Below are 140965 nucleotides of genomic sequence, written 5' to 3'. Positions count from 1 at the left end.
ATGGGTCAAGAACTGAGAGCAGCTCAGTGGGGTAGTTCTGGCTCAGAGTCTCTCCTGGGGTTGCAGCCAAGCTGTCAGTCAGTCATCTCAAGGCCTGACTTGGATGGAAGGATCCACCTAGCTCACTCCCATGGTTGGCCAGCTGGCACTGGCTGTTGGCAGGAGGCCTCAGTTCCTTGCCACCCCATCCTCTCCATATGGCTGCTGAGTGTCCTCATGATGTGGTGGTTGGCTTCCCTCAGAAAGAGTAATTCAAAAGGAGAAGACTCAATGTGTTTTCTGACCTAGTGTCAATAACCACAGACCGTTATCTCAACAATATCCTATAGGATATTGACCTGTTGAACAGGTCAGCCTATTCAGCATGGAAGGGGCTACATGGACGGGAATACCAGGAAGTAGGAATTGTTGGAGGTTGGCTACCATAGTTTATAATACATTTGCTCATTTAGTCCTTGCAAAAAGCCTATGAGGTTATTTATTTATTTATTCATTTTAGAGAGGGGAGAGAGAGAGAGAGAGAAGAGGGGGAGGAGCAGGAAGCATCAACTCCCAGATGTGCCTTGACCAGACCAGGCAAGCCCAGGATTTCAAACTGGTGACCTCAGCATTCCAGTTCAATGCTTTATCCACTGTGCCACCACAGGTCAGGCCCTATGAGGTTATTTAAAAACAACAACAAAATACCAAAGCAATGAGTCTTATTCTTCTTCTTAGTTTTCTATTGAGGAACTATAGGTACAGAAAAATGAAATGACTTGTGCAATATTACAGTTAGTAAGGGGCAAAGCCAGGAACCCACATGCTCTTTTTTTTTAAATGAATTTTATCGGTTTATAATATATATATAATAAAGAATACTTCAATGCCCTGGCTGGTGGTGCAGTGGATAAAGCATTGTCCCAGAGTGCCAAGGTCACTGGTTTGATCTCAGGGTTGCCAGCTTGATCCTGGTATCACCAGCTCAACCGCAAGGTTATAGATTCAAGCCCCTGTGAGGGTACACATGAGAAGCAATCAATGGGTGCACAACTAATAGGGATGCTTCCCTCTCTCTTTCTCTCTTCCCCCCTTCCTCTCTCTCAAAAACAAAACAAAACACTCCAATGGGATATAGAGCATTTTCATTCCTCATTTTTCCTCATGCCTCTTTGCAGTCAATCCTACTGGGTTCTATGCCAGGCAGTCACTGATCTGCTTTCTGTCCTATAGATTATTGTGTCTGTTCTAGAATGTCATAGAAATGAAACCATACAGAATGTTCTGTTTGGTGACTAGCTGCTTTTGTTTTTTTTTTTGTTTGTTTATTTTTTTACAGAGACATAGAGTGAGTCAGAGAGAGGGATAGACAGGGACAGACAGACAGGAACGGAGAGAGATGAGAAGCATCAATCATTAGTTTTTCGTTGCACATTGCGACACCTTAGTTGTTCATTGATTGCTTTCTCATATGTGCCTTGACCGCGGGCCTTCAGCAGACTGAGTAACCCCTTGCTGGAGCCAATGACCTTGGGTTCAAGCTGGTGAGCTTTTGCTCAAACCAGATGAGCCCACATTCAAGCTGGTGACCTCGGGGTCTCGAACCTGGGTCCTCTAAATCCCAGTCTGATGCTCTATCCACTGCGCCACCGCCTGGTCAGGCTAGCTGCTTTTGTTGAACAAAAATGTCTATGAGGTTCGTCTACATTGTTAAATATTTTTGTAATTTTTTTTTTGTACAGAGACAGAGTCAGAGAGAGGGATAGACAGGGACAGACAGACAAGAATGGAGAGATGAGAAGCATCAATCATTTGTTTTTTGTTGCGCATTGCGACACCTTAGTTGTTCATTGATTGCTTTCTCATAATGTGCCTTGACCGCGGGCCTTCAGCAGACTGAGTAACCCCTTGCTCGAGCTAGCGACCTTGGGTCCAAGCTGGTGAGCTTTTGCTCAAACCAGATGAGCCCACATTCAAGCTGGCGACCTCGGGGTCTCGAACCTGGGTCCTCCGCATCCCAGTCCAACACTCTATTCACTGCACCACCGCCTGGTCAGGCTGTAATTCTTTTGTATTGCTTTGTAGTATTCTACTGTGTAGCTATAGCTCAAGTCCTTGATGGAATTCTTCTGTTGAGTGTCATTTGGCTTCTTCCCAAAATGTTTTGGCCTATTATAAATAAAGCTGCTATGAACCTCATGTAAAAGTCTTTGTAGGAACATATGTTTTCATTTACTTCAGGTAAATAGGAGTGGAATTTCTAAATCATATGGTGAGTGTATATTTAACTTAGTTAGAAACTGCCAAACTTTTTCAATGTAATTGTACAGTCCCACCAGGAGTGTACACAAGTTCCAGTTGCTCCATAGCCTCAGCAACATTTTGTATAATCAGTCTTGTTAATTTTAGCCATTATCATCTGCGTGCAAGGATACCTTGTGGTTTCAATTTGTATTTCCCTGTGAACTAAAAATATTGAGCATCTTTTCATATGCATGTTGGCCATTCACATGTCTTCTTTTGGGAAGTATTTGTTCAATTCTTTGTCTATTTTATTGAATTAAAATTTTTTTTTCCTCTTGAGTTGAGGGTATGAGGGGAGTGAAAGAGAGAAGCATCAATCCTTTGTTTCACTTAGTTGTTTCATTGAGTTGTGCTCTCATTGGTTACTTTTTTATGTGCCCGGACCGGGGATTGAATCTGCAACCTCAGTAAACTGGGACAATGCTCTATTCACTGAGCAACCTGGCCAAGGCTTGTCTATTTTTTAATGGGTTGTCTTTTCATCTACTTGTAAGAGTTCTTTACATATTCTGAATACAAGTCCTTTGTCAGATATAAACACACAAATGAATGTTTTCTCTTAGTCTGTGCCTCATAGTTTCACTTAAAAAAATTTGATTTTAGAGAGCAAGGGGAAGGGAGAAAGTGAGAGAGACAGAGTGAGGTATCAGATTGTTATTCCACTTAGTTATGTATTTATTGGTTGCTTTTTGTATGTGCCCTGACCATGGATAGAACATGCAACCTTGGCATATCAGGACAATGCTCTGCTAACCAACTGAGTTACCTGGCCAGGGCTTATAGTTTCATTTTTTACTAGTGTCTTTTGAAGAACAGAAGTTTAAATTCTTGATGAAGTTGTATTTATCAATTGTTTTGATTATTCACGCTTTTTTGTATCCTAAGAAATCTTGGCTTACCCCTAGGCCACAAAGGTTTTCTTTATGTCTTCTTCTAGAAGTTTTAGAATTTTAGTTTTTACATGTACCATATTTCCCCATGTATAAGACTCACCTTTTTTCAAAAAATTTGGGGTCTAAAACCTTGGTGCATCTTATACAGTGGTTGTGTATTTTTATACTTGCATTTCCCACGTTTTCTTTTTTTGTGTGGCAGAGACAGGGAGAGTCAAAGAGAGGGACAGACAGACAGGAAGGGAGAGAGATGAGAAATATCAATTCTTTGTTGCAGTTCCTTAGTTGTTCATTGATTGCTTTCTCATACGTGCCTTGACCGTGGGGTTACAGCAGACCGAATGACCCCTTGCTTGAGCCAGAGACCTTGGGCTCAAGCTGGTGAGCTTTGCTCAAACCAAATGAGCACGCGCTCAAGCTGACGACCTCGGGGTCTCGAACCTGAGTCCTCCACATCCCAGTCCAATGCTCTATCCACTGCACCATGGCCTGGTCAGGCACATTTCCCACATTTTCACACTTGTTTTTGCACTCATTGTTGAAGACAGTGATTTGTCCTCAGACACAGATAAGAACAAGCTAATGGATGGGAGTTTTGACAGTGATGAGTTGTATGAATTTTATGAATAAAACTTGAGTTCAATAACTTTATGTAATACTTTTTTTTTCAAATTTCGGGCCCCAAAATTATGGTGTGTCTTATACATGGGAGCGTCTTATACATGGAGAAATACGGTAGGGTTCTGATTCATTTTGAGTTAGATTTTGTGTATAGTATGAGGTAAGGGGTCATTTTTTGTTCTGTACAGATATGTTCCAGTGCCAGTTTCCTTTCTCCATTGAATCATCTTGGCACTGTTGCAAAAATCAGTTGTTTGTATGTATGTGGAGCTATTTTTGGACTTTATTCTGTTTCACTGACCTATGTCTATCCTGATGCTAATACCACACCATTTTGATTACTGCAGATTTATAGTAATCCTTGAAATCAAATAGGATTAAGTGCTGCAACTTTGTTCCTATTTTTCAAAATTGCTTTGGCTATTCTAGTTTTTATTTTTTAAATTATATTTCCATATACATTTTGGAATCTACTTGATAATTTCTACATAAAAGAAAACCTCCTGGAATTTTGATAAAGATTCTGTTAAATCTATAGATCAGATCTATAGTGAATCTATAGGGGGAGAAGTGACCTATAGTGAGGAAAAAATATGTTTATATATAGAAAATGACATTTTCTAGTCTCATACTGCTCAAGATTGTTTGTCTCTCTTTTAAATTCATCAATAGGTGTTAATTTTATCAAATGTTTTCCCACATCAATTGACATGACCATGAAATAAACCCAGATATATTCCTTTTTAAAAAAATATTAGGGTGAGATTCACATAACATGATTAACTCATTTTAAAGTGACAAATTCAGTGGCATTGCACAGTTACCACCTCTGTCCTGTTCCAGAACCTCTTTGTCACCCCCCAAAGGAAACCCTGTATCCATGAAGCAGTTACTCCTATTCCCCTTCCTCATAGTCCCTGGAAACCCTCAATTTGTGTTCTGTCTCTATGGTTTGCCTGTGCTGGACACTTCAAAGAAATGGAATCATATAATATGTGACCTTGCATATCTGGCTTCTTTTACTTAGGATAAAAATTTTGAAGTTTATCCACATCATACCAGATGTCAGTACTTCATTCCTTTTTATGGCTCAATAGCATCCCATTGTATGGACATACCATAATTTTTCACACTGATATATTCATAACCACTATTCTATGCTGGCTTACCATGTATTGGATTCTGTTTTTTAACTCGAAGGATAGTGTAAAGAACAAAGAAGAACTGACCTTGCCCAAGTGGAGTTAAGTCTCTTCTGAACTCAGTATTCTCTGTGGCAATTATGTATGTCCATCTCTGATCACACAGGCGTCCTGTGTGTTCCTGCTCACTTGTCTCCATAGCTCCAGAGTCTAGTCCAGTGATTTTAGCTAACTAGATGAGTTTTAACCTGGGAAGTCTTCCTGGAGGAAGCAGCTTTGGAGTAGACACTTGGAACTTATTAAACACATACTATGTCCCATTTCCTGTAATGAGCACATGAAGTCCCCCAGGGCAGTCAGCTAGTAAGAGGCAGAGGAGAGTTTGGATTTTAATGCAGACCAACACTATTGATGATTAATCGCCTTATACTGCCTTTCTAGGTCTAGGTCCAGATTAGGATTGGGGTCTTTCTTCTCCATATACTATCTTCCCTGTCCTTCTTCTTCTGGGGACATCAGAATAGGGCTAGAGAGTGACACAGAATGATGGGCAAAGCCTTGACTTGGGATACCAAGTGTTGGGAAGGACTCTTCAGCTTCTGCCCTTCTGGGTCCTTCTAACTTCACTGGGCCTCTGTGGATAGCACCTGCACAACACCCTTCCTCTCCCCAGCACCCTCTTCTCTCCTTCCACAGCCCCTCTAGCTCATCGGGCTGTGCTGGGATCTGCGGGGAAAGGAGCAGGATTTCAGCTAAATATAAACCAGGCTGTTCCAGTTTCCAAATAGAACAAAGGAGCAGGGTGTTAGTTGATTTTTATAAATAAGGAGAGAGGGAGTGAGAGAATATTTTTTCGAGATGTTTAATAAAATCGCCTTGTTAAAGGCAGGAAAATCACTGGGCTGTAGTGGGAGGGTTTGGAGGAGGAAAGGGAGAGAGAGGATGGGGAATGCTCCCTCCTTCCTGCTGTGAAATTTACGATGTCCTAGTCTTTGCGACCAGAGAGAGTCAGTGGGGCAGAGAGGGGCGGAGAGGCAGGGCAGGGGCATAAGGGTCCCAGGGAGGAGAAGAAAGACAGGAAGGTTCATAATCATAATTCAGTTTGTCAGTATTGAGCACCCACTGTTTGCCAGTTCCTGTGCTAAATTTATGCCTTCTCTCACCAAATGTTCACAGCGTACGAGACTGGGATTCCCGTCATTGGGCGCTCTGTGATCTAGCCCCTGCCTCCCTCTCTGACCTCATCTCCTCCCTCTCTCCCTCTTCTCCCTCAACTCCCTCCTCTCCCTCCCCTCCCACAATGCCAGCTCCGCACACCAACTCATTCTCTTCTCAAGGTCTGTGTGCCCGCTCATCATTCAGGTGTCAGAGTAAATGTCACTTTATCCCTGACTGCTGTATGTAAAACAGAGCTCACCCTGCCCCCCCCCCCCCAGTTATGATGTCATTACCTTGTTTCGTTCTCTTCATTGGCATATCACATCTGAAACTATTTGCTTGCCTATTATGTCTCTTCTCTCCTCCACCAAAATGAAAGCCCCATGAAGGCAGAGGTTCTGTCCCTCATCCACTGTGGTAGCACCAGAGGCTCCTGCAGAGCCTGGCACATGGCAGACGATGCTAAATATGCAGTCACTCAATGAACGAAGAAGTGGATGAGACTCAGAGAACTGAAATGACTTGCCCAAGGTCACACAGCTAGGAAATGACAGAGGCAGGAGGGAGCCCAGATTTGTCTGACCCCCAAATGCATGCATGCCCTTTCTACTGCTTTAAGAGGCTTCCAGCATTGTGGAGGAGTAGACTTACAGGGATCTCTCTGGAACCTGGGGGTTTTGGGGAATGACCAGGCACAACCCTGGAGAATCAAAGGTAGTCAGTGAAGCCAAATAGTCACCATCACCTTCATCCTTAAACAATGTGTGTAACATATAAAAATGATTAAACAGAGCTTCCTTGGGGAAGCCATTGGGTGGCGAGAGTTTTACTCAATGTCACCCAAAGGAGAGTAGCATGGGTTCTGGGGAGGTGGTAGAGGATTTCTCACCTCAGGAGCTAGACGGGATGGCTAGAGGAAGCAGAGCTACCTAGTGCCCCTGCCTGCCTGTCCCCTTTTTCTCCCTCCTCCTCTCACCCCCTCATTACTGTCTCATGTTCACTCACAGTGGCACATCAGGTGTGGAGTGGGCTAGAAGCAGTGGCTGTACACACCCCAGAGCCTCAGGGGACGTGGTTATGCCTTTCTGCTGCCATGAGATTCTGTCTGCCTGGGTACTGTGCAGCCTTGGACAAGTCACCTGGATCTCTTCAAGACTGTTTCTTCCTGCGTACGTTGGAGATAGTGAAATACGCTTGTCTCTAAAGATGAGAGGTACTGCGTTATATGTCAGGAACCCCCTACTTCACGCACGTGGTAGATAGTAGAATAGATGAAAGCCGTCATTTTATTTGTTATTATACTTCTCTAGATTATAATCTAATCGGGCACAGGGGCTGTCAACAATTACTATATGCCAGACTCCGGGCTAAGTGTTCTGTGTGGGGTATCTCGTTGAATCCCCATTCTAATTCTATATGAAGTAGGTTGTTATTACAATCATTCCCATTATTATGAATGAATAAAATAGGGCTCCCTGGAGTGAACTGACTTGGGCCAAGGTCACACAGCCAGGAAGTAGCAGAGCTGGGACTGAAATTCAGGTAAACCCAAGTGGAGCTCTTGGACTTTTAAATATTATACAACCCTGCCTCACAGAACTAATGAACCAAAGGGCTTTCTGTGCTCCAGGAGGTAGAGACTGGAATGAGAGGGTGTGACAGGGCCAGAGAGGGGCATGGTGAGAATCAAGGTCACAGCCTTGAGTAAGAGGTCAGCAAGGGAGTCCAGGGTGGAGTGGCTTTGGGGGGGAGTGAAGCTGCACTTTGGGGGTCTGTGACTGAGCCTCTGACTCATTCTGATAGAGCAGTTTGATTTCCAGCCCAAAGAAATGCTATTTATAACCTGCAGGTTCTAGCAGCCTTCAGAGGAGGAAGCCCTGCAGATACCTGGGACCCTTCTCCCTAGGTGAGGAGGGGTAGGTAAGCGATGGGGTAAGTACATGGCTGAGCCTCCTTGTACCTTGCTCTGGACTCTCCAGTCAGAACAAAATTCACTGCCCTGTGGCTCACTGTGGGGGTGTCTAGCTTATCATCAGCACAGGACCTCACACCTGAGAGGCTTGAATGAGTGAATGAATGAGTGAATCAATGGCAGTGGCTTCAGTCTTTTTTTCTTGGGTCAGATCATGTCATTTCTCCTCCCCAAACTCTCCAGTGGTTCCCCATCTCACTGGAAGGAAAGGCCAAGGTGCTTACAGCGGCCTACACAGCTCATGCATGCTCTGGTTCCTGTGCCCTCTGGCCTCTTGCGCTCCTTCTGGTTCACTTTGCTTCAGTGGCCTCCTTGTAGCCTCTGGGAAGATCGAGTCAATGCCCCTGCTGTTTCCTCCCCCTGGGGTACTCTTCCCGAAGATACTGGCATGTCTTCCTCTCTCACCACCTTCAAGTCTTTGCTTTAATGCTGTCTTCCGGTGACTATTCCTGACCATCCTACTTAATTATACCCTTGCATTATACTCCTTATACCTTTTCTCCCTTTAATTTTTATTGATTGATTTTAGAGAGAGGAGAGAGAGAGAGAAAGGCAGTGGGGAGGGAGGAATAGGAAGCACTAACTCACTGTTGCTTCTCGTATGTGCCTTGACTGGGCAAGCCTGGGGTCTTGAACAGGCACCCTCAGCATTCCAGGTCAACACCCTATCCACTGTGCCACCACCGGTCAGGCCATTGGTTGATTCTTATATGTGCCTGACCAGGGGTAGAATCTACCACCTTGGCGTATTGGGACGATGCTCTAACCAACTTATTGTATTTCCCCATGTATAAGATGCACCCTTTTTTGAAAATTTTGGGGTTTAAACACTGGGTGCATCTTATACAGTGATTGTGGCATTTCAAATGCCATAGATGGAACTGAGGACGAGGCAATATATGAAGTCAGTGATTCTTCATCAGACACAGATGAGAACAAGCTAATGGATGGGAGTTTTGACAGCGATGAGGAGTTGTATGAATTTTATGAATAAAACTTGAGTTCAATAACTTTATGTAATACATTTTTTTTCAAGTTTCAGGCCCCAAAATTAAGGTGTGTCTTATACATGAGAGCATCTTATACATGGGGAAATATGGTAGCTACCTAGCCAGGGCTCCCTTTCATTTTTCTCCATGGCACTTGCCATCATCAAATATTCTACATATATTACTAAGTTTTTGTTTTACAGTAGTCCCTGGCTTATTCACAGGAGATACATTCCAAGACCCCCAGTGGATGCCTGAAATTACAAATATGTAGTACCAAACCCGATATAGACTATGTTTTTCCCTATGCATACTTAACTCTGATAGAGTTTACAGCTTCTTTTTGGTGTATATGAAATAGCCAGCATACTTCTTTGGTACTTTGGGATCATTATTAAAATAAAATAAAGGTTACTTGAAAACAAGCATTGCAGTACCACAGTAGTCAGTCTGGTAATGGAGAGGGCTACCAAGTGACTAATGGGTAGGGAACATCTACAGCGTGGATACACTGGACACAGGGATGATTCATGTCCGGGGTGGGTCAGAGCAGGACAGTGTGAGCTTTCACCACGCTACTCAGAACAGCACGCAATTTAAAACTTATGAATTGTTGGCCATGGCCATGGCTCAGGGATAAAGCGTCAGCCTGGTGTGGATGCCATGGGTTCAATTTCTGGTCAGGGCACACAGGGGAAGTGACCATCTGCTTCTCTACCCCTCTTCCTCTCTCTTCTCTCTCTCTCTCTCTCTTTTCTTCTCCTGCAACCATGGCTCAATTGGTTCGAGTGCATTGGCCCCAGGTGTTGAGGAAGGCTCTGTGGAGCCTCCACCTCAGGTGCTAAAAATAGCTCAGTTGTGAACATGGGCCTCAGATGGGGCTTGCTGGGTGGATCCCGGTCAGAGTGCATGCGAGAATCTGTCTATCTCCTCTCCTCTCACTTGGAAAAGAAAAATAAATAAATAAAACTTATGAAATGTTTATTTCTGGAATTTTCCATTTAATATTTTTAGACTCCTGTTGACCACAGGTAACTGAAACAGTGAAAAGCAAGCTGCAGATAAAGGAAGACCACTGTAATGTCTGGCTACTTCTATTAGAATGTCAGCTCTAGGAGGACAGGACCTTTTTGTCTGATCTGATCTCTGCTGTATTCCTAGTACATAGAACAGTGCCTGGTATAGATAGTGTTCAATAAATATATGTTGGCTGCATGAGTTAACTGGGATTTTCACGAACTTGCTGTGTGACCTTGGACAACTAGCTTTACCTCTCTGGGCCTTAGTATATTGGACTGAGCGACTTCTCACTTTGTACAGTCGAAGGGCTCTCTCCTGTTAGCCTAGCTCCTAAGATTTCCCCCCCACAACATTTGCTCAAAGGAGAGCTGGCCAAGGCCCAGCTTGAAATTTTTCTCCCAGACTAAACTTCTCTGTGCAGTGTTCAAGCCTGGGAGCAGCTATGTACCACTGCTTCTTGTATGATGTCTAGGGGCTTTGAGCAGATGCACTTGTGTGAACGAACCTCTATATGTGTTTGGGAACCTGGCTGTGATGGGACATTCAGCCAAATGTTAGCACTGGTTCTATTTCTATCTTCCTGCTTCTTTTGTTTTCAACGGAGCAAAAAGCAGAAACTTCCAAGGGCATGGCCGACCTTCCTCTAATTGATGGAAACACCCACTGCTCCAGAGAGGCAAAGGAAGAGCTTCTTGGCTGTGAATCCTCATACCTGTAACAGGCTGTTTCCACTTCCGCAGAGCCAGCTGTGAGAAACCCACAGCAGAGCTGCCCACCTTCCAATGAGGGAAGCCCACAGAAGAACTGCAGACTTTAATGGGAATGCCAGGTCCATTTTTAGATCTCATCTGTTCCTAATGGGAAATGGGTCCAAACTATCCAGGTTTTATGACAATCCCTGCCATGTCTTCCTTTACCACTTCCTTCAGGTCTTTGCTCAAATGCCAACTTCTCAGTGCGGCCTTCCTGGACCATTCTAGTTAAAATTGCACCCATACAATACCCTCCTTATTCCCTTTCCCTGCTTAATTTTTCTCCACGACACGCGCCATCATCTAACACATTACATATATTATTAATGGGCTTTGGAGTTCATTAGCATGTTCACACACTATCTCATTTAAGTAAATGATCTCTTCCGTTTTGGCACACCCTGGGCCTACCTAGCTACTACCTAGCACAATACCTGGCATCTGGTAGGCATTACTACTTTTTTTTTTTTACTACATTTTTATTAGAAGAATCCATTTTCATAAGTAATGGGTAGCAGGCGATACTGTCATAGTATAGATGAGGCGCAGGGGAGACATGACTTACTCATAAGTCACAGAGCCAGGACCTGAACCCAGGCAGGCAGCTGGCTCAGAGTTACTAGGGAAGGAGAGAAGGAACTCCCTCCCTGGGGCAACCACACTTTGGAGAAACACACTTTACTTTTGAAAGATGAAGATGGGCCTGACCTATGGTGGCGCGGTGGATAAAGCGTCGACCTGGAACGCTGGGGTCACGGGTTCGAAACCCTAGGCTTGCCCAGTCAAGGCATATATGGGAGTTGATGCTTCCTGCTCCTCCCCCCTCTCTCCCCCCTTCTCTAAAATGAATAAATAAAATCTTTAAAAAAAAAAAAAAGAAAGATGAAGATGGGCCTAATAGAGCTTGGGCATTTGAGAGCCAGAGAAACTTGGGTTCAAATCCCAGGACTGTTGTTTCTTGTACCTGTGGACAAGGCCTAAGAACCACAGGAGCCTCAGTTTCCCCATCTGTAAAATGGACACACTGGGAGTAATCTGTGAGATAATTCACTTGAATGCCTACCACTAGGTGATGCTTAATCCATCACAACCGGCCAGTGACCTCCCTGATCCTTCTTACAACCCTACGGCCCTCAAGCAGTCCATGTTGAAATGGCTCAGCCACAAGAGCCGGACTATAATGCAGAGATGGCGCGATGAATAACCCACTGTGCATGCGCAACTCTGCAAGTCATGTGGCCCAGAGCCGCACAGCCGGCAGGTGCGAGGCTAGCGGGACGTTCTGGTCGCTTTCTGAGTCTTGGGGCTGTTATGTTGTCACCTAGGCTGGAGCTCTAAGTTCGGGAGAGCCTGGGTATGTGACTGAGGTAGGAGGGAGAATGCGAAAACCTTCTAGAATGTCTAACAAGGTTCCTTTGGCCTTTCCATTTCTGAAGGATGCTTTGCTGGGCCCCGGGAACCAAGAGAAACCCGACCGAGGAGATGGTAAAAATGGCCACCGCCAGGTGGGGCAGCCTTCCCAAGTAACTGGCCCTTCATCATTTGTTCAGACTAGTGTTGGGCACCACGGACAGAGGGACACAGGCCCAGCTGGAGAAACAGACATTCCCTGGTTAGTGTGAACTGAGTGCGAACTGGAGGGCTGAGCCTGAGGTAGTCCGGAGATGAGGGAAGAGGAAGCGATTACAGACAGATCTGGGAACAGTGGGTGCAAAGTGGGAGGAAGCCTGGGTGGTGGAGGGAAGTCAGGCAGGAACCGTGGCCATGTGAAGAGTTTTGGACTCGAGCCTAGGTGCTGTAGGAAGCCACTGAAGCCGGAGAATAATGTGATCTTTCTAATCCTGTACTGAATCAAATGTTTGCCTTGCTTTCTCGTTAAAAAAAAAAAAAAAAAAAAAAAAAAAAAGAGGACTTGGAATTCCACACCTGTCATACTTTTTTTTTTTTCAGAAGTAGAAAATAAGGGAATGGTAGAATATGTATTTATCCCCAGGATTAAATATGCTATCGGATGCAGATTGCCTAGGATTCTGTAGAGGGTCTATAAATAGTAGTTCCCTTATCTATCTTTCTTTTAAATTCCATTCCATAATTTCTGCTATTCCAGGAGCACTGGAGGAGGCCAATATTCCCTACAGAGTGAAGATAAATTTCATTTGAAGTGCACTAGATGGATGAAAACGCTGGATTGGTTCAAAGATCAGTGATCACTTTACAAAATTACTATTTCAATAGTAAGTTCCCCACAATTATACAACATATTTGTTTTATAGACACACTTTGTATTCAACGTTTTTAAAAAGGTTTTATAGACAGGGGAGAGAGAGGGGAGGAACAAGAAGTATCAGCTCATAGTTACTTCACTTTCATTCTACATTGACTGTTGTATGGGCCTTGACGGGCAAGTCCTGGGTTTCAAACTGGTGACCTCAGCATTCCAGGCGAGTTGATGCTCCATCCACTGTGCCACTACAGGCATGTATGGTCAGCTTTTAAGGAGCACATTTATTGCTTAAAACAAGACAAAAACCTGACCAGGCGGTGGCGCAGTGAATAGAGCGTCGGACTGGGATGCTGAGGACCCAGGTTCGAGACACTGACGTCACCAGCTTGAGCGCAGGCTCATCTGGTTTGAGCAAAGCTCACCAGCTGGGACCCAAGGTTGCTGGCTCGAGCAAGGGGTTACTTGGTCTACTGAAGGCCCGCGGTCAAGGCACATATGAGAAAGCAATCAATGAATAACTAAAGTATAGCAATGCGCAACGAAAAAACTAATGATTGATGCTTCTCATCTGTTCGTTCCTGTCTGTCTGTCCCTGTCTATCCCTCTCTCTCTGATTCTCTGTCTCTGTTAAAAAAAAAAAAAAAAAGACCAAATCTGACTGGTGGTGTCGCAGTGCATAGAGCATCAACCTGGGATGCTGAGGTCCCAGGTTCAAAACCCTGAGGTCACTGGCTTGAGTGCAGGGTTGCCAGCTTGACCTTGGGATCATTGACATGATCTTTTTTTTTTTAAAAAAATTTTTATTTATTTATTTTTTTGTGGCAGAGACAGAGAGAGTCAGAGAGAGGGACAGACAGACAGGAAGGGAGAGAGATGAGAAACGTCAATTCTTCGTTACAGCTCCTTAGTTGTTCATTGATTGATTTCTTACATGTGCCTTGACCAGGGGGCTACAGCAGACCAAGCGACCCCTTGCTTGAGCCAGCGACCTTGGGCTCAAGCTGGTGAGCCCTGCTCAAACCAGATGAGCCTGCGTTCAAGTTGGCAACCTCAGGGTCTTGAACTTGGGTCCTCCACATCCCAGTCCGATGCTCTATCCACTGCGCCACCACCTGGTCAGGCCATTGACATGATCTTAAGGTTGCTGACTTGAACCCAAGATCACTGGCTTGGGCAAGGGGTAACTGGCTCAGCTTGAGCCCCTTGGTCAAGGGACATATAAGAAGCAATCAGTGAGGCCCTGGCCGGTTTGCTCAGTGGTAGAGCGTCGGCCTGGTGTGCAGAGGTCCCGGGTTTGATTCCCGGCCAGGGCACACAGGAGAAGCGCCCATCTGCTTCTCCACCCCTCCCCCTCTCCTTCCTCTCTGTCTCTCTCTTCCCCTCTCGCAGCTGAGGCTCCATTGGAGCAGGGATGGCCCGGCGCTGGGGATGGCTCCTTGGCCTCTGCCCCAGGCGCTGGAGTGGCTCTGGTCGCGGCAGAGCGACGCCCCCCCCCCCACCCTCCGGAGGGGCAGAGCATCGCCCCCTGGTGGGCAGAACGTCGCCCCCTGGTGGGCGTGCCGGGTAGATCCCGGTCGGGCGCATGTGGGAGTCTGTCTGACTGTCTCTCCCCGTTTCCAGCTTCAGAAAAATACAAAAAAAACAAAACAACAAAAAAATTGATGGCAAATTCTTTCACTGTTTGATATATATTAGCTCTAATGAAAAGAATATAAGAAGTAATTATGGGTAATTAGCTCTTTCTTTTTTTAAAGATATACCTATTCCTTAGGGAGAGGTGTTATATGCTTATTAATAATATTGAAAGACCAGAGTAAATATCTAATTTAGTTTAACTTTTTTACTAAATTCACTCTTTTATCATTTTATTCTTTACTGAAAAATTCTACCCCTATCTTTATGGGTAATTTTTGCTCCCCCCAACCCATCTCCTATTTTAAGATGGTGATCTTTTGTTTGAAAATAAAGTTAAAACAGAATTTTCACTGATAACTGTAGGTATATGTTTACTTTGTAGAAGTATGATATTTTTATATTATATAAATTTTCTTAACTATCTTCTTTTTAATAAAAAAAAGAATAAAAAAGAAGAAGCAATCAGTGAACTAAAATGACACAACTATAAATTGATGCTTCTCAACTCTCTCCTTTGTTGTATCTCTCTCTCTCTCTCTAATAAATAAAACAAAATTAAAAAATTAAGTAAAACGAAATCAAGGTTCACAAAGTCTGAGCCCATCTATGTTTTTCTTCCCTGTAAGTTCACCACCTTTCTGGCCACAGAGTAGGCTTCTGAATATTTGTGGGATTGATTTAAATACTGGAATGTTTTCTGAGAAATCTCAAGCCAGGGGCATCAGTTCTGCAGTTCTCTCTTTGTAGTTGTTAACATGAATTTTGATGGCATAGAAAAACTTGTTCTCTGAATTATATTTAGCTCATACAAACTCTACCACACAATTATGTTGTAAAGAGGAATTAGGTTTTATCTTTAAGTTGTTATTATAGCCTTGGGAAAAGGTGAACATTAAGAATAATTATAAAGTAATAGCATATTGTATTATTCATTTTGCCCCTTAAAAGAAAAAAGACTGGGGTGCGGGGCTGAGAACAGACTGACACATGTGGTAGGTGTATCGGTCAGGGTTTGTATAAGAAAACAGATGGCACACTCAAGTTGGATCATTAGAAGAAGGGTTAATAAAAGGGCTGTTTGTAGATTTGGGTAGGGTTTAGGGAAACTATAGGGATATTGCAGGACCTAGGGGGCTGGGAATAGCCAGGGTCTTCACTACGCTTAGATCTGAAAGTTGAAGGTTGGAAGAAATTATAGAACCCAGAAAGAGAGTTATGTGTGGGGAAGGAGCAGTGAGTGACCTTTTATCAAAAGACACAACCAACCTCAGGTGATCTGGCAGGGAGAGAACTGGGGGAATGAATCAATACTTCAGCCTCATTCTCCTCCCTCTAATTCCTGCTGCTGCCTCGCATTGGCTGTACCCAAACAGAAGCCAGAGGGCAAAGGGGTGGGTCAGTGTGTAGCCTAGATGGGTTAGCACCCCAGGCTAAAGAGCAGGGTGGATGGAAACTGGATCTGGAGGGGCAGATGGAAATGATCTGGTACAGTAGGCCTTACTTCCATGTTGAAATGAAGACTTGACATTTAAATCTTTGTATCTTAGGGAGACAATGAAACCTTCAGGAATGGCATTATGGCAGCAGGTTCAGGATTATCATTGGTTCACTCTTCAGATCTACTGAACATACTATAAAAAGTATTGTGCTGGGCATTTTTTTTTTTTGATGATTTTTTTTTCCCTGAAGTTGGAAATGGGGAGGCAGTCAGACAGACTCCCGCATGTGCCCAACTGGGATCCACCCAGCACGCCCACCAGGGGGCGATGCTCTGCCCCTCTGGGGCGTTGCTCTGTTGCGACCAGAGCCATTCTAGCACCTGATGCAGAGGCCATGGAGCCATCCTAGCGCCCGGGCCAACTTTGCTCCAATAGAGCCTCGGCTGCGGGAGGGGAAGAGAGAGACAGAGAGGAAGAAGAGGGGGAAGGGTGGAAAAGCAAATGGATGCTTCTCCTGTGTGTCCTGGCTAGGAATCGAACCTGGGACTCCTGCACGCCAGGCCGACGCTCTACCACTGGGCCAACCGGCCAGGGCTGTGCTGGGCATTTTGAGAGAAACCCAGCAGTGGCAAAAGAATCCCAGAAATACAACCAGCCTCCTTCCTGATGCATGTTTTTTAAGAACACATCCCCACTCTGTCAAAGCACCTGTTTAGAGCTCTAAATAGTAAATATGAGCCCACTGGTCTCAAAATCAGATGCTCTTTCCTCAGAAGCAAGAGAGTTCAGTTCAGGCAAAGCATCCAGGTTCTGAATCTTGTTTATGGCTGGTAACTGGCAGTTATGTTCCTTGCCATGTTGGTACCTTTTAGGTGACAGTTGAATTGTCATTTTTCAGGCAAGGGGACCAGAATTGGATTTATCAGTGCAATTCTGGAAATTGGATTCACTCTTATGAATGGAGTCGATTGTGATCTCCCATATTCTGAATCTGTGAAGCCATTCTCTTTAATGAGGGCCTCTTGGAAGAGGAGGGAACGAGTTGCTTTTAAGTGACATGATTCTGACAAGCAAATCAATTCGTTCCATTTGTTTCCTCTTTGAGAACAGCAATTCTCGAGCGTTACATAATCTAATCTTCATGCCTCGCTGGTTTGTTTTGTCCTCCTGAGGAATTGGCAGATGGTGCCAATGCCGAGACCCGCACACACGCCTCGCAAGCCTCATGGTAGCAGGAAAGTTGCTCACAGTGCCTGTCTCTTTGCTGTGGGGTCCCTTGCTGGCATTTGTTTCCCTGGATCAGTTTGCTCTTTAGCATTCCTCAGGCACCGCTGGCTTCTTGCCCTGGGCTCTCAATCCAAGATTAATTGGAAATGCTGAAAGCAGATAAAAAGAGAACAGAAAGTGAAGTTGAAAGGGCAGAGAAATTGTCAGATCTTTTCTGCAAGCCTTCCTCCATTGAAGGATAAGTGTGTCTGCGATTTCAGCTCCAGAACTTCCACTTCCTCATCCAGCCTGGTCCTCCCTGTTCCTCCTTGTTGCTGGGTTACACGCAGTCTGGGGCTAGAGCTGGAAGAGTAGAGATCTGCTTGATAAGGTCTCTGAATTTCTCTCACAGTAAGTCACATACCTGCACATATCTGGTTGTTCCCCAGATAGGGCAGCTGCCTGGAATTCACCTTCTTCAGGTCAGTTATGTCACCCTTGCTAAAGGAAAATTATCTCAGAACTCTGTACGGCGAGGCGTCTCCCAGCAAGGATCTGTCAGCCAGAACCATAGTGTTTAGATGTCCAAGCAAACGTGTTGCCTATACATCTCATCTAAAAGCCCAGAAATGGCAACCTCCCAGGAAGCAGAGGCTTCTTGGACATGCTGTGGTGGGTATACTTATGCTGATACTTTGGACCAGAAGTCATCTGACATGCTCTGGTGTTGTCTTTCAGTTGTTAAAATATTGAAATTCTTCCATATCAGTTGTTATACCTTTGAGCTCCCAAGTGCCTCTATCCCTCTGCTAATAGTTAAGTCTGTTGAGAGGGTCTTATTTTAGGTAATTTAATGAATAGTTGTATCTTTCCATTCTACAACATGAGCTTCCTTTGCCGAACCCATTTTGTTTCCAACCATGTGGTATCAGGAGGTCTGCTTGGTGTAGGGCCAGGCACAGTGCCAAGTGCCACAGATGTAACCGGCCTGCTCACAGGCTGCACTGTTGGCTGACTCCAATTTCTGATGGAGCCCCAGGCAATTAAAACATAGAACCTTCCTGCCTGTGGCAAAAATATGCCTGGTCCTTAAAAGTCACATGTACCTTTGTGTTGACTGGTCACTCAGGAACTGTTGTGTGATACAACAGAAATGATCTTTCTGAAAGAAAAAACCAAACCATGTAGAATCTTCTTTTTTTTTTCCTTTACAGAGACAGAGAGAGAGTCAGAGAGAGGGATAGATAGGGACAGACAGACAGGAACGAAGAGAGATGAGAAGCATCAATCATCAGTTTTTCGTTGCGACATCTTAGTTGTTCATTGATTGCTTTCTCATATGTGCCTTGACCGTGGGCCTTCAGCAGACAGAGTAACCCCTTGCTGGAGCCAGCGACCTTGGGTCCAAGCTGGTGAGCCTTGCTCAAACCAGATGAGCCCGCGCTTAAGCTGGTGACCTCGAGGTCTCAAACCTGGGTCCTCCGCATCGCAGTCTGACGCTCTATCTACTGTGCCACCGCCTGGTCAGGCTAGAATCTTCTTTTGATTCCATTTCCCTCCACTGAGCCCAAGTGTAGGGGACTAATTTCTATAAAAACAATGTTTTACTTCTTGTAATTATTCATTCCCTAAATATTAGATGAGCACCTACTGTGCTATTATGTGTCAGCAGCCATGTTAGGTACTGGATATCCAGTATTGAATAAAACAGACTGTCTCTGCTTTTATGGTACATATAGACTCTAGTGGTAGAGGACAGATAATTAAGGAGGCCACTGTGGTTAGTGTCATTGGGTCATCTGAACATGGGTTGCATTTCAGCTAATGGAAACTGCACAGGCCCTGGCTAGGTTGCTCAGTGGATAGAGCATCGTCTTGGTAGACTGAGGTCACAGGTGTGATCCCCAGTCAGTGCACAAATGAGAAATAACCAATTAGTGCACAGCTGAATTGAAGAACTAAGTGGAACAACGAGTTGTTGCTTCTCTCTCTCTCCTTCTCTTTCTTCCCCCTACCTTCCTTCTCACCCCTTACTTTCTCTCTCAAATTAATGAAAAAAAATTTTTAAAAGAAAAAATGCTCTGGTCAGATAGTTCAATTGGTTAGAATATTGTTCCTAAGTACAGAAGTTGCTGGTTCGATTCCCAGTCAGGGCATATAGAGGAACAGATTGATGTTCTTTCTCTCTCTCTCTCCCCCTTTCTTTCTCTCTAAAATCAATAAAATAAACATTAAAAAAAGAAAAAGAAAGTGCATGGATGTAATGGTGACTTCCACTGTGTAGTATACTGATCTTCTGCATCTGCACTGCTAGAGTTCAGGGTGTGGCATCTATTTGAAAGGAGTAATGGAAGGGGGAGCTGATCACTTCCTACATCCAGTCAGGATCTCAGAGAGGCTGAGAACTGCTCTGGATTAGGGAGGAAAGGGAGCAATATTTTGAATGAGAATGATGGCGACAATATATCCTAATATTTGGAGACCAGATATGCTGTTCTTAAAAGAAGATGGTAGCCTGACCAGGCGGTGGCGCAGTGGATAGAGCGTCGGACTGGGATGCGGAGGACCCAGGTTCGAAACCCCAAGGTCGCCAGTTTGAGCGTGAGTTCATCTGGTTTGAGCAAAGCTCACCAGCTTGGACCCAAGGTCGCTGGCTCGAACAAGGGGTTATTCGGTCTGCTGAAGGCCCGCGGTCAAGGCACATATGAGAAAGCAATCAATGAACAACTAAGGTCTCGCAACGAAAAACTGATGATTGATGCTTCTCATCTCTCTCCATTCCTTTCTGTCTGTCCCTGTCTATCCCTCTCTTTGACTCCCTGTCTCTGTAAAAAAAAAAAAAAAAAAAAATGGTAAATTCTGACCAATCATCTGTAAGGGATAGAATTTCCTTTATCTATGTTTTTTTCTCTCCTTTGCCTTTGAAATCAGGAAACAAATATAGAGCTTGCTAGCTCAGATGAGGGCTACAAACTGTACTCACAAAACCATGGGTAGCTAATAGCCTGCATAGGAATCAGCTCCTGACAACCTTGGCCTCTTTGTCAGAGCCTCTTACCAACTGAGTTCAGTTGCCCTGTTTTGAAAATTATAATTCGCACCCCTAAGACAGTCCTCAGAAGTTAGTTCTATTTGTCAGTATTAATTATTTTTGCTCTATCCGTCCTGCTTGCTTGGTCTTTCTTTTTATTGAGTTATAATTATACACAGTGAGATGTGCAGCCTTCAGTGCAGAGTTCAGCTTTGACACATGCATATATTCTTGTAATCCCCATCCATTTTCATTTTATTTTAAAAATCTTGGAATCCTCTTAAGTGGTGAACATTTGGGTTCAAAGGCAGATTTATGGAAAGGAATCCCTTATTCAGTCCACTGACTGCCCCCTCTCAAATTTTTTTTATCCAATCCTTTCCTGAGTTCCCCAATCACCGCAGAGGACTTAAAGTGATAAGAACATTTTGTAATCCCAGATTTTTTAAACCTAACAGAGAGATTTTGTCATCTGAAAACAAGGGAGAGATTAGTGCAGAATTTGATCCTGACAGCAGCAGAAAGGAGCCAGCTAGACCGGAAACGTCACGGAGAATTAATTCAAGCACCACCATGCAAATGCTCCACAGCCTTTTTCAAGACTCTAAATGTGACATACAGTCCTAGTTAGAAAAGATCAGTTTTTAAAGGACTTTGCTGCAGGGACGTGACATTATTAAACTGAGATCTGTTAAATGAAGAGATCCCTGTACATTTTAAGCATTTTGTCCTTCAGCCTGTCTTACTCCTTCTGAATGGATTCTCTTAGAAATGAGACACAAAGACAACCAAACACACTGTTCTCTCCAGATTGATGTCGTGGTCCCAGACCCATCTTCTTTATTTTATTGCCCTTATCTGCGGGGATGTCTTTCTAGCTCTCCAGAACAGCTCTTTTGCTTAACTTTCACCCAAGGTTACACAGTTAAATTATAACATCAATTACTTAATAATTACTATTTGTATAACACTTAAAGGCAAGTGAGAGGCTTTATGTGAAAATGCTTTTAAAGCTATAAAGGTATATACAACCCAGAAACATAATTTAAAAATTGTTTCTAGGCCCTGGCTGGGTATCTCAGTTAGTTAGAGGATCATCCTGATACATCAAGTTTGTGGGGTCAGTCCCTGGTCAGGGCACATGCAAGAATCAACAAACAAATGCATAGATAAGTGAAATAACAAACTGATGGTTTTTTTTTCCTCTCTCTCTCTGTCTCTCCATTTCTCCTAAAATCAATGAATAAAAATTAAAAATTAAAGTAAAACCTTAAGCAACTGAAGTTGCCCCTGCCTTCTATGTCCCCTGCCCTTCTACAGCCTGCTTAAAAGTTATCAATAACAAATGAAAAAAAATCTTAAAAAATTTTGATTTGATGTGGCAGGACATTTTGCAGTAACTATGTATATTCCCATTATTTCTCACAGAGAGGCAAGCCAGCCACATTTCTACACTCAAGACTTCTAGGTCTTTTTTTTTTTTTTTTTTTTTTTTTTTTTTTTTTACAGAGACAGAGAAAGAGTCAGAGAGAGAGATACACAGGGATGGAGAGATGAGAAGCATCAATCATTAGTTTTTCATTGCGCATTGCAACACCTTAATTGTTTATTGATTGCTTTCTCATTTGTGCCTAGACCTTGGGTTGTCAGCAGACCGAGTGACCCCTTGCTTGAACCAGCGACCTTGGGCTCAAGCTGGTGAGCTTTTGCTCAAACCAGATGAGCCCTCGCTCAAGCTGGTGACCTCAGGGTCTCGAACCTGGGTCCTTCCTCATCCCAGTCCGATGCTCTATCCACTGTGCCACCGCCCGGTCAGGCAAGACTTCTAGGTCTTGATGGTATTTCTGAAGTATTTCCTGAATCTGACCCAGCCTCTACCTTTGGTCCTTCTTACCTCCACACCAGACTTAAAATCCACTTAAAAGGCATGATGTTTACTTATTTACTGCTCTGGTCCCAGTGCCTACCACATGTGGGTACTCTTTTTTGTTAAATGAATGAACCTGATTTCCTAATTGGTTTTATCTTCAGTGTCTTTTTAGTCTACTCCACAATGAATCAGCATTATTTTCAAAAATCCTATTCTGCTTATGTCGTGTGCACTCTTGGAAAGAGCCTTCAAGGACTCTCTGTTATCTGTAGAATAAAGGGTAAACTCTTGAATATCGCCGTTAAAATCCTTCATAGTCTGCCTAACTAGGTGGTGGCGCAGTGGATAGAGCGTCAGACTGGGATGCAGAGGACCCAGGTTCAAGACCCTGAGGTCGCCAGCTTGAGTGCGAGCTCATCTGGTTTGAGCAAAAGCTCACCAGCTTGGACCCAAGCTCACTAGCTCGAGCAAGGGATTACTTAGTCTGCTGAAGGGCCACAGTCAAGGCACACATGAGAAAGCAATCAATGAACAAGTAAGGTGTTGCAACAAAAAACTGATGATTGATGCTTCTCATCTCTCTCCATTCCTGTCTGTCTGTCCCTGTTTATCCCACTCTCTGACTCTCTGTCCCTGTAAAAAAAAAAAAAAAAAGATCCTTCACAGCCTGATTCCAACCACCTTTCTAGGCCTGTCATCCAGCCCTTATGGCCCCTGATCCCCAAACCAGCAAATGATTCTCAGACACATTATGCAGTTCTCCCAAGCCTTCACCTAAGCTGTCCCCTCTGCCTGGAATGACTTTTCTAATTCATCTGGTGGAGTTTCACTTCTTCAAAATGCAGCTCAAATGTCACCTTCTCTAAGCCTTCTCCAGCTCCCGTACAGGTTCTGCATTGGTGAATCCATACAATGCAGCATGTCATTCTCATTCCTATTATGTTATAGTGGGTTTTATTCTTTTTTGCTGTTGCAAATTCCTTGAGAGCAGGGACTGAGCCTTCTTGTAATTCTTGAACCATTAGCCCTGGCCGGTTGGCTCAGCGGTAGAGCGTCGGCCTGGCGTGCGGGGGGACCCGGGATCGATTCCTGGCCAGGGCACATAGGAGAAGCGCCCATTTGCTTCTCCACCCCCCCCCCTTCCTCTCTGTCTCTCTCTTCTCCTCCCGCAGCCAAGGCTCCATTGGAGCAAAGATGGCCCGGGTGCTGGGGATTGCTCCTTGGCCTCTGCCCCAGGCACTAGAGTGGCTCTGGTCGTGGCAGAGCGACGCCCCCCCCCAGGGGCAGAGCGTCGCCCCCTGGTGGGTGTGCCAGGTGGATCCCGGTCGGGCGCATGCGGGAGTCTGTCTGACTGTCTCTCCCCGTTTCCAGCTTCAGAAAAATACAAAATAAAATAAAATAAAATAATTCTTGAACTATCTTCTGAGTCTGATTACTTCTTAGTACTTCCCCCACTATCTCTCTAGTCCAAGCCATCACTCTCTCACACCTGTTCCATGTGACAGCACCTGAATGGCTCCATATTGCCACACTGCCTTCCCCACAGTGGACCTGGTACAAAGCAGCCGATGATCCTTGAACAATGTAAACAGCCATATGCCACTCCTCTAGCACAAACCTGCTAGTGGCTTCCCTTCAGACTTGGGGGAAAAATCAAAGCCCTGGGCTATCTGGGTTCTGCCTTCCCCCAGCTTCATCTTGCACTCTCCCCCTTGCTCACTGCAGCCTCACTTGTCTCTTTGCTCCTCCTTGAATATGCCAAGATGCAGGAAACATCTCCCCTCTGCCAAAAAAGTTCTTCCCCTGGGTATAAGCATGGCTTGCTCTCTTCTTTCATTGTGCTCTCTGTTCAAACGTCCCCTCCTTGGAGAGGACCTGCCTAATCATTGTCTAAAATAACACTCTGGCCTGACCAGGCGGTGGTGCAGTGGACAGAGCGGCGGACTGGGATGCGGAGGACCCAGGTTCGAGACCCCAAGTTCGCCAGCTTGAATGTGGGCTCATCTGGTTTGAGCAAAGCTCACCAGCTTGAGCCCAAGGTCGCTGGCTCGAGCAAAGGGTCACTCAGTCTGCTGTATCCACCCCCCACCCCCGGTCAAGGCACATATGAGAAAGCAATCAATGAACAACTAAGGTTCTGCAATGAAGAATTGATGCTTCTTATCTCTCTCCCTTCCTGTCTGTCCCTTTCTCTGACTCTCTCTGTCACTGTGACTAAAAAAATAAAGAAATAAATAAAATTTAAAAAAATAAATAAAATAACACTCTGCCTTACACCTTCCTCTCTTACCTGCTTTATTTCTCTTTACAGCACTAAATGCCATCAGTTTGTCACCATTAATTTCCCATGCATTTATGTAGTTATTTATTTGTTACTGAGGAGGGAGACTGTTTTTTTCAGCATCGTGTATGTCCCTGGTACCTAGGATAGTGCCTGACAAATAACAGTCACTCAAGTATTTGTTGAATGAATGGATAAATCTTTGTTTTGTACTCTCGGTATCTAACACAGTGCCTAGTTCTAGAAATATTTGTTAAGTTAATGACCAAATTAACACATTTTACCAAGGAAATGGAATCTTGGCACATATCCAGGATTATCCAGGATCTGTGTCTATGTGTGTCATCCATTTGCTCTATAAACATAACCTTTTAATTTCATAGGTGATGTAACCAGGTTCTTCACTTTTTTAGGAACTAGTTACTCATAGAGGTCTTGCCCAAGAATATTTAGGGAATTTCAGAAAGATAACTGCTAGTAGCACAGCAGGGATTTATAATACCCTTCAGCCAACTGCCTCTCATCAGCTCCTGAGGGATTCTGATAAGGGACTTTATCTCCTGTGATTTACATGGAATGTACATTTGTTGTTAATCCTGCGAAACACCGATTATGCTGAGGCTGAAACTGGTAAGACACAGATTGACCCCAAATTCTGAGAGGGTGGTGGACTCTTTACACCCTTCATATCCAAGTGGACATTGCAGTGAGGCTTCAGGGTGGTGGCACCCTAGACTATCTGAGTATTTGTGCTATAGTCACTTGAGTGGCTTTGATACGGCAATTCAATCCCTTATAGCAGGTGAGCTGGGGAACAGTTTGGCATACCTCCCTTTGTGCACTTTGGCCTCTGGGCAGTTGCTTTCCCTACCCATCCTGTTTTTCTTTATTCCTTGCTTCTGGGTGTATGAAAGAAGCAGACAGTGCGGAGAAGGGCGAACACTTGGCATGGGTGAAGTGTAGCATGTTGGCAATCAGTCCACCTGTCCTCCATTGAGGCTGAGCGGTGACCAGACTTGCCTGATTCTCATGCATGGGTGGCATCAGGGCCAGAGACCAAAACAGGGAGAGCCTGGGAAGTCCACACCCCAAACCCCCTTCAAACCACAAGAATCTTATTACTAAACAAGAGTGGTTGATGGGACCTCCTAAAGTGCAGAGGGAGGGGAACTAGCTTAACTGTGTGTGTCTTGTTCCAAGCACTGGGGTAGGCCTTTTATGTGTGTGGTGTCATCAGAAGTTACCAAGAAGCTATGATTATTATCTGCATTTTACAGGAGAGATAAACAAAGTTCAGAGAGGTTGATGACATTTGCTAAGTGACTCAGATGGCAGAGCTGGGACTTGAGATTCAAACCAGGTCTGACTCTCTGGCTGCCTACCAGGAGCAAAAATTTGTCTAACATCTAGAAGGGCATGAAGGTGAGGGGGCACAAGAACTGTAGGAACAGCAAATGGGTCCTACCTGAGACTTGATTATCACCAGGACCTGCAAATCCAGGTTAAACAGATGCCACCTCCCTTCTCTTCTGTACTGAGAACTGAAAATTCTGTGGCTGATTTACCACCAGGGTTATCCTGGTCCTACTTCATGGTGTCGGGACTGGATGAATGTGCCCATGGAGTGGAGCCTGTCCTTCCAGCACTGTCCTTCCTTGTCATTCTGGCTCCTGTGTTTGTAAGCAGTGGTGACCTAGAGTGCCTTCATTCTCCTTGGGTCTTTAGTGTAGTGTACCTCTCTCATCCTCAGTACCAAAGTTGTAGTCCCTGGGGAGTGCACCCTGCCTGCATTTCTGGAGGTTCTGGCACTCCGGGTTCCTGTGGGAACCTCAAGGAGTGTTAAGGGGCAGTTCTGGCGATTCTAAGGACTGGACATCTTTGGGGCCCTTCGCCAAGCCCCTTACCTTGTGCTCCCCGCTCTGTCCCACAGCGCCCCCTAAGCCGTCAGGGGCCTCCCGGAAGCGGGGCTCCTCGAGCGCGGGGCGGGGAAAGGGGCGGGGCGCGGCAGTACCTGGGCTGCCCGGGAGCTGGGGGTGGGATCTCAGGAGACAGCTGGCGGCCCCCTCAGATCCGCACCGCCGGGCGCCTGGAAGCTCTGAGCTCCGGGTGAAGAGGCTGTACTGTCACATGGGTGGCGGTGAAGGGGCCGCATTTAAGCGGCCCGGGTACGGTGCCCGCCTCCAGCGCGTTCTCGGGCTTGGCTCCCGCCGGACGCCCTGCTCTCTGCCCGCCGGGGGCCCGGCGCCACGCCGCACCGCGCCTCCCCCGCCGGGCCATGAGAGCGCGGGCCCCGCTGCGATGAGCTCGCACATCGCCAAAAGCGAGTCCAAGACGTCGCTGCTGAAGGCGGCAGCGGCGGCGACGGCGACAAGCGGGGGCAGCCGGGTTCCCCGCCACGGCCCTGCCCGGGAGCCCAGGCTGCCTAGCCGCCGGCTGCCTAGCACCTGCCCTGGCACGCCACCGCTGTCTGGCGACCCCAGTTCGCGGAGGCCCCTGTGCCGGCCGGCGCCGCGAGAGGAGGGTGCGCGGAGGAGCCAGCGTGGTCTCCCCCAGGCGCACTGCAGGCCCCGGGAGGCACTGCCGGCCGCGGCGTCCCGACCTTCTCCCCCGTCTCCACTGCCGCTGGCCCGCGGGCGGGATGGGGAGGAACGGGGGCTGTCCCCGGCGCTCAGCCCCCGGTGCTCTCAGCGAGCCCTGGGTCGTGGGGTCTCGGCTCCAGCTGCGGCGTCCGAGGCAGACCCGTTCCTCCACCGGCTGCGCCCCATGCTCAGCTCCGCCTTCGGCCAGGTAAGGGCCGCGCCTCCCGTCTGCGCTGGCTGGAGAGGCGTTCGGGACCCTGCCACGGCTGCGCACCCACAGCCCTCCTCTCGCTGCCCACGGCCCCTCGGTCACGCTCCCCTCGCCCCCCTGCAGCTCCGTGCCCTTGCCCGCCTTCCTCCTCCCCTGATGCCTGATTCAGCACCCTGTGCGCTGTCCACGCTTCGGCCCTCTAAAGAGGGATTGCCTCCCTCCACCTGCCAGAATGGGCCAGTTCTGAAAGGGTCGACCTCCACCAGCCGTCTGGAGATTTGCAGGGGTCATGGAGCGGTACTCTGAGTAGGTGGCGCCAAACCCACTTATCTGGATTCTGACCAAGACCACCAGTGAGCGACTCAAGAGAGCAATGGGTTTGGAGTCTTGGGGTCAAGAGTGGGAGATCTTGAGGTACATAGCTTTGCTTGGGGATGAGGGATTGTAACCATTGCCTGTGGTAGCCATAAAGACCTGGGAAAAGTTAAGAGAGTTAAAATATGAGAAGAGAGAAGTGTCTGGGTAGGCATGGAGGGGCTGTCCAGAGCTTTTGATCAAACTGGAACTTTGGGGTGTTTTAAGGAGGTTGTCACTTCAGGGATGCCGTTAGGATGGCTGTTGGGCAGCTGTGAGTCAGAGGATGTGGCATAATACCCAGAGACTCCTAGCTTGAGTTGGTGTGCATTCTACGGTCAGAAAGGTCACTAAAGAGTCATCAGTGGCTCCTTTGAGTTCCTCTAGGTCTTTCTCTCAAGGGCCCCAGGCAGCCGGACATCTGCCCTTTAAAAACAGCCCTGTAGTCATAATCCAGTTTGGGGGTTTGCTGCTGGGGAGAGAGACTCGGCAGAAAGGAACCTGTGAGCTCCTGAGCCAGGATATTCTCTCTAGTTCTGAGTCCATTAGTAAATCAGACTCTCTGACACAGCGTTTAGACAGTTCTGCAGCAGCCAAGGAGGGGCGTAATGCAGAAGTCAGATCAGACTGTTCATGTGGCGTCTGGAAGAAGTGGAGACCTAAGCCTTTCTGTGCTAGGATGTAGTGTAAAGCAGCTGTTTTAAGTTTCTGGCTTGCCATGCTGGATCAGAATTCCAAAGAGGCCGTATGTGTTTTGCTTCAGATCTACACATTCTTTTTCAAAATACTACTTCTCAGCGGCTGATGCTGGTAGAAGTCTGACATGAAGGCAGCTGCACATGGATTTGGGTTACATGGATCTGCTGTGGTGGTGTGATAGGGCACCGCTGCGTGGCTTTGTTCCTGCAGGGAGCCCTTGTTAGCCGAGTTAGCTGGAAACAGTTCTTCAGCATAGAGATTTGGATACAGAGCTGTGAGAGTTCTTGTGGCAATGTGTGGAGGGAGAAGTTCACTGCAGTGACTTATGTATTAGTGAGGAGTATAAGGTGTTAGGGCCTTGCTCAGGCACAAGCTTGGCTTTAGGGAGACAACAGTGAACAAGAGTAGGTTGTTGGCTGGTGATCAGACTTCGTTCCTGGAAAAAGAGCACTTTCTTTCCAGTTTTGCAGATTTTGTTTGCATGAGCCCTTTGTGAGCTCTCTGCTACCTGCATTTCTTCCTACTTCTACTTTCTCGGTCATTAAATGAAGAATATTCTCCAGTCCAATGTTCTGAAATGTCACCAGAGTCATCTGAGTCTGGAAGAGCTGGAAGGTCCCATCAAATATTTACTACCTCCCTCTGGAAGCTCTTGCCTCTGGAGCTGCAGACTTTTTCTTTAAAGCTCTGGCACGTTCAGCTTGGGCTTCCTGCTGACAGCCCTGAGGCATCTGCTTGAACAACAACAGCACCAACCACAAAACCTGGCCTGGGAAGTTTGTGTCAGTCTCCAGTCTCCTGTGACAGAGGGGAATAAATTTTTCTTTCCCTTCTTTTGCATTGAGACTTCTGTCCTTAGAGACAGGGTTAGGACCAGGAGCAAGGAGATGGGCTTTGAGTACAGAAGCTTTTAGGTGGGACCCACTTAAGCAAAATATAAGCCTGGGGAAGTATATTTGTCATATCTCCCAGGTTCCTACTGTTTTAACCTTAAATGAACCACTTAACCCATTAAGCCTGTTTCTTTACCTGAAAAACAGGGATAACCTTAGCCGCTCGCCCAGTTTTGGGGAGATGAAATGGGATAAGGTGACATGTACAGAGCTTGGCCCAGTGTGTGGCCCAGACCAAAGGCTCTGTCAGTGTTAGTTATTGTTATTATTGCTGCTGTTGTTGATGAACTACCAAGGGCCGTGTCAAGTCATTTTCCTTATATTTGTAATAGAGTCAGGGAGAGCCAGAGTTCAAAGTGACACTGAAGATACCAAGATAGACTCCTATGTTAGAGGGAACAGCAGTTAGGATTCTTCCAGTGACCTCACAGAGCATCTGTACTGCCTGCAGGGAGGCAGTGTGGTTTTAAGGCTGAAGAATGGAATGGTGGCTTCAGAGAGTAGAGCTGCAGGTTCCGATCCCAGCTCTATCACTGCCTATTGCCGTGACCTTGGGCCTTTTATTTTCTCTTTTGGTCTTGGTTCATCCAGAAATAAGATTGACAAAAACTACCTTGCCAGGTTATTACAAGAGGTACACAAGGTTAAGTATGTCAAATGGCCTGGCTCAGGGTGGGTGCTGGAAAAAGGACAGCCTTCATTATTATTATTATTATTATTTATAGAGTAATTGTCTGAATGAAGGCCTGTACTTTGAAAGCTGGCTCTGCCTGCCCTGTGGTGGCACAGTGGACAAAGTGTCAACCTAGAACGCGGAGGTCACCAGTTTGAAACCCCAGGCTTGCCTGGTCAAGGCACATATGGGAGCTTCCTGCTCCTCCCCCCTTCACTCTCTCTCTCTCTTTCCCCTTTCTAAAATGAATAAATAAAAATCTGAAAGCTGACTCTGAGCCAGGTGAGGAAGGCCATTAAAGCAAGGAGCCGAATGACAGAGGACCTGTTCCAGTTCCTCTCTGTGGCCAGCTATGGACATGTCACCCAACTTCCTAGAGAGAAGATGAGGTATCAGAAATTAACTCAGATAGGCACGACTCGGGGCAACTCTTGGCATTGTGTCATGGAAAACTATTTTAAGAATAGTCTTTGTGCTTCTTACCCTAGGTTTGGGAAGAAACACCCCTTTCAGAGGGACAAATGTGAATAAAACCCACAGCTCTGCTCCATGTTTCTCTTTCTACTTATAGAAATATTTCTTTTAATTTGGGCAGGCTATTCCAATAGCTTTGTATGTAGTAGGATCACTATGATCCTGTATCTTAGTGAGTCAATGAATGAATGACTGGTATCTCTAGCCTCTGGATTGCAGAGTTCTCTTAGCTCCTCTAGTTTAGATGGGGCAGGGGAGAGACCAGGATGGTTTGGATCCTAACAGATTAGTCACACTAGGCCTATGTTTCTAGTATGAAGGCTGTGTACAGCACACATTCCTGCCTGGCCCAGTCTCTCCCTATGGCTCCCTGAGAGGACTGGGAGCCCAGATTGCCTTTTCTCTGAGGTCTGGGGAGGGGGAATGAGAAGGTCAGTTTGTGGTTAACATCAATCCTAGAGAGTCCCCCAGGATGTCTGCATCTAGCTCTTTGGGGGAAGAAACTAAAAAGACCTTAGTCTAGAGCCCACTGACAAGGTATCCTCACAGCAACCTGTGAAGGTTAGCATTATCTTCCCCCATGTTAGAGATGAGAAGAGAGATTCAAGAGAGGGGTAGTGGCTTGTCCAAAGGTCACACAGGACTGTGATGTGGCCTGCCTATCTCTGAACAACCTTCCTGTACTACATCGTGCTGGTTTGTTGGGAAGTCACCTAAGTGTGTTTCCTATTTGTCAGAAGCAACCACAAAGTACCTCTGAAGTTATGACCCAGCTTTCCCTGAGTGTCTTAGCACTGGGCTGTCATCCAAGTTCAAATGCTGGCGATAGAACCTATCAGGGCCAGTGAAGGCCAGCCTCCCTCCTAATCAGGAATAATCAGCAAAGGGCTGATCCTGCTCATCCCTCTGATCCTATTATTCCATTCCAGAACTCAAAGTGTGGCTTCCGAGGACTGTGGCCACAGGGAATAGGGATGGGGAGGTGGGGCTGTGCAATGTGCTTTGCTCCTTTGAGAAGTTCCCACCATTCAGCCTTTAAAATTGTTTTCTGCTAAAGATCAAGCCATCTGCCCCTTCCAGATCACCAGTTACCCGTCACTCAGGATCATCTGTACCCCAACTGCTAAGCCAAAAATAGCTTGAGCAAGCTCTGGGCTTGTGTCCCTGACTCCATTGCTGCTTTTAAGACTTGAACTAGTATCAGCACCCTCCTCCCTAAAGGATGATGAGGTTTCTTCAAAGTATGTGACATTTTTTTATTAACAAGTTAAGATTAGGAATGTGTTATTTTAATCACTTTTTTCAGGTGACAGAGGAGGACAGAAGTAATACCTTACTTTGCAAAGCCTTTACTTAATAGTGTTTTCATATCTGTAGCTCATGATCTTCACTACAATCCTCCAAGATAGAGAAAGGTCAGATAGTATCTCTGTGTTATAGTCAAGGAAACTGGGATTCAGAGAACCTGACTCATTCATACAGGCCATGTGGTTTGAAAAGGTAAACCGGGCCTCAGATCCAGCCTTGGGACTCCACATTCTACAGTCTTTAATTTCATATTAGTATTTGAGTGTCTACTATGTTTCAGGCTTCACCTTGAGTGTGGACATTATGTAATTATCCACACTTTTCATTAGGAGCAAAACCTCTGTCCCATCTCCAAATGTCTATATCCAAAGTGAGCAACATTTTAAAGAGTGTGTCAGGGTGAACTGTGTGACTTTTCCATAGGAGAAGCTTTCCTGTCTCTCATTTCTAGGGACAGATACATCACAGGGTCAACAGATGGGTGCTGTGCTCTGGGATGGCCTGCAGGGAGCATGAGTTACCAGACCTGAGCCAGTGCCTTGCCAAGTGAATGGAAGCCACTCCTGGCACTTTAAGGCCAGTGCCAGGCAGGGAATGGGCACCTCCTAAGTCCTTGGCACAGTGCCGATCCCTTTACACGTATTGTCTTGTTAACTCCTCAGAAGAGCCCTATGAGAGAAAGGTTATGAGAAGACCCATTTTATCAATAAAGAAACCAAGGTGCAGAAAGAGGAACATGTGCTCAAGGTCGTACAGTAGTTGCTAGATAGCAGGGCAAGATTTGAATCCAAGTCTGACTGCATTCTAAGCTCTGAGGCACTGGGTCAACAGTCCCCAACACTGACTGCAGGCTGGAGTGACCTGGAGCACTCCGTGGCACCACCAGCCAGAGCCCACCCACGTCTAATAAATCAGTCTCGGGGGAGCTCCCCAGGGAGCTCTGTCTGCAGCCCACACTGAGGAGTCGGCTCGACAAGGGGCTGCCCCCCACATACCTGCTCATGTAGTCAATATGAGCTGGGTTCCTACCTGGCGCCTAGCCCGTTTCCCCTCTGGGTCCCTGGTGAGCCCTAGCTTTTCTTTTTCTTTCTTTTACTTAAAAATTTTAATTTTAGTTTTTAATTCACTCTATTGGGGTGACATTGCTTAATAAAATTACATAGGTTTCAGGGGTACAGTTCTGTACTATATCACCTACGAGCCCTAGCTTTTCGAAAGGATCTGCAGATGGTTCATTTTCTAGCTTTGGTCTCCACGCCTTCCCTGAGCTTCCTGAATTAAGTCTCGTTCTTAGAGTTTTTGTGTTCCCCTTCATAGCATTTACCCGAGATGTAATTAAATAAGTGTGTTCCCAGCTCTTTACTATCTCTTGCCCACCTGCTAGAATGTAAGCTCCTTGAAAGCAGGGACCATGTTTCTTTTGTTCCCCACATACCTAGAGCCAGGCACAGTGCCTGGCACATAAATACTGGACAAATGATACTTCTTTCTTCCATTTTATTTATCTTTTTTTTGTTGTTTTTAAAGACTTTATATATTGATTCTACAGAGAGAGGAGCAAGAGAGGTAAGGGGAGCAAGAAATATCAACTCATAGTTGCTTCACTTTAGTTGTTCATTGATTGGTTGTCATATGTGCCTTGATCGGGCAAGCTCAGGGTTTTGATCTGGCAACCTTAGCATTCAGGTCGATGCTCTATCCACTGTGCCACCACAGGTCAGGTATCTTCCTTCCTTTTTAATAATTACTTCTAGAGTACCTGTTACATGCCATGTACTTTGTCATGTACACTTTATAAGCAAGAGAAGAAACCCCATTTTCCAGGCAAGAAACTGAAGCTCTGGAATGTGAGGTCAGAAGGCGGCAGAGCCAGACTCAACCCCAGGCCTGCAGCGCCTTTCCATTCATCTGAATCCATTGCTATTCTTCATGCCCCTGACACTTGACCCCTGACTCCCAGCCCCCAGAGATGCTGCTTTGTGCTCTGTTCCCGAGGAACACGACTTTGAAGAAGGTACTTGAGTTGACTGCTTGCTCTTTCAATTCCAACTCCCCTTAGGGTGAAGACACTGGAGAGTGTTTCTGCCCTGTAGGCAGAAACAAACCCCAGGCTCCTCCCTCTGTCCTCAAGGGATGCCCCTCCTTCTCCATATTCCCCTCCAGGGGTTTGGCCCAAACAGGGCCACTGAATAACTAGCATGATTAAGCCATTCCGATGTTGATGATGTCTGCAGCAGCACTGTCTTCAAGAGCTATTCAGGGATCTCTTTCCCCAGCTCCCAAGAAGCAAGCCTGTGGTGCCTTCTGGGAGAACTCCCTAAGGGGAGTTCTGACCAGCCACCCAAAACTGGACAAAAAGTCGCTGGGAGACTAGCCTCTCTGGACTGAAAACTCAGCAATGCGTGTAAGGGTCCTTGCGTGTGGGGCTGGGAAGAATTTGGCTTGCCAGCCCTCTCTGGTGCCCCCTGCTGGGAAAAGCTGGGTGCAGGGAAACAGGCACTTCTCTCTTGGGTCATCTGTCTGGGGTTGTAGATCTCCAATGTGACATCTGAGGCTTGAGATGAACTGACATCAAAGCTGGAACCTGGAGGGACGAGGAAGAGCCAGTCACCTGAAAAGTTCATCATGGGATCTTGAAGACCACTTTTCAAAGGGCAGCCTCTCTGCCCTATACCCCACGGAAGCCGGTAAAAGATCCTTGTTTAGGATCAGGAGGAGACTTAAGAGAAGGCTCGTTGCCCTTGCTCACACCTCTGGGATGGCACACTGCGAAGGAAGCCGAAGTTGCTGCTAACTGCTGTTGGCTCAGCTGTGCTTCCAGTCCTGGGAGCTTCATCCCATTCCAGTGATGAGGCAAGTGTGAAAAATGGAGCGTGATGGAGACGTCACAAGCTCTCCCAGGCCCTCAGCTGGAGCTGCCTGCTCTCAATCCAGCTGCAACTGCCAGGGGGCAGTTTGGATGTGTGTCTGTTCCTGTGTGCTTGCTTCTGCATGTGTGTATGTGTGTGTGAATGCACACATAAAGCTGGCAGCTGGGAGGCTCCCTGGCTTTGGGGACCCAAACTAGCCTGATTCCCCTCCTGGGTCTGCTGGCCTCTTTCCAGCTGCAGCTGCCATTCTGGGCCCCGTCCCCAACGCAATCTCTGTAGATTTGGCAGCTGGGAGAAAAAGGGCTGAGGGAAGGGGAGTGACCTGGAGAGGACCGAGCATTAATCGGATGGAGATGATCCTGCTGCCTTCTCCAGCTCCGCTGCCCTCTGCCTTCAGCTCTCTGGGCGATCTCCGTGCTCTGCACGCTCCACTCCTGCCTTCATCTCTTTAAGAAAGTGCCCAGAAAGTTAAATCCACACGCATAAACACACACGATTCACCAAAAAGAAAAAAAAAATCAGCAGGAGCAAGCAGACGAGTGAGAGAGCACGTGCGCAGGAGAGAGGGCTCAGATCGGTCCTGGAGGCAGAACTGCACAGGCAGAGAGAGGCTGGGGTTGGCAGGGACCGGGACTGCGGTCTCTTAGCCCCCAGGAGCCTCCTTCATGGCCCCCGGGATCCTGAGAGGGGCTGCCTCAGCTTAGAATGGGCAACTGTGTCAAGTCTCCACTAAGAAATCTCTCAAGGAAGGTATGTTTCTGGAGTTCCCAAAACCTGGAGTGGGGGAGTTGGGCCTCCTTCCCTCTGTCCCAGAGGTTGGGTGTAGAGGGGGTGGGCATCAGCGGCCTGCCACCCTTTGGTTGGTTCTGTCTAGAGATGCTTCTCTGTTCCCTGTTCTGATCTCTGGATTACCTGCCACTTTCTATGTCCCAGGTTCTGAACTGAAGTTGGGACTTGGAGCTGCATTTTGGGGGGGGGGGGGCTTTGTGATTGGGAATTTGTACAAAATTTGGGAAAGAGCCACGTAGCTCCTGGGGTGTAAAATGAAGTGCATGGATCCTAGGGTGTCAGAGTGGAGAGACACCTTGGAGCTGGCGGGATCAGAAGTGGGTTGAGCTGAGCTTTGACTTTCTGCTGCTGAGGCTCCTTCTCTGCAGTAGGGCTCGGAGCTTCTTCTCTTCCCTTGAGGGTCTCTGGCCCTCTCTGGTGGTCACTAAGCCTTCAGAGTTGTGGGTTTTGAAGTAGAGCCTATTGCTACTGAAAGGAACCAGGTAGAACATACCTTTTCACCCTTGATAATTCTAGAGTCATGTCAGAGAATCTCAGCCAGGACCCGACTGATTCAGGGACTGAAAATGTTTCTATTGGGAAATAGAATGTTGAGCAAAGGTGTCTATATTTACTTTCCGTAGTGAATTTATTGTTTGTACATCAGAATAATATATTTTGCAAGAATTCCTTTTGGAAAGCAACTAATCATCTCTAAAGCATCTTTTTTGCAAGTCTGGGCTTATATCTCTAGGGTTTTGCTTCAAGCTTGGCTTGTATTTCTAGTCATCTATAGTCAGATCATAGAAGAACCTCCTAGATATTATTTAAGGAAAAAGGAATGATAGGAATGTTTTCTGCCTTGCTTTCTTTTCCCAGACATGGAACTTAATTGCCATTCAGGTTAAATGTCTTACCCAAGGTCTCAGGTTAACTAATGGCACCTCTGCCCCCAGCCCCATCTTACCTCCTTGGTCAGGTTGACAGGCTCTCAATTTAGGACATTTCAGGCCTTTTTGCTGTTCATCATCTTCCTCTTTTAGCTAAACTGCTCACATCAAATTCTTCTTAATCTTTGCTATTCCTTGGATCCCTCTGACGGTTAACTGTTTCTTCAGCGCATCCTCCTCCCATCATCTGTCATCTTCTTGGAGTCTTTTGCACCAGAGGTGGCCCCCATGCTGTTGCAGAGAAACAGAAACTGATCTGAATTCGTTTAGAGGCCCACCGGGTGAAAGCCCTTCCCTTGGTTCTGTCCAGAGCTTGAAGATGTGAATTTAAGGACTAAAATTGCCCTTTGGTCCCACCCCACCCATCTTTCCTTACACAGCTGAGGGCTTAAGAATCAGACTTCTCAGGTCTCCTCTAACTGTGTGACTTTGGGTAAGTTACTTGACCTTTCTGGACCTTGGTTCTTTTGTCCATCAAGTAGAAATACTAATAATACAACTCATAAGGAGATTGTGAGAACTAAATAGTGTTGTGCACACTGCCTGGAATATAGTACTCAACAAATGTTAGCTAGTAGTGTTGTCATCATAATCATAATTTTTCCACTCTGGGTTTTCTGAGAAAAGGGGGATGGGGTAAGAGGAGAGGTTTTTAGTCCATGGAGTAAGATTAAAGATCATAAAACTTACTGCATTCAATTTCATGTCTTTTAGAAAAATAATAATTGCTTTTTCCCAAGTATCCACAATGTATCCAACTTCTGTTATCTCATTTTCTCTTTCCACCAAATAGTTCTCTTGGCTATTTTATAGGGAAAGGAGCTGGAGTCCAAGATAAGAGCTTTCCTAAGGTCACACAGCCAACTGGACGCCGTGCTGGGATTTCAGCCTGGGTCTGTGTGAATCCAGAGCTGGTATTTTATTTTTATTTTTGCCTCTCTCTCCTTCCTGCTGTCAGAAATGTTATTCATAGATCCCCAAGTCTGACCTTCCACATCATCTGGTCCCAATTCCCACTGACTACAGCAGTCCCCTCTCCTGCCGCACAGAATGCTTACTCATTCAACTCCTCCTTGAATACCTTCAGTGAGAGGGAGCGCTGACCTGCACACTCTTGGCCAGCTACAGTTGTTAGAAAGTCGTTAGGTCATGAGGCATGCCGGGCCCTCCCACTGCTGTGCCACATTCAGGAGACATTCCCTCGGTGCCAGGTGATATGGTCATCCTGTGGGCCTCTGCCCACTTGGCTTCCTGAGTGGTAGCCAGTGAACTGGTAGTGGTGAGAGGCAGCTTGCTCCAGGCTCTGAGTAGGGCAAGACCAGGCTGTCAAGTGCCATCACTGGCTGGGGAAGAACAGCAGCTTCCTGGGGCAACTTGGTGCCAGGCAGGATTATGATCAAGAGGTGCAGTGGAAATTCCCCAGCCACCGCTGGTTTGTTCTTTGTAGGAGCAAGTTCTTCTCCATCCTTCTTTCCTGATTGGCAAACATTCTCCCACTTCCTCTGGAGCCAGAAGTGAATGCCTTCTGGCACCCAGCATCTCTTAAGTTGTATCACCATCATCGTAGTCATTCTTGTCATTGTCACTGTCATCACCATGGCAACTCCATTTATTCAGCTCTTGCCATGCTCTAAGCACTACGCAATAGTTGCCACGATTATCCTCATTGCATAAAAAAGGAAACTAGAGCACAGTCAGGTGAAGTGGCCTGGCCAAGCTCACAAAGCAAGCGAGTAGAAGAGCCAGAATTGTCCCCAAGACTGAGTCCAAAGCCAGTGTACAAAACCACCTCTCAGAACCCTGCACTGCTTGCTGGGTTGTACCTTCTCTGAGCCGAGTGTGTGCGAGTCAGCTAGGTCTAACCTCTCTATAGCTTCTCCTGAGGCTGTGGTGTGTGGGTAAGCCACTGAGTAATCCAGGCTTCCTTGGGGCCAGCCTCCAGTTGGGAAGGTCCCTCTAGCTCTGCCTTCATCTAGCCACATCCTAGAGGCATGTGTGAGGGTGGCTGAGGCTCTGAACCTTGTTTGACATCAAATATGAATGGCCATTGGTCCATCTGACATCCCTTAAGTTCTGGGATTACCTGAGACTGACCCTTACTGCATTCACTGAAGTTGGGCCTTGGACCAAGGTCCTTCACCTCAAACCTGAATTGCTGCTTCTGCTTTGAGGAACCAGAATACTGTTTCTCCCTCTAGTCCTGGAAGGGGTGTAGGAAGTTGAGGGGAGTCTGGTCTGTAGCCCTACATGTGGGACTTTGGAGGGAAGACATGAGGGGACACAGTGAGACGGGAACAGATTGTTCTGCTTCTCAGCCTGGCAGGATGGGCTGCCCCCTAGCCTAGGATCTTCTAGTCATGACCTTCTTTGAGCTAGAGGAACCTGGCAGGGCAGTACACAGAGTGCAGCAAGATGAAAGGGTGGAGTATGCAGCTCTGCACTCTGTGGGGGCCCTGGGCATCCTGGGGAGGCTGAGTGGAACAGAGTGTTGTGTCTGGATGCTAGTGTTGTCCTAAGGGGTTGCTCTGTGGGCAGTGCTGACTTTTTATAGCTGCATGGGAATCGTCAGGGAGGAGGATGGCTTGGCCAGGGCCTGGGAGCACAGCTATATTGGGTAAGTAGAGAGGGCCCCTGCCTCAGCCTCTGGAAGTCGGCATGCTGGGCCAGCAGGGAGCTAGGGAAGGCAGGAGGGGAACAGGGAGACTTACTGGTGTAAGAGTGTCTAATCTTTAGGCCTCAAACTGGGTAGGATCTGACACACAGACATGCTTTGTGTTGCCCACCAGAAGGCCTGGCAACATTGGGCTGGAATTACATAGTGCTGCTCCTTCAGAAGAGGCTCACAGCACCATGTAGCCCAGTCCCCTACCTTTTAACATCTTCCTGCTTCATTGATGTTACTGTGGCCCTGTGTTTGCAGCCTCCTATCTAGCAGACTGGCTGGACCTGCCCTCTGCATCGCCCACTCTGATTATCCTCACTGCCTTCCCATGGGGATCTGGTGGGGGTAGGGCTAGAAGTCAGGCTGGGAGCTTAGCCCCAGGGATTGTGCTGGGACACTGGGACAATGTTGGAAAAGGATGTCAGCCATGAATCTGTCAATGAAAACTTCCCAGCAGTTGGAGCAGAAGACTCCCGCTGCTTGCTTTTCTCTCCGAGTTTCTGCATGCACACGAGTGTGATTCTCTGCACATGTATGTGTCGTGTGTGTGTGCGTGCGTGCACCACATGGTGTGAACCACATGGTGGGTACCACACCCAGCTGTCCCTGGAACACCTGCTTCAGTCAAGGATTGGAGACTCCGTCTATTGGACCAGTTTGATGCTGCCCTTATTCATCCTGAGGGCTCTCTGGACTCTACTGTTGGCCTCTTCGGGGTTTGCTCTTGAGGAGAGAGAGCCCTTCTAGGACCAAGAGCCAGGTTGGGGCCAGATGGCCCCGATTGGGCAGGGAAGTGACGCCTGCCTTTCTTTTGTATTTGCTTGGTGCTGGCTGAAGATGCGCCAGGAGGAGACGACCAGCTACAGGGTGGTGCAGATGAGCGAGGAGGGGCTGGCGGCTGGCAGCGAGCTCCCTGGACCACTCCTGATGCTGGCCCAGAACTGCGCCGTCATGCACAACCTGCTGGGCCCCGCCTGCATTTTCCTGCGCAAGGGCTTCGCTGAGAACAGGCAGCCTGTACGTAAGTGGGCCCTGTGGAGCCGTACTCGACTTGGCTTCACGGGATGTCAGGAGGTATTGGGAAGAAGAGGGGCTCTGTACACAGAGGCATGTGTCCCCCAGCAGACACACCTCAAACCCTCAACCTGTGAATCTGACCCCTCAAGTTTCCCACTCACGGCTAAGCACTGGTGAGTTCACCTCCACCAGCAAGAAATAAAAAGAGCAGCCAACATTGTTTGGGGATTAATTTGAGCACTTACTATGTGTCAGGCACTGTGCTAAGAGCTTTGGTGCATTGCCTCATTTAAGAGTCAGAGCAACTCTAAAAGGTGGATACTATCATCCCCATTTTGCAGATGAAGAAACTGAGTTGGAGAAGTAACCTGCTCAAGGTAACAGTTTGTGGGTGTTGGAGGTGGGATTCAGACTTGGGGAGTCTGACTCAGGGGCCTCCTGTGCTCTGAACAACAGTGTTGAGTACATAGCACTGTCTGGTAGAACTTTCTAACATGTGGAAATGTTCTATAATCTCCACTGTCCAATACAGTAGCCACTAGCCACATGTGGTTATTGAGCACTTAACATATGACTAGTGCAACTTAGGAACTGAATTATTCATTCTGTATAATTCTCATTCATATTTAAATAGCCACATGTGGCGACCGAATTGGACAACCTCCTATAGGTATCTGAACAGCCACAGGTAGGAGGGGAACAGTGAGGGTGTTACAGACGCAAATGTTTGTAGGTTTTATTTATTGAAAGTCATGTGCTAAACACTTTACATATCTTGTTCATGGTATGCTCACAAAGGCCCTGTAAGGTTGGTCCTGGTATAAACCTGTTTTTTTTTTTTTTTCATTTTTCTGAAGCTGGAAACAGGGAGAGACAGTCAGACAGACTCCCGCATGCGCCCGACCGGGATCCACCCGGCACGCCCACCAGGGGCGGTGCTCTGCCCCCCAGGGGGCGATGCTCTGCCCATCCTGGGCGTCGCCATATTGCGACCAGAGCCACTCTAGCACCTGAGGCAGAGGCCACAGAGCCATGCCCAGCGCCCGGGCCATCTTTGCTCCAATGGAGCCTTGGCTGCGGGAGGGGAAGAGAGAGACAGAGAGGAAAGCGCGGCGGAGGGGTGGAGAAGCAAATGGGCGCTTCTCCTATGTGCCCTGGCCGGGAATCGAACCCGGGTCCTCCGCACGCTAGGAAACCTGTTTTATAGATAATGAGAATGTGGTTCGCGGAAGTGACCTGTTCAAGGTCCCATAACTAGGAAGCAACAGATCTGAGCTTTGCACTTGAGTCTCTGACTCTGGAGGCCAAGCTCTTCTCCCTCTTCTCCCGGACCACTTATGTTGGAGAGAAAGGAGTGTGTGCTCCCTTCCCACCTGACGCCTCCCAGTTGCTTAGGGTCTCCCTGCCACATGGATGGGCAGCTCTGGCTCTATTCCGGAGCGCAGTGCACACACCTCCTGCACAGAAGAGTGTGTGACCCAAGTGCAGGTCGCCAGGACTCAGCCAGACCACAGGCCCACTGCAAAGGGGTACCTGGCTTTCCTGCTCCCTCTGTCTATACAAGATGTATGGAGGAGGCTGCAATGAGGGTCAGCAGCCCCTCATTTATCTCTAGTCCTTCAGAGCCAGGTTCTGGAGAAGTTGAAGGGAGGGGGCTGCTTGAGTCTGAAAAGTGGAAAGAATTCGTTATGTCTAAGTAACTTGTCCTAGGGAGTACATTCTGTATGCATGTGCATGGGCACGTCCTTGCTCACTCACTCGCTGTCACTTACTAGGATTATGGACATTGCAAAACATCTTTTTTAGTGTCACTCTGGTTTTTTGTTTTTGTTTTTATTTTGTCTTGTTTTTGAGAGAGAGACAGGAAGGGCGAGAGATGAGAAGCATCAACTCATAGTTGTATCACTTTAGTTGTTCATTGATTGCTTCTCATACATGCCTTGACCATGGGGCTCAAGCTGAGCCTGTGACCCCTGGTGCAAGCCACTGACCTTGGGCTCAAGCTAGCAACCTTGTGATCATGTTGATGATCTCACGCTCAAGCTAGTGACCCCACACTCACGCTTGCAACCTCAGGGTTTTGAACCTGGGAGCTCAGTGTCCCAGGTCGATGCTCTATCCACCCTGCCACCACTGGTCAGGTGCAAAAACATCTTTTTTGGTCACTCAAGATCCAAGTCTGACTTGGACCAGCTAGTGGGTGATAGAGGTAAGATTAGGCAAGTGATAGAGTAACAATCCACTCAGTTTGCACCATGACAGGCTTAAATTTTTTTTTTAATTTATTGAATTTAGAGAGAAAGAAATAAAAATAGAAATATCAATTTGTTGTTCTACTTATTTATGCCATGATTGGTTGATTCTTGGATGTGCCCAGACCAGAGATCAAACCTGCAACCTTGACATATTGGGATGATGCTCCAACCAACTGAGGTATTGAGCCAGGGCCCCATGACAGGCTTTTTAAGTGGAAGTTCACAGAGTCATCTAACAGAGACATACATACTTTCAGTGATTAATCATACCCTCGGCTAGAAATGCCACCTGCAGCACCTGGTAGCCAATAGCCCGCTCTTTCCATGTACACAGAGACGCTCAACACTGTTCTGCCACATGTAGCCGCTTCTGAGCACCTGCTTCTGGGCACCTGCTTCTCCCAGAATATGTTGCTCAGTAGCCCCTTTCTAGAAGATTCTCAGATTTTCCAGAGCTAGGTTTCCTTGTCCGGGGGCCAGTTTGGAGTGGGTGGATAGCAACTATCTCTATCTACCCTGGCCCTGTTTGCTAGAACAGCTTGTGTGCACAGCTGAGATGCCTCATGCTCACAGTGACACACCTGTGTGTCTGTGTCATAACAGGTGTGCCCATACCTAGTGTGTGCTTTCTCAGGGTGGGCACCCCTGTCCTGTGTTCTCCCTGCCCAGAGGCAGAGAACTGTCATTTGCAGAAGAGAAGCCCTGTGGACCAGTTTGGGAGCTTACTAAACAGGTCCAGCTGGGCAGCATTTCATGCCAGTCTGTGACCCTCCTGGGCAGGCCTGGGCAGCTGAACCCCCCATGCGTCCTCTGGGCCTGCTCATTAGAGACTTCTCTGCCATCTGTTGTGATGCCTAGACCCAGGGTTTTCTTGATTCTCCAAGGAGACCTGGGCACTGCTTGAGGCTTTAGATGTATGATTTGGACCTGGTGGCAACCAGAGGCACTGGCGGCCCCCAGGGTCCTATGTTGTATCCTGTGACAGGGCAAGGTGTAGGATGGGGGTCAAATTGGAGAAGACAGAGCAGTGCCCAGGAAGCAGGGTGCAGCCCTAATACTGCTTCCACACCCTCAGGTCCTTCTCCTCCTCCTCCTCCTCCTCATCCTCTCTCAAGATGCCTGTCCAGTCCCTGCGTTCTCGCCCCTCTCTTCACCCATTGCCTTGCAGGCCTCCTCTCTGTTGTGACCTTCCACTGCCCCTATTTCATTTACAGGTTTTGCCTCTGGACCAGCTCTGTTCTCTGACACGTTCTTGTGTCTGGAACAAGAGGCTGGGCACAGAACCTCAGTGCCTGGACTGGACGGGCTGTTGGGTCCCTGGGCATCTCCCGTGACTGTAGGAGATGTGGGGGTGCACATTTTCCCCTCAAGGACGCGGTCCAGGCATGCCTCTGCTGCAGTTCTGTCACCTCCCACCCAGTGCCTGCTGTCAGCTACTTGCATGGTCCTCAGGTTGGGCATTTTGTGACTCCAGGCCCTATGCACCTGCTAATAGGACACATTCTTTTGTTTCAGGACAGATCACTGCGGCCAGAGGAGATAGAAGGTAAGACCTGGCCCCTTAGGGGAAAGGGTTTTTCAGCCATCCAGGAAGCTGAGGGAAGGGAGACTGGTGGGAAGAGAGGCAGAGACTCCTTGGCCTCTGAGGACAGGGCCTGGTGTGGAGCTGACATCCTCTGTAGAGCCAGCAGTTGGAGGAGTGCACAGTCCTGGGCAGCTCCCAGGTCTGGTTCTCCAAGCCAGTGGGACTTCTGGCTGCCTTTGGCTCCAAATGCTCTGCGGCTCCCACCCCCAACCATGTCCACCTTTGTTTCCTTCCCCAGAGCTTCGAGAGGCCTTCAGAGAGTTTGACAAGGACAAGGACGGCTACATCAACTGCCGGGACCTGGGCAATTGCATGCGCACCATGGGCTACATGCCCACCGAGATGGAGCTCATCGAGCTGTCCCAGCAGATCAACATGAACCGTGAGTCCTTCTGCTGGGCACCTCCTTCCCTTCCCGTCCTGTCCCGTCCTGTCCTCACCTGTGCAGCCCTCTGCAGTCAAGCCTGGATTCAAGTTCTTGGTCTACCTCCTTCCAGCTCTGTGGCCTGGGGCAAACCACTTACCCTCTCTGATTTTCAGTTTCCTCACCTGAAAACTGAGGGGTGTAACAGGTGGAGTGAAACTCAGGAAGTCAATTAGGAAATATATATATATATTTAAAACAGCCCAGCTACCTGGCACACAGTAGAAGTTGAACAGAGGGATGCTATTATGACTATGTTTTTTTCTTAGTTTGGGTTCCCCAGAGGCAAGACTGAGACAAGAATTTGGAAGTACAAGTACTTTATTTAGTAGGTGATGAGTAGAAAATTGAGACAGGGAAGAGAAGGAGCCAACAAAGGGTGTGTTCTCAAGCCAGCTACCCCTAATCAGAGTCTAATTCTGCTGGGGAACTTGGGGGGTTAGTGTCACAGCTCACCTCGAGTTATAATGCCCTCACCTGGGGTATTTATCGCCTGGATGCCTGTCAGTCACTGGTGGTGTGAGCAGGCTATGGTTGGCTGTCAGGTTGCCAACACGTGCACCTACAGAGAGAGCAGGTTGGAAGGTGAACTTCTATGTGCACAAGGGTAAGACTTGGAGCATGTGGGCCAGGCGCCCAGAACTTCTGCTTCCCTGTCTGCCCTTCTGCATGTGTCTCTGTCTCTCTTTCTGAAATTCTCTACCTGTCTCTGTGACCTAACATTTCTTTCTCCCAACCGTGTCTACCTCTACTCACTTCCTGACTTGTTCCCTTTGTCCACTCCTGGCCACTTCCCTGAACCAGTCTTTGGCAAACCACCTGTCCATGGTCACCTCTCTGTCATCACTGGCCTTTGGTTAAACCTTGGACCTGGCTCTGGGCAGGTCAGGGAGAGGTTGGCAGTGCCCTCCATTGCCTAGTTGGAGGTAGGGAATGGTTAGATGGGTGACCTAGTCCTTTTCTCTGTCCCCAGTGGGTGGTCATGTGGACTTTGAAGACTTTGTAGAGCTAATGGGACCTAAACTCCTGGCGGAGACGGCAGATATGATTGGAGTAAAGGAACTGCGAGATGCCTTCCGGGAGGTGAGCGAGGGGCAGTGGACAGGTGGGGCTGGGCAGGCTGTTAGACTCCTAGCCCCAGGGTGGTAACTTGAAAAGAAACCTGAACCCTGGGTCCCAGACCAGGGAAGGAGCTTGGTTGGACAGAAAAGAGTCTCTAGGGGAGGGGGGGACAGTGACTCTGGAGAAGGAGCTCAACCTTGGGACCTGCTTCTGACAGTCTCAGTGTTGTCACTGCCTCTCCCTCTTTCCTCCCCTCTCTAGTTTGACACCAATGGTGACGGGGAGATAAGCACCAGCGAGTTGCGAGAAGCCATGAGGAAACTCCTGGGTCATCAGGTGGGACACAGAGACATAGAGGAAATTATCCGAGATGTGGACCTCAATGGGGATGGCCGAGTGGACTTTGAAGGTAGGTTAGGGATTGAAAGTGGGAGAGAAAGTGGCCGTCCACAGGTTCCTCCAACTGTATATACATCACGGACCCTCAGTCCACTCCAACTTTCATTCTGCCAGCCCTCCATCTTGCCAGCCCTCCATCCATGCATCACTCTAATCTGCCTCCCACCTCCGTGTCTGTACATCCATCTATCCCTCCCCCCATCCATACCTCCATCCACCCCTCATTCTGTCCATACCTGTCTCTCCATCTATGCATCCATCTATCTCTTTGTCCAGGTGCCTATTTATTCATCCATCTCTAAACAATTTTCCTTAGAACCCTTTATTCATGCACTTATCTATCTACCCATATGTCTACTTACTCTTCTGTAATTCACCCATGCACATCTCTCTGTGCATTTGTACTTCTCTACACTTGTTCATACATGTATATATCTCTATCTACCTGCCTGTATTTCTACCCATACTCCCATTGATCTATCCATCTATCTGTGTAGTCATTTCCCCATCAGTATCCATCTACTTATCCATCCATCCATCCATCCATCCATCCATCCATCCCTGTGGCCCTCTTCCCCCATCTATCTCTATTCATCTCTCTGTACAAGCTCCTCCATCCATGGAAGGTATTTTCTGAATGCCACATTCCGTAAGCTGACACTCAGGCAGGCCACAGATCTGACCACAGCTCGCTGCCCAGCTGCAGCTCCTGCCATTTCTTCTTGCCCACTGCCCCTTACAGCCACACCAAGGTACTTGTGCTCCATAAGCCTGCTAAGCTCCCATTTGAACACCCTGTTCTTTTATCAGGATGCCTTTTGTTCTGTTGTTCACTTGGACTAAATTCTGTTCCTCCTTTAAGATCCAGCAGTGGGACTTCCTTCAGCCCCTCCCTCGTTCTCCAGACTGAACGTCCCCTTTTCCGGGCCTCACAGCGCCTCAGGGTCAGCCTTGCTCTTCACACTGTCCCCTAACTGTTATTTACAGTTGTCTCCCCGCTTGACTCCGAACTTGACCAGAGGGGGAACCTCATTTTCTTTATCTCTGCATTTCCTGCATAACTCAATACCTGGCACATAGCTAACGTTCCATGAAAGTTTTTTTAAAGGAATCAGTAATAATCATAATAGCTATCACTTGTTGTGCACTTATTATGTACCAGTCCCTGTACTAAGTAGCTTTACACACTTAATCCTCACAGTGTCTCTGTGGATTGCACTATGATTCCCTCATGGATGAGGAAACTGAGGCTCAGAGAAGTAATTTAATTTGCTCGGGATTGCCTGACTAGTAAGAGACAGAGCTGTGTCATGATCCCAGCCACGATACACATAATACTGCATGACGCCATCTGCAACACTATGAGATGCAGAGAAAAATACAGTAATACATTGACTCTGGACTCCAGACACTCAAATTCTACTCAGAGAGGCAGTATAAACATGTGCCAGACAGTGTGTGTGTCCAGAACACAAAGGTTGGGAGGCCTTTTATGGGGAGTAGTTGTTCTTCAAGGTTGAGTAGAGTGTGGTTAGATGGAGAGAAGGCTTTGCGCCACCAGATCTGAACATCTCAGGACATCCTGTGTCCGGGTAAGTGCCCCTCACAGGTGATTACCCTTCCCCGAGAGCTCCGCATGCAGTGCACTCCTCTGTGTCCTGAGACCTGATCCTGCCTTGAGGAGCTAAGGCCAGCAAGGAAAACAGACACTAGTGGTTCAGTTCATGCTGTTCTTGGGGAAGTATAGTGGGCTGTGGGCTACAGAGGGGGCACCTGTGCCAAGCTGGAGGTGGATTCGGGAAGGCTTCCTTGTGGAGGCTATAAATAAATAGAGACCTGAGGAATAAGTAGGAGCTACCAGGTGAAAAAGAAGGAAGAAGTCTTGATCCAAATGAAATCTGCACATGGATGTTTATAACAGCTTTATTCATAATTGCCAAAACCTGGAAGTAACCAAGATGTAGACCAGGGGTCCCCAAACCTTTTACACAGGGGGCCAGTTCACTGTCCCTCAGACCATTGGAGGGCCGGACTATAAAAAAAACTATGAACAAATCCCTATGCACACTGCACATATCTTATTTTAAAGTAAAAAAAAAAACAAAAACGGGAACAAATATAATATTTAAAATAAAGAACAAGTAAATTTAAATCAACAAACTGACCAGTATTTCAATGGGAACTATGCTCCTCTCACTGACCACCAATGAAAGAGGTGCCCCTTCCGGAAGTGCGGTGGGGGCTGAATAAATGGCCTCAGGGGGCCACATGCGGCCCGCGGGCCGTAGTTTGGGGACCCCTGATGTAGACGAATGGATAAATACACTGTGGTGCATCCAGGCAATGGAATGTTATTCCGAGCTTAGAAGAAATGAGCTATCAAGCCATAAGAAGATATGGAGGAAACTTAAATTTATATTCCTAAGTGAAAAAAGCCAATCTGAAAAGGCTGCGTACTGTGATTCCAACATTATGACCTTCTGGAAAAGGCAAAACTATGGAGACAATAAAAAGACCAGTGGTCGCCAGGCTCTACAGGGAGGGAGGGAGGAGTAGGCAGAGCACAGAGGATCTTTAGGGCAGTGACACTATTCTGTATGAGGCTGTAATGGTGGATTTGTGTCATTATACATTTGTCCAAATCCATAGAATGGGCACCACCCAAGAATGAACCCTCATGTAAGCTGGACTTGGGGTGATAATGATGTGTCAGTACCAGTTCACCAATTTGAACAACTGTACTACTTTGGTGGGGGTGTTGGTAATGGGGGAGGGTGTGCCTGTGTGGAGGTAGGGAGTGTACAGGAACTCTCTGTACTTTCTGCTTAATTTTGCTGTGAACCTAGAACTGCTCTAAAAAATAAAGTTTAGTTTAAAAAAGAGAGAGAGAGAGAAGGGACAGGTTGCAGGAAAGCTGAGAGGCGGGAAGGAGTGAGAGTGAGCCGGTGATGCCAAAGGTGCTGGAAGGGAGAGCTGAGCAGTGGAAACATGAGGTTGGGCTGAGTGGGGACTGACGAGGCTGGAGGTGTCAGCCGGCCAGAATGGGAGAGCTTTGGGGTCATGTCAGGATGTGGGACACATCCGTGGGGATCTGTGAGGGTTAAGGTCAGGTATGCAGCTTAGAAAGCTCGAGCTAGCTGCTCTGTAAAAGACGGATGGGAAGAGGCTGAATGGATGTGGGGGGCCGGCATGGAGTCAGGAGCAGTGGCAGTGGAAGGGGACGCAGATTGCAGGGAGATCTGGAGGCAGCATCCTCAGCTGAGCCCTGACTGCTGCTTTCTCCCCACCCTCTCCTGTACCCTCCCAGAATTTGTCCGGATGATGTCCCGCTGAGGCCACGAGGGCCCCTCCAGGACTGCCAATCTCCCACAGGTGGGGGAAAGAGGAGCCCGAGCTCACCTCACCCTACCGTAGCCCCCAAAGCCCAGGATGTTCCAGTGGACGGGGCCTGCCTGCATCCCGGACCCCACCCCTCCGCACTGTGAAAGACTCACAACTCCTGCAACTGGAAAGGGGGCGCCCACCGACAAGGAGGCCACAGTGCCAAGCCCGTAGAGGTCATGCAAGGCGCCAAGTGCCATGTACCCAGCCACGGCTGGCTGGGTGGGCCAGGGAGCCCGCCAGCAGATCCCGCATAGCATGTCTGCTCTGGGGCAGAGCCTCTTGCTGCCCCCACCTAGCTCTGTGCCCACCCCAGCTCGCCTCAGCCCTGTTAACTCAGAACCAATAAAAGTATTTCCAAGAACACGGCAGCCGTGGGGGTCTTTGCTTCTTGGGCCTGGTTAGGTGACATGTTTCTTGAGGACCACCTGCTCCCAGAACTGAGTGAACATGCCAGCATTCAACATGCATTTATTCAATCCCCATTAGATACCCAGCCACTTCTTCACTGACCTCAGAAGCCAGAGCCTGGAACCTTTAACTGAAAGGGAGACTGGGGGTGGTAGTGATTTAGCTGGGCACACAGCCGCCACAAATGAAGTCAACTTCTACAGTAAGTCCTCACTTAATATTGTCAATAGGTTCTGTGACTTTAAGCAAAATGAAATATAATAAAATCAATTTCAACACAGGCTAATGGGTATAAACAAGAGTTAAGTTCCTAAGCATCTCGTCAGACAAAACATTATTCCAGGACCTGCTGTATAAGAAAAAGAATGGATATCGAGAAAGCATACAGCAGGGTCTGCCCCACTTCCTGTCTTATTGGAGCTTTCGTACCAGTCAGGGAACAGACATGAACTAATCACATTGTTATATGATTACAAATTGTGATACTGCTATGAAGGAAAAAGACAGGGACCTTTGGTAGGATATAACAAGGAGGCCTGGCCTTCTCCGGGCAGGTCAGGGGGCTTTCCTGAGGAAGTGATGACAAGGTGTTTGCCTGGAGGAAATCCCAGTGTGTGTGAGGGGACAGATGTAGAAACAGCTGCCATCCTCTCCACTGAGCAGGAAGCAGAATGGTAGAGTGGTTAGGCTCTGGGTTTATTTTCTGTGTTACTTTGGGCCAGTGATGTCCCATCTCTGGACCTCAGTTTCTTCAAATGTAATATGGGACTAATAAAGGATGATCAAGTTCACAGAGAGTGCTCTCAGGGCGATGCATTGCACACTTCCAGGGGCTGCTATTGACGTGACTGCGATGGAATTGTGCCATGTGGCAATGTTAATTCATTATTGTCATTGTAATTAATTTAGATAAGTGAAGGTGGAAGGAGTCAAAAGAAAGAGAAGTCGCTGGGTAGAAGTTGCCCAGAACCTTAGATAGGTGTGGGGCTCAATCACACAGGGGTGTGGGATTGACCCAGGAACTCTAAGCCAGTGGTTCTCAAATTGGTGTGCATAAGAATCAGGAGGATTTGTTGAGCCATAGATCTGGGCCCTGCTCTGGTGATTCTGATTCAGTGTTTGGAGTGGGGTCCATGACTTTGCATCTCTGACCTGCTCCCAGGGGATGCTAATGCTGCCAGATCTGTGGACCACAATTTGAATAACACTGCTATAAATCCCAGACACGTGGGAGGCAGGTGTGCTTCCAGGCGGCTGTGGGGGTGGGGGCGGTGTGTGCTGAGGGCTAAGGGCTGGGAATGGGAGGTGGGTGGCAATCCCATGCGCATATGTTGTGGTCCAGGGAGGATCCTTGTTCTTAGACCTGGCAGGGAGTGTGGGAAAGACTGTGGGCCCCTGCCAGAGGCCTGGGTAATCCCCATATCCCAATGGGCAGGGGGGCTGGGAGCTCTAAATTCACTCTAATAATCCAATTTTGAGACTAAGCCCTTGGCTCTGTGCCCTGTGGCAGCTTGCAGCCCTTTCTGCTCCTGTGCCCACTTAGCTCTGCCCAGAAACCGTAGATCTACACCGTTTCAGAAATGCAATGTTTTTGTAGTGCCAGAGGAGCAATTTGTGGAAAGAGGGCTTCTGTGGGCATCTCTGTTAGCTGACAGAATGAGCTCATGGGGGTACCATGGAGAGAGTGGAGTTAGGGTGTTAGGCAGGACGCTTCTGTCACTAGTATGGCCTCTTAAAACAATAGACACGGTGGCTTTAATAAAATGAGTTGGCGATATAGGAACCCTCATGCGCAGGACAAGGGGAGACCCAGCAGCTGGGTGAGCTTCTGCCTCCTCCAGTGCTGAAACTAGAACTCCTCACCTTGAACTTGTCTTATATTTAGGGGTGCCTAGTAAGGCTGAAGAAAGGGTTCTGTTACTTTACAAGACTGGGACTCATTTTTCTAGAAGGACCCTCTCGCAGGCAGGAATTCTTTCTATGACTTCACCGCACATCTTTAATATCTCCTGTGGTGGGGAACTCAGTGGGTGTCATCTTAGAAGAGCTCTTGTTGTCTGAAAGGTCTTAAACTAAGCCTGGATTTGCCTCCCTGTGACTTGTAAAGTCTAATTCATTTATGCATGCAGTCAATTGACATTTATTTATTTTTATTTATTTATTTTTTAATTTTTTATTTTTTCAGAGACAGAGAGAGAGTCAGAGAGAGGGATAGACAGGGACAGACAGACAGGAACAGAGAGAGAGATGAGAAGCATCAATCATTAGTTTTTCATTGGGAGACCTTTGTTGTTCATTGATTGCTTTCTCATATGTACCTTGACCGCGGGCCTTCAGCAGACCAAGTAACCCCTTGCTCGAGCCAGCGACCTTGGGTCCAAGCTGGAGAACTTTTTGCTCAAACAAGATGAGCCCGCGCTCAAGCTGGTGACCTCGGGGTCTCGAACCTGGGTCCTTTGTGTCCCAGTCTGACTCTCTATCCACTGTGCTACCACCTGGTCAGGCTCAATTGACATTTATTGAACACTTATTAAGTGCCAGGTCCTGCGCCAAGGTCCCTGTCTTTGAGGAGCTCAGACTCTAGGAGGGAAACCATAAGAAAACAGGCAAGTCTAATGCAGTGGTACTACTTACTCGGTCACTTCCAAGGTTAGCCCAGGAGAAATGAGAACAGGTAAAAGGCATTCAGCCCAGCCTGGCTGGATGGGGATGGTGTGGAAGGGACAGATTTCCTAGGAACTGAAGGATCGGCTGTGCATAGACGAGGTAGGGAAGAGTGTTTCTGGGTTGAGGGAACAGCACAAGCACAGGCTCAGTGGTAAGGAGGAGTGTTGGGCAGATAAAATGTATTATGCTCACTTTGTTAAAGAGGCCGTTGCCCAGGTGGTATTAATGTGTGTTGGGGTGGGCTAAAGGCAGGCAGAATCCTTGTAGCCTGGGGCTTGGTTTTGGGATTAAGCCTTTCCTACCCTTTTTGGTGTAAGGTGGTACAATCCTATCATGCCTCAGAGAAGTGACTTTGTATTAGAGACTTCCCTATTATGTATATTGGATTAAGGGTTTGGATTTCTACACTATAAAATGGGGATGGAACGAGAGTTTGCGCGCTTGGTTCCTGAGGTTAGCATGAGAGAGCGGAGAGAGTAGAGCCAGCAGCTAAAGGAGGCCACGTGGAGGAGGCCAGGAGAAGCAGCCAAGATGGCGGAGTGCTGAGTGAGATGCCAGTTTGTGTAGAGTTTGTATCTGGGATAAGGAAGGAGATGGGGAACTGAGGAGAAGAAGGCTGGTGAGCTAGAAACCTTTGATTCTAGGAAACTCGGATAAGTCAGTGGCTTTGTGAGCACTGAGTGTGACTGGGTTTTGGAGCCCAGTGTGTATTTTTTACTTGCCCGCCGGGTGCAAGGTAGGATTAAAGGCTATGGCCCATCAGTTTTTGGCTCCGCTGTTTCTTTACCGACTGTCCGAATCCAATGCGAACCTGCATGGGCCGGGCTGCTGTGATAGTGGCCCCGGCCCTGCCTGCTGGCTTTACAAGGAGCATGGTCCCTTTGGGAAGTGAAGCAGGATTCCATCGGCCTGGTGTCCTGGGCTGGAAGGAAATGCAGAGAGAGAGATGATGCTCATTAGACAAGCAGGCCCGACCCCACCGCAGGCCCTGGACTGTAGAGGCTCAGGTGGGACCTCTGAGGGGCAGCCTTCTTATGTGAGCCAGGCCCAAGGCGGCAGGAACCTTGGTGCCTATGACAGGCTCGTCTTTGGGGCAGATAGGTCCAGAGGGTAAAGCAAATCACAGGGCAGGTGAGGGCAGCCTGGGAATGTCCCTGTAGCAATGTGGTTGAGAGCATGGCTATGATCAAGAGACAGAGGAAAACAGACATTCTGTGCCCCTGATAGAACACAGCCCTTGGTGTCTTGCCAAAAAGATCAAACTTGAGTTTTACCATGCCTCTAGAGCCAGCAGGCAACTGGCAGGAGGTTGAGGACAGAGGGAAATGCTGAGTTGCACTGTGAGTATTTCATTAGCAAAATTCAACAGGGAAACTCCACAGGTCAAACGCCTTGAGTTCTTCAACAGATAAATTACAATAAAAACTAAGAGGTGGAAGGAGAACTTCTAGATTAAAAGATTTAAGAGGTATCAAATTAGAAAGTAATGGGCCTGACTAAACAGTGCCTAGGGTGAAAACCATAAAGAAACGCAAGGAAATCATTCCTGTAAAAATCCAAACAGCAGTTGCTTTCAGAGAGCGAGAAGGAGGGGCTGTGATTAGAAGAGGACGTAGAAAGGAGGTGTCAGGCAAAGATCTATTTCTTGGGTACAGGGTATTTGCCTTATAATAATTTACTGAGCCACCTGGATTCAAATCCTGGCTCTGCCACTTATTTGGCTGTAATTTTTATGATCCTCTGGGCCTCAGTTTCCCCATCTGTAAAATGGGGATGATGTTTTAGGTTGTTTGGAAAATAAAACAAGTCAGTGTACTTGAAGGTCTTAGAACCATGCCTGGCACACAGTAAGCATTATAAAAAGTTTTGCAATTATTATTTCATTGTTATTCTCTATTTCCCTACCCCATCTCCCATGTGTGCTCTTGTTTCTGTAATTCCCCTCTCAAGGACAGGGGAAGAGAGCCAGGCATGGCATTCTTTAATGGCTGTGACAAGATAATCACAACTTAAATCTTGGATATGAGTCTGTGACCAGGGAGTGACTACATGGTGGCCCTGATCCCGTTGGCTGTGCCTGAGGCTCTGCTTCTCTGGAGGGGCCTGCCACCTGTTGCCATTCTCTTGCTGATGCCTGTCTTTCTTAGAGAGAGAACAAAGGCACTGAGTGTCATGATCGAGGCATGAGCTTTGGTGGCAATGTGAACCTTGGTTCTAATCCCAGCTCTGCCACATACGGGAGTCAAGGGACCTGTTTGTTAAGACAATGCCTCTTCCTCTTTGAGCCTTGTTATCCATTAGTGATAATAATTGCACTCCCTGGTGGGGTGATTGTGCTGAACTAATTCATGCATAATGCTTAGCAGAGGGCCTGACTCAGGCCTTCACACATACTGTTTTCTCTTCCCGGCATTCTTTGTATAACTGGATCCTTCTGTATCCTTGGTGCTGGGATTAAATGTCCCCTTGACTCTCCTGTTGAAGGAAAGAAGACACTGCCACATCTCATTTATATTCTTTAGAGCATATATGAAAGTTGTGACCTGACATATTTATTATATTACGATAGATTTTTGTTTATCTGCTTATTGTGTGGTGCCCCCACCCTTCACTAGAATGTTGACAGAGACCATTTCTACATGGTTTATTGCAATATATCTCCTGTGTCTAGTAGGTACTCAGCAATTATTTATTGAATAAATGAAGAAGATTTCCAAATATATAAATGAATACATTTGTTCACGTCTCTATCATGTGTTTTCCCTGATTGGCCTTTGAGGGCCATTAAGTGCAGGGATCTTGTCGGATTTACTTTCTGCTGTATCTCCGGAACCCTTGCCCTTGGCCAGGTGCATACCACATAGTCAGCAAATACTTGCCCAATGGATATGAGCCTGGGAGCGTGGAGGATGGCAGTCATTTGTGACTTCTTCCCTTGGGTGCATGAAGGGCTCCAGGACCAACCCTGGTGACTTTCTGACCTCAGGTCTCCCTCTGCTCTAATGTCTAGTCTTTGTGGACCATTTCTTTGTGCAGCAGGGCTTCAAAGTTGCAGCCAGTACCATGGAATGGGAAAGAAAAGATTGGGAGCTGGACAGACCTAGATTGAGTCCTTGATCAATCATTTACAATCTCTGGGACCTTGAGCCAGTTGATGAAGCTTCAGTTTTCTCATCAGTTCAAAGGACAATAACACCAACAACATATCTGCATGGAAGAGTTTTAGTGATCAAGTCAGGTAACAGACATGAAAGCCCAATGTGAGTTAAACAGTCAGATCCACATATGGCTTGTCTCTAGTATTAGTAGCTACAAATGTTGGACACAGCCACTGAGAACCAAATCCTAGGGTGAAACTGGACTTCTGGAGAGAGACTGCAGCGTTTCTGTCAACATTCATCCTCCCCATCTTCCTTAAATAAAACTCCCAATGTCTATGACATTTAGAATAAAGACTACATCTCTCAGCCTCTCTTGCTTCTAGCTGTAGCTTGTGCCCAAGTTCTGGCAAATGAAGAGAAGGAGGTATGTGCAATTTCTGGTAAGTGTCCTAAAAAGAGAGACCTGGCTTCCCTTGCCTTTCTTCCTCCTTTTTGCTAGCTGTAATGTGACCTTGAAGCTTGGAGCTTGAGCAGCCATTATGAACTGTGAGGAAGAAGTCATTACTGAGGATGGCTGAACAACCAATAGAAGGAGCCTGGGTCTGTGACACCTTCTGGAAGACACCCCAAAAGCCCTGTAGTGCCTCATTCCAGACTCCTTTATAAGAGAGAGAGAAAAAACTTCTGTGTCATTAGAGCCATTACTACTTTGAATTTTTCCTACAGTTGCAACCAAATTTAAATATGACTGTTATACTCTCCCAAAAGGAAGAGTTCACACAGGCTAAATGAGTTTTATTTTTAGATTTCATTTATTCATTTTTAGAGAGAGAAGAGGAGATCAGAGGAGCAGGAAGCATCAACTCCCATATGTACCTTGATCAGGCAAGCTCAGGGTTTCAAACTGGTAACTTCAGCGTTCCAGGTCAACACTTTATCCAAACACTTGTATAATACCAGCTATGTTGCTGGCATTCTATTAAGCCCTTCTGAAATATTAACTTGTTAATTCTCATTATAACTCTATGAGATAGGAACCACTATTATCCTCATATTACCGGTAAGTCTTGGAAACTTCATGGGACAGAGGAGGGAAACAGTTCTTAAAAGGTTTTCTTTTCAGTTCCTGCCTCTGTTAATTTTCATTCAATAAATATTAACTGAACACATACTACAGTGTGTCCGTAAAGTCATGGTACACTTTTGACTGGTCACGGGAAAGCAACAAAAGATGATAAAAATATGAAATCTGCACCAAATAAAAGGAAAACTCTCCCAGTTTCATACCTATTCAGTGCAGTTCAATGTGGGCTCATGCACAGATTTTTTAGGGCTCCTTAGGTAGCTATCCCGTATAGCCTCTACAGACTCGTCACTGACTGATGGCCTATCAGAACGGGGTTTCTCCACCAAACTGCCGGTTTCCTTCAACTGCTTATCCCATCAAGTAATGTTATTCCTATGTGGTGGCGCTTTGTTATAAATGCGCCGATATTCATGTTGCACTTTGGTCACGGATTCGAATTTAGTGAGCCACAGAACACACTGAACTTTCCTCTGTACCATCCACATCTCGACTGGCATGGCCTTGGGCTGCTCTGCTGTATACACAGTGTTACGTCATCATCTGCGCATGCGCACATGCTGCCACATCATCCTACAGAAACTAGGAGGGTTTTCCTTTTATTTGGTGCAGATTTCACATTTCTATCGTCTTTTGTTGCTTTCCTGTGACTGGTCAAAAGTGCACCATGACTTTACGGACACACTGTATATACCAGCCCCCTGCTGGGAGTTAGGGAAAGGGACAAAAAGACAGATTTGATAACTGGGTCTCTGGGAGCTTAAAATCTAAGCTGCACTGTTCGAGATGGTAGCCACTAGCCACGTGTGATATTTAGGTTTAAATGAATTAAAATTAAGTAAAAATGTAGTTCCCTAGACATACCAGCCACATGTCTTGTATTCGATAGCCACATGTAGTTGGTGGTTACTGTACTAGATGGGATGGGTATGGGGTATTTCCATCATGGTAAAAAGTTCTCGTCGAAAGGGGCAGTGGATAAACTGGCCATTTACAATCCAGCGGGCAAGCTCTGGCTATCCCATTTCTTCTTGTTGCTTCCCTAATTTGCCCAGTTCTAGGGAAGAGAATGGACAAAAATTAAGCAGCTGCTTTTTTGTAAGTGATTGATTATTGTTGACTTTGTGTTAAGTCCTTTTTATTCATCATGCCACCCTATTTTACAGATGAGTAGACTGAGGTTCAGAGAGGAGATGTGACTTACCAAATTTATGCCTATATTAGATAATAAAAATGGTCCTTGGTGTTCAGGATCTCATAAATTGTGTCCTTAACACAATTAAAAGAGTCTGGGAGATGATAAGAACAGCTAACATATACGGAGTGCTTATGATGGTCATGTAAGGCACTCTACTGAAGTTTACTTGATATAATCTTCATTCTAACTCTAGGAGACTGAAAATTCTCATCACCTCATTTACAGGTAAGGAAACCATAGTGCAGAAAGGAAGTGACTTGCCCTAGGTCATCCAGATGGGAAGGCGCTTGGTGTTTCTGTCTCTGTCCTAGTCAACCCTAGACCTGGCTGGCTTCTTCCCTGTGACTCATATCCTTTTGGGGGAAGTAAAGAAAAGCCAAGGCCATTCTCCCTCCTGGGAAGTTCGAGACCCAGCCAGGTTTCTCTTGGTTCAAGTTGCCTATTTGGGGCCGGACCAGGCCACACCTCTGGGTGGCTCTGGTCTCCCTGCTGTCTAATCACTAGAGGCTCAGGGCTAGGAAACTTGGCTTTGAGACCAGACCACCCACCTGAGTCAGGATGGGTTTAGCAGAAGGCAAGGCTGGCCTCCACCCCCTTTCTGTGTTTACCTTTTGAACTTTTATTGTGAGCTTATCTTTAAGGGGGGGGAAATATTCCATAAACTTAAAATAGGCAAGACTTAATTAATAGCATGCTTTGTTCTTCTGATCTTTATCTGTACAGGAAGACACACCCCTTTTCAGTTTTGTGGGTCAAGGTGAAACTGCCTCTGGGGGCTCACCAGCAGCTGCTCATTTTCCAGGTTTGAACTCTGGTTCCCTCTGGCTTTTCCCTCCCCTGGGTAGAAGGGTTTTTCCCAGTCCTTAGCCTGAGCACTCTCCAAGGCCTTTGCTATTACCAAGTGCCAACACTACATGCTATAATTATTTTTTCTTATATGATTAATAGCCACTGTGCACTGAGGACCTGCTATGGGCCAGGCACTCTGTTAAGGGGTCCTAACATTCTTATATGGTGCGTCTTTTTATTTCCATTTTATAGATGAGGAAACGGAGGCCTAGAGAGGAGAAATGACATGCCCAAGGCCACATGACTCTAAAAAGTGGAGCTAGGCTTTGAATCCGGTTCTCTGCACCCCCAAACATCCATGCATCCATGACTCATATTTACTGAGCACTTAGCTACGAATTCAAGAGTCCCATAATGCTAGCTTTTAAAACCTGCCCTTTTTCTTGTTTAAAATATTTCTTTATTTCTTACAATCCTATGAGGTATATACAGTTATTCTTTCCACTTCACAGATGAGAAAACCAAGGTTTTACATCTGCAAAATGGGAACACTCTATTTTCCCAACTTTTTTTTTTTTTTTTGAGAGAGAGCGGCAGGGAGAGAGAAAGACAGGAACATCGAGCTGCTCTTATATGTGCCCTGATTGGGGAATTGAACCAGCAACCTCCATGCTCCGGGAGGACATTCCAGCCAACTGAGCTTAATTTTTATTGACTTTTAGAAGGACAGAGAGAGGAAGGGAGAAAAAGGGTAGGGAGAAGGGAAGCATTTGTTGTTCCACTCAGTCGTGAATTCATTGGTTGCTTCCTGAGTGTACCCTGACCGGGGATTGAAGCCTCAACCTTGTTGTTTTGGGATGACGCTCTTAAGTGACTTAGTTAACCAGCCAGGGCCAATTTTCCCAACTTCTTGAAGTGGTTGTGAGACTCAAATGTCTGGAACCCAATGGTTATTGAGAACCTGCTCCATCAGGGCCTGAATTTACATGTCTTGTCCCAGATTTGAATGGAATTATGGCAGATTTTATCTTTTAAATTTTTTTTTTTACAGAGACAGAGAGAGAGTCAGAGATAAGGACAGACCGACAGGAATGGAGAGAGATGAGAAGCATCAATCATTAGTTTTTTGTTGTGACACCTTAGTTGTTAATTGATTGCTTTCTCATACGTGCCTTGACCGTGGGGCTACAGCAGACCGAGTAACCCCTTGCTCGAGCCAGCGACCTTGGGTTCAAGCTGGTGAGCTTTGCTCAAACTAGATGAGCCTGTGCTCAAGCTGGTGACCTCGGGGTCTTGAACCTGGGTTCTCCGCATCCCAGTCCAATGCTCTATCCACTGTGCCACGCCTGGTCAGGCTCTTTTTAAAATTCTTAGCCTGACCAGGCAGTGGTGCAGTGGAAAGAGTGTTGGACAGGGATGCAGAGGACCCTGAGCACGGGCTCATCTGGTTTGAGCAAGGCTCACCAGCTTGAGTGCAGGGTCGCTGGCTTGTGCAAGGGGTCACTTGGTCTGCTGCAGCCTTCCGGTCAAGGCACATATGAGAGGGCAATCAGTGAACAACTAAGGTGCTGCAATGAAGAATTGATGCTTCTCATCTCTCTCTCTTCCTGTCTGTCTGTCCCTCTCTCTGTCACAAAAATAAAATTCTTTTCTGAGTTTTCCACAAAATGCTTATCTTCACAAACAGAAAATAATTTATGTCCATTTTGAACCTATCTCATTCAGTATTTACAACTGTGAGGTGGATGATCTTTTAAAATTTATTTTCATTTTTAAATTATAGTTAACATACATTATATTAGTTTCAAGTGTACAACATTGTGACTCAACATTTATATAACTTACAGTGATAACCACAGTAAGTCTGGTAACATCTGTCACCATTCACAGTTAGAATAACTGTATTATTATACATTACATCCCCGTGACTTATTTTTTAACTGGAAGTTTGTATTTCTTCACCCCCTTCCCCTTTTCTATCTAATCTCCCACCCCACTTTCCTCTAGCGACCATCAGTTTGTTTTTTGTTTCTAAGGTGAGGTAGACAAGCTTATTTGTATTTCAGGAGAGAAGTGATTAGAGAGAAAAGAAGTGGCCCTAGCTGGTTGGCTTGGTGGTAGAGTGTTGACCTGGCATGTGGAAGTCCCGAGTTCGATTGCTGGTCAGGGCACACAAAAGTGACCATTTGCTTCTCCACTCTTCCCTCTTTTCTCTCTCTCTCTCTCTCTCTCTCTCTCTTTTTCTCTCTCTCCCCCTCCTGCAGCCATGGCTCAATTGGTTCGAACACATCACCCCAGGCACTGAGGATGGCTCTGTAGAGCCTCTGCCTCAGGCACTGAAAGTAGCTCAGTTGTGAGGATAGCCCCAGATGGGCAGAGCATTGACCCCAGATGGGAGTTGCTGGGTGGATCCCATTTGGGACACATGTGGGAGTCTATCTCCCTTTCTCTCACTTAAAAAAAAAGAAAAGAAGTGACATAGCTGGGAAGCCACTGAGAAAGGAATTGAATCCCATTCTGTCTGACCCAAAAATCTCTCTTCCTCTTACTCTATGGAGGGCAAATCTTCCATCCTGAGAGGATGTTGAAAGGTTTGAAGTAAAGAGTTTGAAGTAAAATTTTAAAATAGATTTTATTCATTTTAGAAAGAAGAGAGAGAGAGAGAGAGAAGGAGGGAGGAGCAGGAAGCATCAACTCCCATAAGTGCCTTGACCAGGCAAGCCAGGGTTTTGAACTGGTGATCTCAGCATTCCAGGTTGAAGCTTTATCCACTGAGCCACCACAGGCCAGGCCTGAAGTAAACGGGGAGGCAGTCAGACAGATTCCCACATGCGCCCAACCGGGATCCACCCGGCACGCCCACCAGGGGGTGATGCTCTGCTCATCTGGGGTGTTGTCTGTTGCAACCAGAGCCATTCTAGCGCCTGAGGCAGAGGCCACAGAGCCATCCCCAGCGCCCGGGCCACCTTTGCTCCAATGGAGCCTTGGCTGCGGGAGGGGAAGAGAGAGACAGAGAGGAAGGAGAGAGGGAGGGGTGGAGAAGCAGATGGGCACTTCTCCTGTGTGCCCTGGCTGGGAATCAAACCCGGGACTCCTGAACGCCAGGCCGATGCTCTACCACTGAGCCAAACGGCCAGGGCCGTAAAATTTTAAATAGACTTTATGTTTTAGAGCAGTTTTATGTTCACAGGAGGTACATAGTGTTCCCATATTACCCCACCATCAACTGCTCCCACTGTCTATACCCCCCAACAGAGTGGGACACTTGTTACAATTGAGCCTATATTAATACATCATTATTACCCAAAGTCTAGTTTACATTGGGGGTCACTCTTGATGTACATTCTAAGGACTTGGACAAATGTATGATGATATGTAGCCACCATTACAGTATAATAGAGTAGTTTCATCACCCTAAAAATCCTCTGTGCCTGCCTATTTCTCACCGACCCCCATAACTCCTGGCAACCACAGGCCTCACTGTCTTCATAGATTTGCCTTCTCCAGAATGTCATACAATTGGAATCATGTAGTACGTAGCCTTTTCAGATGGGCTTTTTTCACTTAATAATATGCATTCAAGTTTCCTCGTGTCTTTTCATGACCGGATAGCTCATTTCTTTTTTTTTTTTCTTTCATTTTTCTGAAGCTGGAAACAGGGAGAGACAGTCAGACAGACTCCCGCATGCACCCGACCGGGATCCACCCGGCACGCCCACCAGGGGGCGACGCTCTGCCCACCAGGGGGCGATGCTCTGCCCATCCTGGGCGTCGCCATGTTGCGACCAGAGCCACTCTAGCGCCTGAGGCAGAGGCCACAGAGCCATCCCCAGCGCCTGGGCCATCTTTGCCCCAATGGAGCCTTGGCTGCGGGAGGGGAAGAGAGAGACAGAGAGGAAAGCGCGGCGGAGGGGTGGAGAAGCAAATGGGCGCTTCTCCTGTGTGCCCTGGCCAGGAATCGAACCCGGGTCCTCCGCACGCTAGGCCGACGCTCTACCGCTGAGTCAACAGGCCAGGGCTCATTTCTTTTTTAGCGCTGAATAATATTCCATTGTCTGGAATGTATCAGAGATCCATTCATCTACTAAAGGACATCTTGTTTGCTTTCAAGTTTCTTTTTTAATTGAATTTATTGAGATGACACTGGTTAACATAATTATACAGGTTGCAGTTGTCCAATTCTACAATATCCCAGTTTTGATAAATATGAATAAGGCTGCTGTGAACACTCATGTGCAGGTTTTTGTGTGGATGTAAGTGTTCAATTCCTTTGAATAAATACCAAGGAGCTCAGTTGTTGGATCTCATGGTAAGACTATGTTTAGTGTTTTAAGCCGCTGCCAAACTATCTTCCAAAGTGGCTGTACCATTCCAATCAGCGATGAATGAGAGCTCCTGTTGCTGCACAGATTGGAAGTAATTTTTATTTAATTTTAGTAAAACCAGTTCCAGCTGAAGGAGGTGGACACGCAGCCACGGAAAGTGTCCTCAGGCTCTCTGCTGGGAATGACCTTCCCCAGCAGGCAGGAGAAATTGGAGGCTGGAGCCCATTGTAGAGAAACGGCCTGGGCCTGGGGCCACCTGGAGACTGACACCCTTCTTAGCTTTCCCAGAGCTCAAATTCCCTTTGTGGATAGCCAACCTGGAGAGCAGGCCTGGGGCTATTTGGGGACTCCTGTAGGTCAGTGTCTTTGGAGACAATCCTGCCTTGGGGTCAGGCCCTCCAGTCTGGCTTGGCAGCTACAAACCTAATAACCCCTTTGTCTCCTGCCCCCACCTCCATCCCAGCCCTGAGATATGCTCCTAATATCCCCTCAGCTTTGAGAGAAACTTGATTCTTCCCACCCCAGTCACCCCTTTCCCCCAGGAGACTGCCCCTGAGCCAGACCTCCCAGATGAGACCCCATTTGCAGGCAACAACTCCTGCTTCCAGGAACATGCCTGCCATTTGAAAACTATTGGCCTCTATTTCTCTGGGCTTCAGTTTTCTCAATTATAAGTGGGGAGAGTAAGTTATGGGGCTTTCTATGGTGTAAGAATCTCATGAAATAAGACAAGAGAAAGAGCTTGGTGAATCGAGGGGCTCCATGCTTCTGTTTAGGACATCCCCCATTAAATGGTACCACTGATCTCCCTAGCCCCAGGGTGATATAGTACAGGGTACAGAAGACATTTTCATTCTCAAGGGGTATAGAGTCCTTCATCAGAAAAGAGTTTGAGGAGGCTGCAATTTCAGTGATTTTACTTAACACGAGCTTTGGGCATTCCTGAAAGCATAGTTCTGGGTACAAGTTGCAGAAAGCAAGAACTCAGAGGATTCATCATTCCAAGATAACAATTAGGTGAGCACTTGGCTTGTGCCAGGCACTATTCTAATGATTATTCTATTGTAATGTACATTGAGATCTCCTCCTCATCTTCCTCCTCCTCTCCTTTCTCCTCCACTGCCTCCACCTCCTCCTTCTTCTTTTTGGTAACAGCTTTAGATATAGTTTACATACTATACAATTCACCCTTTTAACATATTTAACATGTACAATTCAATGGTTTTTTGTATATTCACAGAGGTGTACAACCATTATCACAATCAGTTTTAGATCATTTTCATCACCCTGAAAGGAAACCCCTTTAGTTATCATCCCCCAATTTACCTGCTTCGCCAACCCCAGGCAACCACTAATCTACTTTCTGTCTCTATAGATTTGCCTATTTTGGACATTTTTTATAAATGCAGTAGTACAATTTGTGGCCTTTTGTATCTGGATTCTTTTACTCAGAATAATGTTTCTGAGGTCCATCTGCTTCATAGCAGGTATCAGTACTTCATTACTATTTCTGGTTGAATAACTCTATGGTATAGATAGGCCATATTTTGTTTATTCATTCATTAGTTGATGGACATTTGGGTTTAAATTAATTAAAAATTTTTTCAATTACAGTTTACATTCAGTATTATTTTGTATTAGTTTCAGGTGTACAACAGAGTGGTTAGAAAAGTGGTTAGGAAATCATATACTTTACAAAATGTTCCCCCCTAGCCTGACCAGGCAGTGGCACAGTGGATAGAGCGTTGGACTGGAATGCCGAGGACCCAGATTCGAGACCCTGAGGTCGCCAGCTTGAGCGCGGGCTCATCTGGTTTGAGCAAAAGCTCACCAGCTTAGACCCAAGGTCGCTGGCTCGAGCAAGGGGTTACTCGGTCTGCTGAAGGCCCACGGTCAAGGCACATATGAGAAAGCAATCAATGAACAACTAAGGTGTTGCAACGCGCAACGAAAAACTAATGATTGCCTGACCTGTGGTGGCGCAGTGGATAAAGCGTCGACCTGGAATGCTGAGGTCGCTGGTTCGAAACCCTGGGCTTGCCTGGTCAAGGCACATATGGGAGTTGATGCTTCCTGCTCCTCCCTTCCCCTCCTCTCTCTCCTCTCTAAAAATTAATAAAAGAAAAATTAAAAAAAAGCCTGACTGGTGGTGGCACAGTGGATCAAGCATCGACCTGGAACGCTGAGGTCGCTGGTTCAAAACCCTGGGCTTGCCTGGTCAAGGCACATATGAGAGTTGATGCTTCCTGCTCCTCCCCCTCTTCTCTCTCTCTCTCTCTCTCTCTCATCTCTAAAATGAATAAATAAAAATAATTTTAAAAAACCCAAAATGTTTCCCCTTATATTTCCAGTACCCACCTGGCACCATACATAGTTATTACAATATTATTGACAATATTTCCTATGCTGTACTTTATATCCAGGTTGCTTCCACTTTTTGACTATTAAGAATAATGCTGCTATGAACATTCACGTACAAGTTTTTGTGTGAACACGTTTTCATTTCTCTTGGGAAAAATGGAATGAAATTGCTAGGTGAGATGATGGATGATGGTTGCATTACCTTCTCTAATCCTATATCCATCCTTTGAAGTAGGAACTATTATGTTTTGAACAGTTGAGAAAATGGAAACTTAAGAGAGGTATATTACTTGCCAAAGGCCGCACAGCAAGTAAGTGGTGGAGCAGGGCTTGGAACTCAGGAGGTCTAACTCAGAGCCCATGCTCATCCTGCCTCCAGGGTCTTGGAAACTTCATTTTACCTGAAAGGTAGGCTTATCCACAAGCAGCTGAATCTCAAAAATGGACCCAAGCTCTTTGGTACCAGGATAACCCAGGCAGGTATAGAACCTGAAAAGTCCAGTGTGCTAGCCAGGAGTCTTGTTTACTTCCTCCAATGACCAAGGATCTGGAGACCTACAGAAGGCTTCAAGTTAAGGCCTTTTGGAACCTCCCTAAAGGTTTACTCCATTTTTGTGGTAGTTTTTTCATGAATTAGACTGTCTTGATAAAAGAAACATGAGCTCCTGGAGGCAGTGGGGTATGTGGGTAGACATGGGCTTTGCAGGTGGGTAGGGGTAGGAAGTCCCCATCACCTCTGCTCTGAGGGCTATTCAAGCTCTAACTTGTCAGGTCCCTCCAAAGATGACAGTTTTCAGAGAGAAGAGAGTGGTATTAGAACCCAAGTGCAGGGCCCCTCTGAGGCCTTGGGAGGGGAAACATGTCTGTGGGAGGAAGCAAGCCCAGATCCTTGTGTAATAAGAGAGAAAAAAGTGGGAGCAGGAGAGGACAGTCCAAAAGTTGCTCCTGTGTGACCTTGGGGACTGGGAAAGGAATTCTGATGCATTTAAAATCCCCTACCGGGCCCTGGCCGGTTGGCTCAGTGGTAGAGCGTCAGCCTGGCGTGCAGGAGTCCCAGATTCGATTCCCGGCCAGGGCACACAGGAGAAGCGCCCATCTGCTTCTCCACCCCTCCCCCTCTCCTTCCTCTCTGTCTCTCTCTTCCCCTCCCGCAGCCAAGGCTCCATTGGAGCAAAGTTTGCCCAGGATGGCTCTGTGGCCTCTGCCTCAGGCGCTAGAATGGCTCTGGTTGCAACACACTGACCCCCCAGATGGGCAGAGCATCACCTCCTGGTGGGCGTGCCGGGTGGATCCCGGTAGGGCGGATCCCGGTCCGGCGCATGTGGGAGGGGAGTCTGTCTGACTGCCTCGGTTTCCAACTTCAGAAAAATATAAAAAAAAAAAAAAAGCCCCTACCGATACTCCCCATTTTGATACCCCATTTGTTCCTTTATAAGCACTCATTGTTCTAAAAAATTAGTTGATGCCTGACCTGTGGTGGCGCAGTGGATAAAGCATTGACCTGAGAACACTGAGGTCACTGGTTCAAAACCCTGGGCTTGCCTGGTCAGGGTACATAGGGGAGTTGATGCTTTCTGCTCCTCCTCCTTCTCTCTCTCTCTGTGTGTCTCTCTTCTCTCTAAAAAAACCCTGAATAACATTTAAAACAATAAAATATATAAAAAATTAGTTGAATCGTGGGCCTATGATTTTCAGGCAGGATGCCCGGTGTGTTTTTGTTCATTGATGCACAAAGCTCACTGTCGGGACCCCAGTAGGCATGGTTGTCAGGTAAAATGCAAAAGCCCAGTTAAATTTGAATTTTAGATAATGAATTATGTTTTAGTATAAGCATGTCTCACTTGTTTACCTGAAATTCCAATTTAACTGGGCTTCCTGTATCTTCTCCGCTAAATCGGACAACCTTAGTAATAGAGTCTCTATAAATATTTGTAGAACAAATAGATACATGGGTTTTGCCTTGGCCATACGCTAGACCTGCTGTGTGACCCATTAGGCAACACCCCACCCCTCTCTGGGCTTGTTTCTCTATCTGAAAAGTGGCAGTTCGGGCAGCGACCACGCGCAGCTATCGCCAATGTAAGAGAGCGCTGGGGAAACTGTTACAGAGCAGACAGGGAGCTCGGGTCCTGCCACTGCGGAAAAGACTGGACGTCCAGCCTGGGCTCCACCCGCAACTCATCTCTCCAGGGCTGGGGAAACCCCGGCCCCACCTTCTACGACGCTAGGGCTGGCCCGAGGCCGTCGCCATGGAGACAAGGGTAGCCTGAAGCCCCTCCCCCACGAAGCCACGCGTTTCCGCTGCGTTGGAGCCTTCTGATTGGGCGGCCGGCTGGACTCTACCACCAGCCCCGAGCCTGCTAAGGGGTGGGGGCGGAGCCTTGCCCTCGTGGTATTCCTGCCCTATAGACTTGTGCATGTGGCCGCTCTCTGGGAGGATGAGTTATGTGACTCACGCAGAGAGGACTGTTAGATAGGAAGAGTATCCACTGCTTCTACTAGAGCTTATGTTCATGCCTCTCCCTGAGAAAGAGGGAAAGGGAAAGTCGGCCACGCCCCCTCTGGAGCCTATTTGGTCCTAGTATTTGGAGCACCGGAAGTGCTGGAGACGTGTCGGTGCGCTCTACCCTAAACGTTCCTTCCTAGGCCTCCTTTCCTATTCAGCTGCGGGACTCCGGGGCCGCCTGGGCGCTGCACCCCGCCACTTCCGTATTGAACCACCTCCTCAACCGAACTCCGAACTTCGGCGCGCGCTACCTCTTGTGCCTGACGGTTGGGCCGGAGCCTAGGAGTAGCCACGCCCCATCCCACTCCTGGAAGCCAATGGGCGGGAGGCTCCCGACAGGGTGTTGGGTAATTAATGAGGGCCGAGTGCTGATTGGCTCAAGATAGTGGCCGGGGCTGGGCGACGGGGTAGGTTGTTCCTGAGGTGGGAGGTGGCAGCAGTGGTTAGGAAGGAGGCCTGAGAGAGACATGTCCCCGGCGAGTGAGGCAGAGCGGTCCGTGGCGCTGTTTCTCTGAGTCCCGGGCGGCCTGGAGGCCGGCTGAGAACGAGGGTTGGCGGAGGCTGCCCCGGCTATGGTGGCCGCCATGCTGGGGGCCCGGGCGGTTGAGAGAGCCGCTGTGGCGCTCCTGCGACTGTTGCTGCTGTTGCTGCTGCCGGCGCTCAGCGGGCCGGGGTTCGGCGTGGTCGGCTCGGTGGGAGCCGGGCTGCCTGAAAGCGTTATTTGGGCGGTCAACGCGGGTGGCGAGGCGCATGTGGACGTGCATGGGATCCACTTCCGCAAGGACCCTTTGGAAGGCCGGGTGGGCCGAGGTGAGAGCCCCTGGCAGAGCCGCGGAACCCCGGGCCTCCCGTTGCTGGGCGCAGCCAGCTGACGACTGCAGGCCCTGAGCCCCTTCCTCGACCCTGGGACCACGTCTCTGGAGCGAAGTTTCATTCTCTCTGCAGTTTCCTCAGGGACCCGGTCCCAGCTCAGAGCCTGGTGCTGGCTCGAGAAGCTACCAAGAGCTGTTGAGGCAGACAGTTGGCGAGAAGTTCTAGTTGGACCTCGCATCCTGCCTTTTCTTAACGCCTCGCCTCCACCCAAGCTGGGAAAAAAGTAAAAGCGAGGGCGGCCTCTTGCCACCTCGAGGCCTCATAGTTGTCCCTGGCCCGGGTGGTTTCTCTCCGATCAAGTCAGTTCCTGGTAGATTCCTGCTGACCTCAATCATGGGACGCTCTCACTCCTTCTGCAGGAGCGGGGCTTGATACTTAGCCAGAATAGAAAGGAATCTTCGAAGAGGATGGGCCAGGAAAGTTTGATTGCAGCCTCCTCCCCGCCCCTCTTTGGAGCAAGGACTATGTGTGCTTAAAAGTAGAAGCTGCAGGCCGCCCCCAGAGGGTGGCTGTGTAGAAGCCATCCTGCACTGGAGGCTGGTGGTGTGTCAGCTGGGTCAGCCTGGGTATGATCTGAATATTCTGGATGTGTGTAGAACCTAAGAGGTATGATTTCAGCTTGTGGGAAAAATTATTTTGGCTTAACTGATTGAGCAATAATAGTTGTTACAGAGCTGCACAGTTCTCCAAGTTTAATGGAAGACTTGCCAGGAGAGCTGGTTAAAAATGCAAACCCCAGACCTAAGAAATTAAACCCAGGTTTCTGCACCAAGGGCTTCTGATGTAGGTCATCCCCAGACCAGTCTTTGGGAAAATCTGCTCTAGACTCTGTTTCTTCTGTAAGTGAGATTGGAAAACAGGTTTAAGAAGGAGTTCCTTGCTTCATGTGTTGGAAGGAGATTTATGCTGTATACTGGGTTCAGAGGCTGCCAGATTGGCAGTGTGCCATCTGCAGAAAACTAGGAGACAGACTTTCTTGCACTCTTTTTTTGTGTATATGTGTGTGATGCCCAGATTTGGCTTTTGCCTTGACTAAAAGCGTTTAACTCAGTTATTCCAAGTTAATTGCAGTGGCCTGGGGTTTGTCATATTAGGGAGTTTATATAATGCTTACACATATGTGAAGGTGTTGGGGCACAGGGCTGTTTTCTGAAATTCTATGTTTGTCTTGGAATTTAGTTAGCACTGGCATGTAGGTCTCAGTAGCCTGGGTTCAGCTGAGTCAGGGCCCCAGTCTTTAGTGGCTATGAGCCGCGAGCCAGACTGCATAGCAAGAGGTCAGTGTTATCTCCATCCTGGACCCTTCCTCTTTCTTCATGGGTATGGAACGTGAGGAAACTAGAGACCGTTTGTGGACTTTGCCTCTTGAGATAGTTGTGGTGAGGACAGTGTGCAGATGGTTCCTTTCACTTAAACAAATAACCAGGCTTTATATAGGTTATGGTATCCTTTTAGGTTCATTGTACAGAGCAGGAAGTTAGGACCACACAGGTTTAGTCCCTAGTTACTCCTTTTATTCAGAAATCCTGGTTTTAATTTGCTGGTACAGGTGGTGGTTTTTAAGTTTCTGGCCTGATCACCAGGCCAGAACTTCACCAGGCTCCCTGCACTTGGATTATTGGTTCATGGTTGCAATTCCTTCCGAGTTTATCATAGCCAGTAGAATTACATGATGTGAGACATGCCAAAGCTCATGTCTACTGGAGTCCAATCTCAGAGGCTAGTCTTTGAGGCACTCTATCAGCAGAGCTTCCCTGCTCCAGTCTGAATTTGGGTTGGAATTGTAATGGTATGTAATGTAAGACATGGATGAAGAGTGGAAGATGCCTTTCTGCTGCAGCTTGGACCAGCCTGTTGCAATATTTTACTCCTAGGTGCCTGAGAGTAGCATTTTGCTGGCATTAGTTCTGGGGCTGAGATGTGATTAAGCTTCCACGCTTAGGAGGCAGCTCTCTAGTTTCTTCTGTGCTATGGAGTGGCACCACCCAGGGAAGTGCAGCTGTTCACGCTGCTTTCCTTGTCTGGCACTGTTTGGATAAGGGTGTGCCAGCTATTTGGAGACCTTTGCCTCATGTAGCTATTCACACTGGTTGCAGTAGCTGTGTGTCTTACATCTTTTCTCACATGCCTGTGATAGTGTTTCCAGCACGCTAAAGAAAGTTCATTTTATGTTGAATGGATTCAGGTATTTGTTGCCAAGTTAATCCAGATAAGGGTTTGGCCTGCTTTTGAACTTGCTGTTTCTCTATAGCGTCTTTGTAGTCCACCATTCATGTAGCTGTGAGTGGCCCAGGACACCTAGTGGCTTTTGCTTTCAAAGGCACTTCATAATGTTTTTTAAACTTCATTTGTGTCTGGAGGATGGTTAGTATGCATGGGAGATACTGGCAGCCTGGGATAGGCTTTTTCAACCTATGTGCTTCATTGGATGCAAGAACCACTAAGAAGAGCAATTCAGAAGCACTCAGTTTCAGATTTGGGTGCGCTGCATATTCTAGGTTTTTTAAACTTACTTGCTCTGGGTTCCTTTGGAATCTTAAGAAAGAAAAGACCTGGATATTTGGCCTGAGGGCATAGCACTTGCCTTGGTTTTTGGATAGGCTCTTTCCACTTCATAGAAAGATATGTTCTAATCATTTGTATTACCTTGAAGAACTTGCTTTACCTCTCTGAGCCTCATTTCCCTTCTTAATAACATTTCTTATGCTTTATTTTTATTTATTTTTATATTTTTCTGAAGCTGGAAACGGGGAGAGACAGTCAGATAGACTCCCGCATGCACCCGACCGGGATCCACCCGGCACGCCCACCAGGGGCGAAGTTCTGCCCACCAGGGGGCGATGCTCTGCCCCTCCGGGGCATCGCTCTGCAGCGACCGGAGCCACTCTAGCGCCTGGGGCAGAGGCCAAGGAGCCATCCCCAGCGTCCCGGCCATCTTTGCTCCAATGGAGCCTTGGCTGCGGTAGGGGAAGAGAGAGACAGAGAGGAAGGAGGGGGGGGTGTGGAGAAGCAAATGGGTGCTTCCCCTATGTGCCCTGGCCAGGAATCGAACCCGGGTCCCCCGCACGCCAGGCCGACGCTCTACCGCTGAGCCAACCGGCCAGGGCCCATTTCTCATGCTTTAGAAATCAGTGATAGGAATCTGAAAACTCTCCTCCTGTCCAGAGTAGATTAAAATGTCTCTTTCTTTCTTGATGACCTTTTACATGGAATCAAAAGTAGGGCAGAACATGGCTGCAGAGGGGAAAGAAATCTGGCAAGGGGCCTGAGCCTATCAGATTACTAATTTAGGCTGGCCTAATGACCTTTTTCTGGGCAGCCTTTCTTTTGGCTGGGGAAGGATTTGGCATTGGTAAGATACGAGCTCGAAAGATAGGATGCCTCTAGTTTGCTTAAGGCCACAGGATTTGTCCAGAATTCTGGCCTAATCCTGTCACCTAAGATTCAGTCTTCATTTGCAGACCCTCCAAATGGCAGAAGTTCACAAGAGAATTGAGGTAGACGATATCCCCATTTTACAGGTGAGAAAATACCTGGAGAAAATAACTTGTTCTGAATCATGTAGTAGGTGGCAGAACAAGGATCCAAACCCCTGTCCATCTTACTCTAAAACCTGGGCTGTCCACTACATTGTCTAGGACAGTGATTTTCAACCTTTTTCATCTCAAGGGCACACAACTAATTACTAAAATTCTGTAGCACAACAAAATATATATAGCCAATCTGACCAAGAAAATGAATATAATTTTGATTCATTCACACCAGATGGCTATTGTTGTGTTGGCTGTGGTCATTTTTTTATTTGACAGTCTACGGGAAAAGAGGTCAGTGTCCCGACTAAATATAGTCAAGTATTGCATGTTTTAAAAATTCTTGCAGCACACCATGGTGCCTCTCGTGGCACACTGGTTGAGAATCACCGGTCTAGGACTCAGAATCAATGGACATAATGTAGGCTCCTTGGCCCCTTTCCTTTCTGGCTGTCTGAGCTGTATTGTGCCAACTTCAGCACTGTGCTGTGTACACTTCACTGTATTCTAGAGAAATCAGTTTAGCTGTGGCTACATAAAGGCAAAGGAGGGAAGAAAAAGTCCTTTCTGCTGCTGCAACTCTTGGGACTTGGGCAAATTCAACTTTGCATGTGGCAAATCTCCTGGGAAAGCTGCCGGGCTTTAAAGGGAAAATATTTAAAGGTAATTCCAAGGTTGTTAAGTGGTTTTTGTTCACACGGCTGCGTTTTCTTAGTTGTGGGATGGAGACTGCCAGAGATTGCATTACTGTCAGTTTCTCACTTTTTCCACTCAGCAAGGAAAAGAAAAAGATTTCCCATGCAGGCACACAATTTTCTGTGTATCTAAAAAGTAAATCTAGTTAATGTTCCACATTTGTGAGGATCATGGAAGAAGGAAATTCTTAGAACTCAGCTGAAAGAAAAATAGCAGTCTTTTAATCTTTATAAAGTTTACGCCCCAGTGTGATGTCGCGTGAGCCTGGGAAAGAGGTGGGGCGTGTTAGCAGTACATCCTTTGTAGTGCTACTCAGCTACCCTTCTTTGATTTCTTGAGGAGAACTGGTAAGGAGAAAAGCCCAAGACAAAAGTGCAATGAGTTTCCTGTTGCATTGTCTCATCAGTCCATCAGATCTCAGGCTACTGTTCACTGACGGGAACTGTTAACAGTTATGCTTATTTTTTTTGAGAGCTTGGCCTTAGCCATTGGGTTTTTCAGTTACTCTAAGGAGGTAAAAGATTCTCGCCCAGGGAGTTTTGGTGATAGAGGATAACACCCAGGGATGGTCACCCTTAGACATCTCTCAAAGGATCTAGGTGCCGAATGTCTTCAGAGTCACTATGTGAGATGGAAAGGTGGCCTTGCCATCTTAATTCCGAGCTGGAGCGACCAGGCCTGGGTACTGAGATCACCGTTAAGTCAGGACATAGTTTGGAAAGTAGATTTATGGGGCCCTGGAAAACTGCATTGTGTTTACAGGATAAAGGAATCACAGAGACTACTACTTTCCGAAGAAGGAAGCATGACTAGTCATCTCTGGGGCTGGAGGGTGATACCTTATATTGGAGGAAACACCTCAGTTTAGTCTGTTGGGTTGGGGGGAAGACACACATATACTGTGTCATCTACCAAATTTGTGTAGGCCTAGGGATAGTAGAGTGGTTTTTAGCTATTCTGATACTGACCTAAGCTAAGTATGCTTTTACTTTTCCCTGGTCTAATTATTCCTTGACAGTGTGTGAGATGGAAAAGGTAGCTCCCCCAGAACTTGGCCATCATAAGCCAGAAGTGGCAACAGGACCTTGACCGATTTTCTTTCCCTGCTGGGATAGCTCTAGCTAGCACTGTGGAGAAGAGCATGGCTTCCCTGCCATGCAGGCACCTCCTTTGCTGCCACTGGTCCATTGAACAAATCACATCAGGTGCCTACTTATGTGCCAGGGACTGTGTTAAGTGCTGGTGATACAATAGGAAGTTTTTTTCTTTTGTTTAACTTGGGGAATGGTCAGGAGAGTAGGTGAAGTTGAATTTTGTGAGTCTATGGGGAGTCAGATGCTTGTCCCTAAAAGGAATTAGGGAACATCCCACCCTTCTTTTTATGGACATGTTTCTCCTTTCCAACCTTTAAACCTTTTGAATGAAAAATCATAAAAAGCAGCTAAAGCTGCTATCTTATTTGTGGTAAAGGCAGTGAAGAATGCCTTTCCTAACAGATATCCTGTTTTTAGACTGTGAGCTTTTCTGAATGAGAAAAATACATTCTTTGAACTTAGTCGTGTAGAGTTCCTGGCTATCCCCCTTGTTTTATGAGATTTCTCTGAAGTGTTCCTCGCGGGGAACCAGGCAGCTGGAGCATAGTGCTTTGTTCTGATAATGAGTGAGGCTTGTTCTCTTCCTACCACTCTCTATACAGTGGAGAAAAAGTCATTTCTGAAAGAAAAACTCTCAGAAAGTTCTGCTGTAAGGGTTATGGGAGCTGTTGGGGTGATTAGTGTTTTGTTTCTTTCATTTTACTCTGGCTTAGTAATGGCTATCTTGCCTTTGTGTTTGGTCTGTTTGGAGCCAGGTGCAGAGGGGTTGGCCCCTTTCACTGGAGGGTTATTAGCATTGCCCTGGAAATGCCTCTGGCGGTTCTGGGGTCTCTGCTCTTCTTTTATGTTTTGCCTCTGATGTGGTTTCTCTTTGTCTTTTGTCCCCAGCCTCTGACTATGGCATGAAACTGCCAATCCTCAGATCCAACCCCGAGGACCAGATCCTATATCAAACAGAGCGGTACAATGAGGAGACCTTTGGCTATGAAGTGCCCATCAAGGAGGAGGGGGACTATGTGCTGGTGTTGAAGTTTGCGGAGGTCTACTTTGCACAGTCCCAGCAGAAGGTGAGGCCTGGTCAGGTGCCCCCTAGACCAGTGAGACATTGCTACTCTTGGATAGCCCTTTGCTACAGGCTAGAGAGTGTACCAGCCTCCTCAGAAGGAGGAGCAGATGAGCTTTGAGGTAAAGGCTGTATCCCTTCTGCCTAGAAAGAAGCTGTGTCCCACTGCTCACAAGGCTGCATTTGCCATGAGGTTGGTGACAGAGGCAGTATTAGAATCCTAGTTCTGGCCTGACCTGTGGTGGCACAGTGGGATAAAGCGTCGACCTGGAACGCTGAGGTCACCGGTTCGAAACCTTGGGCTTGCCTGGTCAAGGCACATATGGGAGTTGATGCTTCCTGCTCCTCCCCCTTCTCTCTCTCTCTGTCTCTCTCTCTCTCTCACTCCTCTCTCTAAAAAATCAATAAATAAAATATTAAAAAAAAAAAAAAGAATCCTAGTTCTTGGCAACAAACTGATCCTGTTAGGGCCCTCCAGGTTCTCTCGCTCTTCTTAGTTGTCAGCACCTTCTTGTTTTCGGCCTGGTTCTTTTCCCATTCCTTTTGTGAATTTCTTTCCTTGTTGAACTTTTGGCTCGTATTCTTTGTTCGATAAGGCCAGTGTGAGGCCTCCCTGACAGTGAAGGAACATGGACTTGATCTGGCTCAGGTAAAGGATGCCAGCTACCCCAGAGTATATCCAGCCCTGTTATTTCTTTTTTTTTTTGGTATTTTTCTGAAGCTGGAAACGGGGAGGAAGTCAGACAGACTCCCGCATGCGCCCGACTGGGATCCACCCGGCACGCCCACCAGGGGGCGATGCTCTGCCCATCTGGGGCGTCGCTCTGTCACGACCAGAGCCACTCTAGTGCCTGGGGCAGAGGCCAAGGAGCCATCCCCAGCGCCCGGGCCATCTTTTGCTCCAGTGGAGCCTCGGCTGCGGGAGGGGAAGAGAGAGACAGAGAGGAAGGAGAGGGGGAGGGGTGGAGAAGCAGATGGGCGCCTCTCCTGTGTGCCCTGGCCGGGAATCGAACCCGGGACTTCCGGACGCCAGGCCGATGCTCTACCACTGAGCCAATCGGCCAGGGCCCAGCCCTTTATTTCTTAATGATTATTGAACTTGAATCCCAGGCACGTTGCGTGTTGTCCAGCTGCTGAAAGGTTTTGACATTTTTTTCTTTTCATCTTGGAAGGTATTTGATGTGCGATTGAATGGCCACGTGGTGGTGAAGGACTTAGACATTTTTGATCGTGTTGGGCACAGCACAGCTCACGATGAAATCATCCCTATGAGCATCAGAAAAGGGAAGCTGAGCGTCCAGGGGGAGGTGTCCACCTTCACAGGAAAGCTCTACATTGAGTTTGTCAAGGTAACGCTCCTGTTCTGCCCCAGCACTGAGGAAAGCTCACAGGAATCAGTGCAGGGCAAATGTTTGCCTCTGTGCAGGGCTGACCACTGTTTCCCATTTCCTAGGGGTACTATGACAATCCCAAAGTCTGTGCACTCTACATCATGGCTGGGACAGTGGATGGTAAGTTATTTTCGATCTACTTTTTGACTTGGGCTGAAGGATGTGGTTGAGAAAAACCTTGGGGGATAATTTGCTGCTCACTATTTTGAAAACTATCACTTAAAGCCAAATGTTGGGGACTCCAGAGTCAGATGGTTGGGGAGGGAGTGTAGCATGATAGTAGCCATAAGCTTTGGGTTTCTTTGATATCTATTTCCCAGGGGTGGGGGGGAAGGCAAACGTTCTTATTATTTCAGTATGCTCCGAGAGTCCAGCATTGCCAAACTGCACTGGACAGAAGTTCACTTACTAATGTCTCCTTGTCCTGTGATCCAGCCTCAGGGTATGCTTCTTCTTCAAGGTCGAGCTTATGCTGGCTGCCAGCTGTCCAGGCTGAGTTTTGCAGAGAAAGCTTATGTCTTAGTGACTTCTTTTTTTTTTTTTTTTGTATTTTTCTGAAGTTGGAAACGGGGAGGCAGTCAGACAAACTCCTGCATGCGCCCAACCGGGATCCACCCAGGGGGCGATGCTCTGCCCATCTGGGGTGTTGCTCTGTTGTGACCAGAACCATTCTAGTGCCTGAGGCAGAGGCCACGGAGCCATCCTCAGCGCCCGGGCCAACTTTGCTCCAGTGGAGCCTTGGCTGTGGGAGAGAAAGAGAGAGACAGAGAGGAAGGAGAGGGGGAGGGGTGGAGAAGCAGGTGGGTACTTCTCCTGTGTGCCCTGGCCAGGAATCGAACCCAGGACTCCACGCCAGGCCGACGCTCTACCACTGAGCCAACCAGCCAGGGCCATGACTTCTCTTCTTATTCCACTTCTGCACCTTTTCTCAGCTCATCCTGAATGCACTGAGGACCTCATCCTATTGTCTGATGACCCCCACATGTTGATGTGATGCCATCCAGGAAGATGGCTTACCATCAAGAGATGTGTAGCTCGAGTCCCTAAGGAGGAGACAGAGCAGAGGGGTAGTGTTTGCTGAGAATCCAGACTCTAAGGATCAGCTTTTCCTTAGTTGCCTTGTGCATCAGAAGGGAACGTGGGATTACGGGAGGGAGAAGGAGGGATTTGAAAAGGTTAAGTCTGGATGTTGTGTCTCTGTCCAATCTGTCCTATTGGAGATCTGGAGAACTAGGACCGGAAAGGTAGGTAATGATCCTCAGTGTATGCAGGGTTTTTACTACTTTTTAGTTAAATCTAAAGAAGGCTACTGTTTTTAGGATCTACTATTCTATGGGCCAGAAGCTTTCTCTGCCACTTCTGCTCCTTCCTGTGGACCCTGGTTAGATCATAGCATCTCTTTATTGTGGCTCATTTACAGCTCTTAAAGGTCTCACTTACATACTGTGGTTCTCACTTAAAAGGTATCCTCTTTCTTGTGTCAGATGTACCAAAGCTGCAGCCTCATCCAGGATTGGAGAAGAAAGAGGAGGAGGAGGAAGAAGAAGAATACGATGAAGGATCTAATCTCAAAAGACAGACCAATAAGTACCGGGTGCAGTCAGGCCCTCGCACGCCCAACCCCTATGCCTCGGACAACAGCAGCCTCATGTTTCCCATCCTCGTGGCCTTTGGAGTCTTCATTCCAACCCTCTTCTGCCTCTGCCGGTTGTGAGAACAAATTACTATCCTGAACAAGGTGGAGGGTGTGGGAAAGACACCAAACAGCTTGGTTTGGTTTCTGTGTTTTCATGTTGATTAACAAAAACAAACAAAAAAACACAAAAAATTGAAGGAGATAAAAAGCGGCAGAGTGAGTAGAGAGCAGCCCTCATTCACCATCTGGTCCAGACCTGCTTCAGTCCTAGTCCTCTCTTTGTGGCTGGCTCCAGCCATCTTTCTCTCTAGGGTACTTAAGGTAAACTGGTCTTACCTATTCAAAGATTGTCCACTGTATACCTGGTGGGAAAGACTCTGAACTTGTAGCAGACACCTTTTTTTTTAGGTTAGAAATTAACAGCAAGGAAAGCGTCGTCTTATTACCAGAGAAGACCAGTGCTGGCAGTTGGATGTGTTCTGAAATTCCGTCCAGATACATTTTCAGATGTCCTGGAATTGAGAGTACGTGTGGTCTGTGTGTTATAAAGATGTATAATTTGTATGATAAAGATGAAAACATAAGAGGGTTTAAAAAAAAGAAAGAAAAGTAGATACTTTATTACTTGGAAGACTTCCCACCTTACATGTTTGAGCTTTATCATCGCTTGTCTTCCTGACGTGCCAGTTAGAGGACTGTCTGGTATCCGAGACAATTAGTTTATGTCAGGTCCTCAAATTGCCTCCGACTTGTTACCACAACAGATCATTTTGATTTCAGTGCCTCTTTCTCTCTTTTTGTTTTTTGATCTTATTTTATTTGTTTCTTAATTTGGCTCATTTGAAATCTCTTATCTCCCCCAACCATCTTACTAAGTTATTGCCAAGAAGGGAAGAAGACATGAGGATTTGGGGTTCCCTCTGCTTGAATGTCTTCTCATCTACCACTTCACCTTGATGGTACCGCTCTCCCTGGATCTCTGAGCCAGCAGCCAGGAAGATCTGACCCAGCAGTTCTTTTACTGGCCCCTTTGGAGGGTTGCTGCCAGGGGACGGAGATACTTTCCAGCCTGTAGCAACTGAACACTTGACCTTAAGAGTCTCTTCTGGTCTTTGGATTAGAAAAGGCTTATGTTAGCATAACTTAAGAGCAACCTCAGAGACTTGAGCCCTACTAAGTGACTGACCACTGTTTAGAGTGTCTAGTATCTGATGTTCGTTTATTCTTATGTCCTTCTGTGTCACCGTTCAACCAGTTTTGGGTTATGCTTTGAGCTGCCCCCAGGAACTAGACTTGTTTTTATATGGCCCAATGACGCTGCTCACTGGTCTCAGTAGTACGCCCCTCTGTCCTTTCATTTTCCTATTCAAGTCGCAATCAGGTTCTTGTGACAGGGCTGAAAGATTTCTAGTCAGCCACAGTCCTGGCAGCTCGTAAGCCAACCATATAGCATCTAAATGTCTGCCTTGAGTTCCCTGGGAGAATGTTTGCAGTAAATGAAGCTTCCCTGTGTCCCTCATTTCTGATCCCTATTATTTCTTTCCCAGCTAGAAGGAGTTTTGTGGATGGAGGGCAGCAGGATTAGCTTCTGCTTGGGTTGGAGCAGCAAAGAATCTTAGGCTAGGCCATTTTTTTGAAGAGCTTCATCTATTTGAACTAATTATGTGACAAAGTAAGTAGCCCTTGGGCTCATGTCCTGGGTTTTGGCTTTCAGTGAATTACTCCAGGCTAGCATTTCCTCCTTTGAGAGTTCTAGCCCTGTCTTTGAGCTGTGACTTAGGCCTCAGGACGAGGGTATTGAGTTAGGCCTCTCAACAACTGCAGCCTGAGGTTGCAGTCCAGGACACTTTGGAGTGATTCACAAAGCTCCCTGCTTTAAAGAGATCCAGTAGCCTTGATCCTGGGGCCACCCACCTGGAGCAGTGGCCATTCTGGCTATTAATTGGGCTTCTGACAGTAGCTTTAGTTTCCATTCTATTACAACTTCTGGAAGTTGTAGGCCACCGCCAGTGCAGTTGACAAGACTACGAAGGAAGACTTGCTGCCTCCACTCTGCCTTCTTAGTTTCCCTCCTCACCTCACCCCATCCCTTCAATGACTCAGAGTCACAGAAGGAAACCCTGGCTCCTGGGGCCATTTCCTAATGGTACTGTAAGCTAAACAGATTTGCTTCTGCCTCTGTTTCCAAGCCCACCCTTTTCTCCTGAGCTTGGGGATAGGGTTAGGCACTTTCCTCTTTGGTTGTGTCTGAAAGGAAGGAACATCTTTCTATGGCTGACAAAAACTAGAGGGGAAATGAGGAAACAGGAAGAAATGGTGGGGTCTGGGGTAGAGTCCCCTAGAGCCAAGGGCCAGTCACAGCTGGCTCATGATGCTGAACTTGAAGACATTTTTTTTCCTCCTCCAAGATGATATAGGTACATGAAGTTTAGGTTAAAGGGGTGGGATGGGGTACTCTTTATTTTTGTATTATGTGCATCAAGAATTACTCTGTAGTTCATCTTTTGCTTTTTGCACTGTTTGTTCCCATGCCTGTATTTTGAGCTAGTGCTAAGACTGAGAGCCTGTGCTGTAGGGGGTCTAGCTTGGGTTGGGCGGTGATGAGTGCTACCAGTTGGAGAAGGAAGGGCCTGGGCTCTCCTACTGGATCTACACTCTGTCCTAGGCCTTTTAAAACTTTAAAAAATTTTTATTGATTTTAGAGAGAGAGGAAGGGAGGGAGAAACATCAATTTGTTGTTATACTTAATTTGTGCATTCATTGGTTGATTCTTGTATACGCCCTGACCAGGGATTGAACCCACAACCTTGGCATTTTGGGACAATACTTGAACCAATTGAGCTAACCAGCCAGGGCTGTCCTAGGCTTTTTGGATCCCCCTGAGTCCAACTAGCCAAAGGTCAGAGCAGATGACCAAGATAGAACTCCTTTTGCCAGAAGCACGGCTTCAGTTGTTCTGAGTGGACCATGCAAAAATGTCTCCTAAAGATGGGCTAAAAGTCTGCAGTGAAGTTCTGGTCTGGATCAAGGGCCAACTGGCCTCTAATGGGACTCTTTTGGGGTTGGCTCATACTGAAACATTGTGCCAGGAAACAATCCATGGGACTCATGTCCCCTAAACCAGGTCCACTTTTCAGAAAAATCTCCACTATTAAGGAGAAGTTATGCCTGACCAGGCGGTGGCGCAGTGGATGGAGCCTCAGACTGGGAGGTGGAGGACCCAAGTTGGAAACCCCGAGGTCGTCAGCTTGAGCGCGGGCTCACTAGCTTGAGCACAGGGTCGCTGGCTTGAGCCCAAAGGTCACTGGCTTGAAGCCCGAGGTTACTGGCTTGAGCCCAAGGTCACTGGCTTGAGCAAGGGGTCACTTGCTTTGCTGTAGCCCCCCGGTTAAGGCACATACAAGAAAACAATCATTGAACAACTAAGGTGCCGCAATGAAGAGTTAATGCTTCTCATCTCTCTCTCTCTTCCTGTCTATCTATCTCTATCTGTCCCTCTCTTTGAGTCTCTCTGTCCAAAAGAAAAAAAAGAGGAAGAGAAGCTGCTTAGTGGATACTTTGAGTTCTGGTGACTTGAAAGATGGTCATCTTCAAGTGTCAGTGGTGTTCAACTCCCAGGAGGACCACAGACCTGCAGGACCACTTGTTGGGTTGAGAGCGTGATTTTATTTTCTTGTTTCCATTGTTTGCCTAAGAGATACTGGCCTGAAATATAGGATCACATGACTTTAAAGAGATGGAGTGAAATTTGAATTAAGTTAGTTTACTTTCTTCTTTCTGTGCCTGGGAACTGTTTGATTTAGTTTCAGAATTGTGATTTGACTTCTTTATTATATTTTTTACTTTTAGAGAAGCTTCTGTTTTAAGGAATTTCTCTTCCTTTGTATCCTGCCTCTACCCTCTCCTGGGAAGGCCTGGCCATGGCTTCTAGAATCTCAGTCAAAAGTCAGAAAACAGCAACAGTATATTCCCTTTCCTAGTACTTATATTCCTTTCCCTAGAAATTGACTCACCTTGGGAAGCCCAGGGAAGGAATCAGCAGGTTCTCTACCCTCCCTGGGGTTTGGGGAAGGACCTACCCCGGTCAGCACAGTGCCTTTTCCTCTCCTGCTCTGAGCCAGGGTGGGCATTCCCTCTTGATTCAGGTCTGGGCAGGGGTCTTTCAGTCCCTGCCATGGGGTGCTTCCCCATCCCTCCTTCCTCCTCCCCTTTGCTGGCCAGCTCTGACCTAATTCAAGTGTCTTCTTGCCTTGAAGAGCCTTAATGGCATCAAGGGGCAACATGTAATACTGTCCTTCATGCCTCTCTGAAAGGACCGAGAAGAGCAGGTGAGCTTTCCAAAGTGAGGGACTAATAGATGCTTCTATTTAGAAGGGGGTGGGGTGGGGAAGGTAATATGCTTTGGGCCTTCTGCTTGGCTCTGGGAGAAGAAGCCTGGGGTAGGGGTGGTGATAGCACAGAAGCAGAACCGGTAACACCAAGGAGCTGTTCAGAAACCTTAGAAGAACTCTGCTTCTCTTCTATGGGGAGATACAATTAGGGATCAAAGAGCTCTAAGAAAATTGTAAAGAAGCCTTAATGTACAAGATTCAGAGAGCTCAGAGTAATTTCTCCCTTTCAGTCCAAGCTAGGGTTCTTTCTGTATTGACACCTTCCTTGGAGCAAGAGGGCTAGATTTCCTCATTTTGTTACAAGACTAGATTGGCACCAATAGGTCAACTGCCCAGCGAGGGTGGGCTTCTTCTTTGTACATGGGTGCTTGCTGCCGATCTGGTTTGTCCTTCCCCAGCTGCCTTTTGGCTAGCCTACTTTAGGTTGCCAAATCACTCAGAGATGAGTTGAGGACTGGCTGGGTTGGCAGGAAAAGAGCAGGATAGAGCTCTTGGGATGGGTTCCTCCCAGGAGTATAACAAGAAGCCAGGATTGTGCTGGCAGCCAGGGAGACAGTAGTGCCTGCTAGAGTTGGCAGAGAAGGCCTTGGCATCTTTTGCATCCAGGCAGTCTTGAGAGATGGGGGCACGTAGCACCAGGCAAAGCAGAACTCCATTCTCACCTCTATTTTTGGGCTTCAATATGCGAAAAAACAACAACAAACTGAAACGCACTTTCCGTCCTCTCAAAGGACAACTGTCGGGAAAGGAAAGCTGAGTTGCCAGGTGGGAGGGGAGAATTGGCAGGGAGATACGGTACCGTAAAACCAGGAATGAGACGTTCTCAACTCCTCTCTTCCCTGATGTATCATGATCCAGGGAATGAAAAGAAATTTGACCCTGGGTTAGTTTCCTCCTTGGGTTTTTCTTCCATTAAGTCCTCCCAAGCTAGGACCAGCTGCCTGTTCTGAGCTCAGGGTAGCCCCTTCAACCATTCACTGGCTTGTCAGGAAGCCAGTCCCACCCCTCCAGGTTGGTCCTGGCTGCTCTGTTCTGTACCAAGTACTGGAAAATAGTGTCAAGTTCATAGTGGGCATTTGTAGTTCCTACTCTAGATTCCCATCCTCTCCCTGCGGAAGCAAAATAACTGTCTGTAGCCACAACACACACATTTACAGCAGCACAGTGAGATGTGATCAAGGGCTTCGAACCTGGCTGGCCCGGGAAAGCAGTAGGGGTGGATAGAGCTGTCTTTCTTTTCTGGACTGTCTCCACCTCTCCCTGCCCCTTCCATTCCCCACCCCACTCCCACCAAAAAGAAAAAAATCAGGATGTTTTTCACTGTCCATTGCTTTGTGTTTTAATAAACAATTTGCAGTGATACTCTGTGTTGGGATTGAGTTTGAACTTGAATGCAAAGAGGTGAGGTGATGGGATGGGAAGAGGGAGACCCAGTGGTTCACTTGGCTGCACAGGGTTCTCCTGTGACAAGTCTAGGAGCTTTTGTCCAATTAGCCACGTGTCTCTTGCCTTTCTTTTCACTGGGATGTTTGGTTTAGGAAATGAAGTTTTTTGTAAAAACTGTCTGGCCAGTTCAATGAACAGCACATTCAAGGAAAAATAAACAGTTTGTTTTGTTTCCACTTTCACTAGAACACTCCCTTGACTGTTTTACTCCCATGGCATACTGAGCCTGTCTCTGCCTCTCCTTGCATCTTTTCTTTGGCTTCCATTATCACCTGTGGACACATGGGACAGTTTTGTCTGCTTTCTCCTTTTCTGGTGTGTTGTCAGTGTTGACTATCCATTGAGAAGGGGCAGGAAGGCTGTTCTTCCCTGTAATTTATCCGCCACATTTTACAGCTGAGGGACAGAAACTCGGAAAGCTTCAATAATTTATCCCAGGCTAGTCAGTAGATGGTCAAGCCAGGACTCACACCCAGTCTGTCTGTAGAGCTCATGTTCTTTCTAAGGGTGTAAGAATAATAATTATAGCCTGGCCAGGCGGTGGTGCAGTGGATAGAGCATCAGACTCGGACACAGAGGACCCAGGTTTGAAACCCTGAACTCACCAGCTTGAGCCCAAAGTTGCTGGCTTGAGCAAGGGGTTACTCGGTCTGCTGTAGCCCCACGGTCAAGGCACATATGAGAAAGCAATCAATGAATAACTAAAGTGCCGCAACAAAAAATTGATGCTTCTCATCTCTCTCCCTTCCAGTCTGTTCCTATCTATCCCTCTCTTGACTCTTTGTCAAAAATAATAATAATAATAATAATTATTATTATAGATATCCTTTATTGAGCTCTTGAAATGGGTAGGCACAGTGCCAGGGACTTTTATCTCTGCTTAATTTTCAACAAACCAGTTGGTATTAACCTTTAAGAGGTGAAGTTACTGCCCAAGGCCACACAGCTAGCAGAAGGCAGAGCTTGGATTTTACACAAGGATTCTTGCTCTTAGTCATTACTCTCTACTGTCTTTCATTCCCCCCATGATGCTCTGCCATGGCCCCAGATCCTACCTGCTGTATTCCTCCAAAGCAGGAATGGAGGCTGCTGGTTTTGGAAGAGGGAGGAAAGTTTGGCTTACCTCCCTCAGTTATCCCTTGAAGGGCAGAATTCAGTGCTCAGCTCTTAAGAATGAGGCCAGTGTTGATGGAGTCTGTTCTCAGGGCCCAAATAAGCCAGGAGGCCCACAGAGCCTCTTTCTTAGCTTGAGCCTACCCATAACTGGACTTCTTTACTAATTCAGATTTAGCTTTTACAATTTCAAGTAGCTTTGCACGAGCTGCCAAATGGGGAAGAGACCTGAAGAAGCCCTGCTCTAGGAAGTTGCAGGGAGGAAAATTGTCTGACAGAAGATCTTGGGCCAAGTGCCGAGGGTTGGGTTAAACCACTTGGGTCCAGATCTTAATCTCTCTAAGGAAATCAGGCTCCCGGTTGGCTGGAGCCGGTGTGTCGGACCTTTCTCCATACTTAGTACCCCACCCCACCCCCTTCATCCTCTGTAGAGGAAGAGAGATGAGTTTTTCCAAGACTTACTGGAAAGTTGTTGCTATAACAGTGGTGAGGGGTCAAGGCAGAGAGGAGGTGGAGCAGGGAGGTTCTGGAGCGGCTTGCCTCTGCTCTGCAGCAACCTGAGATGGAAGGCACCTCACCTCACAGCAGTGCTCCGACCCAGGAGCTGAGTTTTGTTTGTTGCTGGCCACTTGTATTAGTGAAAAATAACCCTGCTTGCTTTTTGGCTTAGGCCTTGTTCTTGCTCTCCTGGATTTTCTTGCTGCTTCCACTTGAATCTCTGTTGCTTCCTGGTCCCAGCTTGTCACCTCTCAGCTCTGACTTGAGTGTTCTTTCCAGCCCAGCCCCATGGCTTCCCCGGCCCACTCTGCCTGCCTTCAGCAGAGGGCTTCTGGAGAAAGAGGCCACTTAGATATATTGCCTTAGCGACCATTCATGAGAGACTGTCCCTGGCACCAGCCTAGTGCTTTTTGTTGCTATTTTTCCTCTCCCCTTCACACCCCTAGGAAAGATGGATGACAAAAGCTCAGAGGGGATAAATGACCTGCCCAGAGTCACATAGCTGGTAGTGGCAGAGTGAGGGAGGACTGGAACTCAGTTCTGCTCAGTTCTAACGACAAAGCCTGTGCTTTTAATGCTATGCTGTACTATTTTTAAAAAAGGAACCTTCTGAGTGTAGATAACTAATGAAGCTGGATGATGGTTTCATGGGAGTTTATTATATCATTCTCTTCTAAAAGTAACTTTTTTTTTTATAGGGACAGACAGACACGAAGGGAGATAGATGAGAAGCATCAATCATTAGTTTTTTGTTGCGACACCTTAGTTGTTCATTGGTTGTTTTCTCATATGTGCCTTGACCATGGGGTTACAGCAGACCAAGTAACCCCTTGCTCAAGCCAGTGGCCTTAAGTCCAAGATGGTGAGATTTGCTCAAACCAGATGAGTCCGTGCTCAAGCTGGTGACCTCGGGGGTTTTGAACCTGGGTCCTCCGCATCCCAGTCCAAAGCTCTATCCACTGCGCCACCTCCTGGTCAGGCAAAAAAAAGTAACCTTTTAAGACTTAGTGATATCAGCCTGACCAGGTGGTGGCACAGTGGATAGAGCATTGGACTGGGATGCAGAGGACCCAGGTTCAAGCCCCGTGATTGCCTGCTTGAGCATGGGCTCATCTGGCTTGAGCATGGGCTCATCTGGCTTGAGCAAGGCTCACCAGCTTGAGCGAGGGGTCTCTGGCTTGAGCCGAAAGGTCGCTGGCTGGAAGCCCAAGGTTGCTGGCTTGAGCAAGAGGTCACTGGCTTGACTGGAGCCCCCCCACCCGGTCAAGGAACATATGAGAAAGCAATCAATGAACAATTAAGGTGCCTCAACTAAGAAAAGATGCTTCTCATCTCTCTCTTTTCCTGCCTGTCTGTCCCTATCTGTTCCCCTCTCTCTCACTAAAAAAATAGTGATATCAAATGGATAAGTACATTTTAAAAAAATGATACGGTATACAAAATGTATAAAGTCATCTTTCTCATTCCTACTACTATAATCCCCAGAGGATAATATAGGTGACAGTTTGGTATGTACCTTTCATTTTATATATATTTATATATGTACATATACACCTACTTATATATATTTAGGCATATATTTATTGTGTACATGTGCAAGGTTTCTTTAGAAGTCCATTAAGAAATTACCAGCTCAAACAGTATATATGCATTTATAATTTTGAAAGTACCTCGACAAAGCTACATGAATTTCACTCACCAATCTTATGCTATGTGACTTTGTAATATGCCAGAAATCCTTTCTAGAAACAGTTGCAATATAAATAATAAATTCATGCTTTTTCAGAACAGCCCTTAGCCAGGATGAAAAGTGACTTGGGGTACTAGGGAGATTATTAGCTTTCAGCCCCAGCCCGCAAGGCCTACCTGCACTCTCCGCCAGGATTCATGGAGGTGAGGCCTGCCACCTTTAGGGAGGTGGTTGGAAGGAGACAATGTCCTGGCCTCTGAGGAAAAAGCCCTCTGATATATCTCGCTTACCTTGGCTGCACCAGCTCTGGGCCTCACCTGCCTGGCCTGATTAAGGCAGACTGCCTGGCTACTCAGGGACTGCCCTGGAAAACAGGCTCTGTCACGCCTCTTACAGTGAGAAGACAACCCGTACAGGAGAGGTACTCGCAGAGCACCCAGCGGAATGAAGGGGAAATAGCCTTTCTACTCCAGTCCTCCCAGGGTCCAGCCCAGGGAATCCTTGGGGTTTATTATTTAATGTGGTAAATCTCAATTTTCACTTTTCCTTTAAATATGGGGTATGGTACTTTTCAAAAAACTTATTTTTTGCATTCTTTTTAAATCTTTATTTTTTGACTTTCAAGTTTATAGCATGTATAATTTTTCCTCCGGATTATCTGTCAATAATTTTATCAGATGATTAAATGCTACATAAAAGTTTTTGAAAAAGAGCCTTTTGACATACCTTAGATTGGAGGTTCCAGTCCTAATTTTTCCTACTCCTTTTATAAAAAGGGACATAAATTTATTCCTTTTTTGTATGTTTTCCATTTTCCTAAAGACTTAGTCTTTTTCCTTTAACCACAGTTCCTAAGTAGTGACTAGAGAGAGTACAGGCCCCAAGTCCCTTAAATGGCAGTATTTTAGTTTTTTTAGAAAGAAAAAAGTGATTGAGATAGAGGTTGCTTTTAATATTAAGAGAAAATAAGGCTACTTTGGCTTAGCCTTTGCCTTCCAGAAATAGATCCTAAGATTTTTTTTCATATAAATACACAAGCAGCCCTTGATCAAATGCTTGTTGTGATAGAGTAGTACAGAAGTAGCTCTAAATAGTGTCACAAGTGAATATATATCCATCCCCCTTTAATCCCCTCCAATACTCCTTCCCAGAGGAAACCACAGTTAACATTTCAGTGTATATCTAAACCCCTTCCTTTGCAGTTAAAAATACACATCTCTATATTTATATACTTTATTTTAAACAAATGGGATTCTGCCTGACCAGTGGTGACACAGTGGATAAAACATCAACCTGGGACGCTGAGATCTTAGGTTCAAAACCCCAAGGTCACCAGCTTGAGTGCACAGGGTCACCGGCTTGAGTGTGGGATCATTGAAATGATCCCATAGTTGCTGGTTTGAACCCAAAGGTCACTGGCTTGAGCAGGGGGTCACCAGCTTGGCTTAAGCCCCCCCAGTCAAGGCACATATGAGAAGCAATCAATGAACAAAAGTGATGCAACTAAGAAGTTGATATTTCTTACCTCTTTCCCTTCCTGCCTCCCTCCCTCTCACTCCCTCCTCTCGCAAAACAAAAACAAAAACAAATGGGATTCTATTTTCCTGCCCCTCGATATATCTTTGAGATCTTTCCATACTAGTCCGTCCATACAGATGGATCTCATTCTTTCTAACAGCTGCATAATATGAATGCAACTATAATTTAGGGTAACTTTTTAAATGTTACAAATGACCCTGTAGTAAAAATCTTTGTACAGTACTTACATGTAGACTAAGTTCCTGGATGTGGCATTGCAAGTAAAGGGGTTAATACATTTATTTTCATCCCTAGAAAGAGAAAAGCTGGGGTCCAGGTAACTCTAATCCTGGTACCCTGAGAACAAAGGTCCAGTGAGCAAATAAATGGGAAGGGGCTGCATGCAAAACCCCTTGGTGGTTCACAATCAAGTACCATATTAAAAGTTCTGGTAATTCTTCAGAGCTGCTCACTGCTTAGTGGTTTAAAAAGAGTTGTTTGCAAAGGGAAAGACTTTAATTCTTTGTGCACATGTATTAATATTTCCCTGAGTGGTTTAGTAAGTGCCACCCAGCGGTAATCAAAGACAGGACAGCATTTAGGTATGAACTTGGCCACAGACTGTCTCACCAGGCTGGGCAATGGGGGTGGAGTCAGATTTGGATTTTGTCTAGCAACCAGGGTAGGCCTTTCAGCCCCTCCCAAGCCTCTCCCATTAGGTGAGAGGGACCCAGCAAGTATCCAGGTTGACCATGGGGGGAGAGGAGAAGAGTTACACTCTGGCCTGAGAGATGAAATCAGACCTAGTAGATGCATTGCATCAATCAAGCCCAGGCCTCCAGCACACGATTGTGGATCCAGAATTTCAAGAGAAGGAGCTACTTGGGGTGTAAGAGGGCAACCTCCCCCAACCCCACCACCTTCTCCAATTAGTGAAATGATCAACAACTTTCAAGGTTCGGTGCAGAAGTCACCTGTGGAGCCTCTTCCTGATCTCCCAGACCACTCCTGTGTACTCAGGTAGCATCTTTGCTGTTTGTACCTCTTAAAGCAGTCAGCACTGGTTTGTCCTCTGGTTCATTCATACTCACTGGGCTGGTCAAGTGGAAGGGCCACATAATGAATTATGTACTTCACAGTCTTCACCAACAAACTGGGAGCTCCTTCATAGCAGCGTACTGTTAAGGCTTTCCCTCATTCATTCATCCATTCAGTAATCACTATTGGGGACCTACCGTGTGTCAGGGGTACGTAGACTTACCCAATACAGTGGTGAATAAGGCATACCCAAATTCCTAACCTCATTCATCTGGATTCCTTGATGTTCAGCCCAATGTCTAGCTCCGGCACAGTAGGGTTTAGGAATGACAGTCTGGAAGCTTGGTTGGTCGAGAAAGAAAGGGAGAGAGAGAGGAACATCGATATATTCTTGTACGTGCCCTGAGGAATCAAACAGGCAACCTCTGCACTTCGAGAGAATTCTCTAACCAACTGAGCTATCCTGCCAGGGCAGCAAGTACTGTTTTAACTTAAGCTTGTATGCTCTAGATTAAAAAAACATTTTCTCAAGATGCCTTGTTCACAACTTATATGACAGTCATTTGACCGTACGAGGTATTTTTTAAAAACACGTGGGTGATTTGGGGTGGGGGGCTAATAGAGTGTGGGTGTGCTAAATTCTCAGGCATTCCCCCGGCCCACCACCTGGCTGTAATCAAGCTGCGAGAAGGGCGGCCCGGCGCTGCCCCGGAAGCCCCGCCTCTTCGCTCCTCAGGTGCCGCGCCCGGCCACGCCCCCGCTCTCCATAGTTACGGCGCTGTGGAGGCGGCGGCCATCTTGGCGGTGGAACGATGAGCGGGTCGAACTCGAAGGCAGCGGGCACGGGCTCCACGGCTGGGCCCCGGGGGCTGGTGGCTGGCAAGGAGGAGAAGAAGAAGGCAGGAGGCGGCGTCCTGAACCGACTCAAGGCGCGGCGGCAGGCGCCCCACCACCTGGCCGACGACGGCATCGGGGCAGCGGTCACGGAGCAGGAGCTGCTGGCTCTGGACGCCATCCGGCCCGAGCACGTCCTGCGCCTCAGCCGGGTCACCGAGAGTGAGTGCGGGGCCGGCCGCGCCCTCCCCTCGCGCCGGAGCTTGGGCCCCCTGCAAGCTGCAGCAGGGGCAGCTGCCTGCCGCTCGACCGTCCCGGGGTGCACCCAGCACCGCCCCCTCTACCCCCGGCCGGCCAGGCCGCGCCGCCCCCGGCCCTGTCGCACCTGGTCTGCTCCCCTCCGTCACCTGGATGTGTTTGGGAAGGGGCTTTTGAGCTTGACCGCACCCCCTGAGTCTGACCACACCGGGCTGCCCCCTGCCCGGCTGGTCCTCAGGCGGGGCCGTTCCCATTCTCAGCTGGGTGGGGGCCCCATAGTTTAGATCCCCCCGACCCTGGTCAGTGGGCCCGCTGCCGCCTCATCCTGAAAGGCCCCCAGCCATCAGCGAAGTTCCCGGCCAGCCATGCCCCCTCACCCTGTCTGCTCGCAGCTCCTGCAGCCCAGACCTCTACCTGCTTTCTCTGCGTTTCCCTCCATTCGGGCCCCTGACAGCCCCTCCCCGTTTCCAGCCCTCTTTGGCCCCTTTCGGTCCCAAGCGTGGTTCCTTTGTGTGCAGGTGGGTTCTTCCTCAAACATGATGCTGTGGCATTTCATGCAAATTTAAAACCGTGCCACATAAAAATAATAAAGTTTCAGTTTATGTACAAAATCTGAAATGTGAATCTTGCTTTTGACACTTGTTTGAGTGAATTAAGAATTACGGCAGGGTTTCAGAAATGCGTTTTTGGCATAAAATGCAACCGTTCTACACCTTTCACTGATACAAGGGAGGGTGGGAAGAAATATTGCCTACCCCCTAACCTGGATCGCCTCCCTTTTTCTGTTTTCTTCCCAAGCCAAGCCCTGAGTTGATTTATATCCCTTTCCCTTGCTATTCCCCCTGAAGGCTTTACAGCCACCTGGTTAGACACTGCCTGCCCTGCCCATCCCCCTTGCTCTCCAGACTTCTAACCCTGCAACACCAGCTCTCCCGGGATGGATCCGAAGCTGCCATGTGTAACCTGCTGAATTGCTTTAGTTGTAAGCCCAGGGCTGCTCAGGTGTGCCTCAGGGGCCAGATGGCAGGTTTAGTGATTTGAGGGGTGTGGATTTGGTTCAGACTGTATGAAAGAGTATTCTAATCTCCTAAAACAGTTTTAATATGGTCCGGATATTTTTATGTCCTCATTTCTCATCACTTTGGGTTGGAACTGTCCTTTGCATACCTGAGCATATCTTTAGGTCTTGCTATTCCCTTTCATTGAAACGTTGTGGAAAAGCTGCTATTCTAACCCAGTTTTCATTTGGGACTCTAAAGGTACAGAAGTGCTCATCACATGATCTCTCTAACCTTATGCTTTATCCTGATAACAAGGGTAAAGTAGGCCATTCTATTGCCTGGCCCTACGCAGCATTCTTGGTGTACACTCAGACCCTGTGTAGGAGCTTGGGCTTGCCAGACAGCTTACTGGAGAAAGCCACAGCTCAGAGCTTAGTGACCTCTAGATTTTGTTACTCTTCTTAAAGTCTGTTTCTTCAGCGAGTTATTTATTGAGTACTCTCTAAAAGTGCAGGGCGAGATGAGACAAAGTGTCAGAATGAATAGTGGAAAAGAAGCTGTTAGGAGTTACTGCAGAAAGAAATCAATGAGGTTTTCTATGATTGATAGATACTGTTTTGATTAGCTGCTCAGATTGTTGTGGGCTCTACTTCACTTTGGCCTAATGCCCTCACCACCAAGTCTGTCCTGCTGCCTGTGTAGGTACGGCCCACCACCTGATTTTGTACAGCCCACAAGTTAAGAGTGGTTCTTCCATTTTTAAATAGTTGGTGGGGAGGGGGGAAGAGGGAGGAATATTATCTTGCAACACATGGTTATATAAAATTCATATATCAGTATTCATAAGTAGTTTTATTAGAATACAGCCATGCTCATTCATTTATGTGTTGTCTGTGGCTTCTTTTGCACTACAGTGAAAGAGTTGAGTAGTTGTGACAGACACCAACTAAGTTATTTATTATCTGGCCCTTTACAGAAAACTTTGACTAATCTCTGCTTTGTGATACTTTGGTGAACATGCACTATGTTAGCCATAAGATCAGCATAAGTGTTTTATTTTTATTTTTTATAGAGACAGAGCGAGAGTCAGAGAGAGGAATAGATAGGGACAGACAGACAGGAACGCTGAGATGAGAAGCATCAATTACCAGTTTTTTGTTGTGGCACTTTAGTTGTTCACTGATTGCTTTCTCATATGTGCCTTGACCGTGGGGCTGCAGCAGACAGAGTAACCCCTTGCTCAAGCCAGCAACCTTGAGTCCAAGCTGGTGAGCTTTGCTCAAACTAGATGAGCCTGCGCTCAACCTGGTGACCTAGGGATCTTGAACCTGGGTCCTCCACATCCCAGTCCGACGCTCTATCCACTTCGCCACCGCCTGGTCAGGCAGCATAAGTGTTTTAAACTGAAATTAAAAAAACAAAAACTAAAACAACTCTGCCCTTCTGTGACATCTAAGTTGATAGATCATGGAAGGTTGGTAGGCCATTTTTGAGGTGTTTCCAAAGAAATATACTTTATAAAATTTCTGTTTCTAAGAGTGTTATGATAATTGCACCCATACCAGGTCTATGTTCTTTATTTCTTTCTTGGATCTTCTAGTTCTCTCCACACACAACTTTTGCTTATAACGTAAGAAGTTTTTGTGTATATTTTAAGTGAATTGTGTTAAAAAAAAAACCCCAAAAGAACTAAACTAAAAAACACCTGAAGGCCTGACCTGTGGTGGCGCAGTGGATAAAGCGTCGACCTGGAAATGCTGAGGTCGCCGGTTCGAAACCCCGGGCTTGCCTGGTCAAGGCACATATGGGAGTTGATGCTTCCTGCTCCTCCCCCCTTCTCTCTCTCTCTCTCTCTCTCTCTCCTCTCTCTCTCTCCTTTCTAAAATGAATAGAAATAACACACACACACACAAAAACACCTGAGTCTGCTTCAAAAGTTGAGAAATGAATGAAGGGTAGTTTTGGAGAATTATCTAATAGCATTGATCTCTCTCCCTCTCTTATTTTCAGATTATTTATGTAAACCTGAAGACAACATCTATAGTATTGACTTCACTCGCTTCAAAATTCGAGATTTGGAGACGGGGACAGTGCTTTTTGAGATTGCCAAGCCTTGTGTTTCAGGTAGGCCTTTGTGTTGTAACAGTCACTTGAAAGTTGGAGCGACAGGCCTTTGGAGCTTGATTTTTTTTGTGTAGCATTGTGTACCATTGCAACCTGTGTCACGGACTATTCTGTGTCCCAATTCCAGGACCTCCTGAAGCTTAGCCTGCGGGCGTGTTGGTTTGAAGCCATGCTGAGAGGCTGATGTTTGTGCTCATTACTGTGTCCCATAGCTTTTTGTTTACATCAGCTCATGCAATCCTCACACCTCTTGGAGGAGTTATTAATCCCCATTTTACAGATAAGGAAACTGAGGCCCAGAATTTCCAAGTGACTTTCCTCAGGTCCTGTGCTACCATATTGTCTCCAGTTAGGAAAGGAATCCTTGAAATTAAACTGTAATGAGAAAAGCTCACCTGAGCCTTGAGTCTTGGGGACACTCGAGAAAGCTGATACAGAGGATCCTAGTCCAGACCATGAGGCAGTTTCCCCTGTCTTCTCACTCTCTTGCCTTTAAACTGTCTCAGATTTCCTAGTAAATTCTAGTTTGGGTTTTAATCTCCACCGTTTTCTGGAGGAACAGAAAGCCCAGGCCTATGAACTCATCCACTTGGGATTCCTTAAATTAACCTTGAATAGACGCTTTTTGTGTGTGTGAGATGCAGTTTCAGGGTGATTCATTTCTGGCTGGGGGACCACACTGTCTTTGTGTGTGCATGACTGGTTTGTGTGTGCATGACTGGACATTTAGCACCCCCTGGAGTTAGCTGTTAGAACACCAGCATAGATAACCCTTCAGTGTATTGACTGTGGTCTGTCTTAACGTCTTTCTGCAAAGCTTTTCTCATCTGTTTGCTAATCAGAATAGCCTATAAATTTGTTAAATCAAAAAACTTACCTGAGAAAGTCTTAGATTAATTAAATAGTCAAAGTTAGAGCCCTGATCTCCTTGCCCCACCCAGTATTCTTCATGCTGCTGTAATCTAGTGACCTATGTGCCTAAAGGCTCAAGCCTGTGGGTACTTAGCTTGTTTGGGAGGGTCAGGGCCAGCTAGTTTCCTGAGTCTGTGGAGTTTACATCCCTAAACCACACTGTCTTAGTACTTAGGATGTTTCAAGGACCCTGGGACCACTTCATGCGTGCAGATTTGACTTAGACTGGGCTCAGAGTAGTCATTTCAGTACAAAACTAAACTGTCTCAAGAATGTCAGATGCAGGTACTATGACTATACTTTGCTTTTTAACCTCTCCAGTTTTTACCTTTAAGAATATTGATTCACTTAGAATATGCTCACTGAGTCAGTCCCCTCCCGCACCATTTGTTCTGATGAGTTGGAATCCCTGAGAAATTTTGCTCTGACTCTCTTTGAATCATATGGTTGGTGCCAGGGCTCTAGAGTCTTTGGGTATGAACTCACTCAGGCTGGTTGCCCAATTGCTCTTGGGCTTGTCAAAGAGAGATGTTTGATGCTAAAAAAGACCTCTCAGGCCCTGGCCTGGTAGCTCTGTTGGGTAGAGTGTCATCCTGACATGCCAGGGTTGTGGGTTCCATTTCCCATCAGGGTGCATACAAAGAACCAACCAATGAATGCATAAATGGGTGGGACAACGAATTGATCTTTCCCTCCCTCCCTCCCTCCCTCCCTCCCTCTCTCTCTTCCTCTCTCTCTCTCTCCCTCCTTCCTTCCTTCTCCCTCTCTCCCCCTTCCTCCCCTTTCCTCCCCATTCTTCCTTTTTTCCTTCCTCTCTCTCTGTCTCTAAAAATTAATAATAAAAAAAGTCATTAAAAAAATGATTTGTCTTATGCTGTGCCCATGTTCAGTCTAGACCTGGAGGAAGTATCTTTGCTGGCCACTGGATAACTACTATAGGGAATTATCTCGGTTCACATTAGAATGGTTTTCTGATTCACTTTACAAATCTTTCATTTCCTGGGTTCAGGAATAGACTAAACCAGAGACTGTCATCAGCCTTGTGGACTCTCATGCAGGTCCCACACATTGGTTCATTGCAAGTCTGCTTCACCTTTTCCCAGGTGGTTGGTGGTAGGGCTGGTGTGGCCTGGAGTAGGCATTAATCCAAGGAAGTATGGTACTCCAAGGCTGCCAGTCCCTGTCTTCCATTTAAACAACAGAATTCTTCCTAGGGGTTTGTCTTTGCTGCCTGTCAACTTTTTTTGTCAGAAATTTTTGTGTTCTCTGAAGGAGCCATTTGACTAGTTTCACCTTTTGTAGTCTTATTCTTTTGGTTAGTGGCTGGCATATCAACTTGGTCAACAGACCTTCAGTCAGAAGGACCTGGATTTAAATCCCTGCTCCCTCCATTTACTATTCGGGGGACTCTAGACAGGTGATTTAACCTCTCTTGAGCCTGAGCTTACCCGATCTGTAAAATGAAGCTGTAGTAACACCTCCCAGGATGGTTGTGAGGATTCCCTGTAATAATTGAACTCAGGACTGGCATGTAACAAGTACACAGTAAATAGCGCCATCCTGCTGTTGGTGTTAGTACTGTTAATTGATTGTGCTGTTTGGACTGGTGGTGCCGAGATGGGGCACTCAAGGTTCTGTGTGCGCTTTCAGACCCAGAGGAGGAGGAGGGGGAAGGTGGAGATGTGGATATCAGCGCAGGACGCTTTGTCCGCTATCAGTTCACGCCAGCATTTCTCCGCCTACGGACAGTCGGGGCTACGTGAGTACAGCGTGTCCCGAGGGGAAAACACTCCGCTTGTTTACAGAGAACTGTGTTCTCAGTTGGGTTGGCTTTAGAGGAATGAGGGAACAGAGTAGGGCTCACGGAGATTTATTTTGCAGGGTGGAGTTCACCGTGGGAGACAAACCTGTGTCAAACTTCCGGATGATCGAGCGGCACTATTTCCGGGAGCGCTTGCTGAAAAACTTTGATTTCGATTTCGGCTTCTGCATCCCCAGCAGCAGGAACACTTGCGAACACATCTATGAGTTTCCCCAGCTTTCTGAGGATGTCAGTACGTACCCTATGACTCGTTCAGTGTTCTGAATTCTGGGGCTAGAAGAAACAAACCTTGAAATCCATCTGGTCCAATGTCCTCATTTTGCAGCAGAGGGAAATAGTGACATGATGCATCTCTAGTCATTTGACCTCAGGCTTCTCATTTCCTGTTGCTCCTGTCTAATGTTTCCAACTCTGACACTGCCTGTATGGGAGCACGGAAGATTTTAATAATACAGGCCATCCCTTTTAGATGCCCACTGTGGGAAAGGGAGTGTCTGAGGGAGATAAGAGGCCCACTACAATCCCTGGGGCTCTGATTAGACAAAGCGCCTCTCCTAGCCACTGTTAAGTCATGGTTTCCCACTGTGTGCTAGTCACACCTGCCCGGTGCTCTCACTTTTTCCTTCATCACGACTAGGCATGAAACTGTAGGCTGAGTAGAAGGACAGGTCTGAGGACCTCTTGCTCATTCTTTGCAAGTAGAAGGTTGATTAGATAAACTGTTAGAATTGATCCAGCAGGAAGCAGGGGCTGTGATAGGTGCTGGAGCAGGACTGACATGGTGGAAGTGATGTCTTAGGAAGAAAAATTCTGTGGTTGTGTGGAGGGAGTGGGGAAGGCCCCGGAGAGCAGCTGAGGTGAGGGAGACCTGGACCTGTGAGAGGGACAGAACAGGCCCTTTTAGTTCCTATAGCTTTGTTCTTGCTCACTCGGGTGAGCATCCTCTGTTAGTAATTAGGGAACGTTGTTCCAGGACAATGAGGATGTGAGCAGGATACTTTGAATAGTGGTGGAATTTAGTTGCGATATAGGGAAGGATCTACTTATATTGACTAGGGCTTTATTTGTGTGTGTGTGTGTGTTTTTAATTCATTGATGTGAGGGTGTAGAGGAAGGGAAGAGAGAGAGAAGCATCAACTCATTATTTCACTTAGTTGTTTCACTTAGTTGTGTACTCATTGGTTGCTTCTCATATGTCCCCTGACTGGGGATCGAACCTGTGACCTCAGTGCACCAGGACAACGCTCTATCCACTGACATACCTGGCCAGGGTTTACTGACTAGTTTTCTCACAGTCCAAGGGTCCTTAAAATTGTCATAGTCTGGGCCTGACATGTGGTGATGCAGTGGATAAAGCATTGACTTAGAACAGCAGTTCTCAACCTGTGGGTCGCGACCCCGGCGGGGGTCGAACGACCAAAACACAGGGGTCGCCGGGCGCCGGGCTTTGGGCAACCCCTGTGTTTTGGTCATTCGACCCCCGCCGGGGTCACGACCCACAGGTTGAGAACCACTGACTTAGAACATTGAGGTCATCAGTTTGAAACCCTGGGCTTGCCTGGTCAAGGCACATATGGGAGTTGATGCTTCCTGCTCCTCCCCCCTTCTCTCTCTCTCTCTCTTTCTCTGTCTCTCTATCCTCTCTAAAATGAATAAATAAAAAATCTAGCCCTGGCCAGGCTTAGTGGTAGGGTGTGGCCTGGCCATGTGGATGTCCTGGGTTCGATTCCTGGTCAGGACATACAGGAGAAGTGATCACCTGCTTCTCCACCCCTCCCTCTTCTCTCTCTCTTTCTCTCTCTCTCCCTCCGTCCCTCCCTCCCTCCTGCAGTTATGGCTTTGGTTAGAGAGCACTGGCCCTGAGCACTGAGGATGGCTCCATGGAGCCTCCACCTCAGGTGCTAAAAATTTCTTGGTTGCAAGCATGGCCCCAGATGGTCAGAGCATTGGCCCCAGACAGGGGTTGCTGGGTGGATCCTAGTTGGGGTGCATGTGGCAGTCTGTCTCCTTTCACTTGGAAAAGAAGAAAAAAAAGTTGTCATAGTCTGACAACCAAGGACTCTACTCTTGTGGCAATGCTGTCCCGGGTGAAATGAGGATTGCTAAGATGTGGGGCTGGGTATTGATGACAGTATCTGATCTTGGTTGGAACCCCTCTCCCTAAAATGGGCTGGAATCTCTAGATTCTTGCAAGATAAGATTATGTATAGCATTTCAAGTTTTTAATCCAAGGCAATATAACTTTTCCTCTTGAAACCAAATAAGCTAAAAGAATGTAGAGGTCAACATTCTGCGTATAAACCAAATAACTTTGGCCTGGGTGGGTTCAAAAAATTTAAACAATCAGGTTTGCCTTTATAGAACTGTGCTGAAAAATAACATTCTCCCTAGAGGACTCAAAATGTGCTGCTCACAAAAATTAGGGGATATTTTATCACTTCTCATTTTGAAATATTCCCTAATTTTTGTGAGCAGTATAGCATGTAATCATTAACTCCCAACTGGTCAGAGGTAGTGACTGTTTAGTTATCTTACCTCTCCTACGTGGTTAAAGAGGTCACTGGGCAATTGCCTGAACAAATACAAGATGTAAATCTGGATCTCAAGGTAGACCTTTCACTGGATCATTTCCATGTCAACACCCTGAGCCACCTCTGGAGAAGGCTCCTTGTCCTTTGTCTCCCTGTACTCATGTTCCCCTAGGATTCCTTTGGTTGCCAGGGGTGCCCAAGGGCAGTAAAATCATAAGGCATAGGTTTTTGCATTTGGACCAGGAGCACGGAGTAAATAAGTTGTGGTTTGTGTTGGCATAAGGATAAGCACGTTCCCCCAGGGTGCCGACTCAGAATCAGGCTGGGGGTGACCAAGGAGGGCCTGTCGGAGAGTTGATTGCATCCATGTGGGGAGGTGAGTATTGTGTTCAGTTTTGAGGCCTCTGTGGTCCCCAGTTCTCCCCAGCTCTCAGGGGCTGGTTCCCTCTGTACTGACCTCATTATTCCAGGAGAGTATGCTCAGGTTTTATGAAGGACCAGCTTATGAATTTTAGAGGGGATATTCAGTCTCTTTCCATCTAGCCCATGGGGCAGACTCATGCATTGTTTTTGCTTTTTTCCTTTCCCTGACTTGCAGTTCGTCTGATGATTGAAAATCCCTACGAGACCCGTTCTGACAGCTTCTACTTTGTTGACAACAAGCTGATAATGCACAACAAGGCTGATTACGCCTATAATGGAGGCCAGTAACTGCTGTGGGACTGGACAGGGGAGTTGCTGTGCCGCGGCCCATGGTCCTGGCTCGTGGAAGTGGTTCAAGCTGCTGTCTGTCAACACACACGTGGAACATGGCCCAAGGAGGCCAAGACTGGGGTGGTAGTTCCTGTGCTCCAAGAGAGGTGCCAACCAGGGCTGTGTTTCCTTCCCCAGTATCTTTTCTTCCCTCTTCCCCTGCCTCTTAGGTCACAGAGGTACTATATAGTAAAGTAAAGGATTAGGATAAGGTTCCTAAAATCCAGATATAAAAGAAAGTTTATTTTTATGTATCCATAGCTGCCTATTGGTTGTCCTGGTGAGCCTGGGTGTCTTGCGGCACTGTGCCCATGTGAGGAGGTTCTGGCCGGCCTGCTGCGGGTCCGTAGCTGTCCCCTAGGTTCCTGGGTGCGGGGGGAAGCCACCAGGTCAGCGTCTTCCCGGCGCTGCCTTGTTTCCGGTGTTGCCATAGGCACAATCTGGCCTCAGCCTGTGCATAATTGGAAAGAAACTTGAAAGGGGTGGAGGGGAGGAGTGTTGGTGCCAAGAGGTGAGGCTTGAGGGCTGGGTCAGGCTGCCAGCCTGAAAGGTCCATGTAATGGAGAGGCTTGCTGCCAGTCGGACTTTCATGGTCCCTGGCCAGTGCTTCTGGGGACCCCGCAAGGCTTCGGCCTGGCAGTGCCTTCCTGTTCTCATTTTGGAGGAGAAATGAGCTTGCTCTGCTTCTCCTGACTCCTGACTTTTGAGTATCTTCTGAAATAGAATGTGTCAGTTTTGCTGCTGGAACAGTTGTATCTCTCGAGGCCAGAGTGGGCCTCATTGTGTCCCCCCCCCCCCAGGCTTCTTTTTGGAAGGTTTCATAAAATGTCAGCAGTGTTCCCAGCATAGGTGATGTGCAGTTAGACTTGTGATAGTACAGTGCAGGCTCTTGGGGCAAATCTGGCTTGTGTGGAGGTCGGTATAGTTACAAATCAGCAGTTGCTTAAAGGAGGCATTTGATGCTCTCTGCACAGCATGGCCCAGAGGATTGGCTTTTGATGGGAATTTGCCTCTAAAACTTTTTGTAAATTTCTTATTTAGGAGGATTTTTCTGCCTTTCTACTGAAGTAGTTTCTGGAACCATCCTGGCAGGTCAGATCTAAGTGATGCATATCTGATCCTTCAGACTGCTAGTTGGGATCTTTTTGAGTGTGAGGTCCCCTTAGCCTGTTTCACCCATTCCAATCAGATGTGTTCTCAGAAAAGCTTCCTTGCACATCCTGCTACTTTTATTCTTGGATCCTTATGGGATAAACTCTCACCTCCTTTGCTCCCTGTGGTTGTCTGACTGTGTGGGTGGCTTTAGGTGCTCAGCCTGAACTCCAGGAAGATTGTTGCTTTGGCCAGGATTTAGCATTGATAGGAAGGTAGCTGTAGGAGTGTCCTAGGTATGTGGTAATAGTCACTGTCGAGCTGTTCCCCAAAGTACTTGGGGGGAAGGCAGTGTGGGGCCAGGGAAAGAGTGGTCAACCCTTGGCCACAAAAGCCCCTGCGCATTCACTGACCAGTGTTGCTCCCAGTTTGGGTTCTAGAGTGTGAGTGGTCTGGAACCGTGGCCCAGTGCTTTGTGCTGGGTCAGAGTCGGCTCTGCAAGATGCTGACAGTTTTCTCACTGAGTGCCAGCATGGGACCCCACCACTTAAGAAGGAACTGGCTGGGTGCCTTGCAGATCAGGGAATCTCAGAACTGGAGCCGACTACAAATCCAGGTGCCTTACATGGGGCTCTGTCCCACATGCTGCTGGGAAAGGCTGCATCACCCTCGTTCCCCCCTCCATGGGCCAACTTCAGCACTGCTCACGTCCCTCTGTTTCTCATTGTGGCTCCTCTGGCTCACGGTTCCTACCGAGCTTCAGACTAACACCTTCTGTCTGTGACAGAAGCCTGATCGGGAGAGTTTCTACTATTTGATATTTAATTAGTTATCTAGGATGTGGTTTCTGGAGCTGCCCAGAGCTCTGCTCAGTGGAGTGTCTTGGAAATGTGTTCCAGGACAGACTGCACCTTGTATACTGTGGGTTGTTATCTGCAGTGTTAGCTTTTGCAAGGAGATGGACCAGCAGGGCAGAGGAGGCAGGTCCTCTGGCTTGAATTGAGCTGTGTCCTCTTCCCCATTAGCTTGCCTTAGTCTCCCTGGAGACCATTTGAGGCCAAGTGCTCAAACTGACCAGCAGGACAGAACTTGCCATCTTCTGCAACAGAAGGGCTGGTGTTCTGTACCTGAGACTGGATTCTTATGTACAGCTACTCAGGAGATCTTGAGAAACATTCCCACTCTGCGATATTAACCAGGCGAGTTTGAAATTCAAGCTTTTGTGCCTGAATTGGGGAGAGCATTGGAAGTGATACTTTCTCTGAAAGTGTCTGAACTAATCAAAAGTTGAATCAGAACAGGGAGTGATGTGAGTAAGGAACCTGGAGTTTTGGTAGCCGTTAGCTCATGGTTGACACAGTGGCAGGAAAATGCTCACTGCGTGGGAGTCCATGCTGTCTTTTCACAGCCGGCATCTGAGAGCAGCTCCCGGAGGGAGCACATTCCAGGGCTGGTGGGCCCGCTTGGTGCCACGGGCCCGCTGCTGGCACCCTTTCCTCTTTTGTTTGGCTCTTGTCCCTCTGCCTTGGCTCTCCTGCGAGAGAGCTTCTCTTTTCCTGTGACGCCTTTGGGCTACGATGCCCTTCTAGCTTCTCCAAAGATGATCCTGGTTTATTTCACTCTGTGTTCTAATAAACAGGAGATAACCCACAGTAGTTCTGGGCTGAAGTAGGCTGCCCTCTCCTCACGTGTTAGCTCCGAGTTATCTCGCAGAGAATGCCATTTTCAGGGGCATAGGCTTCCGAAGACACCTGCCATCTTTGGGCGACCTGATTCCCAAATATGGGCAGTTATTTGGGAATGTTGGGTCTAATCATAGACTTGTGGTTCTTGAAGTGGCAGTGACTGGGGACTCTTCAACTGATTTTTTCAGTTGAAGTGTAACTCATTTGTGGAGCACACTAATAGGCTGTGTCCTAATACACAGATAGGATGAGTCTTGCCTTAGTCTGCTCTGCCACCCTGGTAGGCTCCCAGGGTACTCTTTTTCCCTCTGTAAAGTCACTTTCTTCTGGTGGCCATTGTCACTAGAAGGTTTGGGGAATAGGGGTGCCTGTCCTACAAATCATAGCACAGATTCCTTGCCAGCGCATGTGGATTCCTGAGATGGTGCGGCTGCACCTGCTGCGAGAGCCTAACCATTGAATCATCACGTCACGTGCTGTGTTACAGACTGTTTTAGCCACGAGAAGGCTCTGGTGGAGGTGGGTTTACCCCTTGTTTTACAAAGGTTTTGTAAAGTCATTGAAGTTGTGAAAGTCTCTTTTTTTCCCCTGTAAATCTGTTTTTCACAGAATATAAGAAACATCAATGACCTGATCTGTCCTTCTTCCTCTTTCCCCTTTACCTAAGATAAGATCCTCATTCCAGTTTTATTTTTCATTATTTTTTTATGTTTTGCTCATTTTTTATAACCACAACAAATGAGTACAGAGAATGCCCTGTACAAAACCAACACAGTAAAGGTTCAAGATCAAGGTGTTCCTTTAGGCAAGGCTGCAGGTTTCAGTTTCTGGTACAGGGTATCCTTGGGTTACGACACAGTTCTGTTCCTACAACAGTGACATAACTTGAATTTTAGTATAAGTCGAAACACACCCTAGCCTAAGTCAGTTACCTATCCTAACACAGTTGTAAAATTATAATCTAGAAACACAACTCAGTCACAGAAAAAGGAAAAGGACATAAATACTGTACTGTACACTGTACTGTAGTAACAAAAAAATGAGTGTAAAAAAAATCTCCTTACCCTTTATTCCCATGGTTGGCTTGCATACTGGAAGGGGCACTGCAAGGCGGGAGAGAGTGACCTATCGGGAAGAGGAAGCTGGAGAGTCAGGAGAACCTGCAGAAGGTGCTGGAGATAACTGGGTGTCAGGGGAATCAGGATTGCCTAAGGAACATGCAGGAGACGCTGGAGATGATGTTACCTGTATTATGGGTGTTTCATCTCGAGAAGCAGCTGATGTAGAGGGCACAGGGTCTGTTGCAGGCCTCTCTACCTTCTTAAAGAATTGTTTCAGCCTGACCAGGTGGTGGCGCAGTGGATAGAGCATTGGACTAGGATGCAGAAGACCCAGGTTCAAAACCCCAAGGTCGCCAGCTTGAGCATGGGCCCATCTGGTCTGAGCAAAAGCTCACTGGCTTGAGTCCAAGGTCACTGGCTCGAGCAAGGGGTTACTTGGTCTGCTGAAGGCCCGCAGTCAAGGCACATATGAGAAAGCAATCAATAAACAACTAAGGTGTTGCAACGCGCAACGAAAAACTAATGATTGATGCTTCTCATCTCCCCATTCCTGTCTGTCCCTATCTATCCCTCTCTCTGACTCTCTCTCTGTCTCTGTAAAAAAAAAAAAAAAGAATTGTTTCAGGCTAGTCTATAAGTATGACGTAGTTGGTAAGTATGATGCTACTGTTGTAAGCCGAAACAGATCTCAATTTTTTAAAGTTTTTATGGGAGTAAACACTGTAATTTTGAAATGTATGTCGAGACTCGTAACCTGAGGACTCCCTGTATTTGGAATTTAGGCTGTAGTCCTTATTTTTGGATGGATCACTGGGTGTATGGTACAGTCCATGCTTTTAACCAGATTTGAACAGAAGAAGGGCCACTTGGCCCAGGTAGAAGTAGATGAAGTGTTTGGTTTCATGTGTCACGTAACTACCGAAGTTCCTCCTTATGATCCAGTGTCATCCGGGGTTATACTTGTCAAACTTACCCCTCCCCAAATTATAAGAGAAAGTGTATTTAGAAAGTTACCGAGGTAGTAGGAAACCAGTTACAGGGGCAGAAGAAGGGCCCTTGGAGCTCAGGAGAGAGAGGTGAAGGTACCATGCCTGGGAGGAGGAGGGTGGGGAAGGGAAAGGTGCGGGTGTGCCCCTCAGAAGGAAAGCATGCTGAGACTCCCCCTGCGTTATATGGGCCACAGTATCCGTCTCTGTATTTCTCTAGCACCTGAGTAGCATATTCCACGAAGTCCTGTCGCATCTCCTTCGACACATCGGCATTTTTGAGACATATCGACCATTTTGATCACTGCCTTTTGGTTGCACATGGCTACAGCAGAGCAGGGGCTGGCTGATGGCAGTGGCCTCCTAGGGGAGGCGCTGGCAAGGCTCAGGCCTGGCCAGAGAAGCCATGGAGCTGCTGCACATCTCCCTCGTTCGAGTCTTTTTTTTTTTTTTTTTATAAATTTTTATTTTAATGGGGTGACATCAATACCTCATTCAAGTCTTGATTGTCTTTGTGTCCAAAGTAAACTAGGTGACTTATTTATATAAAATAATATTTTGCCACGAGACAGAAATTAAAGATTTTCACAGTATGTGTACCCTCTTGTCTCCTAACTGGGCCCCTTGTATTGCTGGGGGGAGTAGGTATGGGGTGGGGGTGGTCTTTCTGTAAATAGTGTGAGTGTAACTGGTTTCTAGGGTAATTGGGCTTTAGGTTTAATAATTTTGCTTTATTTTGCTGGGGGCTGTTGAGAATTAAAAATTTATGTAAATATATAAAAGTTAAGGTGTGCTTTTAACTGCAGTAAAATTCACCTCATTTAAGAGTACAGTTTGATGAGTGTTGACAAATGTATAGTCTTATGCCCATCACAGTCATGATAGAGGGCATATCCATCACCCCCAAAAGTTTTCTCATGTTCTTGATGTTGGTGGACAGTTCCCTGCTTCCACTCCAGCCCTGCAAACACTGTCTGATTTCTGTCTCTGTTGGAAAACTTGCACACCTTTAATATAAAGTGTACATCCATGTTTAAGGTCACAAACAATTTAATTTCAGGTGATCTGGGCCACCTGAAACAATTATTGGCCTCTGTCCCCGAACAGCACTGACTTATTCCTCCCTCTGTTTCTCCCTTTTCCTTGGCCCAGGGTAGTGGCCAGCTGGGGTGATGGAAAGGTGAAGAAGTCCTCAGAGCATTTGCCAAAGAGTCATTTGTTTGACTTTAAAGTACTATGTACTAGAGGCTTTATTTTAAATTTAAGCCTTTCTTTTAAATGAAAGTTAACATATTAAGGACTTTTGCTTGATCTCTAAGAAGTAGAGCAAGAAAAAAAAAAGTTTTTTTTTTTTTTTTTAATAACAAATTTACTTTCCAGTTGTAGAGGCTGGGAAGCCCAAGATCAAGCTACCAGCAAATTTGGTGTCTTCACTTGGTGGAAAGGCAGAAGACTATATCTGGCATGTGGGTCAGTGCTGGGGACAGATGCCTGGCTGAGTTACGGGGGAAGAAAGGTAGCTGGAGGGATGTGTGGGTGCCCGGGAGGTGTGGAAGTGATTCTCATTTGTACTTAGTGAAGACCCTTGCTAGGCAAGTAAAATTGCCACAGCTTTTTGGGCAGGATAGAGGCATCCTGAGGAGGATGCTAAGGACTAAATGTATGGCATTAGAGGGCAGTGCCCTGCTTCCAAGAGACTCTGCCCCACAATTGGGAATGAGACAGATGGGACTACAGTGACACAGGGAAGTGGCAGTGCCACCTCAACTTCACAACCTCTGGGGGAAAGAAATCGTCCTTCCAGCAACCCAATTCCCTAGGCTTAACTATTGAGCACCAGAGAAAGACAAGACCCTTTACCCCTCTTGGAGTTCAGACTCTTGGGGGGCTCAAGATTTCAGATCCTAAGTGTCACGAATAAATAAACAATGGGATGGACAATGTGTGTGGGAGAAATACTAGCCTCCTGGGGTCGAGGCAGGCCTCAGTGAGTGAGATCTGAATGAAGAGCATTCCATCAGAGGGAACTGATCACAATGGCCCGGAGGCCTTGAAACGCTAGGTGTATTAGAGACGTTGCTGGTGTGTTTGGAGCAAAGACAGCAAAGGAATGATGGGCGTGGGGGTGGGATGGGGGTTAGTCATGTAGGTTTTTAGGCCTCCAGATTGAATTTTGGGATAAATGGGCCTGCGGTCGAAGTGTCTGAAGAACTTGAGGACACAGACCGCCCGAGACCTAGTCTGGTTCTAGCTCTCCACAGGGAAAGGCTGGGTGTGGGAGGAGCCGCTGTAGACCCCGCCCCTGGGCGCAGCAGCGTCGGCCCCGCCCCCACGCCTGGCCCGGCCCTCCTCAACTGTAAAGCTGTTCCCAGAGGCGAGAGCCGAGAAACCGTGTTTGGTCTCAGTCCTTCATGGCCGCCGCAGCACTGCTTGCCCGGGCCTGTGGCCCCGTCCGCAGAGGTGAGTGTTCTCCGGCTCCGCACAGCGGGGTCGCGGTCCGGGGCTGCCGGAGCTGGCAAGTCCCGGCAGACAGCCTCCCTGCGGGGGCCCTGCGACTGCCCAGCGGGCAGGCGCCCTCTTCGGGAGCGCGAGTGGCCTTTCCCCTAGTTTGGTTGCATCTCGCGCCTGCGCGGCCCCAGCCCTGCAGTGACCCCAGGTCCTGCTCTGACCCCCAACCCCAGCCCAATTTTCATGGCTGCATTTGCGTCCCCTGCCTTCATTTCACGCCCAGCCGAGGTTCAGGGTGCGCCCGTCCCAACGGAGCCAGGAGTGGGATTGAACACATACTCAGCATCTGTGACCTTGGGCAAGACACACAAGCCCCTGTGAGCCTCAGTTGGCCAGTGTGAGCCTAAACTGGCCCATGTGTAAAATGACCACAGTAATGTATTACTATTCACATAGAGTTGAAAGAACTAAGTCACAGGGTATGTAAAAATGCTTGCTACAATGTCTGGCATATAACAGGTACTCAGTAAATATTACCCCTTTTCCCACCTTCTTTCTTTCCCACTGGAGCTGAGGTGACATCTATGGCTAGGGTTTCCATTGCCTGGTCAGACCCAGTCACCCTGAATAATAACAATAAAGGCAATCCTCATTGAGAGCTGTTCCTGCCAGGCCATGTGCTAAATGCTACAGTTAGTATATCTTTAATCCTATCTCCAGATACTCAATAGTGTTCTCCCCCAAACTGAATATTAGCTGAGGCGCAGTGAAGTTAAGATCCTTGCTTAAAGTCACAGAGCTATGCTCTTATTATTATTGGCATTATACTGAGGACTGAGTGTGATAGTGTATGCAAAGTGTTTAGCAAGCATTGTAAGTCAGTTCTCAATAGCACTGCTGTGACATTTTGGGCCAATAAGTCTTTGTTGTGGGGACTTGTCCTGTGCATTGTAGGATGTTTGGCAGCATCCCTGGTCTCTACTCATTCCATACCAGTACCATTTCCCCATTCAGTTGTGACAGCCAAAAATGTCTCCAGGGGACAGGGAGTTGGGGGGAGGTAGAAGAGGATATAGGGCGGGATAAATGGTCATGGATGGAGACTTGACCTGGGGGGTGAACACACAATACAGTGTACAGATGATGTGTTGTAGAATTGTGCACCTGAAACCTGTATCCTTTTGTTAACCAGTGTCACCCCAATAAATTCAATAAAAAGGAAAAAAACAATGTCTCCAGACATTGCCAAATGTCTGTTAGGAGGCAAAACCACCCCTAGTGTGAAACCACTGAGTTGGTAGATCACTATTGTTGTTTTGCAAGACCTCTTGCATTCCCCCTCCACTGACCCCCACTCCTTGCTGACAGCTGTCCATCGTCAGTTACATACCGTCTACCAGTCTGTGGAACTGCCGGAGACATACCAGATGCTGCGTCAGACCTGCCGGGACTTTGCTGAGAAGGAGCTGATTCCCATCGCTGCCCAGATAGACAAGGAACACCGCTTCCCAGCGGCTCAGGTGAGGATCCCAAACTCAGCAGCCCATGATGGAGGTCTGCCCTCAGCTTCTGGATGAGTGGTGACAGTGACAGACAGGGACATTGAGACTCCAGTCAAGGAACCCTAAAGCAGGTCTTAAGACCCAGAAAATGCTCTGCAAGTTTCCCTTGTTCAGCATGAGGCCCATAGCCAGGATTTAGCTTTTGGAACAATAGTAATGATGGATGGTCAATATGCTTACTCAGTGCCAGGCATTGTATTAATAATAATACAGGGTGGGGCAAATTAGATTTACAGTTATGAAGATGCAAAACAGAGTTTATTCTTGTGTTATTTTTTATTAATTATTCTAGTATTTTCCATGCGAACAACTGTAAACCTACTTTTGCCCCACCCTGTATTCAAAACTTAAGCATGCTTGCCATGAGCTAGGACTGTTCTCAGTGCTTGGGAAGTATTGGCTCATCTGTTGCCCACAACGTCCTATGAGGTGGAGATACTAGCGTTATACACCCTATTGTACAGCTGATAGAACTCGGGTTAGTGAGAGGGTTAAGTAATGTGCCCAAGGTCAGGGAGCCAGAGCACTGCAGAGCTAGGGCTTTACCCAAGTCTATCTTCTGCCAGACTCTGAGATCCCAGTCAGTATGTACCCTCCCATACCATGTGTTCTCCATTTGTGTCAGCCCATCTGTGATTACAGGTTTAAGATGTTTTTGCTGTATCTGCAGACCTGGCAAGATGTCTGGTTCATAATAAAAATACTCAACAGCCTGACCAGGCAGGTGGTGGTATAGTAGATAGAGCGTTGGCCTGAGATGCAGAGGGCTCAGGTTCAAAAAGGTTACTGGCTTGAGCCCAAAGATCACCGGCTTGAAGCCCAAAGTTACTGGCTTGAGCCCAAGGTTGCTGGCTTGAGCAAAGGGTCATTTGCTCTGCTGTAGCCCCCTGGTCAAGGCACATATGAGAAAGCAATCACTGAACAACTAAGGTGCCGCAACAAAGAATTGGTACTTCTCATCTCTGTCCCTTCCTGTCTGTCTGTCCCTCTCTCTGTCTCTGTCACTAAAAAAAAAAAAAAAAAAAAAAAAAAAAAAATAGATATTTGTGGAATAAATAACTGGTGGCAGTGTAAACCTTTCTGGCCACCTTTTGCCAGTTTTTCACTCCAGAAAATTTGGGGTCTAAAAACTGGATGCGTCTTATACAGTGGTTGTAGATTTTTTTTACTTGTATTTCCCACTTTTTCGCATTTGTTTTTGTGCTCATTGTTGTAGATTTTTTTACTTGCATTTCCCGCTTTTTTGCACTTGTCTCTGTGCTCATTGTTTTGCATTTGTTACCGGTATAGTATGGTAGGTTACGTTTTGCCATGTTCTGCCCAGAAATGGCTCAGAAAAGATTTTCATACAGTGCTGAATTCAAGTTAAAAGTGATCCACTTTGCAAAAGTGAATGGAAATTGTGCTGCTGAACGTAAGTCTGGTCCTTCTCCAACTGAGAAATCAATCCAAGACTGGCTGTGGGAAGAAGAAAACCTACTGAAAACGCCATGGCAGAAGAAGGCCATGAAAGGCAAGTGAGCAAAATGGCCTGATTTAGAAAGGGAATTGAAGATATGGATTGAAGAGCAAAGAGCAATTGGAATTCCTGTGTCCACAAAGGTGGTTTAGCATGAGACAAGAATTGCTGATGAAAATGAAGTTACTGATTTGAAAGGAGGACACAATTGGTGCTTCAGGTTCATGAAACAGAACGGACTAAGCATGCGTACACATGCCAGACTTGCCCAAAAGATGCCTGAAAGCTGTGAGTGGAAGGTCCTTGAATTTCATTGTTTTGTCATTCAATATCGGAAGACACATCATATTGAGTTGGGACAGATTGCAAATATGGATGAAGTCCCTTCAATTTGATGTCCCAAGTAACAGAACTATTAATAAGAAGGAGGTGAAAACTTTAACTGTGGAGGCAAGTAGACATGAAAATAGCCATTATACAGTTGTTCTAGCTTGTTGTGCTGATGGAACCAAGCTGCCTCCTATGCTGATTTTTTCAAAATTTTTTATTAATTTTAATTTATTGTGTTAACATGGATTCAAGTGTCCCACTCAATATAACTCTCTCACTCCCACCCATTACACCCTCCCATGTCCCCCATTATACTGCCTTTGCCCCCATCCCCTTAACTCCCTCCCCCCTTCCCTCTGGGATTTGCTGTCCTGTTTTCTATATATCTATTTGTTATATATATATAATTTCACTAATCCCTTCACCTTCTCTGATCCCACCCCTTCATCTCCCTTCCCTCTGACAGCTGTCCTTCTGCTCCTTGTGACCCCACCTCTGCCTCTACTCTGTTTTTCAGTTCGCTTTGTTCATTAGATTCCACATATAAGTGAGATCATATAATATTTGACTTTCTCTGCCTAGCTTATTTCACTTAGGATAATAATTTCCAGGTCCATCCATGCCATTGCAAAGGTAAGATTTTCTTGTTTTTCATGACCATGTATTATAGTATTCTATTGTGTATATGTACCACAGCTTTGCAATCTACTCGTCCACTGACAGACACTTGGGCTGTTTTCAGATCTTGGCTGCTGTAAACAATAGACTCACAGGGACCCACACTTTAATTTTTTTTTTTTTTTTTTTTTACTGAAGCTGGAAACGGGGAGAGACAGTCAGACAGACTCCCGCATGCACACGACCGGGATCCACCTGGCACTCCCCCCAGGGGCAACGCTCTGCCCACCAGGGGGTGATGCTCTGCCCCTCTGGGGCGTCGCTCTGCCGCGACCAGAGCCACTCTAGCGCCTGGGGCAGAGGCCAAGGAGCCATCCCCAGCGCCCGGGCCATCTTTGCTCCAGTGGAGCCTCGGCTGCGGGAGGGGAAGAGAGAGACAGAGAGGAAGGAGGGGGGGGTGAAGAAGCAAATGGGCGCTTCTCCCATGTGCCCTGGCTGGGAATCGAACCCGGGTCCCCCGCACGCCAGGCTGACACTCCACCGCTGAGCCAACCGGCCAGGGCCGGGACCCATACTTTAAATATCCATGCTCCAAATAAACATGGGAATGTATGTCTTCTTTTGAATCAGTGATGTAGTACTCTTAGGATATATTCCTAAAAGTAGGATAGCTGGGTCAAAAGGCAGTTCCATTTTTAAGTTTTTGAGGAAACGCATTACTGTTTTCCACAGTGGCTGCACCAGTCTGCATTCCCACCAGCAGTGCAGGAGGGTTCTCTTTTCTCCACACCTGCACCTCTTTTCGTTTTGCTGCTCTACTTCTGTGCTTATGTTTATCTTTATTTTTTTCCTTTTTACAGAGACAGAGAGAGTGAGAGTCAGAGAGAGGGATAGACAGGGACAGACAGACAGGAACGAAGAGATGAGAAGCATCAATCATTAGTTTTTCATTGCTCGTTGCAACACCTTAGTTGTTCATTGATTGCTTTCTCATACATGCCTTGACCGCGGGCCTTCAGCAGACTAAGTAACCCCTTGCTTGAGCCAGCGACGTTGGGCTCAAGCTGGTGAGCTTTTTGCTCAAACCAGATGAGCCTGCGCTCAAGCTGGTGACCTCGGGATCTCGAATCTGGGTCTTCTGCATCCCAGTCCAACGCTTTACCCACTGCGCCACTGCCTGGTCAGGCTGTTTATCTTGTCTTCTAAATCGCTGATTTGACCCCCCTACTTCATCCAGCCTGCTGTTGATTCCTTCTAGTGCAATCTTCATTTCTGACATTTGTCATTTCTGACTGGTTCTTTTTTATGATTTCAGTGTCCTTTTTGATGCTTGCTGTCTCTTTATTTAGGTGCTCATTATGTCCATCCATTGTTGCTCTGAGATCCTTGAGCATCCTAAAAATCATTATTTTTTTATTATTATTATTTTTTTAAATCATTATTTTAAACTCTGCATCTGGTAGTTTGGTTACTTCCTTTTTATTTAGTTCTTCTGGGGATTTCTCTTGTTGATTCATTTCAGTTGCATTTCTTTGCCCATTTTGTCTGTGTATTAGGTAGTGTGTCAGACTTTGAAATTTTTGTGGGTTTTTATGAGGAAGATGGGCTCAGTGGTACTGACCTCCAGGCCACCTGTTTTCCTTGCTCTAGGAATGCTTCTTGAGGGTACTATTTTCTTTCCTGTTGTCTGTGAGTATAGAATGCAGTTAGTCCTTTCGTGGGTACAGTTATTCCTTCAGGCTAGCTGGCTCTAAGGGTCAACCTTGATCATGTGTATTACACACTGTGAAATGTCTGTCCTGTTGGGTGTATTTATTCTCCAGAGTGTCTGGTACCTGCTAGACTCTGTCTTTGGGTGTGCTGCTTGTGTAGCTACCTGAGTCTAGGGTTTTTTGCTGTCTACTACCAGTTGTGTTCTAGATCTTCTTGGGTTGGCATCAGCTGTTGTTTTTAACCCACTGTGGGCTACCTGTCTGGAGCTACTGCTCTTTTTGCTGTTTGTGTCTGTGTTTTCTGTGCCTGGGTAGTGTGGGAGGGGCCAGCCTATGTATAAGAATCAGCTTCCTCCTACTTAGAGATGACAGCAGCTCCGTAAAAGCCCCAAGCTCTGTAAGATTTGCCTCCACTTTTCAGCTGCTCCACCTCCTCTTGCAGCTGCCTGGTCTTCCCACAGAGTCTTCTTTAGAAAGACTGTAGTGTGGGCTCAGACTGGCGTCACCCAACCAACCCCTCTACAGGTTGCAAGTTTGTTGGGTTAGGGCAGCTGAGGTTGTGAATACAACATTAGTGGGACCTCCTACTTCAGGGGTCTCTTGGTCAAGAGCTCAGTACTGGTGATGTGGTCCCTACTCCAGAGTCTAATCCCTCAGCCACTGCTGGATACTCAAATTTTATTTCTCCCCAACAAGGTGAGCAGCAGGTTCAGACCGAATATAGCTGACAACCCTCTCTGCAGAAGTTCTTACAGCTGATGAGACCCTGGTATCAAGGAGGAAGCCTGAGAGAGTCCTCTCCTGGGGCTGACTGTGCCCCCCCAGAAAGTAGTTAAGCCCCTTGACCAGATCCAACAATAGATTCACAGGGACCTACACTTTAAATATCCATGCTCCAAGCCTCTCTCTTTTCCTTCTGTGGAATCTAGCCCAGCAGGGCAGGATACCCAGCACCCAGGTTGGCTGACTGTGAAGCCCCACCCTATCCAATGCACATGAACTGCTGTGCCGGTACTGATCACAGAGAGCAAAACTCGCCTCAGCTGGGCCAGGTGTGAGGCGCCCTTCCTTAGGATACCACTCTAGCAAGGGTTGTTAGGTCCTGAACCACTGCTCTCTGCAACTGGTCACAAGATGTGCCAGCCATGGGCCTCCCCGGCAGGAACCTGGCACAGACCAGTGGGAGACACTGCCCATGACTGGCCCTCAGCAACCTTCTTGGGGCTACAAGCAATATAGAGTATGTGGCTGCCTCTGCTGGGCCCAGGTGCTTATGGAAATACCAAGCTGCACTCCTAGGCTGGCTTTTACCCACACTGGTCCTGGGGGAAGGTCCACTTAAAAGGTCAAGGTTCCCTGAGTCCGCCTCCTGCAGCCTCTGTCTGCTGGCTGCTTGTTGGCTCAGCCACTGATAAAAACCTCTGGTAGAGACTGACCAGGCAGTGGCGCAGTGGATAGAGCATTGGACTGGGATGTGGAGGACCCAGGTTCAAGACCCCGAGGTCGCCATCTTTAGCATGGGCTCATCTTGTTTGAGTAGAGCTCACCAGCTTGGGCCCAAGGTCACTGGCTTGAGCAAGGGATTACTTGGTCTGCTGTAGCCCCCCAGTCAAGGCACATATGAGAAAGCATTCAGTGAACAACTAAAGTGCTGCAATGAAAAATTGATGGTTCTCATCTACTCCCTTCCTGTCTGTCTGTCCCTGTCTATCCCCCTAACTCTCTGTCTCTTTCTTTCTTTTTTTTTTTTTTTCCTGAAGCTGGAAACAGGGAGAGACAGTCAGACAGACTCCCGCATGCGCCCGACCGGGATCCACCCGGCACGCGGGAGGGGAAGAGAGAGACAGAGAGGAAGGCGCAGCGGAGGGGTGGAGAAGCAAATGGGTGCTTCTCCTGTGTGCCCTGGCCGGGAATCTAATCCGGGTCCTCCGCACGCTAGGCCGACGCTCTACCGCTGAGCCAACCGGCCAGGGCCTCTCTGTCTCTTTCAAAAGAACAACAACAACAAAAAAACCTCTGGTAGAGTCTAAGGCCTGTGGCAATTCAGGGATTAGGAAGGGTGGTGGGTGTGGCTCTGCCCCTTGGCCCCAGGTGTTAGTCTGCCCAGACTTTTTTCACAGACCTCAGTAGGATGGGGCCTCTGAGACCCAGAGGTGTGGTCTGCCCATACTCTGGACAGTTTCTACAGTGAGGCCGAAGCACCAGTCCTAGTTTCGGGAGCATGTGGGGAAAGCTCCAGCCTCTACACCGCAAAACTGAGTCACTGACGTGCCCTCCGCTTCTGACTTCTCAGCACGACCCAGTCTTCATGACTGGAGCAGGAGAGACTCCCAAGAACGTGACTGGGGCAGGAGAGATTCCCAAGGGCGGAGCAGTTGCTTTTACCCAGGCTGATGCCGCTCAGAGGGGACTGCTCCACCCAAGAAAGATGGCGACTGCAGTATTGGAGAATGACTCAGCACAGTGGTTCCCATGGCTGTCCCCCACAGTGTCTCTCCCTGAGCCTCCAACTTGACATTCTCCTCATGCAACTCTAGTCTTCTCAGCCCTCCCTTCACCAGAGCCCTGCGTAAGTGTCTGTGAACAGGATTTTCTGCACAGGCCCTTTAAGACAGAGCCGGTGTCTCCGAGAGCTCCATCTCTTTTTCAAAGACAGAAACCCAGCTTTTTTTTTTTTTTTTTTACCTCCAAATGCTTTGTGGGCACCTCTTCTAGGCTCTGGGGCTCTAGGCTGGGGCACCTGGCCTGAGGCTGAGCAACCACACCTCTCAGGGCAACCCTCCCTGCAGTGAGAGTCCCTTCGGACCTTCTGCTGCCACTTGCTCCTGGGAATGGAGCAGCCCTTTTCACGTCTCCACCTTTGCTACCGGTCTTGGTGTGGCTTCTGTGATCCTTGGTTATAGACTCCTTTTCGTTTAGTCCAAAATTGGTTTCTCAAGATGATTGTTCTTAAATTAAGTTGTAATTCAATATGGCTCTGGGAGGTGGCAGTTAGAACGTCCACCTACTCTGTCGCCATCTTGGAATCTGTTTTCTATGCTGATTTTCAAATGCAAAACAATGCCAAAAGAAGACATTCCTTGAGGAGTGATTGTCCACATTCATGACAAGGGTTGGATGGATCAGGATAGGATGAAGATCTGGTTTGAGAAAGTTTGGAGGAGACCAGGTGGGCTCTTATGCAAACCTGTCCTATTGGTGCTTGGTCAGTTCAGGGCACACATAACAAAGAACACAAAGAAGATTGCTGCAGAGCAAAAAACAAAACTTGCCGTCATACATGGAGGCTTGACATCCCAGCTCCAACCACTTGATGTCAGCATTAACAAACCCTTCAAAGCTGCCATGAGAGACAAATGGAACCAATGGATGAAGTCTTCTGGGGACAATTTGACACCAGTAGGAAGAGTGAAGAAACCAACTATAGGAGAAGTTTGTACCTGGGTGAAAAGGTCTTGGGATAATATCAAGATTGAGATTGTTGTCAAGTTATTTAAGAAGTGTGGCATTTCAAATGCCATAGATGGAACTGAGGATGAGGCAATATATGAAGACAGTGATTCGTCATCAGACACAGATGAGGACAAGCTAATGGATGGGAGTTTTGACAGTGATGAGGAGTTGTATGAATTTTATGATGAATAAAACGAGTTCAATAACTTTATGTAATATATTTTTCCCCCAAATTTCGGGCTCCAAAATTAAGGTGTGTCGTATACATGGGAGCAACTTAAACATGGGGAAATGCGGTATTGTGCATTCACAGTGTGCCTGGACTGTGGGAATACCCCAGGAGCTCAAAGCCAAGTAGGCAAGTGGCCTTCTGTGCACCAAAATTAGCTGGGAACATTTAGGTTGTAAGCCTTCAATATGTGTCATCTCATTTAATCCTCATTTAATGCAGAAGGACATCCCCATCTGCAAATCTGATCTCCATTTTGCCTCCTGGACTGCTTGCAAGGATTAGATCATGTATGTTAAATTCATGGTGTCTGTTACTTGAAAAATGGTAGCTATTAATATGGTTACAGCTGTTTTCACTGGCATTGAGAAAATTAAGGCACAGACAGGTTAAGTGATTTTCCCAGGTTTACATGGAGGTAGGACTCAGACTCCAAGTTGAGTTGGCTCCAAAACCCTCTGTATCCGCTATCCAGGAGGTTGTCCAGCAGCCCAGTGCGCAGGCGGGAACACCCTCCTTAACCAATGCACCTGCTCTCGGTAACCTCACCAGCCGTTCTTTTGTCTTCAGTGCCATCAATGGAGGTGTGAAAAAAACTCAACATCTTTGTGAGTAGAGGACAGTAATAAGCAAATAGGCCGTTGAAAAGCAGGCACAGTTTAGAGGTGCTTCCCCCCAGAGCCATGTTCCAGACAGGGCTATGTGTTGAGGTTTTTCCTACCAAACAACAGACTCTGCTTGATTTCTTTTTCCTATATTCCCTCAAACTATTAGTAATATTACAGACAAGTTTGCTCTTGGTAAGAAAGTTGGCGGTAGAAGCAGATGTTCTTTTTTTTTTTCTTTGAGAGAGTGCGTGAGCAAGTCAGGAAGGGAGAGAGACAAGAAGAAGCATCAACTTGTAGTTGTGCTTTAGTGTTTATTGATTGCTTATTACATGCCTTTTGGGTTCATGCTAAGCCAGTGACCTCTTGCTCAAGCCAGCGACCTTAGGCTTCAAGCGAGAGAGAGACAGAGAAAGAAGACGGAGAGGGATGGAGAAGCAAATGGTTGCTTCTCCTGTGTGACCTGACCAGGAATTGAACCTGGGACTTCCACACGCCAGTTTGATGCTCTACCACTGAGCCAGCCGGCCAGGGCCATGAGTTCTTTATGTATTGTGGATATTGGCCCTTATTGGAGATATTATTAGCAAATATCTTCTCCCATTTAGTCGGTTGCCATTTTGTTTTGTTGATGGTTTCTTTTGCTGTGCAGAAACATTTTTTAATGCATTTTTATTTAATTAAATAATGTTTTTCACATTTCCTTTTTTTTATTATTATTAATTTTAATAGGGTGACATTGATAAATCAGGGTGCATATGTTCAGAGAAAACATCTCCAGATTATTTTGACATTTGATTATGTTGCATATCCCTCACCCAAAGTGAAATTGTCTTCCGTCACCTTCTATCTGGATTTCTTTGTGTCCCCCCCTTCTCCCCCCCCCATAACCATCACACTCTTGTCCATGTCTCTGAGTCTCATTTTTATGTCCCATCTATATATGGAATCATATAGTTCTTAGTTTTTTCTGATTTACTTATTTCACTCAGTATAATGTTATCAAGGTCCATCCATGTTGTTGTAAATGATCCGATGTCATCATTTCTTATGGCTGAGTAGTATTCCATAGTATATATGTACCAAAGCATTTTAATACACTCGTCCTCTGATGGACACTTGGGCTGTTTCCAGATCTTTGCTATTGTGAACAATGCTGCCATAAACATGGGGGTGCATTTCTTCTTTTCAAACAGTGCTATGGTGTTCTTGGGGTATATTCCTAAAAGTGGGATAGCTGGGTCAAAAGGCAGTTCAATTTTTAATTTTTTGAAGAATCTTCATACTGTTTTCCACAGTGGCTGCACCAGTCTGCATTCCCACCAGCAGTGCAGGAGGGTTCCCTTTTCTCCACATCCTCGCCAGCACTTATTCTGTGTTGTTTTGTTGATGAGCGCCATTCTGACCGGTGTGAGGTGATATCTCATTGTGTTTTAATTTGCATTTCTCTAATGATTAGTGATGTTGAGCATTTTTTCATATGCCTATTGGCCATCTGTATGTCCCTTTTTGGAGAAGTGTCTATTCATTTCTTTCGCCCATTTTTTTATTTGGATTGTTTGTCTTCCTGGTATTGAGTTTTACAAGTTCTTTATAAATTTTGGTTATTAACCCCTTATCAGACGCAATGTCAAATATGTTCTTCCATTGTGTAGTTTGTCTTTTTATTCTGTTTTTATTGTCTTTAGCTGTGCAAAAGCTTTTTAGTTTGATATAGTCCCATTTGTTTATCCTGTCTTTTATTTCACTTGCCCGTGGAGATAAATCGGCAAATATATTGCTGCGAGAGATGTCAGAGAGCTTACTGCCTATGTTTTCTTCTAAGATGCTTATGGTTTTATGGCTTACATTTAAGTCTTTTATCTATTTTGAGTTTATTTTTGTGAATGGTATAAGTTGGTGGTCTAGTTTCATTTTTTTTGCAGGTAGCTGTCCAATTTTCCCAACACCATTTGTTGAAGAGGCTATCTTTACTCCTTCTATGCTCTTACCTCCTTTGTCAAATATCAGTTGTCCATAAAGGTGTGGGTTTATTTCTGGGTTCTCTGTTCTGTTCCATTGATATTTATGCCTGTTCTTATGCCAGTACCAGGCTGTATTGAGTACAATAGACCTGTAGTATAACTTGATATCCGGAGGTGTGATACCTCCCACTTTATTCTTCCTTTTCAAGATTGATGAGGCTATTTGTGTTCTCTTTTGGTTCCATATAAATTTTTGGAATATGTGTTCTATATCTTTGGAGTAAGTCATTGGTATTTTAATAGGTATTGAATTGAATTTATAAATTTCTTTGGGTAATATAGACATTTTAATGATATTTATTCTTCCTAACCATGAGCACGGTATATGCTTCCACTTGTTTGTATCTTCCCTGATTTCTTTTATCAATGTTTTATAATTTTCCGAGTACAAATCTTGAATCTCCCTGGTTAAATTTATTCCTAGGTACTTTATTTTTTTTGGTTGCAATGGTGAAGGGGATTGCTTCCTTATTTTCTCTTTCTGACAGTTCATTGTTAGTGTATAAAAATGCCTCTGATTTCTGAGTATTAGTTTTATATCCTGCCACCTTGCTGAATTCATTTATTAGGCCCAGTAGTTTTTTGACTGAGACTTTAGAGTTTTCTATATACAATATCATATCATCTGCAAATAATGATAGGTTTACTTCTTCTTTTCCAATTTTGTTGCCTTTTATTTCTTTTTCTTGTCTGATTGCTATGGCTAGGACTTCCAGAACTATGTTGAATAAAAGTGGTGAAAGGGGGCACCCTGCCTTGTTCCTGATCTTAAAGGGATTGCTTTTAATTTTTTCCCATTGAGTATGATGTTGGCTGTGGGTTTGTCATAGATGGCCTTTACATGTTGAGGGTGTTCCCTGTATTCCTACTTTGCTGAGAGTTTTGATCATGAAAGGGTGCTGGATTTTATCAAATGCTTTTTCTGCATCTATTGAAATTATCATGTGGTTTTTTTCCTTCCTTTTGTTTATGTGATGAATCACATTGATTGATTTGCAAATACTGTATTTGCAAATATTACCTTCCAAGAATAAATCCCACTTGATCATGGTGTATGATTTTTTTCATATATTGCTGGATCTGGTTTGCTAATGTTTTGTTGAGGATTTTAGCATCTAAATTCATCAGGGTATTGGCCTATAATTTTCTTTCTTTCTTTCTTTCTTTTTTTTTTTTTTCATTTTTCCGAAGCTGGAAACGGGGAGGCAGTCAGACAGACTCCCGCATGCGCCCGACCGGGATCCACCCGGCATGCCCACCAGGGGGCGATGCTTTGCCCCTCTGGGGCGTCGCTCTGTTGCATCCAGAGCCATTCTAGCGCCTGAGGCACAGGCCACAGAGCCATCCCCAGCACCCGGGCCATCTTTGCTCCAATGGAGCCTCAGCTGCGGGAGGGGAAGAGAGAGACAAGAGAGGAAGGAGAGGGGGAGGGGTGGAGAAGCAAATGGGCGCCTCTCCTGTGTGCCCTGGCCAGGAACCGAACCCAGAACTCCTGCACGCCAGGCCGATGCTCTACCGCTGAGCCAACCGGCCAGGGCCAATTTTCTTTCTTTGTGTTGTCTTTGCCTGGTTTTGGAATCAGAATTATGCTTGCCTCATAAAAGGAGCTTGGAAATCTTCCTTCCTCTTGAATTTTTTTGAAATAGCTTGAGAAGGATAGGAGTTAGTTCTTCTTTGAATATTTGGTAGAATTCACTTGTGAAGCCATCAGGCCCAGGACTTTTCTTTTTTGGGAGTTTTTGATAACTGTTTCGATCTCATTTGTTGTAATCAGTCTGTTTAGGTTTTCTGATTCTTCCAGATTAATTTTTGGAAGATTATATGTTTCAAGGAATTTTTCCATTTCATCTAGGTTGTCTAGTTTTTTGGCATACAGTTCTTCATAGTATTTTCTTACAATATTTTGTATTTCTGTTGTGTCAGTTGTTATTTCTCCACTCTTATTTCTAATTTTATTTATTTGAGTCCTCTCTCTTTTTTTCTTGGTGAGTCTGGTAAAAGGTTCATCGATCTTGCTTACCTTTTCAAAGAACCAGCTCCTGGTATAATTAATCCTCTGTATTATTTCTTTAACCTCTATGTCATTTATTTCTGCTCAGATCTTTATTATTTCCTTCCTTCTTCTACCTCTGAGCTTTACTTGCTGTTCTTTTTCTAGTTCTTTTAGATGCAGGGTCAAGTTGTTTATTTGAGCTTTTTCTAGCTTCTTAAGATATGCCTGTAATGCTATGAACTTCCCTCTCAGGACTGCTTTTACTGTGTCCCATAAATTTTGAGTTGATGTATGCTCATTATAGTTCATTTCTAGGAATTTTTTTATTTCTTCTTTGATCTCATTGTTAACCCATTCATTATGTAATAACATGCTATTTAGTTTCCAAGTGTTTGAGTATTTTTCAGTTTTTCTGTTGTTGATTTCCATTTTCATGCCATTGTGATCAGAGAAAGTGCTCGTTATGATTTCAATCTCCTTAAATTTGTTGAGATTGCTTTTGTGCCCTTACATGTGGTCTGTCCTAGAGAATGTACCATGAGCACTTGAAAAGAATGTATATATATATATATATATATATTCTGCTGCTTTAGGGTGAAAGGTTCTGAAGATATCTATTAAATTGAGTTGATCTAGTATGTCCTTTATGTCTGCTGTTTGTTTGTTAATTTTCTTTCTTGAGGATCTATCTAGTGATGTTAGTGGGGTATTGAAATCCCCTACTATTATAGTATTGCTGTTAATCTCACCCTTTAAATCCATCAAAGTCTGCTTTATATATTTAGGTGCTCCTATATTAAGTGCGTAGATATTTATAACAGTTATATCTTCCTGTTGGATTGCTCCCTTTATCATTATGTAGTGACCTTCTTTATCTCTTACTATAGCCTTTGTTTTAAAGTCCATTTTGTCTGATATAAGTATTGCTACCCCAGCTTTTTTTTCATTTCCATTTGCGTGAACTATTTTTTTTTCCATCCTTTTATCTTCAGTCTATGTGCATCTTTTGTTTTAAGGTGTGTCTCTTGTAGACAGCATATGTACGGGTCCTGTTTTCTTATCCACGCAGCTACCCTATGTCTTTTGATCGGATCATTTAATCCATTTACATTTAAGGTTATTATTGATATGTAGTTGTTTATTGCCATTTTATTCTTTAAAACTGTATTCCTCTTTTGCTATATCCATTTTTCTCCTTTGATCTACTTACAACAGGCCCCTTAGTATTTCTTGCAGCATTGGTTTGGTTGTAGTGAATTCCTTGAGGTTTTTTTTTTTTTGTCTTGAAAGCATTTTATTTCTCCTTCAATTTTAAACAATAGCCTTGCTGTGGATAAAGTAGTCTTGGTTGTAGGCTCTTGTTCTGCATTACTTTGAATATTTCTTGCCATTCCCTTCTGGCCTCAAGTGTTTCTGTTGAGAAGTCGGAAGTCATCCTTATGGGGGCTCCTTTGTAGGTGATAGTCTTTTTTTCTCTAGCAGCTTTTAATATTTTCTCTTTATCACTTAGCTTTGGTATTTTAATTATGATGTGTCTTGGTGTAGATTTCTTTGGGTTTCTCTTTAATGGAGTTCTCTGTGCTTCTTGAACTTGTAACACGTTTTCCTGCCTTAATTTAGGGAATTTTTCAGCTATGATATGTTTGAACAAAGTCTCTATCCCTTATTCTTTCTCTTCTTCTTCAGGAACCCCTATGATGCGGATGTTATTTCTCTTCATGTTGTCACAGAGCTCTCTTAGAGTTTCCTCAGACTTTTTGAGTCTCTTCTCTTTTTTCTGCTCTGCTTCAGTGCCTGCATTTATCTTGTCCTCTAACTCGCTGATTCAATTCTCAGCTTCATCTATCCTGCTTTTAATTCCTTCCATTGTGTTCTTCATTTCTAATATTGTATTTGTCATTTCTGACTGATTCTTTTTTATTATTTCAATGTCCGTTTTTATATTTGCTATCTCTTTATTTAGGTGTTCATAATGACCATCTATTGTTGTTCTAAGATTTTTGAGCATCTTAACAATCATTATTTTAAACTCTGCATCTGGTAATTTGGTTATATCTGACTCATTCAGGTCCTTTTCTGGGGGTTTCTCTTGATTCATTTGTGTTGCATTTCTCTGCCTTCTTATTTTGTCTGTATAAAAGAAGGTTTTGGCCACTGGAGTCCTCTGGGTGTGGCCTCTGTGTTCCCTAGGTTGTGGTTTGTCTGCAGGTCCACCACCCCCTCTGCTGCTGCTGCCTAGGGCATTGGGTATGGGTGTTGCCGGTGCCAGTCCACTGGGGCTGTTGCTGTGGTTTCTGCCTCCTTCACGGGAGGGGCTGTAATCACGTGCTCGGGTGTACAAGCCTCTGTGGCCTTGGCCTTTGCCCCGCCCCCACGGGTGGTGTTATGCACCATGCCAGGGGCTGCAAGCCTTGGCCCTGAGGGCAGGGGTGAGCACCTTTGCTTAGCTGTGGGTCTCTGCCTGATTCCAGGGTTTCGCCCCACCCCTGCAGGAAGAGCCAGGCTCCCAGGACAGTTGCAAGCCTTGGCTCCACGTCTCGGCGGGTCTGCGTGCTCAGTGTCAGGACTCTGCTTGTTCTGTGCTTTCGCTACACCCCCGTGGGAGGAGCCGGCTCCCACGTCAGGCCACAAGCCTTGGTTCTGCAGGCCGGCGGGGCGAGGCGAGGCTGCGCTTGTGCGCCCTTGCTCAAGGGCAGGTCTCCGCCCCTTCCGGGGCTCCTGCCCTTCCCTCGCAGGCTGGATTGCAGGTGCCCCACAGCTGGGCTTGACCACTTTTCAGCATCCCCTCCTCCCCAGCTAGGCAAGACTGAGCTCACACTTGGGCCTCAGTTGTAACCAGCTGGCTTCCGCCCTTGCCGACAGAACCACGCTTCCGTGTCCCGCTGCCGCCCTCCCTCGGCGAGCCCTCAGCCGTGTGGGTGGGGGTGCTGCAGCTCAGACCCTAACACCCACTACTGTAGTCCTGAAAGCTCCCTTTTTCTAGGTGACTCTGCTCTAAGTACCGCAGGAGAGCTTGTTTGGCTGGTGTCCTGCTTCCCTTTGCTGGTATTGCTGTTTCCAGGGGAAATATTCATTTCAGATTTGGGGAGTGACTCGTCCCAGGGGTTAGGGTGGCTGTCTCTCAAAGTGTTTCTCCCTGTGCCTCCTAGATTACACTCTCTTCTGGCTGCTCCGGTCCTCTCCTCTTTCCTGTTCCCCCGGAGCCCTAGATGAGTGGTTGTGAGAGAGGTGTTCTGCGTAGTCCCTTTAAGAAGAATCCTGGGTCTGAGAAATCAGTCTCTTTCTCACAAACAGTATCCTGACTTGTTCCCAGCTAAATACTGTCCATTCGCCTCTTCTAGGCTCGGGCTGCAGGCTGGGGCTTTGTTCCTGGGGCTCAAGACCCTCCCCTCTCTGTTAAACTCACTTCCTGCCACGCAAGTCTCTCCTGGCTGCCATTTGCTCCAGGGAACTGGGCAGCCCTCTCCACGTTTCCGCTTTTACTACCAGTTTCAGTGTGGCTTCTTCAGTGTTCCTTGGTTGAAGAGTCCTCTTAGTTTAGTCCAAAGTTGGTTTTTCCAGATGATGGTTCTTAAAATTAAGTTGTAATCCACTTTGGTTCTGGGGTGTGGAAGTTGGTACATCCACCTACTCCAGTGCCATCTTGTCCCGCCGTGCAGAAACTTTTTAATTTGATTGCTCCCATTTATTTATTTTTACTTTTACTTCCCTTGCCTTTGGAGTCAAGGTCACAAAATGCCCTCTGAGATCAAGGTCTGTAAGTTTAGTGCCTATGTTTTCTTCTATGTAGTTTATTGCTTTGGGTCATATTCGAATCTTGAATTCATTTGAATTTGTTTTTGTGTATGGTGTCAGGTAGCAGTTTCATTCTTTTGGATGTAGCTTTTCAGTTTTTCCAACACCATTTATTGAAGAGACTTTCCTTTCTCTATTGCATGTTTTTGGCTCATTTGTTGAACATTAGTGGATTTATTTCTGGGCTGTTCATTCTATTCCATTGGGCTGTCTATGTGCTTTGTCAGCACCATACTGTTTGAATGTTGTAGCTCTGTAGTATAGTCTGAAGTCAGGGAGTGTTATACCTCTAGAAGCAGACTTTTTAAAAATATATTTATTTATTTTTAGAGAGGGGAAGGTAGGTAGGGGAGAGAGAGAGAAACACAAACATTGGTTTGTTCCTATATGTGCCCTGACTGGGAATCGAACCCACAATCTTGGCATATTGGGACAGTATCAGCATTTGTGCTGTCTGTCACCATTCAGCCAAATAAGTAGAGATGGACTGAATCTTTATAGGTGCTTTATTCAGATGGCCAGCAATCAGAGAAGACAGGAGTTCTGTACCCTAAAAAACCATCTTAACATCTCATCTCAGGCCAACCTTTTTATTAGGAGAAGAAAGGGGTAGGTAAGGGGTTTTGGAATTCAAGGGAAAGTTAATTAGATCGTAGTCAGTGGGCCTTCCGTCCCTGGAGTACAAAGGCTTTGCTTGCAGATCTCTGGGGCAAAAGGCGACTGCTTGCAGTCTCTGAAGTCATGTAGGCCCATTAAGATATCCCAGTTCCTGCAACAAAGCTTTTACTTGCATTAACCATTAAGCCTATTGATTATAACTAAAGCTACTATTACTCAGGCTAAAATTGTAACTCTTGAGCTACCCAGCCAGGACTCTAGAAGCAGACCTTTTACCAACCTACTCTTTTTCTTTTTTTTTTCCTCTTTTTTTTTTTTGACAGAGACAGAGAGAGGCACAGGCAGGGACAGACAGACAGGAAGGGAGAGATGAGAAGCATCAGTTCTTCATTGCGACCCCTTAGTTGCTCACTGATTGCTTTCTTATATGTGCCTTGATGGCGGGGGGTGGGGGGTGCTACAGCACAGCAAGTGACCCCTTGCTCAAGCCAGCGACCTTTGGGCTCAAGCCAGCAACCATGGGGTCATGTCTATGATCCTATGCTCAAGCCAGTGACCCCGCGCTCAAGCTGGTGAGCCCGCACTCAAGCCAGATGAGCCTGTTGTAAAGTACCCAATTCCACAATTCCACGGGTTTTTGTAGAGGCACACAGTCCAAATAAGTTTTTGAAAAGTTTTATTAAAGGAGGAAATTTATTTAATATGCTGGCCTCACATGGCTGACACAGGGCAACAGACTCAAATTGTGCAGACCCCAAAAATAGTTCAGGGGCTGTTTATATACTCTTAATTATACATAGGAGGGGAAAAAACCTGACATCACGGCATAAGTTTATACCTTTTGTTTAGAGATACATACATTAACTATATGCTTTCAGGAGGGGTGGGGTGGTTTCCATAGGGACAAATGCCTATAAATGGTTCATCAGTATAAGAAAAGATTTATTTATTTATTTATTTATTTATTTATTTATTTAGTATTTTTCTGAAGCTAGAAACGGGGAAAGACATCCAGACAGACTCCCGCATGCGCCCGACCGGGATCCACCCAGCACGCCCACCAGGGGGCGACGCTCTGCCCACCAGGGGGCGATGCTCTGCCCCTGGGGGGGGGGGCATCGCTCTGCCGCAACCAGAGCCACTCTAGCGCCTGGGGCAGAGGCCAAGGAGCCATCCCCAGCGCCCGGGCCATCTTTGCTCCAATGGAGCCTCGGCTGCGGGAGGGGAAGAGAGACAGAGAGGAAGGAGAGGGGGAGGGGTGATGAAGCAGATGGGCGCTTCTCCTGTGTGCCCTGGCCGGGAATCGAGCCCGGGACTTCTGCATGCCAGGCCGGCACTCTACCACTGAGCCAACCGGCCAGGGCAGAAAAGATTTTAATTTAATCTTTTTCTTCCTGTACCTGGCTAGCTATTCACCCTTCCCCCATAAGTATGGGGGAAGGTCAGAGAATCCAAGTCTCCTTCCTCTTCTGCATTTACAACACAGTGCCATTGGCCATCTTGGTTTTATGCTAATCACACAAGTACAGAGAGGTCATCCACAAAACCTTTCTGTATGCCCAGCCCAAATCAACAAAATGTTCTTTAAGCTTCCTAAAATATTAATTATATAGCTTTTGGTACCTTACAACAAGCCCGCGCTCAAGCTGGCGACCTTGGGGTTTCAAACCTGGGTCCTCTGTGTCCCAATCTGATGGTCTATCCACTGCACCGCCGCCTGGTCAGGCCCAGCCTACTCTTAACTAGCCTTTTGGCTTTATAATCGCCTACTTGCTTTATGGGGGTGGGGAGTTTGCAAGTTAATCCTAGATATTGGCAAAAATGAGTATAGAAGGAAGAGGTCATATCAACTTCTTTTCCTTCTAGCAAGTTCCACTGCTCAGTCAGGATTTGCTGAATACGTGACTTGCTCAAAGTAGTGATAGCATCTGGGTTTTGTTTTGTCTTGGAAAAGGTGTTTTCATGTCTGTAATCTCATTAGATTATCATGAGATTATTAGAGTCCTGCTATTATTCCCTTCTTATAGCTGATGCAGGATCATTTCCACGAATTACCTGAGGTTGTAGAGCTAGGGAGTCATGCTAGATCTTCTGACCCTCCACTGTTCCTCAGGAGCAGACTTGTCGAGGTGCCTGATGGCATGAGAGGTGACTCAGGGTTTGTTTCCCTTTGCTAAGGATTGAAGCCTGTTGGCTTTTTGCTTTTATCACGATCTCTGTTTCTATGGGTGGCACTCAGCTCCTAGGTACAGAAGGAATCCAGGACTTAAGCAGGCAGATGGACCAAAGAATTAGACACACATAATATGGCAACGTGCAAAATTCAGAATAATACCATTAGTGTTTTAAAATAATAGTAGAATAATAACAGGAATAGCTAACATTTGGGGGTTACTGTATTCTAGCTACTTCTACAGTAAATCTTCAACACAACACTCTGAAGTAGTTGAAGTATCCAGTTGTCAGTTATAGGCAGTAAAGCCAAAGGTAAGTTTCTTGCTCAACAGTCACACTGCTAGAATTGGAGGAGCCGAGACAGACTCTGAGCCACTGCCCTGGCCTGTAGTAGGTGCTTAATTAGTGATTTCTAATGTATGTTTTCTGAAGAATCCTCCCTCCAAAGAAAAGGGGGTTTGGGAAAGTGTCAAGGTAGAAGAATTACAGGGAAGTAGAGCAAGAATTAGGTAGGCCCTGGCCGATTGGCTCAGTGGTAGAGTGCCGGCCTGGCATGCAGAAGTCCCCGGTTCGATTCCCGACCAGGGCACACAGGAGAGGCATCCATTTGCTTCTCCACCCCTCCCCCTCTCCTTCCTCTCTGTCTCTCTCTTCCCCTCCCGCAGCCGAGGCTCCATTGGAGCAAAGATGGCCCGGGCACTGGGGATGGCTCCTTGGCCTCTGCCCCAGGCGCTAGAGTGGCTCTGGTCGCGGCAGAGCGACCCCCCCCCCCCCAGGGGCAGAGCATCGCCCCCTGGTGGGCAGAGCGTCGCCCCCTGGTGGGCGTGCTGGGTGGATCCCGGTCGGGCGCATGCGGGAGTCTGTCTGACTGTCTCTCCCCGTTTCCGGCTTCAGAAAAATACAGGAAAAAAAAAAAAAAAAGAATTAGGTAGTAGGTTAGCGCCACCGGCTGCTTACTTGACTGGTTTTGTAATCCATATTGAACTTGAGTCTTTCTAGGGTCAAACCGAAAAGTAAAAGGAGGAACAATTAATTATACATTTCCAATGCTGTTTTGTTATAAACGGAAATGGACCTGACCTTTTGTGGCACAGTGGATAAAACATCGACCTGGAATGCTTAGGTCGCTGGTTCGAAACCCTGGGCTTGCCTGGTTAAGGCACATATGAGAAGCAACTTCTAAGAGTTGATGCTCCCCACTCTTTCCCCTGCGCCACCCCCTCCCACCTTCTTTCTCTATCTCCTCTCTCTAAAATCAATAAATATAATCTTTAAAAAGAAAAAAGAAAGAAAAAGAAGTAATTAGCATGGTGTTTCCGACCAGTTCTGGACCACCAGCCTGGGATATGTGTAAAATGGAACCAAGCTCAGTAACTATACTAGATCAGGTGCAAAACCCGCTCTTCCTCCCCTGGCCCCGTCTCAGGTGATGGTGCAAACAAACCCTCACCTAGTTGTAGCCACATAGAAAGGTCTAGAGTCCTGCCCCATTTTTCTCTTCTTCCTCATGCCCACTGACTCTTGTTAATTCCAGCCCAGAAGTGTCTCCCTTCCAGAGTCCATCTCTTTGGGCTCTAGGAGCATTCCATCCGCCACCCGGAATTCTCTGGCTGTGCTGATCCCTCTTCTGCATCTGTCTTGTCCCGCAGTTACTTCCGTCCGCTTCCTGAAGGGTGGGGCTGGGTCTTGTTCACACTCACATCTCCCTGTCCCACACGACAGCAGCAGTAAGTGCTCCACATCCAATGTTCACTGGATTTTATTGAATTGAACCAAATGGTCTGCCCATCAAGTAATCCTGAATGTCTTTGTCACAGCACAGAGCTCACAGGAGCACAAAGTAGGGACAAAAGGTGATGAACAGGGCCTTTTCCCCTTGAATAAGCAGCAGATCTTTAGCAAGTTAGAAAATGTTATTCTTTTTTTTTTTTTTTTTTTTTAATTTCTTTTGGTGCCTGACTGGGGATTGAACATACCACGTTGGTGTATCAGGTCAGTGCTCTAACCAGCTGAGCTACCTGGCCAGGGCAGGAAATATTACTCTTTAAAAGGCGTTAGTCTGATTCTAGTGAGCATAGTCATACTTAGGATAGATTTGATTTTTTTTTTAAATCTGAGCATTAGAGGCAACTTAAAGCCATTGTTTTTCTCTGAAGGCCCCTCTAAACATTTCCCAGGTGTGCAGGTGCTGAAGGCTGGTGCTGTGTTGGATCGCAGCCAAGGGGGCGGGCTTGCCCTTTCTCACATTTTCTCTTGGGAGTCTGGAGACCACTGGGTTTGGCCTAGTCAGTGATGTTGCCCCTTTTCAGGATGCTGGCCCTGGATCCTGGTTCACAGACACAAGGGACCGAGAGTGACCATTGCGGGTAGCTCTAAAATGTGACCCTTGACAGCTCTGAAGGTCAGGCCTCTGTTGAGCTCCCAGAGTGCCTGGCTGCTGTTGGCCAGTGACCGCCGGCGTGCTCAGGTCAGAGGGCGTGATACGACTGGATGCAGGGTCCCTCCTCTCACGTTGTTTTTCATTTTGTTTTTGGTTTCTCCTCTTTCATTATTTCTTCTTTTACACTCTCTTCTTTCCTTCCCTTGCTGATGGTCTCTTTTTCAGGACACACTTCCATGAGGGTACATTGCCATCATTTTGCTTCTGGCTCCAGCTTCTTTCTAGAATGTTCCTGCAGCTGATCATGACATAATCCCGGAAACTTAGATACCTATTTCAGAACGAGGAAGGGTGGAAGTCATAACGGATGAAGTTAGCTGGGTTTGACGGTGTTCAGCTTGGGGCTGGGGGGCAGCACCCCATCGAGTGCGATTTGCTGGCTGGACCCCAGAGTGGTAGTTAGTGAGTGGAAATGCAGTCCCTGTCACCGATGGAGGAAGATGTTTTAAAAGAAAACACTGATGGTGAGAAAGAAGAGGGAGCCGAGGGACGAGGGTCCACGCTGATGGGGACTGACGTATCCTAGTCAGGTCACCTGCCTATAGTAATTGGGAACTCCTAAGTTTTATTTTAGCACAGTGAGTGCTGTCAGTCTTGTCCTCCTGAGAGGAGAACGCCAGGGCCTCTGGCTGCCCTGTGGTCTAGACTTGGCCTGGTGCCCTGGGTCCTGGCAGCTGCACCATCTCCCCGTGAGTCCCCCATCTATGGATGGAAGATGGGCCATTCTTGTTTGGCCTGCCGTCTGCCTGGGAACATTGGTTCCCTTTTGGTTCCTTGGGGTGAAATGGAGTCACAGGGCGATTTGTCATTTATTTATTCCAGAGTTAGTGTAAAGCCAATAGCCACAGACAGCATCACAGCCGCCTGGCCCATGCAGGTTCGCATTTGATTCGGACAGACGGTAATGAAACAATGGAGCTAAGAACTGGTGGGCCGTTAGCTTTAATCCTAGCTCACACCCAGTGGGCGAGAAATACACACAGTGGGAAAACACTTCCCTTTCCATTCAGGGCTCCCAAAGCCACCAACTTATCCGAGTTTTCTAGAATCAAAGGTTCCTACCTCACCAGCCTTATTCACCTCTGTTCCCCAACTTCTTCTCTCTGCTCAAACTCTGCACAAACTGGCTTCTCCTTCAGCACTTCGCCATCTTGGCTGCCTCTCTGCTGCAATGCTAATTTCAGAAACTGAGCGAGAGCAAGCACCTGGTCTATCTCATTTTATAGTGTAGAAATCAAAACCTTTAAGCCAATATACAAATAAAGAAGTCTCTGATACAAAGTCACTTATCTGAGGCGTAAATGGGATTCCTCATAAGAGTGCTCCACTCCACATCATGCAACAGTCAAGGGTGTGAGGAAAAGCTTAGTTTTGAAAAGATCTTAGTATTAAAAGGGCAGGAAAGGCTTAGTTTTAAAACTAAGCCTTAGGCTATAATGACTTTGCCAGCTTACAGCCTAGCCCATCTCCCACACCCAATGCAAACTGTAAGCGAGCAAACATATATCATATTTACAAACTTATTTGACTGACATTCCATCCTTTTTGCTCGCTTCACAATCTAAAGCACAGGTATTCCAGCACAAGGAAATTAGGCACATTACACAAATTACAACAACAGCACAAATCATACAGTTTCAACAATTACAAAGGTATATTTCACCAGTCTCTGAGCACTTTGCCAAAAGTGCAAAATGTTCTTGGACTTAGTCGTATAGAAAGCTTCCCGGGGCAGGGGGAGGGCCTCCAGCAAAGCTGCCCCCTCTCCCATCAGGGTATTTCACATTGTCCAAAATTCGTAAGTCCATCTAACAAAGGAGCTGGTGCCCACTCTGGTCGTAGTCCAGGAATCAGTCCACGCACATGGGGTCTCAGCCACCCCCCTTACCCCTGCCGTCCTGGCAGGTCTTACACTGTCCCAAGGAGGAGCACGTGGCAATGGCAGTCAGCATTTCTTCTCTGCTCCAGAGAGCATGATGGCATACACCCCTGTGTCCCAAAATCGCAGGCCTATGAGGGGCGTAGTAGGTACTTCTTGCTGCTGGGCTCTCATCTTCTGGAGACTGCGGGTTGCAACTCCAGCCCGATTCTCCTCATCCTCCAAAGACGAACTAAAAACACCAGCTCCCGCTGCAACGCTTGAGCCCCGGGCTGCCGTGGCCTTCTGCTCCGCGGGCCTTGCAGCCCCGGCTCCAGCCTCAGCCCCGCCCTCCTGCCGCTGCTGGCTCTCCACAACATCCAGGGCAATCTGCAACTCATGAACCTGTGATTATTCTCTAGCAGCTGCTCCATTTCCAGGCGAATCTCGCGAGCCCGGTTGGCCTCCTCTGGTGCTTGCTCCAGCCCCAGGGTCAGCATCTCTTTCTCCCACATTTGCTCCAGCTCCTTCCACTGCTCAGCTTGCAGGTCCCAGGCGGCCTCTTCCACAGAGCTCTCGGTTTCCTCACACATGGCTGTAAAAGTCAGCCAGCCTATGGCCCCCAAAAGGAGAGCCATGGGGAACCATAACAGCAACCGGTCCTCTACTCCACCGCTCAAAGGTGGTGGTGGCTTCATACCGATTTGATTTGAATCCTGCCACAGACTACGCCAAATATATGGCCAGGAGCCGCCATCGTGGCCATTCACATGCAGGTTCTCATTGAATTCGGGCAGATGGTAAAGAAATGGTGGAGCCGGAGGATGGTGGGCCATTCTGTTTATTGGTGCCTCACCAAGACAGGCAAGCCACAAGAGAAGACAAGGGAAAAGCAGAAAACCTGTTTTTCCCATGGAGGGCAAGGAATCAAGGAGGCCCCTGTAATGCTGATAGCAGGAACCAAGAGAGAAAACCCCGGGTCTATCTCATTTTATAGTGTAGAAATCAAAACCTTTAAGCCAATATACAAATAAGGAAGTCTCTGATACAAAGTCACTTATCTGAGGCATGAATGGGATTCCTCATAAGAGTGCTCCACCCCACATTATGCAACACTCAAGGGTGTGGGGAAAAGCTTAGTTTTGAAAAGATCTTAGTATTAAAAGGGCGGGAAAGGCTTAAGACTAAGCCTTAGGCTATAATGACTGCTGGCTTACATCCTGTCTCCCACACCCAATGCAAACTATAAGTGAGCAAACATATATATCAGGGGTCGGGAACCTTTTTGTCTGAGAGAGCCATAAACGCCACATATTTTAATATGTAATTCCGTGAGAGCCATACAACGACCCATGTACGTTAGGCATTATCCAATAAAAATTTGGTATTGTCCCGGAGGACAGCTGTGATTGGCTCCAGCCACCCGCAGCCATGAACATGAGCAGTAGGAAATGAATGGATTGTAATACATGAGACTTTTATATTTTTAACATTATATTTTTTTTATTAAAGATCTGTCTGTGAGCCAGATGCAGCCATCAAAAGAGCCACATCTGGCTCGAGAGCCATAGGTTCCCGACCCCTGATATATATCATATTTACAAACTTATTTGACCGACAATTAGGTACGGAAGGGCAAGAGGATGAACAGTAGGGTGCGTTTTAGTTTCCAGGGAAGTTGAGTAGTGCTTGGAGGGTGACATAATTGGAGCTGTTTTTAGCCCAGTCTGTTTTGCTGGTTGGCCAGAGAAAGCCCAGCAGCCGGGCTGCTGTCTCAGCCCGAGTGTGAATCTTGGGAGTCCTGCGTATTTCTAGCACCTGGTAGAACGTGGCTCTGGCCCCTAACCCATCACAAGCAGTCTGGCATAAAACACTATTTTCACCCTGGAACGGGTTTGTTGGATGCCTTAAGTGTGGGTTTAAAAGGGGCTTCATTTGGAGGCCATGCCGTGCTAGGGCGGAGCCCTGTGAGTCTTGGCACAGGCTGCTTAAACCACACTGGACTTTGGACTTGCACGCTCCTCGTAGGTCCCTGCCTACTGAGATGATACAGCTGTTCTAAGCAAGATCACCCCCACTTCCTCCAGGTGTATAATAACCACAAAATGTTTGTCTTAGCAGTTCTCAAAACGACACATCCCTGGTGGCCCTCAGTCCCATTTATCGCTGTGTACTAGTTTCCTGTTGCTGTTTTAACCAATTACCGCAGGCTCAGTGGCTTAAAGCACTACAGATTTGTTATCTGCCTATTCCTGGGGGTCAGCAGTCCACAGTGGGCCTCGCTGAGCTAAAATCACGGTGCCACCGAGGGCTGCGTCCTGGCGGAGCTGGGCGATCCCACTCCTAGGCTTGTCCAGCTGACTAGAGGCCCCTGCACTTCTTAGCTCATGACCCCCTCCAGCCAGTGTCAGTGTCACTGTGACCTCTGATCCCATCATCACAGCTCCCTCTCTGACCTTCCTGTCTCCTGTTTCCTTGTACGGACCCTTGTGATGACATTGGGCCCCCTGGGTAATCCAGGGTCACCCCTTCATGTCAGGTCTTAATCTCACCTGTGAAGTCCCTTCTGCCACATGAAGAGACCTTGTCACAGGGGCCCGGGTGTCATCCGGGGACTCTCATTCTGCCTCCCACACCCTGGTCATCTCCTTCCTGTCTAACTGCACCCACGTGTGCCTTGGGCTGTGGAGCTTTATCAGCACTTGTGTCAGTAGGTCCGTGCTGCTCGGCAAACAAGTCTGTCCCCAGTCGTGTTATGCATGGAAGACCCTGAGGTGGAGTCCTACAAGACAGCAAGCAGTTTCCTAGAGGGACGCACAGCTGTGTCCAGAAGTGCGGCAGAGCCCCTCACTGCACGGGTTTTCGTTCTGCACTGTCCCAGGAAGACTTGTCAGCCACGCAGTGGTAGCAACTGTTGTTCACTGGCCACTGCCTTGTGCCAGACACTGGGTACAGCATCTTATCATATTGTCTTCAAGCCCTTAATTCTGTGAAGTACATACTATTTGGGGAGAGGGTATAAAACTTGAATAATCAGAAGAAGAATATTAATCAGAGAAAAATGAGAAAATGTTGCAAACGTTCTTATTAGCTGCTGCTTTTAAGTCAAAATAGTAATAACATGTTTGCTGGAACCAAATGCTATCAAAGGGCAAGTGAACCTTCTCCCCCGGCCCTGCTTCCAGGGGGCAGTTGGTTTGAGCTGTTTCTTCTCAAAGCTCTGTTGGTTCTGCTGGACCAGGTCTCAGTGAAAGCAGGCTGACGGAGGTTAAGGCAGGGGTAAAGGATCTGTCCTAGGTTGGAAGGGGTGGAGCTGGGCTGTGCACTGAACTGGTTAAAATCCTGGGGTCCTCGCCCAGTTTAGTTTATTTTTTTTACAGACACAGAGAGAGAGATAGACAGGGACAGACTGACAAGAACAGAGAGATGAGAAGCATCCATCATTAGTTTTTTATTGCGCATTGTGACACCTTAGTTGTTCATTGATTGCTTTCTCATATGTGCCTTGACCGCAGGCCTTCAGCAGACCAAGTAACCCCTTGCTCGAGCCAGCGACCTTGGGTCCAAGCTGGTGAGCTTTGCTCAAACCAGATGAGCCAGCACTCAAGCTGGCAAACTTGGGGTCTCAAACCTGGGTCCTCGGCATCCCAGTCTGATGCTCTATCCACTACGTCACCGCCTGGTCAGGCTCGCCTGGTTTCAATCACAGCTGAATCACTTATAAGCTCTGAGCTCCATCTTCCTCACTTGTAACAGGAGGTCGACTCAGCATTATTCTCATAAGGAGACTTGGATGAAAGTGTGCACACCAAGCACTTAGGGAGGGTTTGGCATATCGTGGGCACTTGATAATTCACCATTACTGTTATTGTTACTCCAAATCAAAAATCCCAAGCTCTTACCATTCATTCATTCTCTCATCATCATTGGGAATATAGGAGTAAGTAAAAGCACACAGTCTGCTCTCATGGTCAGGGAGAAATACCTTAGTCAAAACGAGCAGTAATAGGTGACATTTCACTACATACGTGCTGCAGAGTAGAGGGACAAGTGCGGCAAAAGTGAGTGTTGTCAGGGTTTGACCTAGTGAGGATGGAGCTAGTGGCCCCAAGAAGTGATTCTAGAGCTGAGAGCCAAGGGGAAGAAGAGACAATACCTAGTTGATAAAGATCATTGCCGACTTGGAACAGCACGTGCAAAGGCCCTGTGGTGGGGAGGGGGATGTGTGTGATGAGCTTAAGGAACTGAAAGAAGGTCACTATGGTGCTGTGCTGCCACGCTTCTTACCTTGGAGGCTCCTGAACGTTTCCTGTGCCTTCTGCCTGCTCATCGGTTGTGGCTGTGGACAGAAGTAAGCCAGTGTGGAGTGTGGGGACAGGATGGATTGATTGCATGGTGCTGTCACACACAACTCAACTGAGACTAGTTCTTCAGCATCTGGACTCGGGAATCATGGGCTGGGTAGATGGGCCACAGGCAGTGGCTCAGAGATGGGAGGGTTTGGGGCTCTGAGGGTGGCACTGGCCCCAGGTGCCATCACTTGACATCCTTCCCTGAGACCAGGTGAAGAAGATGGGCGAGCTTGGGCTTCTGGCCATGGATGTGTCAGAGGAGTTGAATGGTGCCGGCCTCAATTACCTGGCCTACGCCATCGCCTTGGAGGAGATCAGCCGGGGCTGTGCCTCCACCGGAGTCATCATGAGTGTCAACAACGTGAGTCTCCCTCTTGGACCCCAGGGACACAGGCAACATCTGGACCTTGGTTCCCGCTCCTGACCTCCCCTGGACTTGGTCTTTTGGACTCTGGAGAGAACAGGCCTTGCGTTGGGGTCCATGGGCGGACAGGTGTGCCTGGGCTTGGAGGCCTCTGACCGCTCCCTCTGTCCCCATAGTCCCTCTACTTGGGGCCCATCCTGAAGTTTGGCTCCAAGGAGCAGAAGCAGAAGTGGATCACGCCTTTCACCAGCGGTGACAAAATCGGCTGCTTCGCCCTCAGTGAGCCAGGTACCACAGTGGGACAGCCATCTTCCCATCCCTCACCTCAGAGTCAGGGTGAGAGTCAGACTGGAGTTAGACTGCCCCCTGGGGCAAGGCAGGAGTTAGGGCCTGAGCTTACTTGGGTGGGCACCTCAGCTGAGAGGGACGCTTAGTCCTGGGGTCCCTTCAGCCTGAAGCTGCCCATCTGCTGTCTGAATGCTTTGGGAGCTGGCGTGGGCTTGGAGTGTCCTGTTGGGGGCCAGACCCTGACTCTTTGGAGCCTGGTCGTGCTCACCAGCTGGGGGTTGAGGCTGGGTTCCCAGATGAGTTGGCAGCCATGCTCTTGGGTGGCGGGGGGTGGAGGTGGCCCTGGATTAAGTCTGTGTGTGGGGCAGGGAACGGCAGCGACGCGGGAGCCGCCTCCACCACCGCCCGGGCAGAGGGTGACTCGTGGGTCCTGAATGGCACCAAAGCTTGGATCACCAATTGCTGGGAGGCCTCAGCCGCTGTGGTCTTTGCCAGCACAGACAGATCCTTGCATAACAAGGTGGGGACCCCAGAGAGAGAGCTAGTGAGACCTCTGGGCTGCAGTAATTTCGTAGTTTCTAGATCTAAATCTCCTTGGCCTGATGGAGCTGTTTTTGTTCTGAGGCACCTTGGGCTTTCCCTTTTGCTCCCCTGCCTGTCACTGGCCTGGGGCTGGTGTCTGCTCTTCCCTAGAGGAGACACGCAGAGGGCATCACGGCCCAAGGTGCCAAGGGAAGTGGAGAGAAGGGACAGGGTTTATGTCTGGGGTGGTTTTCCTGAGGGGCGTGGCCTAGGGCAGCCTGGGAAGGGCACTGGCTGGGATGTCTGCTCTTTCAGGGCATCAGTGCCTTTCTGGTTCCCATGCCTACGCCCGGGCTCTCGTTGGGGAAGAAAGAAGACAAGCTGGGCATCCGGGCGTCATCCACGGCCAACCTCATCTTTGAAGACTGTCGCATCCCCAAGGACAATCTGCTGGGCGAGCTGGGGATGGGCTTCAAGATAGCCATGGTGAGCCTGGCAGTGGGGGTGGGAGCACTGGGCGAAGCCCAGGCCAGGCTGGCCAGCTCCTGACCGGGGCGGTCCCCACAGCAAACCCTGGACACGGGCCGCATTGGCATCGCCGCCCAGGCTCTGGGCATCGCCCAGGCTGCCCTTGACTGTGCTGTGACCTACGCCGAGAACCGCAAGGCCTTCGGGGCGCCCCTCACCAAGCTGCAGGCCATCCAGGTAACAAGGTGGAGACTTCAGGGGCCCGGCCTGAACACTGGAGGGAGGGAACGCAGGCGCATGAGGACCTGTTACCTGCTCCCATGGTCACTTCTCTCCTCCCTCATGTCCTTAGAGGGAGGGAGGGGTGACTGCTGACTGGTGGGCTGGTGGGCTGGGGCCCGGTTGTTGCAGTTCAAGTTGGCGGACATGGCCCTGGCCCTGGAGAGCGCCCGGCTGCTGACCTGGCGTGCTGCTCTGTTGAAGGATAAGAAGAAGCCTTTCACCAAGGTGCCTGTGGGAAGGGGTCTCCGCAGGCATTGGCACTTTGATAGGCCAAGGGACTGAGGGAAAAGTCTGGCTGGGGTCCTGGTTACTTGGGCCTGTTGACCTCCTGCTCTGAGGGTGGGCTCCCAGGCCTGCCCCTGCTGAGGAGCCATGGGCTAGGGCTCCACCCAAGGTAAGTTTCTGACCCCACCATCCCCTGTGGTTAGGAGGCAGCGATGGCCAAACTGGCTGCATCGGAGGCTGCAACTGCCATCAGCCACCAGGTGAGTATCCCCAATGCATGGACGTGCCTGGTGAGGCCCTGAGGGTTGAGTTGTAGAATGTCAGCTGCCCCTCACCCAGCCTGTCCTTCTGTGTGTCTGATGCTGCCCCTGTCTTTCCCCACGATGGGGGTGGTCTTCTCCCTCCTGAGTCCCTGCTTTTCACCTTAGGCCATTCAGATCCTGGGTGGCATGGGCTATGTGACAGAGATGCCGGCCGAGCGGCACTACCGTGACGCCCGCATCACGGAGATTTATGAAGGCACCAGTGAGATCCAGAGGCTGGTCATCGCGGGGCACCTGCTTAAGAGCTACCGGAGCTGAGCCCCTTTGCAGAGCCGGCCACTTTTCCACCTGGAGCCAGGCTGGTCTGAGGACCGTGGGAATGGGAGTGGGAGCCACGGGGCCTTAACCCTGACTCCCCGGCACCATGGGACAAACTGGCAGGCCCCAAACCTCCTCTTGCCAGGACCATTCTGGCCCCAGCCCTTCTGGAGTGGACCTCCTCCAGCCCCAGACCACAGTGCTTGGGAGCAAGGCAAGGCAGGGGCTGTGACCGGCGCCTGAGGACACCATCTGCAGCTCAGTTCTTTGGCTTTGCTCCCCTTTACCACTGTGCCTTATTTTCTTCCTCCGCGGGGACGTGTGTGGGACAATGGCCGGAGATTAGGATGCTGCCCTGAAACACGTTTGGTGCAGACTTTGGAACGCCAAGTCCTGCGGGGCAGACCACTGCCCCAGCAAGTGCTGCTAAGGTTGTTAAAAGGAAGCATCTGATCCCTATAGCCATTTCCTGCACACCTGAAAGGTTTTAGTTAATCATCCTCCTCTGCACCTGAACTAGGCTCTGTTGATTTGCTTGATGATTAAAGAAATGAATAAATACAATGAGGCTGCAGAGATCTGGGCTCTCAGTCCTAGAGGTTTGGAGTCCCCTGTACCCATCTTCTATGTTGTATCTTGTGTGTTTTTTCTTAAGTCCCACAGCACCTTCCTTTCGTGCACACCCACTGCCTAGCTGGTCTCAACAGACATGGGCTCCTGAGGGGCCATGGAAAGGGCTGAGTGACAGCTCTGTGGCTCCCTAATCCCCTGGGCCCTGGTGCTCAGTAGAGACCAGGGGACCTGGGTCTTGGCAGTGTCTGCTCTTTCCCCTGAGGTCAGGGGTCAGAAGGAGGAGAGAGTGGGGCCAAGATGACCAGACCTCAGACCACAGAAGTTGTGCTCTCTCAGGCCCCTTGGCCATCTTGGGAAGGGTGTGGGGCTGCGTCATGAACCTCTTCTTTGTCAAGTATAAATGAGTGCAGGTGGGTGGTCTGATTCGGGCCTTGGGAGAACAATCAGGTGTGGGAACTGACTATAAGTAATAAAGCATACCTGTCCCCTGAGCCTTGTGTCCTTGACTGCACGCTGCTGGGGAGGGAAGGTGGTCCTTTGGTCGGCTTTCTGAGGAACGCCACTGTGTTTATGCGTGTCTGGGTCTGTGTCCCCGGCTGTAGCAGGAAGCTCCAGTAGGAGGCAGGGTTGACCCAGGCCAGGCAAATGAGCTGGGTCCACTGGGCTTGGGGGGATTCTGGGAGAGTGGCCCCTGAGCCTCAAAGATGGAGGAAGGTGAGGGTGCCAGATGGGCAGGGGAGGGGCAAGCTTGAGGAGGGCCTGCTGTGAGGATGGGTGCTTTACAAGCATCCCTTTTACTATTTGAGTGCTCACAGTGGGCCAGCACTGCGCCTGCAAGGGAAGGTCCTGGTGCCAAGAGGCTTTTCAGGCCAAGGTGTCTCTGCAGTTAAAGCCCATGCTATTTTTTTTTTTTTTTTTTTAAGATTTTACTTATTGACTTTATAGAGAGAAAGGTGGGGGGAAGCAAGAAATATCAACTCATAGTTGTTTATTGACTGGATGTCACATGTGCCTTGACCAGGCAAGCCCAGGGTTTTGAACCAGAGACATCAGTGTGCCAGGTCAATGCTTTATCCACTGTGTCACCACAGGTCAGGCTGGCCTATGCTTTTTTTTTTTTTTTTTGTATTTTTCTGAAGTGAGAAGTGAGGAGGCAGAGAGACAGACTCCCACATGCGTCCAACCAAAATCCACCCGGCATGCCCACCAGGGGACGATGCTCTGCCCATCTGGGGCGTTGCTTTGCTGTAATCAGAGCCATCCTAGCACCTGAGGCAGAGGCCATGGAGCCATCCTCAGCACCCAGGCCAACTTTGCTCCAATAGATCCTTCGCTGCAGGAGAGGAAGAGAGAGACAGAGAGGAAGGAGAGGAGGAGGGGTAGAGAAGCAGATGGGCGCTTCTCTTGTGTGCCCTGGCTGGGAATTGAACCCA

The 140965-nt window shown here is 47.3% G+C and overlaps 4 protein-coding genes across 7 annotated transcripts; all 4 read left to right on the top strand.

Moving 5' to 3' along the window:
- Positions 1–26574: 26574 nt before the first annotated feature.
- Positions 26575–49446, top strand: CABP1 (calcium binding protein 1). Of its 3 annotated transcripts, none has more exons than XM_066370765.1 (7): positions 26575–27303; positions 39795–39974; positions 43745–43775; positions 44053–44196; positions 45212–45321; positions 45562–45709; positions 49007–49446. In XM_066370765.1, exons 1-7 carry the CDS (start codon positions 26644–26646, stop codon positions 49030–49032), a joined length of 1299 nt encoding a protein of 432 aa, XP_066226862.1. In that variant the 5' UTR covers positions 26575–26643; the 3' UTR covers positions 49033–49446. The 3 variants fall into 3 exon arrangements, with proteins under 3 accessions (XP_066226862.1, XP_066226860.1, XP_066226861.1); XM_066370764.1 differs by lacking the exon at positions 26575–27303 and adding an exon at positions 34813–35327; XM_066370763.1 differs by lacking the exon at positions 39795–39974.
- Positions 49447–67930: 18484 nt separating this feature from the next.
- On the top strand, positions 67931–83558 carry MLEC (malectin). Of its 2 annotated transcripts, XM_066370742.1 has the most exons (5): positions 67935–68332; positions 74604–74782; positions 75951–76127; positions 76232–76289; positions 77654–83558. In XM_066370742.1, exons 1-5 carry the CDS (start codon positions 68095–68097, stop codon positions 77881–77883), a joined length of 882 nt encoding a protein of 293 aa, XP_066226839.1. In that variant the 5' UTR covers positions 67935–68094; the 3' UTR covers positions 77884–83558. The 2 variants fall into 2 exon arrangements, with proteins under 2 accessions (XP_066226840.1, XP_066226839.1); XM_066370743.1 differs by lacking the exons at positions 75951–76127; positions 76232–76289 and having other exon boundaries at positions 67931–68332.
- A 6720-nt stretch (positions 83559–90278) lies between these two features.
- On the top strand, positions 90279–104093 carry UNC119B (unc-119 lipid binding chaperone B). The gene is made up of 5 exons (XM_066370741.1): positions 90279–90555; positions 93603–93716; positions 96279–96387; positions 96510–96682; positions 99580–104093. The coding sequence occupies exons 1-5, from the start codon at positions 90312–90314 to the stop codon at positions 99690–99692; spliced, it is 753 nt and encodes a 250-aa protein (XP_066226838.1). The 5' UTR covers positions 90279–90311; the 3' UTR covers positions 99693–104093.
- A 2794-nt stretch (positions 104094–106887) lies between these two features.
- Positions 106888–140023, top strand: ACADS (acyl-CoA dehydrogenase short chain). Its single transcript, XM_066370740.1, has 10 exons — positions 106888–107018; positions 108375–108526; positions 136441–136590; positions 136770–136881; positions 137250–137401; positions 137719–137889; positions 137971–138108; positions 138283–138378; positions 138582–138638; positions 138807–140023. The coding sequence occupies exons 1-10, from the start codon at positions 106970–106972 to the stop codon at positions 138957–138959; spliced, it is 1230 nt and encodes a 409-aa protein (XP_066226837.1). The 5' UTR covers positions 106888–106969; the 3' UTR covers positions 138960–140023.
- Positions 140024–140965: the final 942 nt, after the last annotated feature.

The sequence above is a fragment of the Saccopteryx leptura genome, chromosome 2 (genome assembly GCF_036850995.1).
Source record: "Saccopteryx leptura isolate mSacLep1 chromosome 2, mSacLep1_pri_phased_curated, whole genome shotgun sequence".
Lineage (NCBI taxonomy): Eukaryota > Metazoa > Chordata > Mammalia > Chiroptera > Emballonuridae > Saccopteryx > Saccopteryx leptura.
This window is presented reverse-complemented; position numbering and strand designations above follow the sequence as displayed.

What these genes read in the sequence shown, in the direction of transcription:
- CABP1 (XM_066370765.1), top strand. Translation starts at nt 26,644, where the DNA reads ATGGGTGGCGGTGAAGGGGCCGCATTTAAGCGGCCCGGGTACGGTGCC. An exon ending in CCAGCAGATCAACATGAACC is followed by an intron (nt 44,197 to 45,211) that starts GTGAGTCCTTCT and finishes CTCTGTCCCCAG; the next exon opens with TGGGTGGTCATGTGGACTTT. An exon ending in TGGCCGAGTGGACTTTGAAG is followed by an intron (nt 45,710 to 49,006) that starts GTAGGTTAGGGA and finishes GTACCCTCCCAG; the next exon opens with AATTTGTCCGGATGATGTCC.
- MLEC (XM_066370742.1), top strand. Translation starts at nt 68,095, where the DNA reads ATGGTGGCCGCCATGCTGGGGGCCCGGGCGGTTGAGAGAGCCGCTGTG. An exon ending in GGAAGGCCGGGTGGGCCGAG is followed by an intron (nt 68,333 to 74,603) that starts GTGAGAGCCCCT and finishes TTTTGTCCCCAG; the next exon opens with CCTCTGACTATGGCATGAAA. An exon ending in TTGCACAGTCCCAGCAGAAG is followed by an intron (nt 74,783 to 75,950) that starts GTGAGGCCTGGT and finishes TCATCTTGGAAG; the next exon opens with GTATTTGATGTGCGATTGAA.
- UNC119B (XM_066370741.1), top strand. Translation starts at nt 90,312, where the DNA reads ATGAGCGGGTCGAACTCGAAGGCAGCGGGCACGGGCTCCACGGCTGGG. An exon ending in CCTCAGCCGGGTCACCGAGA is followed by an intron (nt 90,556 to 93,602) that starts GTGAGTGCGGGG and finishes TCTTATTTTCAG; the next exon opens with ATTATTTATGTAAACCTGAA. An exon ending in CTACGGACAGTCGGGGCTAC is followed by an intron (nt 96,388 to 96,509) that starts GTGAGTACAGCG and finishes TTTATTTTGCAG; the next exon opens with GGTGGAGTTCACCGTGGGAG.
- ACADS (XM_066370740.1), top strand. Translation starts at nt 106,970, where the DNA reads ATGGCCGCCGCAGCACTGCTTGCCCGGGCCTGTGGCCCCGTCCGCAGA. An exon ending in CCAAGCTGCAGGCCATCCAG is followed by an intron (nt 138,109 to 138,282) that starts GTAACAAGGTGG and finishes CGGTTGTTGCAG; the next exon opens with TTCAAGTTGGCGGACATGGC. An exon ending in AGAAGAAGCCTTTCACCAAG is followed by an intron (nt 138,379 to 138,581) that starts GTGCCTGTGGGA and finishes CCCTGTGGTTAG; the next exon opens with GAGGCAGCGATGGCCAAACT.